This window comes from Scleropages formosus, chromosome 22 (assembly GCF_900964775.1).
Source record: "Scleropages formosus chromosome 22, fSclFor1.1, whole genome shotgun sequence".
NCBI classification, from domain to species: domain Eukaryota; kingdom Metazoa; phylum Chordata; class Actinopteri; order Osteoglossiformes; family Osteoglossidae; genus Scleropages; species Scleropages formosus.
In genome coordinates this window covers 9565864-9710042 of record NC_041827.1, presented here as the reverse complement: position 1 = coordinate 9710042, position 144179 = coordinate 9565864, and the positions used below count along the sequence as shown (strand labels likewise).

The following is a 144179-nucleotide window of genomic DNA, read 5'->3' as shown; positions in this document are numbered from 1 at the left end:
AAATACACTTAATGTGGTTGTAATGAGGAATATGAGAAGTGAAATACAAGGGTAGGCCAAAAAGAGTCTGAAATATATCCATAAGAAATTTAAAACATTATTCCCTTGTGTAATAATTTCCCTTGTGGGATCAATAAAGTCTTTCCATCTATCCATCTATCCATCCATCCATCCATCCATCCATCCATCCATCTTACTGTTTGCTGCATTTGACAGTCTCTTGCCTTCTGCTGCTGTTTTTTTCCTCTGTGCATGTTTATTTGTGATAAAGTGTGTTAAATCAGCGCTCTGTCTCTGCTGCCAGGGTTCTAGCACGCCTGGGACCTACATTAAACAAAGGGACACTGACCACAGGTACGAGTGTCTTTCTGTCACGATCTAAGTAACAAAGAGGTCAGTTTTCTCTTATGTCTGCATGCGAAACCTCTGTCTTTGCATTTCTTCTCTACTGAGAGCTTCAGTCCTTTCAACCAACTCCTCCTCCTTGCTTGAGCCCAGAACTGACCAGCTCTTAAAAAGCTTTTTCTTACCCTTTGATCTCTGTCTCCGTTTCCCCCGCAGCTCCTCTGAATACTAAATTCTCCTTTGTCTCCTCTTGGTGCTGGAGCTTTAGCGCGGATCTGGTGATAGACACGGTGATGGAGAGGCGCTATGACTTTGACCTGACCTACGTCACAGAGAAGATCATTTCTGTTTTCTTCCCCGCCGTGCTGGAGGAGGAACGCTACCGGGCCAACCTGAAGGAAGTGTCTGCCATGCTCAAGTCGAAGCACCAGGACAAGTTTCAGGTCCGTTAAGAAAAAGAGCACAAGCGTTCATCGTTTTTGCCAGCTGCTTCTTCGCTTCATATATTTATTTTGTAGTATTTACGGGCTTGACAGTTGCTGTTTCACACATACCAGCGTGCTTTTCATTTTAATTTGAACTTTTGTTATGTTTTATAAAGGAAGGAACAATTTCCAGGTTTTGTGCCTTACGAAAGGTTAAAACTGCACATACTGTACAGTGCTTCTTGAAAGTATGTGAACCCCTTGTCCCTTACTTCTACCAAGAAATTGATATTTAATCGGAACGGCCTTTCTGACATAGCAGGTGTGTAATTACCAATTCCGTGTGTTCGTTGAGAGGACATCATTTGCGCGCTAGGGGAACTGAACTAGTGTAGGTGCAAAAATACGTTCAGGTTTAGATTTTATATGTTTATTTTAGTATTTTATACAAGAACAATGACCATCCCTATAGGTTTAACATACTTTCAAGCAGCACGGTATGTTTCCTTGAACCCTGCTAGATAACGGCTGCAAAATTCACCTTTAACAATCTATGAACTGAAAACGGATGACGGTCGTTACGCGTAGTTTAGCTTTGTATGTTTGTTTTTTTTTTTCCATGGATTTGCTGTGTGTGTCATCAATGATGACAGGGTGGGGACAGTTTGATTGCATTGTCACAGACCTGTTCTTCTTTCGCAACAGCTTTTTAACCTGTCCGAAAAGCGTCACGATATCATCCGCCTAAATCCAAAGGTATTGCAAACGTGACAGAGCGAATGCCGCCTCACTTTCCTGTCATCGTTATAGGCAAGTTATAAGATGACAATCAGCTTATGAAACTCTACGATGAGACATTGTGTTGCTTCTAGCGCAGAATCAATGGAGCACAGAAATAAACAGCAGAGTATATTTAACAATACAATATATCCTTCTTTCAGAAAATTGACAGCTCGTACAGTTAGCGCACTTCGAAAGGGCAAAGTCAAAACAAGCAATGGAAACAAAAAAATGAATAAACCTCCATTACCATTACAAACTCTTCCCCTATGTTCCTTCCATCATCAGGTCAGTGACTTTGGGTGGCCTGACCTTCATGCTCCACACCTTGACAAAATCAGTGCCATCTGCAGAGCTATGGAGACCTGGTTGACCTCTGACCCCCAGCATGTGGTTGTCTTGCACTGCAAGGTTCGGAGCTTAATACGAACAGAATTACTGTCAACGGCATTAGATTTCTTTCTTTCTTTTCCTATACCGTCTTATGTTCTGTAGTAAACGACTAGAAAAAATTTAGAGGAAATTAATTCACTCTGTTTATCATAACACAGAATCAACTGGAGGACATCAAGGACAGTCTTTCAGTGGGAATAAAGTCAGCTATAATCCTAGTGCTCACAGCAGATGACAGCATGTTCCCTCACCAGGCTTTCCCCTTCTGTATTCCAGGGGCACAGAGGCAAAACTGAAGTCATCGTCTCTGCCTACATGCACTACAGTGAGGTCTGCGCAGGGTAACCCTCCTACATCTACCGAACATAACTTTCACTACTGCCGCTGTGGCTGGATTAGTATCGGGCATGCGTGCTTGTTAAATCTGTTTTCCTAATGGAAACTGTGTGTGTGTGTGTGTGTGTGTGTGTGTGTGTGTGTGTGTGTGTGTGTGTGTGTGTGTGTAAAGGGCTGACCGGATTCTCAGCACGCTGGCCATGAAAAGGTTCTGTGAGGATAAGGTTTTGTCATCTCTCCATCCCTCCCAAAACAGGTCAGATGTGAACCCCCTTGTTAAACCCAACACAACAGGGTTATTTCCTACACACTTAACAATATTGACTTTATTTTGAATTGCACATTAATTTTTGTCTTTTTTTTTTTTTTTTTTTACTTCTCTCATTCTCTATGTATATATTTTTTTTTTTTGCCCTGCAGTTTGTGATACTTTCCTCCAGTTAGCCAACATGCTGTAGATAAAATCAAAGTGTCCAAGCTTTTTCTATCCATATTAGGTACATATCCTACTTCAGAGGGCTCCTCTCTGGGGCCATCAAGATGAGCAGAAGCCCACTTTTCCTGCACCAGGTTCTTATCCCCAACCTACCCAACTTCCAGGCAGGCAGAGGTGGGGGGCTCTATTCTATAAATTAACCAGACATAATTAACTAGTTATATGTTCTATTCAAGAATCTTACCTATTACATGGAAACTTCACACACACACACATTGACTGAAACCGCTTGTCCCAAGTGGGGTCGTGGCGAACCGGAACCTAACCCGGCAGGCAACACGGGGCGCAAGGCTGGAAGGGGAGGGGACACACCGAGGACGGGATGCCAGTCTGTCACAGGGAACCCCAAGTGGGACTTGAACCCCAGACCCGCCAGAGAGCAGGCACGGGCCAAACCCGCTGCGCCACTGTGCCCCCCTTACATGGAAACCTATATGTTTTAAAATAGTTTTCAAATTTTTCATTTTAATGTCAGTTTGTGACTTTGCAAGGGCTTCATGCCCAGTATTAACTGAACCTCATAAGGCTTCATAGCCAAAGGTAAAATAAAGTATAATAACTGATAAATAAATTAAAAAAAAAAAAAAAAAAGACAGGCAAAATGTATTGGTACTTGTGTGTCTGTACACGTCTATGTTCTGAACCTAATTGTTTATCAAAAGATAAAAATTGTTTTATTCTTCATAAAAAAATGGAAATTGTGAAGTACTGTTGTGCTGCATTTTCAGTTACTAAGGACACTCGTCTTTCCGCTCAGGTTACTTTCCCTTCTTGAGGATCTACCAGTCCATGCAGCTGGTCTACACCTCAGGGGTCTAGTGAGTCTTAGAGGTTTATTACACCTATGTTGCTGGTCATATAGCTGTGAAGAGCAGTAACAGCCTGTGCCTGACACTTTTGTGTGTGTGGTGCAGTAACCCACAGGGCTCCAGTACCAGGAGGTTGTGTATTGCCATTGAACCTGCTCTGCTGTTGAAGGGAGAGGTCATGGTCAGTAAATACTGTAACTGCTGGATACAACGAGCACTTTGCACTTTTTCTTTCATAACCCTGGTCACCGTACTGTATCAGCCGCTCTCTGTCTCTCTTTGCAGGTGAAATGCTACCATTGGCGAGCCCATGGGAGAGAAAGAGACGCGGTATTTCGACTGCAGTTCCACACAGGCACCGTCCAAGGGGCTCGACTGTGGTTCAGCAAAGAGGAACTAGACGAAGCCTGCAATGGTACACCGAGTGATTGGGTGTAGCAGGGTCTTATTCCAGAGTGCTGAAAGGGGGGATAATGACAATGCAGCGACAGCAAAAATGTGTGTCTGTGATAAGAATCCAGGCATAAATTATATGGAAAACTAAAGACTAAAACTAAAGAGAAAGGGAGATGTACCCAAAATGGATGAGATTTGTGCAAAGCCGAAGTACGAAAGAGAGCCTGTGTGATACGGCAACTGGACGTGGGTTCAACCTCCGTTCAGGCTGTAATAATTTGCACATTCGATTTTGCTTACATGCATTTCCTGTGAGTGCTCTGGTTTCCTCTCACAAAGACATGTTTCAGGTAGACTGTTAAATAGCCTTTGGTGTGTGTATGCATCAGTGAATGTGTGTATGGAGGTCCTGTGATGCATTGGCGTCCTGGTCAAGGCGTTCCCTACCTGACCTAGTACCCTGTGCTTCCAGGATAAGCTCCACACCACTGCAACTCACTTTTGGGGCAAGTGGTAATTGAGAGTGAGAGAGTGAGTGAGTGAGAGAGAGAAACACAAGTCTCTTACATTTTACTGAAGGTTAGGTATGAACTTTTGTTTGAAGACAACTTCAGGAGCCTTTGGTGATTTAAATGTTTAATTTTGACTTCCATTTAGATGAAAAGTTTCCCGCAGATGCCAAAGTAGAGTTTGTCTTTTCTTCTGGATCAGAAAAAATCAAAGGTACTCCTCTACTTAATGTTGTGGTGTTCATCTCTCCACCTGTTATTGGTTTTTTTTTTTTTTTTTTTTTTTTTTTTTAAATGAAATATTGCCATGGTTTTTGGTTGGCTCTTAGGCTGTGATTACAGTGGCAAGAGCCATGAAGTGATGGTGGAATGCGCCAGCACCGATCCCCTGCTGCGCTGGGACTCCTATGAGAACTTCAATCTTCGACATCAAGACAGTACAGAAGGTAGCTACCTCACTGTTCCACCATGCATAAAGAATTCTTTCACGATAAAAAAACCTTTACTAAAATTCACAGAATTCTATTACATATATATGGCCATTATATTTCTATTTATCACAGATATCACCCATACGCCCGGGCCCCTTGATGGCAGCTTGTATGCCCAGGTCAAAAAGCGCCATGGACCAGGTTCCAACACCCTCATCTCCACAAATGACAGCCCAGCTGGCCGAGCAGAGAAGAGGCACGGCTCACCTGTACACATCAACTCCACTACGAGATACCTGTCGGCTCCCACTGAGCACTCTAGGTATCCTCCGCGGTTTTCGAGATGGCAGAAGAGGGAAGAACTGCATCGTCATTTAGTGGAATTCAGTGGTATGAGGGCAGAAGGAGATGGAGAGATGGGCTTCATGGACACCAGACATCCTGCTCCCGTAGAACACCCGGGGAAAGGCAGAGCTGGCCCTTGGTCTCTGTGCTGTGGAGAACCTACCTGCATGGCATCTATGCCACAGTCAAATGGATATTGTCCAGACCGGTCTTATAACTTTAATACCCGTCCTACACCACCCATCTCCCCACACTCTCGCCCAGCAACTTCTCCAGAACCAATGGTCATGTGTCAGCACCGTAACACCCACTCTCACCATTCCCTACCATGGAATCTGCAGTGCTACAGTTCTGAAAGTTCTCCCCAGTACTCATGTTCATGCCAAACCCAGGGTGTTTCATTACCTTCCCATGCTTACACACTTCCTCCTTCCAGCAGGCTGCCCTGCAGGGATGAGGAATTTGCACAGGTCCACCAATCTTCCAACCTACACCAGCTTTGCTTGCATAGATCGCAGACTCCCAACGTTTGTCGTGAAATGTTGCTTAATGGCCGAGTCTCCCCAGGGCGTTGCTGCCAAAGAGAAGATTTATCCGTGCCCGTCAGCACCTTCCACGCACTCCGAATTGGCCAAGGAGATCCTGAGGATTTTCGCTGGGCCAAAGAGGTAGCCACAGTGCAAAGTTCTGACCTGGATGCAGAGCTACGCAGAGAGACAGATGTGTCCTGGAATAGAGAAGGAGCGCAAAATCAAGAGGACGAGTTAACGTTGCACAGTGGCACGGTAGTCCACTGGGAGAAAGAAGAGGGAGGGTCTCAATGGGAGAAAGATTCAGAGTTCTGCCATAGAAATAACAGACGTAGCCCCTATATGGCACATGTATCTTCGTTTGACTCCCAGTCCTGTCCTCCTCCCGTTTGCACTGAACCCTCTCTTAGCCAGTCCCACAGCAGCTCCCACTCCAACCTGGATCTGAAGACCAGTAGCAGCAGTGGCTATCAAACCCCGCAACGGCCCTGCTCCTGCTCGACTGATCAGCCATCTCTATCAGAAAGCCGTGGTTATGCCTCTGGGTACCAGTCAGGATCTACTTCCCCTCTGCCTACACGTGGCGAAGATTCCGTAACTTCCCTCTGTAGCAGCAGCACACATGACTGCTTTGCTCCAGTTGCACCAGTCACAGGCCACTGTCTACAAGGTCCTTCACATAGCAAGTCTGGTATGTTCACACTGCAAGTCTGATGAGTTCACACTGTCATTTTGAGCAGAATGACTAGTTCACCCTCCACCATTTCTTTTTCAGTGCATCTCTCTGAGAGTGTTGTGGACACTGTGGCTTGCCATCACCAAGTTTCCCAAATCTCTCAGAAAGCGGAGTCCCTAGATGCCAACATTACCTGCTCTGCACCTTCAGAGGTCTCTAGGTCACCCGGTTCTTCAAACATTCAGAGGTAACCAGATCTTCCCTGTCATGTTGATGTACTTTTTTAATCAGCTTGTTAGCTGTGGATTGGGTATATTCTTCAGTAGGACTCTCATTTTAACGTGAAAATTCTCTTCGAAGAGGAGAAATTATCTGAAAATGAACAGGAGGACAAACTATCAACAATTTTTCTCTGCTTCCTTCAGCCCCTGCCCTGGGGAGACGGAATTCTTTGTGACAGAAGTTCGGGCCGTCCCGGCACGTGCTGCGTGCTTCCAGCCGCAGGAATCTGAGCATAAGAACGTGTCCCTGAGCCACAGCGACTCTCAATGCATAACCATCACATGTACTGCATCCCCCATAAATACCAGGAGCCCAGAACCCACAAGTCACCCCGAAGAGTCCACATTCCGGCAGCCCTCTGGCTTCTCCTCCAGCCCCAGTCCTGAGCCAACTTGTTCAGGTTTGGAATCGGTTAAAGTACAGCCCAGCAGCAGTCTTTCTGGGCATGGAGACCTTGACACCTGGAGCAGTACGAGAGGGTCTTCAAGCTGTAGCTCCACACCACAGCCTTCCCCTTCTTTCTCTCAACCCCCTCAAGGCAGTCAAAGATGCCACCCTCCACCATGCTCCCCTTCAATGGCACAGAAACTTGGGGCAGAAAGCTCAGGGCATCACCCACCTCACGCTAATGTAGATGACCACAGCAGCCATCGTATACCCCAGTCCTGCAATGGTTCCTCCACACCTTCTTTCCCCATGTCTACAAAGTATTACCCCCTTAGCATCCCGCTACTGCCATATACAGGGTATACTGCTGTTACCATCCCCTCACCCCAGCCTGCGCTTCCTGAAAAGCAACGCATATATGGTACCGACGCTACTCACAGGCCGGGCTCTGGACCCTCAGGCAACAAGCAGTCGCTGTGCCCCAAGCCTCAGCACGTGATGCCTCCCTCTTTCAGAGAATTACCATCTCTCACAAAGTCAGATGATGGATCCCTCCCTCTGGCAGAGGAGGTACAGAACCGTGTCAAGTTTGTCCAGGACCGATCTCAGTTTTGGTATAAGCCTGACATCTCGAGGGACCAAGGTAAAAAAAAAAAAACAGCTGCTGAGATTTCTAATATAAGTGCATAAAACTTGAGCTGGAAAAGCAAAACGACTAAATAATATAACTCTTACTTGTTCATGTTTTACAGTGGTATGATTTCTTTGGTTAAAAATGTGATGCTTTGGCAGAGAAATATATAGAAAATGATCACTTGATGTACAAAAAGACGCGCTGCTTTTTCCCGTTTCATTTATATGTGAGTGTGTTCATGCAGCGTCCTTTAACCGCGCTTCCTGGTTTTCATGCCTGCGTGAACCATATGGATATTCTGTCGCACTCTCGGTTCCCGCAGCTGTCGCTGCGTTGAAGGGGAAGGAACCGGGGGCCTTCCTGATTCGAGACAGCAGTTCATTTCAGGGAGCGTATGGTTTGGCGCTGAAAGTTGCCGTGCTTCCTCTCAACGCCGCCATCCACAGCAGTAAAGGTACAATAGCTGCAATGCTGTGTTCCTGTCGTCAGCTGCGCTCCCTGTGTGACCCTGTGCAGCAAATTCTCCCTTCTCTGCCCCCTGTACCAAAGTGAGGTTCCCTTGACATTGAGATGAAATTGTACACTTGTACTACAAACCATTTATTACACATAACTTGTAGACGCAGCAGCGTAAGGGGGGTGCGGTGGCGCCGCGGGTTTGACCGGGTCCCGCTCTTCGGTGGGTCTGCGGTTCGAGTCCCGCTTGGGGTGCCCTGCGACGGACTGGCGTCCCGTCCTGGGTGCGTCTCATGCCTTGTGCCCTGCGTTGCCGGGTTAGGCTCCGGTTCGCCGCGACCCCGCTCGGGACAAACGGTTTCAGACTGCGTGCGCGTACATCAGAGTACGAAGAAGGTTGCATTAGGTGTGAAACAGATATCTTTGTGAAAGATTGTAATCCCTTTCTCTTAGTGCTTTGCGAAGTTCCTCTCCCGGTTCTGCTTTGTGCTCTAACACAGTGAGCGCAATCTTTTTTTTTTTTTTTTTTTGGACCGCGGTATAATAGTGCATGCGTCTTTCTGTTACAAGCTGTCTCTCCACCTCTGAGCAGGCGACCCTCAGGAGCAACTGGTGCGACACTTCCTTATCGAAAAGGGCCCACGGGGGGTGAAGATCAGGGGTTGCCCAATTGAGCCCCATTTCGGTGAGGAGGACCCCCCTGTGTGCATTTTGTCGGTCTTGCGCGGTCTTGACGACGCTCACAGCTGAACTTTCCTTTCTCGATGAAAGTTTCGTTGCTTATTTTTTTCTAACACGGTACCGCGACATGAGGTAAACGCACATACATGCGTGAATCTGACAGCCTTGGACAGCCACATCAGATCATTGATCTCCACCCTCTGGCCTGTGTCGTTTCTGTGCCGCAGGGAGCCTGTCGGCTCTGGTCCATCAGCACTCCATCACGCCCGTTTCCCTGCCGTGCACGCTGCGCCTCCCCGAGTCCGGTGAGTTCTGCCGGAGGGAGAGAGGCTCGGGACTGCAGTGTTATATGCGTGCAAGAGTGAGCAGCACAGATACGCCTGAATACCTTGTTATCATGCGAGCTCTTGTTCCGATTTGCTGTGGAGAGACATCCCCTGCCTGGTGTGTATTCTGTGGCTCAGCTTCATGTGGTGAATCCATCAGAGGTGCGTTTCTCAGAGTCTGAGGCAGAGCTGCAGACGACAATTGTGCAGACAAAAATCTTTCCAAGTCGGTTTAATTCAAATAAATTTTGTTTCAGTTAATTGTTTCGCTTGCACGCTTAGCGAAAAGTTGCATAAAGAGACTGTGTGTGTGTGTGTGTGTGTGTGTGTGTGTGTGTGTGTGTGTGTGTCAGATCCAGTCAGAGAGCTACAGGCTGCCAGCAGCACAAGCACAGCAGCAGACCTGCTCAAACAGGGCGCAGGTGAGTCCCGCATCTAACCTTCTGGCAAAGCATAAAGTTAACATTTCGCACCTTGGTGAAGATGACCCTTTACCTCACTATTTGTCGTTTCATTCTCTAAACATGAGCGTACGCGTTTTTGGTTAATGCTCATTAAAAGTAACTGTGAAGAGAAAACTGATGTTCTGTATTAAAAGGAATATAGTGTGGTGTTGTTGTTACTGATCATTCATAAAGCGGGAGCCATAATGGAATCTGAGACAAGTTTCAGGTTGAAAATCTGTGTCCTTAACTAAGCGCTCTTCTCCGCAAAGAGACACCGAACACTCAACTGTTGACCGTAAGGCCACCGTCAGCCTGCCTGCCTTCTACATGTGTAAACGCATCAAGAAAATGGCATTTCGTGAAAAAGAAGCAGTGAGACGGTGCATTCAGTGGGGCGTTTTGTTTCAGCAGTCTGTGTGTCGCTGCAGCTTGCAACGTGCTCTACCTGAACTCAGTGGAGACAGAATCGCTGACGGGACCCAAGGCTGTCGCCAAAGCCGCCGGTGTCGCCCTGTCCGGAGATCTGCATCCCGGCGCTACAGTTGTGCATTTCAAGGTGTCTGCCCAGGGTATTACTCTAACCGACAACGAGCGCAGGTAGGGATTCCGGCTTTCTGAGTACATCTCGCGTCACATCTGTCGTATGAGGGACGCCTTTGTACTACATAAAGAAAATGTTTGCGTTCGACGCACACGCCTTTCTCTCTTTCTAGGCTGTTTTTCAGGAGACATTACCCTGTCAGCACTGTGATTTTCAGCAGTGTTGACCCCCAGGAGAGGAGGTGGGCCTACAGCCATGCGCTTTAAAAATCCTATGGACCCCCTGTGACACATGGCTAGTTCTTGGACTTTTGGGACATTGCTGTAGTACATCCACATTTATGAATCTGGCAGATTCTTTACTGCAGTAGTGACATACCAGGCAGAGTACAGGTTAATGTGCACTACTGTATTGTGGCTGTGCTGCTGTGCGTCATTCTAAGGCATGTTTCCGTCTACCTCTTCTTTACTCTAGGTGGACCAACTCTGACAGTACACCAACTAAGTAAGTGCTTTCTGAGTGCGTGTTTCCCTACATCTCCAGAGTGGTCATCAGCTGGACCCTTCCAGTCCATTGAATATCTAGACAAAAATATTCATTTTTATCTCTGAACCATACTTATATACCCAATGTTGTTTAGTTGGCTTCACTGTAGTTCCATATTCAAGCCAAGTGACACTGCAACCATACTGTTAACATTCACAAATCCAGGTCCAGCTCAAGTTGACCAAGTCATTTATTAATATTTTTTTAATGTTTTTCTGCTTAATTTGCGTTTTTCATTATTTCTTTGTCACACTTGTCTAAAATACCAGTCTCTTGGTCTCCGCTCCTTTCTTTTTGAATCACCAATGTCCCCTAATACTATTTTACATATGAGGTGCTTATTTTCATCTAGGATATTTGGCTTTGTGGCTAAGAAACCTGGCAGCGTGTCTGATAACATCTGCCACCTGTTTGCGGAGCTGGACCCTGAGCAGCCTGCCACTGCCATCGTCAACTTTATCAACAAGGTGCTGCTGAGGCTTCAGGGCACATGATGAAGGACAAGGAAAGGAAAGGAGACGAGGCACAAAGGACAGAGTCAAGGAAGCCTGCAAAGTGCGAAAGATTAGGGCCTTAATGGGAGACCATGTCACATGGATTATGGTTTGCATTTTATAACAAACTGTCTCATAGCGAAAGATTGTGTAACACCCCAGTTTTAGTTTTATTCTTCAATTTTTTTAAATAACATTATCATGCATGACATAAGCAAGTCCAGAAAATGGATGAATGGATGGATGGATGTCTTGTAATTCTCTGCTTTCTGTGTTCATACCAAATATCTGTTTGCTAATAACACAGATAAGTAGGTTTTTTTGTACATGAGTTTTTTTGATGACACATTATCAACAAATTATGCATGCTGAAGGACCATAACCTGTACTGTTTTCGCTATACACATTAAACACCAAAGTGGTCAAATTGAAAAATACAGCACCCGAACATTTGTGTTTAAATTAAAGAAACTTCCCTTTAAAATATGGAAATGTAATGATTAGCTTCCTTCACCAGGGATACTGTAAATATCATCAAATGCATTTGAAGGTAACTGTTAATACTAATGGGTATTTCTTCCAGCAATACACACAGCACAATGTATGATGCACAACACCATTTAAGTAACCCATTCAGTCAAGTGGTGGTGTGCATGGTTTGGGCAAACATCTACACAGCATTGTGACCACAAGGGTTCTAACTGGCAAACCCTTGTCTAGGGATGGGAGTCTAATGACAAGGGCTGAAATACTGTGGTTTTTAAAAAATGTTTCCTTTCTTCCTTTTCATTTGTAGACTTGTAGGGCTGGACTAGAATTTTAGTTTTTAATGTGCACTCAGAAATGTTCAGTTTAGCTAAAACTTTCAAAGTGCTTTGTTTTTAAGAACAGAACAAAGGGTGGGGAGAATTATTCTGCCAAGGATTATATGAAATGTGAGAGTTTGCATTTTGTTAGCATGGTATTACAAGTATAAGATGCTGGCTAACAATTTCTACTGAAATTGGAATGAATCTGATTTAGAATTATTACAAGGTGAATTAGAGCAAACACAAGTGGGTCGATACAGATTAGTTTACCCTACCAATAGCAATATTTTCTGAAATTCATTTAGCTGTATTTATATATTCTTTTGTTCTGTTATCACTTCACTAAATTGTGTTCAAGATTGGATCATTTTGTGGCAGTATGTATTTTGCAATATGCAATTGCAGTTAAAAAAATTGTCAGGCTGCTGTTACGCTGTTTAAGAATAAATATCAGCAAATGTCTCGTGTAATTATAACATGTTTCTAATCATGATGACATGAAATCTCTTGCATGCAGTTGTTCCTATGGTCTGTTTCTGTTACTATTGTTTGTGTGAGGTGAGCATATTCAGCTTTTCACTGAGGAACATTGTCTCTGAGACATTAAAATGCAACAGCATCCCCAATCCCACCTGGGTAATACTCAATATTCACTATTCAACTATGTTTCAATAACAAAATGTGCATAAATTGTATCAAACAACTAGAATGGAAACTTTGTAAGACTTTAAGGTATATTAAAGCCAACACCATTATGATCCAGATTCACACTCAAAAATGTTCAATTTAAAGTCCTAGTGTATTAGTTTTACAATCAATATGTTTTCACATACTTGAGTAATATGCACTTTGGAAAACATACAGTATTGCAGAAGTGCTTGTTATATTTCTGGATGCTCGGATTTTTATCATGTCGCTCAGAGAAAAAAATTTTTGGTGCGGAATATTTTACCGCGCAACAGATTCTCATTTTATAATTTCAAATTCAAAATATTGTGGCGTGACAATTCATGAGGTAGTAGGTAACAAAAAAATTGCAGCGCACTCGTCCTCCGAGTTACGAACACCCGATTTACGAATTTTGCCGAGATCCAAGGATTGATTGATTGATTGATTTACTCACGTTTTGTTCATTGGTTCGAATGTTTCAGGCCGAAAATGACCTGTAGTTCCGCTCTGCGCCACTGGGGGGCATCAAACCGCGCGGAAAGTGAACGGAGGAGGGAGGAAGGGGCCGCGGGCAACGCTAAACTTCAGCAGGAAATCTGACAGCGGATTTTTACTATCATCATCATTATTATTTTCCAGAAACTAACCCACGACTAAACGGAGGTGCGTTTCTGTTATTGCTCCATTCTGACTGCACACTTAAATACACCATGTTCACCGCATCCGAACCATGATCGGTGGCTTTTTCCCCCCGTGGCCGAAATTCATTTTCAGTGTAATTTACACTGCTAGATACACTAATTACACTCGGTCGCTCATACATGAGTGAAACACATTCTTTCTCACACACTATAAAGTTACGAGGTCCCACCGAGATTCGAACTCGGATCGCTGGATTCAAAGTCCAGCGTGCTAACCATTACACCATGGGGCCGCACGCGAGTCGGTGCCCTTGCGTTCTTTCTGCCCACGTGCTGCTCTGAAACACTAAGTCTCAACCTCCGCCGTTTCATCCAGTTTTAGCACCTTTTTTAGCGAAGGAGACGGGAGGCCCTGTTGGGAGATGTGGAGGTTTTTTTAAAGTTCATTTTCACCCATTCGGTTTACTGGAATAGAGTTTCATTTTGCTTCATGTTCATAAAAGACAATATATAATAAACTGGGGTCTACGTTGCATCCTGTCCTGAAGCCCGATGTTTGCAGTAGAGGAACGCCGAGACCCTATTAGTTGCTGATGAAAATAAAATGTGCAGGTTCCTTTCATCTGCTGCCCACGTGTTACTGTTAGCGTAGCGTTACAGGCGAGGTTTCCAAGCACTTGACAGACATTTCTATGCGTTTTGCAACATCGCCGTCCGCGTGCGCGTCGTTCTAAATGCTGTTAACGGCGCGTTTGGAATCGGGCTGTAATTTTATTTCAAATGCACTACTGCAAAAGTTATGAGGTCCCACCGAGATTTGAACTCGGATCGCTGGATTCAAAGTCCAGAGTGCTAACCATTACACCATGGGACCGGACACACTCGCAGTATCTCCAAAACCTGTATTATTACTATTACTGCTCACTACAAGCTTCTTTTCTATTGTGTTTTATTTGCTGTGATTATGCAATCGGTTTAGTTGAACGCGTTAACGACACGGCAGACTTTCTAAAACATGGAATTCACGCCCGGCTCCGGTTTGTTAGCACAGTTGCGGCAGCTTTCGTGACGTAGCGCGTCGGACCGCGCGCATCATTTATGTGCGACAGGAGAGCTCGTGCACTAAAACAGCCCGTTCGGTAACTTAATGGTTCCCGCGTAGCTTCACTGCGCACTTTATAGTTCGTCTTACTGCGCGAGTAAATTGCGAATACAGTTGCATTTGTTGTCGGGTCTCTTCAGCAAACTGCGCCACGACAAGTTCAATGGAGCTGTAGTACTGGCAGCGCCCTGAAGGGGGCAGTAATGAGTTTTGCGCGCCACGACAGTTCGAGAGCTGTAGTACTGACAGCGCCCTGAAGGGGGCAGTAAGGAGTTTTGCGCGCCACAGTGGGCTAATAGCAGTCTCCAAATTAAAATCCTCAAACTCTTCCGAAACACATTTCTAAGGGCTACAAATATAACAAGCAAATTGTCTATATAAAATTAACTATTCGTTAATTTTTTTTCACACACCCAAATTCCAACATTTTCAGTGTGCCATGTTGATATAAAATTTATACTTGTTTTATCGTTTGCGATTATCCGTTGTTCGAAGGCAGTTCGTCACAATTCCCCGTTCTAGCCAAGCTACATTTTTAAAAGACCAAAAGGAAATGAAAGCATTTAAAGGGCGCTGCTGTCATGCGCACAGCTGGGCGGCAGGGGGCAGTGCTGCGCGGAGGTTGCAACATTCTATTGCTTGCTGGAGATGCCATTGAAGCTTTGAGCTCCTGCTTATTCCTCGGGACTGCACACGTAGAAGCCAGAGCGCTCTCTTTGATCGCAGGATGCAGGTTTGCTTGTAATTCTTGGAATAAATAAATCTTCTGGCAGCAAAGCTTTCTGTCGCAGGGCCTCTGAATCGTGGGCTGGTGTAGCGGCCGATGTCCGAGACGCCCTTCGGTCGCAGGAAACGTCGATTTCGGGCCCCGCTGCGTTGGTGCCGGCGGTCAAGCTGCTCTCTGGTTACCTGTTTGTTTTGCTACCCGTTTGATCCGTGTAACGTGCAGTAAGCATGTGTCTGTCTTTCCCCGCTGACACACCTAGAGCGAGCCAGCTGTGGAGCCGAAGGCCTTTACGGTTTACCATTTGTTCTGCCCCCTCCGCTGATGATCACCTGATCAGTCAAGGGGCATCCAAACAACCACCTGACTGCTCCCTCCACAAAGTGCTTATGAAACACTCACTGTTTTTCCTCATTATATAAAGTTCTCAGGCTGGGACAGACTGGAAGCCAGTTGCCCTTTGACCCCCAGAGGATTTTTTTTTTCCCCCATCCTTTTCATGCCTAAGGATTTTTTTTTTTTTTTTTTTTTTTTTTTATTTCCTCCATTGCTCTCTGGAATTTCCCCTTGCTTGTTTTTAACAGCATCGTTTTTTTGGTATTATTATTATTATTGCATGATTCTTTGTTAAGCGCTATAGACAATTTGGCGGTGAGGTCGTGTGTTGGGAGGGTATCGACATAGAAACAGATTTAACTGAACCGAAAGAGATGATCGTCAGTGCTTATACGGTACATGGAACAAGTTGAACAGCGATAAACGTGGCGTTTCTCATACATCTAGCTTTAGCCAAAAAATTGTGATCTTTTGTAAAATCCTGCCTGTACTTCCTCACGAACACCAGTCGGTTTGCATAGTGGTGATTCACAATTGGAACCGATCCCAGATTTTGTCTTTCTCATGTTATAATTTGCATTACAGTTCAGATGATAACTGATCTCCCTTTAACACACAGTTGTGTTTTACTGCCATGACCGTCCTTAGTGCTTTATGCACCAGTGGGGTCACAGCAATAAACTCAAACCTCAAAAGTACCTGGACGTGTCTTGTGTTTCCGTGTCTAACTTACATTTACCGTCGGTAGAATCAGTAATCTTTAGTAATAAGGATGAACTCTGTAGCTCTACCGATGCAAATAGACAGTGTGTGGTGACATCCATGCCGCAGAGGGGGGACACAGACACACACATTTTCAGAACCGCTTGTCCCATACACGGGGTTGCGGGGAACCAGAGCCTACCCGGGAACACAGGGCGTAAGGCCGGAGGGGGAGGGGACACACCCAGGACGGGACGCCAGTCCATCACAAGGCACCCAAAGCGGGACTCGAACCCCAGACCCACCAGAGAGCAGGACTGTGATCCGCACCACCGGGACACAGACACCGTAACGCGAGTCCTTCCTTTCGATCATACGGGCTGCGCGCTGTGCCCGGAGAAAAACAACATCCCTCACAAATCAAATGTGATGCTTTGAGCCACCGTTTGAACGCGCACGGGAACACGCGACGTTAAGCCGGGTCGGGAGGAAACCGGAACGCCGTCGTGTCCGGTTGTTACATAAATGTCAATGTTTGCAGCGATTTCCACATAGTCCACAATGCCGCGTTGAGGCAGGGCCAAAGTCCAGATGGTTGCAGGGGTCCGCTCCCCGGCACACATCAATGAACCGAACGGCAACGAGGGACACAGATACAGTATTCAAACATCTATTACTTCAAAGGGATGGCAGGCTGATGCCTGCAGAGTTCTATAAGGTCTGTTTACTCCATGTGTGTGACCTCCCACCTTAACGTAGAAAAAAACAGCCAACATCATGTTACATCTATCTGGACTAACAACAATAAGAAGCCAATGGAAAACAGGAAGAGTGGAGCCTCCTGTGTGCAGTAAATCCTGAATAATTTCATGCTTTCCCTGACTCCAGGTTTGAAAGAGAACCTCACATTAAGTTTTTGGCAAGGCTCCACGTCATGCGCTGCGTTTATCTCTGGCAATGTGTTTAAACTGAAACCGTAGAGCCAGATCTTTCCTACCTTTTAAAAAATGTTTTTCATAATATCGACGCCAGAATAAATTTCGGGCCTTTCGCACCCCCCTCCTCCTTCTGTTTTGCGGACTCCCGCAGATCACTTCTCCAAGGAGAGCGCGAATGAATAACAGCAGCGCTTCGGAGGAGCTGGAGAACTGGGACTCGCACCCAACGGGGCTGCCGTGGGACCAAACGAACCCTATCGGCACTGGCCGGTTTGACTCCGCGCAGGTGCCATCTGGTGCCAGCTTCACCCGCTTTGTCGTAATAACACGCTTTCAATTATTTTTTTTCTCGGCCTCGATGTTTGAAGCCAACCGAAAGAACTACACGTCATCAGTTGGTCCGGAAGGTAGGCGTCTATATGTATCGTTTGCGTACATCCTTTTAAAATAAACATTTCATATGGAAGCAGGAAGTGTAATGTGTACCCAGCAGTCTGTTCTCACACCCTAGTGATCTTAAACGAGCTTCAGCGTTTTCTTATTTAAACAGCTGGACATTTTACAGCATCAAATCAGGTTATGGACTATGCTCTGCATGAACTATGCCCTGATTACTTAAGTCCTCATACAGACTTCCCATACCGCCTTGGTAGGATATGAGTATCTGTAGGGAGTGTCTTTTGACGCCTGTGCCTGTGACAAAACTAACAATAATAATAATAGAAAATATGCAGGGGTTAATGCAGTGTCTCTACCAACTTATTCATTACTGGGCAAAACCGTAGATCAAGTAACGTTTTATACAAATTTTATTTGGGAGTTTATTTTCATTGTGTCGGCAGTAATGCATTTTTGATTTTGCTTTTTCAATAATTTCTCGGTCATTTTACACACATACTGTATTTGCGAATGACACTGCTCTTGTTCCCAGTGTTCAGTTTTCATCTTTTAACCAAATTTTGTAGTATTCTGATATGATTAAGGTTTCTTTTTTTACATTCTTTAAATTTTTTCCACAAGACTTCTGCCTGTACTGATCAAGATCAACGTTAAGGAGATTATAATAAATTATTTGAAAGAAATCAGCCGAGCCTGAACGCTTCACATGGTTATCCATGTTAAAATATTCATTTATTCAAGGGACAAATTATGAATGCAGACATATAACAAAGTCCATTGTGTGTTATGTAATCCTTTTGTTCACATCATTATTTCATCAGGAAACTCCATATGTTCCAAAGTGAAGTGATTTCCTCTGGCTGTAGGTGTGTTCTTAAATTTGAGTTTCTGGACCTTCTCTGTTTATTTTTTTTTCTATTATGTACTGCTAATCACTACCTGGAAATATTAAAAGAGCTGGACTACATTTTTAGTGGTAGAGTATTACAATATGTGTCACGGCAAGTAAGTCGGACAGACTTCAAAATCTCAGCTTCGTTGACTGTAGCAGATACAACCCATGACCGCTGGGAAATGCAGGATTTTTAGATGCAGCATCCTAACAAAAGATTCAAAGAAAAAGTAAGCTAGATTTAGAATTTCCACTTGACATGTGTACCTTTCAATCCTTTTTGTGCACATGAATTTTTATGCTGTTCTGTATACCTGATGAGTCACATCAGAATCTTCCGAAGCTCTACTTTTTTTTTGTTTTCTGCTTCAAGTGAACCACCTTTGTCATATTTTATCACTTTCTGCATCTGCAATGGCTGCTTGCAGGTCGGTGGGCTGGAGGACAACAAAAGAGACAGGAGGGCCTCTTTTCCAGTTCCTCTGACGCACCGTTTCTCGCTGTGGCATGATGCCTCCAGCAAATACACACACGCCCACAGTGAAAAGCATGAATAATCATCTGCATTCCAACTGTGCCCAGGTCAAGAACTCCATCACTGCTTCTGCACACTGGAATTCATCGTAATTGCAGTGCTCTTATTTTTAAGGTTTTTTTTTTTTCTTATAAGTGTCGCTAGTTAGTGCTTAACTAGTACTTATAAATATCTGGTATTTTTGCTCCGTTGTAGTTAGCTCTTGTGCTGGGTGCATTGTTTGAAATTCTTTCATTGTAACTCAGACATAATATATATATGTATATATACAATATATAATAATTCATATACTGTATTTGTGTCTGATTTGAACAGAAAGCAGCCAATTCTGCTCCGAGTAACAAGATGGTGTGGCATTTCGGCATCGGTTTTCAGCCGTCCTTGCTAATGTCAGCTGATTTAAGAATGCAGACAGCTGTCATCCATCAATAAAGTGCTTACATGTCTGAATTTTGTTCTTTTGACAGGAAACTGTCACATTAATCCTTGCGTGCTGCGTGAGCTGTGATATGAAGTATTTAGTCAGTACACCCCACCCAAAACGGTTTATAATGTCAATGTAACTGTGACTTTCTATGAAAATGCTGTTAGTTTTGAGTTTTCTGATATTTTATATCTCAGATCTTCAGGGGAAACTAGCCATTTAATACACAGTAAAACCTTATGGAAATGAAACAGCTCTGTCTTGCAGCTATGAAACAAGGTATACAGGGCCACTAAATAATATACTAGTTATCTTGCCTCAATCACTGCAACAGCAAAACCATATAACATAACATACATTGAGTGTGTAACCGTATTACTGTAGCATTCATTTACATTTACTCATTTAGCAAACTCATGTAGCAATCTTATGAAAATGTTTGATATTTTATGTATTATAGACAAACAAAAAACTAATTATGTAAATATAAAAGTATAAAAATATATTTAATTTAAAAAATTGAAATATGAACAAAGAAAAAATAGACAAATTTTTGATAATATAAAATACATAATTAAAATATGCCAACAAACATATGCTCATGTATTGCAAGGAAATTCAATTACTGTATAGTATTACTTATTTTTTAAATACAGTACAGATCTTAGATATGGTTTCTATATTCGGTATAGAAAGTATGTATTTTAAAGAACTGTAATCCGATTTTGAAGATATTAAATCATACAAATATTTAACGGCAATGCTGGTATTATAATAATAATAATAATAATAATAATAATAATAATAATAATAATAATAATCACTGTCACTTTAAGCTTCACAAGGATAGAGATGTTTACCTCTTCGTTGCCTGTGACGTCACGACACACCCCTAACTCTGGGGGAGGAGGGAGTGGTTCCACATGTGTTTACAAGCCCCCGAGCCGACAAAGCAGATCGCGACTCAGATGCACAGTGACCAATTAAAAGCTCGGCTCGTCCGCTTGTGCGCATTTGATTGGTCGACGATAGGCGTGATGGACGTCGCTGCAGATGTACGGGGCGGGTCGCCTGTAAAATTATGTCCCTGTGTTTAGGGGGGGGGCGACTGAGGAAATCTCTCCGATCGAACTAACGTGAGTTTTGACTTTTTCGCTGTTTTTTGGTCCGTCGTGCAGCTTTGCGTAGTCTCACTTTCATCTCAGTCAGCAGTCATTAACGTCGAGTTGAGTCTGTCCAAAAAGTAAGGTAGGAAAATATAAAAAAAAAACAATGAACTAGGCTAGGTGGTGCCTATAGATAGCAGGATATCTGGGTCAGCGAGAGAACCTACCTTATCTAGCAGTGTGATTCGAACGAACAGCTCGCGCGCCGCCGCTCCGCGGCCCCGTGTGTCACAGTGATACGCGCGCACAGCACACAGTGACAGTGTGTGCAAAGTTGAGTCCCGCGCGGAGCGGGAAGCCGTCGCCGCCGCCGCCGCGGAGCGCGAGCCCGCTAGCCTGTTAGCTCGAGTCGTGTGGACCTGGAAGTGCGCGGCGGTGCCGAGCAGCGAGCCGAGGCTTCTCCTCACCTCACCTGGCTACAGACCTGGGTTAACGTGCTCTCTCAGTCCTTCTGGCACTCGGGTCGGTCCTGAGCGGCAGGGCAGGTGGACCCCCTAGTCTCTCTCTGTGTCTGCCCCCCCCCGCGTCCTTCGTCTCTCTCTCTCTCTCTCTCTCTGTGTCCCTCACTCCGGACCAATGTGTCACCGCTGTACTACTAGCGGAGCCAGTGCGTCGTCGTCGTCCTGTTTTCTGATGGGTTTTTAGCGCGCATTCTGTTCTTTTTTTTTATCTTACGTTTATGCCGTGCTTAGCGCTCATTTTATTTCTCGTGTTGGTTAACTTGTGTAAAAACTCACTCACTGTCGTTGACAGACGGCGTGCTGTCGAGTTCACCGGGAGGAGAAGCTTCTCCAAGTCGAGTTGAGGAGGAAACGAGTCATGGTGGTGGAAATACAGGTGAGCAGTGCGTGCGTGCGCGCGCGTGTGGTAATACTACTAGTAACTAGTGACAGCATCGATCGGCGGTAGGGTGCAGTCAGTGGTTTCAAAATGAGTGTGTGTGGAATACGGGACTGAATGTATATGTGGAATAATAATTCTGTGTGTGGGGGATTACTGGAGTGTGCTGTTCATCATGGCGCGTGGGCCTCCACGTGCTCCTCGGTCTCAGTGAGTGTCCTCGCGCTGGTGATACCACGAGTGAGAGCAGCCTGTGAGACTGTCCTCCTGAGCTCCTCCTTGCACCACGTGTGCGTTGTCTGTACAGTGGAAACCAGCAATTCCTGTTTACCCTCCTCCTGTTAGCACTGTACTATGTATGTATGTATGTATGTATGTATGTATGTATGTCAAATCCAGTGTATGTGAAGTTCTTTGACTTTTGACAAAGGAAAGTTCGTTTGATTGAGATACACTGTCTGTACGGCAGTTGACATCTTTTCATGGTGTGTATCACTGCAGTGCATGGCGGCACACACTGGAACGTGCTGGGTGCAGGAGTAGGTACCCTACTGGTTAGTACTGTGGCCTTTCAGTGAAGGAGCTGGGTTCAGATCCCCCTTCCGCCGGACCCTCGATCAAGGTACCTAACCCTGAATTGCTTTGGTTAAAAATTGCACTGCTGTATACGTTGGCATATTATTCTAAGTTGCATTGGACAAAGGCATCAAAGTAACGATTAATAACTTAGTTAATAAGTTAATTATTTAGATTGCTTATCAGCAGGTTTGATTTTGAAACTTAACGTGCTTATTTAAGGTGAACTATCCAAGTGTCTTCTGAAGTATGTCTCTTACATAAAAATCTTGCAGTTTTAGTTTTTTATTAATCTGAATATGTTACCCAAGTATGCTGTGCATATTTTATGGTGCGCTTTCAGAAACTTTTTTTTTGGTAAACCACAGTTAACCTGTTCCAGTGTTATGTAATGAGTGGTCGTCTTTTAGGTGTGTTTCTTGTGGTAATTTCTGTGGTCGGCATCGTACTACTTCTCAGACTGTTGGGCGAGTTGCAGTGTTAACACAATACTTGCGTGTGTATATATAAAGGACCACTGCTGATGCTTTACAAATTCATTTTTGTGTTTTAAGGCTATACCTGCTTCAGTGAGAATGGGGTTAGTTGTTGCTGTGACCTGTGCTGTAGGAATAAATGTAATAATTTGTTCCAGTATTTTGTTTTGGTACTTCAAGTTCAATGTGGGGGACAAAGTGGTTTTTTCTAATTTTATCTTACTTTTCCCTGATTTTTTTTTTCGTATGTAACCAGAGATATGCATTCTAAGTTGGGTGTTGTGTGAGCAAGCCAGTAATCACTTGTGATCTTATGTACAGTGCCTATAAAATGTATTTACCTGCCTTGGACTTTTTAACATTTTATTAAAGTATAGGTGCAGAGTTTTTGCTACTATCAACACAGTAATTACCATATAATGTCAAAAGTAGAAAAAAATTGACATTTTACTAAAATAATTAGAAATAAACAGAAAATAATTGAATGCACAAGTATTCACCCCCTACTTTGACACATCTAATTTACATTTGAAGTTACCAGCTCGCATAATAATGAAGTAACTAGTCTCAGTCCACCTTTATGCAACTGAGCTGTTTCACATAATTTTAGAATAAATATACTCATGTCTGGGAGCTTCCCCATGTACTAAGTGCATTTCCAAGGAAACACTACACCATGAAAACCAAGGAACATTCCAGTCAGATCTGGGACAAAGTTCTTGAAAAATACCAGTCAGGCCAAGGGTATAGAAACATTTCCAAGGTTTTAAATATACCATGAAGCACAGTGAAGTCCATCAAAAAGGTGAGAAAATATGGAACAAATGTGAATTTGCCCATTACTGGCCATCCTTCTCAAGTGAGTGTCCCGGCAACAAGATCCACACAAAAGAGGGCCATTAAGAGGCCAACGGCAACTCTAAAGGAATTACAGTCCTCCATGATAGAGATATTAGAAACTGTGCATGACAACAGTAGTACACGCTCGTCATACATCTGTGTTATATGGGCGGGTGGCAAAAAGAAGGTCTTAGTCGGGGGCGGGGCGCATATCACATCTTTGCTGGGGTTTGCCCAAAGGTGTGTAAGAGACTCAATAATATCGAGGAATTGAGACCAAAATTGTACTGTCGGCCTCAGTGGTAAGTGCTCTGTTTAGCACAACATAACTTAACAGAGCATATGACACTGAACATCACCAGGCTCTACCATAGGTGATGCTGGTAGCATCATGCTTTGAGGATGCTTCTGTGGCAGGGACTGAAACTCATAGACGAAAGGAAAATTGGATGAAGCCAAGTATGGAAAAATCCTAGAGGAAAATGTTCTGCAATTTGCAAGATCACTAGGACTTGGAAGAAATTCACCTTTCAATGGGACAATGACCCAACACATATAGCAGTATCCATACTGGATTGACTTAAAACCAGAAAGGTTAATCTCCTGGAGTAGCCTAGTCAAGACCCAGCTTTCAATCCATCTGTGAGCATCTGTGGAACAACTTAAAAATTGCTATTCACAAACGGTCCCCATTCAGCTAGAGTGAAATGGAGCAATTTTGCCAAGAAGAAATGGGTGAAAATTCCGGTGTCAAGACTTGCAGTGCTCTTAAGAGACTTGTGAAAAGAGACTCCACTGCAATGGCTGACAAATGTGGTCCTACCAAATATTAACTTGGGTGGAGGATGTGTGAATACTTAGGCATTGAATTTAATTGGATTTAATGATTTTCAGTTTTTCATTTATTAAAACGTTGGTTTTCTCACTTTCATATTGTAGCGCATTGTGTGTTTGAGTGGCAAAAATTCTCAGTTAAATACATCATGGTTCCATTCAGTAACACAATGAAATGTGGAAAAGTCCAAGGCTCTGAATACTTTGTATAGGTACTTGTTATACTATATATGTTCATTATATGATTGTAATGCAAGTTGTTAAATGCGTGAAACATGTTCCTAGGCAGCGTTGTTATATTTAAAATGTAGCTGGTAAGTTGATCAGAAATTTCATCATAGTGGTTGTATTATAGTCTGTCTCACTTCTCTAGAGGCAGTAATATTCATTTCAGCTTGGGTTGTCCACATCAGTGGTTTTATTTGTCATAATCTTATGTTTACATGGAACTGTGGGTCTTAACTTTCATGTGTCTCATGTTCAGCTCTATTTACAGGCATCGGTGTTTAACACTTGCAGGTGAAATATATTGGGGGGAGGTGGCATGTACCCTTCCTCGTCTTGGCATATAATTTATTTTACACTTTGTAGATGCTTTTCTCCAAAGCGACTGACAACATTAAGATACTTACAGTTATTTACCCATTTACACAGCTGGGCAATTTTACTCAAGCAATTCAGGGTAGGTCCTTTGCTCAAGAGTGCTACGACTGGAGGTGAGACTGGAACCTGCAACCTTTGGGTCCGAAGGCAGCAGCTCTAACCACTGTGCTACCGGCTGTCCCGTTTTATGTTGTTATTTTCTTGTTGACTGTCACTGTGTCATTCTCTGTTGTTGCCTTTGTTGTTTTGGGTACCTGATAGTGCTGCATCTGCTTGGAAACCTTTCGAGAACAGATTTGTGCTCTTGCAGTACTGTGTTTCTGTAGTGAAGTAGCATAACAGCAGGTCTAATGGGGGCTTTTTTCTCCTTTTAAAATGGGTGGTGTCTGACACTTCCCAGTGGCAGTTTTTTTAATGCTCAGTCTGGTGAGACTCCAGCCCCATCACGGTGGAGAGATGGCCTTGTATTTATACACAGTGTCTCTATGCCTTTTTGAAGAGGCCCACTTGTAGGGGTGTCCGTTCCTGCTCGTGGTGGAGATGAGGGGCGGGTGCTTTGTTCATGGGAGGAGGGCTTATGTGGAGCCCATTGGGATTGGATGCAAGACGTAGTTTCCCCCCCCCCAGTGTACCCCGCCTGTTTGTCACGGTCATGCGCCTGTGGACAGCTAGTCTGCTGATAATCCACGACAGTCAGGACAGAGTTTGCGTGCTGGTTTTTATTCTGCTCTGCTACTAGTTCATCCTTCCACCTCAGCTCTGCCCCACAAGTTAAAGTAATGTGTGTGTGCCTGTGTGTGTGTCTTGAGGCAGGTCTGTTTAAATATAGAGTCGGACACAGTACTTCACTGTGTTTAGTGGGTCATTTGAGGTCGGCTCACTGCAGATTTGTTTTATGTCTATGCTTGTGTAGTGAATTAGCCAGAGGTATGCAGTAAAACACAGCGTTTGCATTTTCCCCTCTTTCACTCCCCCCGTTTTCTCCTGAAATCTGGGTGGGAGGAGGTAAGTTGCAGCCTCTTTGACAAATGTGATATGCAGTTTAATAATATGTTTAAATGTATGCTTTTTTAAGTAATTGTTCCATTGAAAGCTCTGCAGTTCTTTGCTGGCATTCTTGAAACTTCCGATAGTTTTAGCTGCTCTTTCTGTTCCTTAGAATGCCATTAGTGTGAGCTAATACATTTTTTATGTATTTCAGTATTAATACATTTTGCAGAGGAGTTTGTGCACAGTGTGTCCCTGCAAAGATACTGACATGGTTTAGAAGTACTTGTCAGAACATGACTTTAGTTTATTTGTAGGCATACATTCTTTATGGAGAATAGCTCATGTCTCCAAATTAACGTTCCACTTACAACTGGTTATTCGGAAGACGTATGGTCAGTGTTTTTACAATATTTAGGGTATAATTATGATATTCAGATATGGAAACAGAATGCATGAGCCCAAACACCAATCATATTTTTCGTTACATTGTGACTATGTGATCAAGAAAAGAGGTAATACTCGAAACTGTATTTTAGAATGGGTTAAAAACATTTTATCTATGTATGTTAAAAAAATAGCATGTCTTCTGCAGACTGCAGCAGGATTCTAAGCATGTTGAAAATGTCATCTTTTAAAAAATGTTTTTATTACTCTGTTGTCCACTGTGCATTTTCTTCTAGTCAAGGTACATGAGAAAAGGGTATTTCTGCCAACATGAGGAGTCTCCCCACATGTAGTCAGGTACACAGGGTGTCCCAGTGATGTGGCTGTAGCTCTCTCTGTTGGCAGTCTGTAACCTGCTCTGATGTGATCAAGCAGTGTCTCTAGTAGAGATTGACTTTAGCCCATCCCGCCTTTGTCAGAATGTTGCCAGCTGTGTTCCCAGTAGCAGAGACTTTTGGTTGCTGACACCCAGTAGCAGCTGTTCAATTAGAAATCTCACATTCAGACTGGCCTGAGTGGGTGCCTTTGAGCCAGTACAGGAGCTTGAGGTGAGAGTGTCTCAGTAGATGGCCATGTGGTCAGATGCTCAGTACACAGCATCTCCTTGAGAACCCAGATGTGTGCTTCTCTGTTTTTTTTCCTCTTCTTCTCCAGCAGCAGCAGAGAGGCGTATCTTCCTGGTTTTTGGCTGGAGCTGCTGGACCAAATAGTGGAAATGTTACTGTCCAGCAGAGGCAGACCAGCTGTCTCGTGTATTTCAGCTGGGCATGAGTTCCTGTGTCTTGTGTGGGTTCTGCATGCTGTAGTGCTACCTGAGGTGTGAAGGTGGCTGCAGACATTCAGCACCATTCCTTAGTGGATGCCAGAGTTGGTGGCTAAGATGTCTGACTGAGCCGTATACACTCAACTAAAGTAAATAACCCACCCTCCGCCACGCTGAACAAGGCCAGTAATCTTTGCCTTAAGCATTAGAAGGCCAGTGGTTTGTGGATACAGCTGGGTGGAATGCGTCTGCGGAACATGCTGTCTGTTCTCCTTCCAAGTGGCCAGGAGATGTGCAGGTTTGTGTCACTCGTGTTCCTGGCAGGGCTGCTCTGATCTTCTGATGACAAAACAATAAGTGTAACTCTTAGGTGTAAGCTGGACATGCAGAAGATGAGACCCTTTCACACTCGCATGCTAAACTCTTGTTTGTTTTTTTTTGCTTAATTGACGCCAGCCTTGTAGGCTAAAGTGGAACTTCTCAGAAATTCCCTGTCAAGGCAAATAACACATGCAGTGTTTTTATCTAAGTGGATTAGATGAGGATTTATGTTGATTGTGGTCTTGTTTTTATTTTTTTACTGAAATGCCTGTTGTAGTGTGTCACAGCATAATGTGCACAGCTTGATGCTTTTTGAAACCGGTGCATGAAAAACCTATTAGGTTCAGCTCCTTAGTTTCTGCTTCGTCCTGTCCTGAGTTTTGTACAGTCTGTGGTTTTGTGTTCACATTCCAAGAAGGTAAAAGCAGACTCCACTTATGACAATTTAATGACATTAAATACAGGTACCTTTTTATTTTTCCAAAACGTACAGGTGGTAGTCACTTCCTAATGATCAGCTAATCGAGTGAACGTTATTAGCAGCATTTGGTTGTAATTTCCACCTTAACTGATATGGAAACGTAATTGTGCAGTTATTCACACATGACTTCTGCTTGTTGACAGTTTTGGTTCAATAAATTATGACCAAGTAAAATCTTTTTTTTTCTTTTCTTATTAACTCTTTTTTCACACGAGGATTTACATACTGTTAGGACTTGTGATGAATAGATCAGGGTTATTTACTATATCCTGATATGTAAAACCGTAACAGTGAAAGATGATGTGCGTTCTTTTATGTCACGATATAGGTTGTTTTATTTTTCAGTAAAATTTGATGGATGGGTCAAGACGTGGCATGAAAGGTCAATTTTGATTCAGTTGATGAAATGATAAAGATCCGTTAGCTAGCGTTATGGAATACTTAAGAGACTGTGGAATAATCCATCCAAAAAGACTGGCCATAAAAATCGTAAATCTGACCAAATGAGAATGAGGTGATGGATACTCAGCAGCTTTCTCAATGGACTCATGTTTGACCCCCTGGTTTGCCTCCAGCTAAGCATCCGGCCAGAATACAGGGACATTGTGGCACTGAATGTTAGATGTCACAGAGGCTTTTCGTACAGAAACAACATTCTCTCAGTGTGGGCAGACAATGCCATGCCCCCCACCGCCTCTGCGATGTCTATGACTGTACTGTTTTGATTTTCCCTAGATTTTACCCAGTTTTTTTAAGCAATCTAGTAACAAGAAGAGTATAATCTTGATAAATTAATTCCTGCATATGTTTTCTAGGGGCATCAATCTTTGCATTTAAAGAGAAATTGTTGTGTACTTGTAGGGAAGCTGTCTTGGTGTTTTCAGGGTTATGGGATATCAAATTTGTGGTTAAATGACTGAATGCTGTCATGGAAGATAAAGTGTTCCATTCTGTTGGCAGTCTTTTAATTGTCAGAAGATGAAAAACCTCACTTAATTTTGGATTTACAAGTGGTATGGGTCTAGCTCAGATAACTCGATTTTACATTGCTAAGGATGTGGTTCCATAGATTTCTTTTTCTAAATTGAGTATATATAGGTAAAGGTGTGCTTTGAGCAGTGAAGACAGATATGAAGTAATGTAGTGCTTACAGACACTGAAAGAAGAACTGCAGCTATAGTTAAGTACTTAAGAATTAAAAAGCAGTGACATCTGTGTAGATGAATGTGAGTATTGAGTAAAGTTTTGAATAAGGTTTAAACTTGAGTGATGTTTTATAATGTCATTGATATTTTTTTTTTTTCTTTTCCTTTTTTCATTTATACATTTTGCACTCTACATAAAGATAGAAATTTGTTTTGGGTCTAATCCTGTTTATGTCCACTGATATTGTTCCATCTTTAAAAACCTGTACACTGAGTCCTCATGTTAAAAATGCTTGAATGAAGAATTTATTAAGAAAGTTACACATATATACTTTTGTTTATTTATAATTGTATTTTATTCACTTGTCTATTTAAAAAAAAAAATGTGTTTGTGGAACAAATATCACCTGCAATTTCACATTTTGCTGATAGTTAGGAGTCATCAGCACCTAAATGGAACAAGAGAGTGAGACTGCCTTATTTTTAACTCACAGTTTTCACAGCTTGTCTTTGGTGCATGTGGGTGCTGATAATCAGCAACACGATGGAGGACTTTGCATATATTTATGAAATAAATCAGTCAACAGTCAGCACTAAATATGAATTTTTGGAGACATTTTGTCAATTTTAATGTAGCTTAATGTTGGTAAAAAATGTACTCAATTTGTCTCTTAATATTTTTTTAAATACCATAATACTTTTATTAATTTAAAAAGTCTTGCAACAGACTAGTGTACTCTGCACAGTGTTCCCTGCCTTTCCGCCTGTGTTCATGGGTTAGGCTCTGGAACACAGCAACCTTGCATAAAATATCAGTGAATGAAAATAGACTAAATAAATAAAGAAAAATAAATAGATATGTAAAAATCTTACAGCCAAATTTGAATTCAGCATAGTTTTATCTCAAGGTTTTTACAGAACCTAGCTTGAGGGACATCTGTATTGTGATTTCATTAATTGTCACATAGTGATTGAATTTATGAACAAACTAAGTTAAGAACACAACAGGGGAGAGAAATCTGTTTGTAAGTTGGGGACCAAGTGCACTCAGTTCCACTGAGTTCAAAAACCTTAATTGACTTAACTATACAGAACTTTGAAAATCAAGCTGCTATTTTAACTTTTTTTAAAAAAAAAAAAAAAAAAAAAAAAAAAAAATTGGAATCAGTTCTGCTACATGAACTGGATACTGTCTTGCAGTAGGTTTACAGGATACTAAGGTTGGATGTCGCACTGTGGATCACAGGAAAATTGTCTTAGAAAAGCTTAACCTGATTTCGGGGCTTGGAATTCACGCGAGTGAAAGTCTACAGGTATCAATCACATTTAGGCACTTACGAACATACTAAAGAAAGGAAGCAATGGTTACACAGCCCTGTCTTCTGGTATATTGCTTCACTGCAGTTCTATTATGTGATAACCCTGCACATGGGTCTGACAGTTCCCTCATGTAGCAGAGCTGTCATTTCCATTCACTGCTGAGTGAATGCTGAGTTCTGTATCTACATGTGTGGGGAAAATTAATGGAAATGGGCTTAATTTCAACAGGAGTTTTGCTGCATGTATCTGTGTATATTACTGTGTTGGGTCTTTGTGGATGGTTGTATTCAGCTCTGAACTAGTAGAAAGTAATTTTTTTTCCATTTTGTAAAACTGATGACACCTCAAGGGCAAGCTTTTCTTCGGTGGTGAATTTAGGCGTTGTATTTATGTGTGCTTCTAAGTGTACAGAACTTTCATTTTATCCCATAATAAAATTCATGCAAATGTGCTGTCTGCTTGTTGTTTTTTTGTGTTGACAGCTGTCCTTGCAATGCGTTCGGTTGATTAGATGGCCTCGGCCAGCTGAGTGACCCCTGGTGCGGACAAGGTCAGAAGGGTGGCATCTGCAGGATCTGCGTGCGAATCTGGCTCTGTCTTTGTGCAGTCTGCAGGTTCTCTGTGTGTTTGTGTGGATTTCCTCCCACAGTCCAATGACATTCACAAAAGAAGGCAGTGGTGATCCTCCTCTGCATCCTGCAATATCATGTAAACAACCTGAGTGGTTGCCAAGAGTCAACTTTGACTTGATGGACCTTCCCTTGCCCCCTTCTTTGGATAAGACATACCTTTCTTCTATCGGGCCATTGGTTGTGACTGGTAAAAGCACAGTTCTTTTGGAGCTGTGAAGTTCTTTCAAGAATGCAGGAGGGGTGGAGTCCCACTAGGGAAGCTTACAGTTTGGATATATTGTTCAGTATGCCTTGGGTTTACACCATTTTGGGAGAAGAATGTTGAGCCAAATTTTTTTTCTGACCTCCACTGTGTTTGTTAATAATGCAGACACTTTGTTTCAACTGTTCCCATTTCATTAATAGTAGGTTAAAAACTGTTGAAAGAATAACAGGTGAATGTTTGGCTAACTATAATTTTTTAGCATTTCGCATTTTACGTGTCACATTACAGTATTATGGACTGTCACAGTTCATGTAAAGAATCTTGTATCTGGGTAGGCACCTGGAATGAACACCAAGAACATACTATTGATAGTAACGATAGGGGTTTAGGGAGTGGGTGTTGTAGCGGCATGTGGTGGAGCTACTGAAAACTGGGTTTTCTGGTTTTCCTGAGTCCAAGCTCTTGTGCAAACTGCATAAAAAGGAATTCTTTAAAACTGGATGGTTCGTTCAGTCCCATCTAAGGATATAGTCTACCAAAATATGGAATTAAATATAAATATGTACTTTAAGTGGTCTTTAACTTTCTTTGTCCTTGTTGCAAAGTATCTTGTATTTTGACCATTTGGTTACAAGAGTCGATTTAATTGATCATGTGTTTGGGACAGCGTTTGGCAGTTTCTGAATTCTCAGAAGGGAGTATATACTTGCATATTTTCAGAAAATTCTGCATTGTATGCTAGTTTGTTCTGCAGTTTCAAAAAATGTCTTGAATTTGCACAACTTAATGCTTTATATTACATTCTTTTACATAGAAGAAGAGGTCTTATGACCAGAAGGTACCATGTGCATATCTTTTGAGGTCCATATCTGTTTCAACATTAGACAAAGGTAGTAAACCTACAGTTTTTCCATTCATTTATCTTGCTGTAATATTATGAATTGATTAACATCTGTAAGAAATCTGCACATGAAAGATGTTAACAAATGTATTGCTTGTGAATGTCAGGATAGAGAACATTACATAGGTAAAATAAATGTAGCTGTCCTGCTTCCCCAGGAATTTACCCATTTTGCCATTGTTCTTTGTCAGTTACTTTTACATTTTTGAAAATACAGTGGGTAAACAGCTTACAGACTTCCTAGTAACACACTTTTCACCGTTTTGAACTTTTTGAGAAATATTTAGAATTTTTTCAAAAAGAGAGCTAGCATACCAATTCAGATTTTTTGCCAGAGCTTCATCCGATGTACTGAAAGATAGCAATCGTGAAAAATAAGTTCCTTGCATTTTTCTTTGCTAGAGCGGAGGGGGAGCAAAAGAAACCAGTAGCTGCTGAACAAGATGTAGTTGATCATGTGGCTTCTGCGTTCACCAGTTTTGAGTGAATACAGAAGTAATTACATTGTACTGGCCGTCAGTGAATTTTGCGCGATGTGTAAGGGTGAACAAGTGATCCTGGCACCACAGATGAGCATAAACACCCTGATGTAGTTCTGGGCATGATTCTTTATTACACTTTCCTATTTATGATGTGTCATAAATATCTGAAGACTCAGAATACTTGGGCACCTGCATGAGCCACCCTGGCTCACCAGAGGAAGGAGCTGGGAGAGAAAGCCAGTCTGCTGTGCTCTTCTGTTCCTGTCCAAAAAACCCTTCTGTGGCCTCCCCGAGGAGCTGTCTGGGTTGTTGACATTTATATTTATTAATTTTGCTGACACTTTTCTCCAACGCGATATACAACTTACAGTACAGAGAAGTGCATTTCATCAACAGACACAGTCACTGTACTGTCAGTTAGTCCAATGCCACTATTTTTGCCGTTACACGAGTACCTGGATATAGAATTGATGACGAGTCCCTAACCAACTTCATGTTACATTTGATTTGCAAACTTTTTAAGTAACGACCCAACTGTAGGCCCCAATTATGTTCGTAAGTATGGGAACAATGTTAAAATGCTATTTTAAGTTTTAATCCCAGGTTAGTTTTGATATACAGGCATGCGTCGCTTAACAACGGGAATACATTCTGAGAAATGTGTCTTTAGGCGAGTTCGTCATCGCGCAAACATCACAGCATGTACTTACAGTATACAAATTTAGATGGTATAGCCTCGATGCAGTCAAGAGACGCAGTAAACAAGATTTATGATGCTCTTGTTGGCGTAACAAAGCATACTGTTTTACAGTAAACTTTTTTATAAGTAGGAAGAGTACACTGTAAAATAACGAAAAGTACAGTATAGTAAATGCATAAACCAGTAACATAAGTGTTTTTTTATCATTATCAAGTATTATGTACTGTACATAATTGTATGTGCAATACTTTTATACGACAGCGCAGTAGGTTTGTTTACAGCAGCACCACCACGAACATGTGAGTAACACGTTGCGTTACGACGTCGCTGAGAAGTTTTCATTCCATTATAATCTTATGGGACCACCATCGTATATGCGGTCAGTCGTTAAGTGAAACGTCGTTAAGCTGTGCGTGACTGTACTATGTCAAACCCATGTTGAGCAGCTATTTTATTTAAAAAAAAAAAAAACAGAACATTTTTCTGATTCCAGTTGGATCACACTTGACAGGTTCAGCCTGGTCCAGTCCCTGGGTTTAATTTAGTTATAGCCACTTTCAGTCACAACAGTGTGTATAGAATGTTTTTGAATGTAATATTGATGTTGAATTATGTTGTGTGTGGTGTAGAGGGGGTGTAAACACTTATTGAGTAAAATCTTCTGCATTTCAACCACTTTCTCATCCCATGTCTCACAACAGTCAACAAAACCCCAGCCGCTCTCAGCTGTGATCAGCACACCCTTACATTTACTTCACAAATCTGCTTTGCCATTTGGACGTTTTAGAGACTTATTTCCAGGACTTTCACTCAGTTGACGTTTTTTTGTACAGAATTATTTGCTTTTTTTTCCAATATAATATCCTCTGCAACAAATTGCTTGGAAGAAATGGCCTACTCAATTAAAATTTATTAAATTTGAGGGTGGCACAGTGTCTGTGGGCCTCAGAGCACTATTTGTAGGAAATGCAGATCCTGGCAGCTTTCCTCTGCAGAGGTTTCAGAACCATCTGGGAGAATGATGTGGAGGTTCAGAGTGGTGTTGGGAAAGGAAGGACCTGAATAGAGGTGAATATGAAAAGAGATTAATTGTGTTCAAGGCTTATTTGTTTCACTTTATGCTTTTCCATGCCCTAAAATTCCCCTTAGTTTGGACACTGGACCCATAAGTGTGCTCTCTCAATCTTTTAATCTCTCTTACAAGCCTTACAGAGTAGACTTTGGGGCGAATGACGGTCCTGCACTTTGCCCATGTTCCCATTTCCCTTCACCTCTTAGCTTGTGTCTGTAATAGTGAGCTCTTGAGAACAGGAGAATGGCCAAGCTGTCCTTGAAGATCACAGGTTAGAAATGATGAGATTGAGGTGAAAACCAGGGAGGTGATGGCAGTGCCATCGGCTGGCCAGTAAAACTGCTAAGTGCAGAAGAGTGAAGGGGCAACACTGCATGTGCACAGCACAGAGTTGGCATTAAGTCTGTCAGCCTAAGTCCAAAGCAAGTCTGAAGTCCAAAAGGGCAGGTCTCTGGTCATGTTCCAAGTCTGAGAAGCTGGCTCTCTCTTCAGCTCTGTGGAGCATGTGATACTGGAGTACAACGGTTGACAAATTGCATAACGATGTATCACAACACTGTGGAATAACTGTGGTTTGTTGACTGTAGAGGAAGTAGTACATATGTGTAAGCAATATACTCTAATGGTTAAGCATATGACTCCTGAGCCTTGATTATGTTTTTGCTGCTTGTCAAATGAAAGATGGACATTTATTTATCCATCTGCCAGGTAGCCACAAATAATTACAATTGTATATTAATTTTTACTTGAAAATCAGATCTTTTTTGAAAGAATACTAAAATACTGGACTAACTGGATGCCTGTTGTGTTCTACGAGATAACCAGACATAAATTCATGAGGGCAAGGTCTTGCTTAAAAGAATTATTAGACATATACTGGAGGAAATTGATCACAAGTTTGGAGAACATGGCTTCTGATCAACATGAGCGGTCTTTGTGCTTTTTCTCCGTGCAGTGATGGAGTCTATGGCGGTGAGCACCTCGGCGGCAGGGGCAGAAGAGTCAGACCGCAATGTGCCACGCATCTGCGGGGTGTGCGGTGACAAGGCCACTGGCTTCCACTTCAATGCCATGACCTGTGAGGGCTGCAAAGGCTTCTTCAGGTGAGTTGCGCGAGTGGGTGTAGCATGGGCAGGCAGTGGCTAAGTACAGGAAATGACTGTTTTAGAGGCAAGGGAACATTAGCATCTTGGCTAGTGTAGGTAGGCATTGTATTTTGGCCACGCGGGAGGCTGTATTTCAAGTGATGTATTTCAAATCTCAGCTGACGTAGTTCAGAAGGGGAGAAACATACAGTAGCTCCTCTGTATAAACCCGAATTATTCAGTAATGCTGCCTTTGCTTACTGTGTGTTAGAGTTATCAGAGAAAGCATCAAAAAACATCCATAGGGCTGGGAGTCACTTCTGTGTGTTCATTCTTAGTTTACTGCTGGTCCCTTGTTATCCTCAGCTCTTTGCTGGTTCATTCCCCTTTTTTGACGTGAGCTGCAGTTTCCAGAGGCACAGATTGTTTTCTAATGCAGGTTGATCATCCTCTGGGGCAGTGTGTGCTGCGATGTGCATGGGGGAGAGTGTGTAATAGTGGGAAAGTGGGTATTGTCTTGTGCCGAACTGGCAGTGGGACAAACAAAAAAGGAGAAGATGGCTTTACTGCTCTTGTATTCAGTCATCACCAAACTTTCTGAATAACTAGCCATCTGTTTTTATTCCATTGTTTAGAGTCCCCTGCAAATAGAGCCATGCTGAGCAATGGGTTGCCCTGAAATGATAAATATTTGTACTGTGATCTGTCCAAGGTGTGCCTCTGTGTGTGAATTTGTGGAGTACCTGAGGAGTCGATCTCTGCATGACTTTCTGTCTGTTCAACTGCTTAGGCGCAGCATGAAGCGCAAGGCTAACTTCACGTGCCCATTCAGCGGCAACTGCAAAATTACCAAGGACAACCGGCGCCACTGCCAGGCATGCCGGCTGAAGCGCTGCGTGGACATTGGCATGATGAAGGAGTGTGAGTACTGAGACCCTTCCACTGTGCCCACCATGGTGAACTCCAGCTTACTACTTACATCTGTGTACACCTGGAGTGGCATCACTAGACATTCTAGTTTAAAACAAAGATCACATTTTTGAAGTTCTCAGCCACACTTTAAAGAACTATATATTTGACATGAATATGATACAAGTGCATACAAATGATTGCTGTAGTAAATGCATGGCTGTAGTAAATGCATGGCCATATATCCACATTCTAGATGCTGACCACAGAAAGCAGCAGCGCAACCTGTATTTACACTCATTTCTTTCTTACTGCTCAATGAGTTGCATTAATCACAGGAATTTGCCTGAGTTTCCTTTGAAGTTGTGATTAAATCAGCTGTGTACTTTCTTAATGGCTGTAACCATTGAAGGAATGTGACCTGTGACGGGGTGAGCTATTTTTATATAAGCTATGTGAATAGATTTAAAGCAGAATTCTATATTAAATCTTGCAAAATGCTTTTAAAAATGGATTAAAGACTAACGTCTGTTAACATTTCTTCTTCACAAGTTATATAGAGGAAATATTAATAATTCAGTTGAGAAATGACTGGCTCATCTATGAACATGAGTGCTACTTAAAATAATCTTATCTAAAGTTACAGTGTGTAGTTTTCTGTACAGTAGGATCAAGGCTGGATGACCTCAGGCATTGTTTGGGAATGTGCTGGCACGCTTTTGTTGTCCCTTTGTTTGGGGTGTGTGCACGCGTGTGCATAGCTCCTTTTCAGTGTGGATATGGTCTCTTTGTGTCCAGTGAAATCCGGATATTGTGTGCTGATGTGTTTGTGTCCATTGAATGTCCCCTGTTGTGTGTTTGTGTGTGCGCGTGTGTGTGTGTCTGCATGCTTGTGCATGTAGTGGTTGATGTGAGAACAGCACTTCTACAGCTTTGCTATGAACATGCAGGTAAACAGCAAAGCAAAGCAGGCAGGGTTTCTGGGACAACAGTGAGACACAAAGCAGAGTGTTCCTCTATCAGCTGTACGTCTCCACTTTTAAATTTGTTGTCTTGTTCACTGCTCATGGACAATAATGCAACATTTCTGCAATGATCTCTTAATGAGAGATTTTCAAACTGTGAACTCCTCCTGTAGCGGTTTTGTTAATATGATTACTTTAACATTTAACTCATGTTGTCACCTGTGCTTTGTCCCAGTCATCCTCACAGATGAGGAGGTGCAGAGGAAGAAGGACCTCATCCAGAAGAGGAAGGTGGAGGAAGCACAGCGGGAGGCCCAGAGGCCACGGTTGAGCGAGGAGCAGAACCAGCTCATCGCTACACTGGTGGAGGCACACCACAAGACGTATGATGAATCCTACTCTGACTTCTCCCGCTTCCGGGTTAGTCTCCATGGTCGCCCATGGTCACTTTACTATATAATACATTACAATACAGCTTATTCCTGCATGGCTCTCTGTCCTGAAGACAAAGTTCATTCACAAGGCTACACATAAAGCAATAACAAAACATCACATGCAGCACGTATTTACAGAAGACTTTATGTATTGATTATGCAGCAAGAGATTAATGACTGGGCTATGCTTAGAATCTGGAACATTACATATTATATAAGTAACTACAGCTAAAATAATAGGAACAAAGCAAGCAAATAGGCACATATATTATATACATGTATAGAGGTACTCTGTGTGTATATAAATGAGGTACTTATTGATGATGAAATGATGGTGAAGATTCCACATATTAATAGAGGAGCGGAAAAGAAAATGTCCAGATGTGAAACTGGAGAAAATAAAACTTCTGGGGGGGTGTGGCTACAGGCACACAAATCGAGTGAACTAGGCCAGCAGGCTGCACACCCTCCCAAAGGACAGCAGTCCATTAGTCTGGTTTGTCGAAGGTGCATGTCCAGCATTTGTTAGTCATCTGACTAGGTCTCTCAAGTTAACAGCGCAAATTCTGAAATCCTCCCATGTCGCATTCCAAGGACTGAAGCATTCTTGAATTCAAGAATTCAACCTCTGGAGGATTTTGACGTCGGCTCTAAACTGAACAGGAAGCCAGTATAAAGACTTATGTTCATGTTTCCTTGCTCTGGTGACAGTCCTTGTTGCAGCATTTTAAATGAGCTGTATACTGGATATTTATTTGATATAAATTGCGTTACTTGCGCTGGACACAGTCACGGATCAGCCTTTAAATATCTTACATGTACAAAAGCACCTTACTTTTGCTGTGTTTCTCAGATGGGCGAAAGCAGATCTTAGATACTACAGCAGTGTGTGAGCTAAAAGACAAGTCTGTATCAAATGAAATGCCCAGGTTTCTTAAACAGTCAGAGCAACAAAACTTTAATCTTATAGAGTAAAATTAATGTGATAAGGTTGTGCTTTGTAGCATCACCACATACTAAGAGAAATTCAGTTTTTCTTGTGTTTAAATTGAAACGTTACATAAAATTAAATATTAATTGTTTTAGCTGTATCCATATTTAGCTGAAGACAAAGAATAATGTATGACAGAGAGTAGAGCTGAGTATTGTCAGCAGAGAAATTAAAACTATTATATTTTCAAGTGATATCCCAGTGGCGGCATGAAAAGAGAATAGTTGTGGATCCAGCACTAAGCCTTGGGGTACGCTATATTTGACTGTAGACATAATCGGTGAAGAACTGTTGTCAGAGTCCTGCACATACTGATAAGTAGGAAATAAACACTTGAGAACAGTGTCTGTCAGACTAACATGATAGATGAATAGCTGCTTTGTTGATCCCAATGTGAAATGTCCTTGTCAGTAGTATCAGTGCTATGCTTAAGCCTCAGTAATAATAGCGGTAGTGTTTATCTTATTAGGCAAGCCTTTATTTATTATGCTTATTAGTGTAATAAATTAATATCACCAAATACTGTTCCATGCGAATTAATCTGCCCCCTCCCCAACTGAACTGTTATGAATTTACTCTATCGAATTCATAACTTCAGCAGACATCACAAGATTAAGTGAAAAACATTGTCCTGATGTGTTCTGCATTTGTGAGGGGTATTGAGTATGGTGTGATGATGATGATGATGATACTGGTTTCTCATCACTGTGCTGCGTTTGTGACAGCCCCCTGTGCGGCAGGGCCCAGTGACACGCAGCGCCAGTCGGGCTGCCTCCCTCCATTCCCTGTCTGACACGTCCTCTGACTCCTTCTCCCATTCTCCAGGTGAGACACCTTCTGCTCACTTGGCCTGGAGTCTGATTTATGGGGCTGCAAATGTTGAGTATATTGTGTTTTCAGACTCAGAACTAGTTTATGCATTAGATTACATAATTTTGTAATTAAAAAAAAGTTGTTGACACTCAGCACTGGATCTGTCGTACACACCCATCTCCATACACATTTATCATCAACAGATGGTACTACACATTAGAATTCATACACATTTACATTTATTAATTTAGCTGATGCTTTCCCCCAAAGCAGCTTACAGTGTTAAGGCTGTAGTTTATGACAATTTGCAACTTACAGTTATTCTACCCATTTATACAGCTGGGTAATTTTACTGAAGCAATTTAGGGTAAGTACCTTGCTCACGCGTACAACAGTTGGAGGTATGGATCGAACGTGTGAACTTTGGGTCCAAAGTCAGCTGGGCTAAGCACTATGCTACCAGCTGTCCCCACCATTCACTCGTGAATACATACCATTTACTAGAGGACTGTTGATCATGGAACTGAAAAACAGGAGTGCCAGATCTTTTTTGTTTCCTTACAAAAATGTTACTCTCCACAGTCTGTCCCTTTTATGCAAGATCAGTTTTTTCTTTTTATTTTTTTATACGATGGTGGTTAGGAATAATGTTTGTAGTTCCTGATGTCTTCTCTAACAAATATCAAAGCTTGTGTAATTGTCTATTTTTTTCCCTTATAAAACAGATTTTCAGATGACATTTCACACTGAAACTCATTTCTGTCACTTCTGCTAGTTATAAGTTCGAGGATATTCTGTTTTCAGTGTGACCTAATTAGTTACGGCTATTATTGTAATAATATTTACTAGAAAATTGTACAGTACTCATGCAAAAGCACTGAGCGCCTTGCAGACGATATGTGCCACAATGAAGCAGTTTGAAGTCTGCGGTACCTTTGCAAACCCAACCAGTCACTGCATGTTAGAGGCCCTAGAGGATATAAAGAGATCTTGAAGACTAATGACAGCATGTGAACATTGACAGATTTAATGTGTTTGTCATGTTACTGTTTCACAACCATAGTGTTGTCTGAGGAAAGTTACCACCCAGTATGCTGAGAATTCAAACAATGGAAATTAATAATGGTGGTTATGCAGCAGGAGGTTAATGACTGGGCTATGCTCAGCATCTAGAGGTTGCAAGAACACTAAAGCCCCCTAAAGCACTTTTTCAGTAATTTGTGAAACCTTGTACGTACCCACTATGAGCACCACATAGAGATGCTTTTAAAAGATTCAGCTCACCCTCACACAGATTAGCATTGTTTCCCATGCCGATTAATTGACCTAGTCAAACACACCTTTTGAAATGTCTTGTATGTACACACTACGAGTTCTTACTCTGTCATGCATTCTCACAATACACACACAGGGTCTGAGACAAGCATCCAACTATAACAGAGTGACCAGTACTTGACAGGCATGTATGGCTACACCTGGACAGCACCCCCAGTGCCTCTGAGATGGCTTTATAGGCACCCAACTGATCTGCCCATGTCCTTTTCTCCTACCTCTAGAGTCCACAGACATGAAATTGATGAACTTCAGCAGCATAATGATGATGTACCAGGAGCAAAGCAGCAGCCCTGAGTCCAGCGAGGAAGGCAGCTCACACCTTTCCATGCTGCCGCACCTGGCTGACCTGGTCAGCTACAGCATCCAGAAGGTCATTGGCTTTGCCAAGATGATCCCAGGGTTCAGGTGTGTATGAGTCATTGCTCTTTTTCTGTGTGTGTGTGTGTGTGTGTGTGTGTGTGTGTGTGTGTGTGTGTGTGTGTGTGTGTGTGTGTGTGTGTGTCATTTATTTACACATAGAATTTGGTACTTTAAACACTGGTAAATTATACACTATCCCATGACTTTTGCTAGGATTGTACAGAATAGCATTGTACATTGCGTTGGAGAAAATGAGTAAATATAAGTGTACTTGTGGTCATTGGACCGGTCATTTTAAACAGTAAAGTGGAGTTAGTGTTTACTGAACCAGGACTTAAGCGAGAACAGGGCCCGGTTCAGTATAAATACTTAATCTGTATTCTTTTGTAAAAGCGGGGTCAGTCCTGGTTTTTTAAATGGACTTCCTTAAGGTATGAAAGAGGAGTCTGGATTGACAGTTCTTAATTCCTGGCTCAAGTACATGTATGCATGTATGTGTTCTGTAACTGAAGCAATATGGCACATGTTTACTAAGACACCAGCATTATTTGCTTAGGCAGTATTACATGCTTTTTTTCCTACCAGTGGTACAACTAACATAATGAAAGGTTCTTGCACTTAATTTCCTGTCTGTCAGACTTGGGGCTCTTTTGCCATGTGGGGAAAGTGCACTTAGTCAACTAATTTTCTCATGCCTGTTACCAGTAGTCAGGATTGCCCCACAGGGAAGAAAGTCAACATTATTCATTCTGGGCAGTCCTGAAGTTGTTTAAAATGTTTGCTACAGTAATGTTTACTACAGTGCCTGCCGGAAGTCTACTGTCATCGTGGTTTGTTTTGGAATTCTAAGTATGCACAGTCTTCACTGGTAACCATTTTTTATTTAGTGTTGAGTTAGAGACAAGCTTAAGGAAAAGTGAACATGCTTGTCTTTTCCTGTAGTATTATCTTGCTGACTGCGGACAGTTGCAAATCTGACCTTTGGCTGCACGCCTTTTGAATAGCCAAAATGCCTTGTTTTGTTTATTGTGTTGTAAATCAAACTTCATTTCCATATCTTATATTGCATGCTGTATGAAAGGCTGTCATAAAGCTAAGCCTCAAACCTCTGTGGATGTTTGCTTTAGTTGCAGCTACTGTCATTGAATAGGTATTGTGCATGTAATACTTTTGTGGCAATCCACGAGATAGTTGTCAAGTATGATGTGTCCACAGGATAGTTATAAACTATGGTGTGTCCGTGTGTGTGTGATTCAGGGAGCTAACGGCAGAGGACCAAATAGCACTGCTGAAGTCCAGTGCCATTGAGGTCATCATGCTGCGTTCAAACCAGTCCTTCAGCCTGGAGGATATGTCCTGGAGCTGTGGGAGCCCTGACTACAAGTACTGTGTCAACGACATCACTAAAGGTGAGGGATTCTGTCATACCCTGCTTACCGAGGTCCTCTGAAGATCCACAGAAGATGTACTTTAATCTCTCCTTTTCCTTCAGCTGGCCACACCCTGGAGCTGCTAGAGCCCTTGATTAGGTTCCAGGTGGGCCTGAAGAAACTGAATCTTCATGAAGAGGAGCATGTGCTGCTCATGGCCATCTGTCTCTTGTCCCCTGGTATGACCATTCCAATGTGGTTTTGTGTATCTCTGCATGATGTGTGGTTTTAAATGAGGTCTGTGGAGTAGTAGTTTGGTACAAGTCCCCACTGTTGTAACTTTGATCAAGGTGCTTGCCCTCAATTGAAAGAGTAAGAATACTCAGTTCTAAAACTGTATGGACAGCTGGTAGTATAGTGGTTAGAGCTGCTGCCTTTGGATGCGGAGATTGTAGGTTTGATCCCCACCTCTGGCTTTAGTACCCTTGAGCAAAGTATTTACCCTAAATTGCTCCAGTAAAAAAACAAAAAAAATTACCCAGCTGTAAAAATGGGTAAATAATTGTAAGCTTGTAAGTGTAATAATTACAGTAACTTTAAGATTGTAAGTTGCTTTAGAGAAAAGTGTCAGCTAAATTAGTAAGTGTAAAATGGGTAAATCATTGCAAAGCCAATTATTAAACATTGTAGGTCTCGTTGGACAAATGCATCAGCTGAAAAAAGTGTTAATAGTAACGATGTTACACGTTTATACTGCTTATCAACTTGGCCTGTGTGACCCTTTTGTCTCAGTAGCCAGGGCCTCAGTTTTGTCTGTCTTAACCCTCTGACCCCAACAGACCGGCCAGGAGTACAGGATCACGCCCGTGTGGAGTCCTTGCAGGACCGGCTCTCAGAAACTCTGCAGGCATACATCCGTGTGAACCACCCAGGTGGTCGGCTGCTCTACGCCAAGATGATCCAGAAGCTGGCGGACCTGCGCAGCCTGAACGAGGAGCACTCCAAGCAGTACCGCTCACTGTCCTTCCAGCCCGAGCACAGCACGCAGCTCACACCTCTAGTGCTTGAGGTGTTCGGTAGCGAGGTGTCCTAGGGAAAGGAACGAGTTTCTGTGTGGGACGAGCTCCGTAGTCAGGTGGCGTCCGCAGTGTGAACGACTATAACCGGAGGTCGGAGAGGGGCTGAGTTTAAGGCCGGCTACAGGTGACCACAGGACAATTTTATACATAAAGGGAGATGGGGAATACCTAAATTTAAAGACAAAAGTTTATAATCAGTTGTGTTGTATTATCACATTTTAAGTTTGTGTATGACTTTTGCTGTGTATTCTACAACTGCTGCTGTGCATGCTGTAAATACACAGACAGACACTCACAAACATGCTGCTGCCTATAGTGAAAACCGCCTTCTATTTTTGATGTTTATAAATGTGGACGTAAACTACCACTTGCTGGCACTTCAGGGTCTGATGGAGGGTTTGGTTTTGATTTGTGTGCTTATTTTATAGTGTTTGTGTCTTGGTTACACTCAACAAGCCAGCATCCACTGCAGTGTTTACAAGTTTCCCAAATACTTTCCAGTCTGACCACACAGCTAACACATCTTTAGAAATTATATAAGCCCTGCAGCACGGGTTTGTTCCCCTATTTTTGTTAGTTTCTTAAAGTGCTGTTTTTTTTTTTTTTTAAATCAAGTATTTTGTTTTCCTTTGAGTGAACAGTTGTTTACACAAATATATCATCACATTATTTTCAGCAGTAGTTTTGTTTGTGTGTGTGTTAAACTCAGTTTTGCATCTGGTAAATAGTCTTGTGGATAACATATTGGAGGTGGACAGGCGATCGTTTTTAAACAGTTAAAATTATTGTTCTGCCTCAAGCAAATCGGGACTTTGTTTGACTACATATGCAGTTATTTAAATGAGTTTTCAGATGCCTTAGCTTTAGAAGAGATATCGATGGTTACGTTATTATTAAAGAAACGTAAAAGATATAAATCACAGATTTATCAGTGATACTCGGCCTACTCGGTAAACCATTGTTAGCGGTAGTGTGAGGTAATACAGTCCTTTTTGTGGACTCTGATAGATTAGCTGCTACGTGTCAGGATCCCCACTGGTTTCCAACTCAAGTTGCCATGAGGTGCCAAACTAAGTAGCTCTGTTTTCATTCTCAGGTTTTTCAAGTTATTTCTCCAGGTAGCACTTATACGGATGTGTCGATGGGATGACTGTATTCTTGTAAAAATCTCAATATACTAATGGATCTTGATATTTTTGCAGTTGCTTATCATTTTGCTTTTACATTGAGATTTTTGTGCACATTTAAATAGTTCTGAAAATTATGAAAGAATCGCAGCAAGCATGAAACTGTAGAATGATTGATAGACCCCCCCCCCCCACTGTCACGAGCTGAGCGGTGGGCTCTATCAATGTTCTATTACCACCATCTCAACTCCATCAGACTCTGAACTGGACTTCACTCAGTTGTTCTGAGGGGCTCTAGTCAGTTTTCTGTGCCCGTGTTGCCCCCCCTTGTGGTTAGTAGCTGTACATAGCGCTTTATTTGTTCTCTGCTGTACATAGGGCTCAATAGTTTCTACTAAAATATTTAAATATTCTCAATATATGCAAATATAATTACTTTTAAAACATTTTCTTGTATAAATCAATGAGCTTTAGCAAACTTATATTCCTTTTCTGGTGTTTCAAATACTATTATTGATGCAGGGCAGTATTTGAAAATGGTTTTTATATTTGCTCTTACTTTGAGTATAGTGAAATAAGGAAATTTTAAAAAAGCTGAATATGATGCTGCTTACTAATGAAGCCATAAAATCTAAAAGAAAAAAGTGAGTAAACTACAGCATGGATTGTCAGTGAAAGCCAATGAATCTTTTAGAAGCAGGAATCAGTAACTCTGGAATACAACTTACTCAATTGCTCACACATACACTAATTGTGCATTATCACACTGTGGCCCTGAAAGCTCATTTGCAATAGAGTTTACTGTGAAGCCAAGTGCAGGATCTCTCTGAACTGGTCACTTCCCCACCCACACTGACTTCTGAGGATATGCAGAAAGTGGTGTCATTCACAAGCCTTGGCAACAACTGCATTTGAACACCATCACGTTCATGGTTTTAAAAAAATGGAAAAAAGGGGTAGTTCCAGTGATTTTGGGTGGCTCTTAGGTAACTTAAATGTATTTCAGTGATGTTTGGAGCAGGGGGCTGGAGCACTCTATCCTAGTGGAGATGGGTCATCCCTGTTGTTAGGCGGTACCCTGTATGGCCGTGTGCTTTGTGCAGAGTAATTTAATGAACTACCTGTACTTGCACATCTGAGGCCAGGGTAACCAAGTAAAACACTTGTGTTCACAAAGGTAAGGCCAGGTGAACTGTACAGTCCCATAGCACTTATATGTGAGGCCACATGTTGTACAGAATCACAGAGCAAAATCCCTGTAGTTAAACATTTGAGGCTGGTTTTTGATCAGTTCATTTTTTTTTTTTTTTTCCCTCCTTTACAGTTATGTTTCTGTAAATATTTCTGTTGAAATGTTTTTTTATTTGTAGGACTCTGACATGGGGAGTGCCCACATGGTGATCTCCAGCATAGGGAGCAGGCCTCCTGGTCTTTCAGATAAGCTGATCTCAGAACGGAACCTGGGATTTTACTGCTCAAGACAGCTTGCGATTGTTTCCAAAAACTGGTCAGTGCTATCAGATCCCACTGTCGACCGTGAGGCAAAGAGATGCTCATTTATTTATGCCTCCATAGGAGCAGGGTTTGCCTCCCTCTGGATTTAGAATTTACTGCTCGTCAACTGCAGTATTAATAACTGTTATAGGTGGACTACAGGAGTCCACTGTGTCATTTTAGTAAAGCTCAGCATTTGCAGAAATTATTTTGATTTAGTTTGATGCTTTCTGTTAGTTTAGAGTTTTTTTTTTTTTTCCTCCTCTGTAATGGCTGTAATCGACGAACTACATGTTAGTTCTCTCTAGCACGACAGGGTATGTGGAACCAAATTTAACTACCTCTCTGATTAGTACATGTGTTTTTTGCCGGGGTATATTTTTCTCTTTCTAATCTTGTTTCTATTTATTGCTATTCAGACAATTGTTGGACAGTTACCTCAAGACATCTCATAAACTACATTTTGTCTTTCCCATCACCCTTTTGGGTTCAGTTGTTTGTGCTGGTTTCTGTCTTTGCGTCGAAGTTGAGTGGTGCGCGTGTTTGAATGGCAGCAGTACGAGGCAATGTCTCCGTTGCCTGCTGCTAAAAGGTTAGCATCACCTCAGTCCGAAAGCTTAGTGTCCAGGTAATGCAGGTAACTTACTGTTGTGTGTGTTTAGATAACTGTGTTCCCAAACTTGTTGACCTGTTTCCAGAGCAGCTGTAAGCTGTCTTCTGTAGCTCTCCCATCCCCATCCGCCCCCACCAGCCTGTCTCCTTGTGGTCTGCTTCTTGGACTGCTGATCTTTCAAGCAGGTTGCAAGAGCCAGATCTGCAGAACAGTCTTTACCTCTTTAGACCCAGCAAGCACAGGCTTGGGTTTATTTGTAGGATTTCAAGAAAGTCATCTAGAAAGTCCCACCCCCAAGCATGTATTATCATTTGAAAGTGTAGAGTGTCCTCTGTAAGGTGCAGTACAACTCAGCATTACAGTTTGTACACACTAGTTGAGACGCACTTATAAATATATCTCCTTTAGAGCAGACAAATAAGTGACTGGGTTTCAGGAGGATATAGCTGGAATAGCACTGTTAAGACATGTATGTAACACTTTTCTGCTTGTGTCATGAAGTAGTCAGAATATCGAACATAAGGGGAACAATGATTCTGCTGCTGCTTGATCAACATTATGGTCACCACCACCACCACCATCCTCATCACTGTAATAATTATGTTTGGTGCCTCTTTGTGAATGGACTGGACAGACTGTTTTGGTGCGAGAGTGAAAAGAGAGGTGGCTGTCAGTAGTTTACTGCAGCGGTGTCTTGCACCTTGTGTACTTGAAGGAGTTGATGTTTGTTGCTCTGTACAAGTTGCGTAGGACAGCATAGCTGTCCCCTCTCCATGGCTCGCATCAATATGCACGTGCATGACACCAGCAATGCCCTGCCAAAGGGCCACGTTCTCCGACATGCCAAACAAAATCAGTCTTCTTTCTCTGTTGAACATATAAACTTGAGGCGTTTGATTAAGCTTTGATGTCTTTCATTTTACACTGTGAAACATGGAAGTGCACAAAAAGGATCATCGCTGAGGGCATTTTTGAGCCGGTTCGGAGTGTCAGTGAGGGATAAGCAATCAGTTTTACAGCCAAATAATAGCAGTAGTAGTATACAAAAAAAAGTTTGCAGAAGCTCTTCATATAGGCTGCATGTAATGGATGTTGCACTTAAAAAGCAAAAACATGAAGTTTCTCATGTACAGTTAAATATATAAACATGAATACAAAATGCATGCTCACAGTAAATGGAAAAGTAGAATGAGATCTGTGTTGTTTTAGTAACCCTTAGGCATGCTTTGTTTCAGATACAGGTTTCAGCGTTCATCTGGTTACTTCTCTGTGCCTATTACCAAAAAGCCTTATTTAGGGAGAAGCTTACTCACCGGTCTTTTGTGTGTAGCGACATCCTCTTAGTGTTCACAGCCTTATTAAACATCAGTGTTTGGTGTCACTCGCATCCATTACCTCCGTTCCTCTGCAAACCACACTCAAGTGCACAGGTACACACACCTGCACCACATATACAATGAATGTTAACGGGATTCAAGACTCGAATATGTGAATGCCTTAAATCATACAATGCAGCTATAAAATAGGCTGGGGTTGCATCATTTCGCTTTTATGAGTTTGGAGTGGACACTAAATACCTCTTCATTTTGTATATAAGGAATTACAATGGTTTTTTTTGAATTTATGTATCTAGGTCTAAAAAATTTGTCCTTGACACAATTAGTGAAGAATCCTGACTGCTTTAATTTTTGTTAGGCTGAACACAAACAAAGACACTTATGCAGTATTCACAAATTCTAGATGGAAACATGTTAACTTACCCTGCATAATTTTGTTTTAGCTTCAGTTGCTTGTCACTTTAGGCTGTATGTTAATTTTCTGCCTCGTTAATGTTTAATTTTTCTGTCTTTATTATGTTAGTCTGTCTTTTTTTAAATGCATTATGTACATATGAATAACATGTATGTTTTTCAGATCAATTAAAAGCTGTCTGTACTAGCATTTGACCACATTGTGATTTGGATGATTGTAATTTTTGTATTTTTCTGTTTTAAATTAAGTTTCTAATTATATATCTCTCCACAGTAACTTAGTTTCTGTAAGTTTCACAGTGTTTTTACTGGGGGAAAAAAACTTGACCTGACAGCATGCAGCTTTCCTGCTTGGTTCATGCACTGCAACAATACTTGGCATCTTAATTTCTATTCTCTACTATCAAAGTGGCCAAGGAGAAAACCTCACTTTAGCCCAGAGGGTGAACTCAAAGACATGCTCACCACATAGCTGCTGTTTTGTTAAGGCACAGGAGCACATAAATAAGAAGATGTGCTGTTTGGATGGGAAACTGGAAGGTGATGAACAGGAGGTTTAAAAACATTTGACTGAAGCCAAAGTGTTGCCAGGTATATAATCCAGAGTGCAAACTTCAGCTTTTCCAGGCAAGTCTGACTTGACTTTGAGGTTCCTGTAGGGCTTCTTGACGACTTTAGCCTGTCGTTTTTGCAGATCTTCTTTCTCTGTAGTGTACTACTAATTTGTGCTTTGCATGAATGCCACAGCTATAAGAAATCATCACCATACCAAGATACAAGGTTTAAAAAAATCAGAAGTCACTGCAGATGAAATTAAAAGAAATTCAAATTTCGTCCAAAAATCCCAGTGAGGAAGTTAATTTCTTATGTCACCTGCAGCATTGCCACAGGGTGGCGCTACAGCTCTTGGATTTTTGGTGGGGTAAGAATGTCAAATGAAAACATGAGTTCCTTCAATATCCTGCTGTGTACCATATCTTCCCTGTGTGCAAATACCATGTAGTGCCTTTCATACTGCGGTGCCGTACTCCTCTCACACCGTATTGTTGTCCCACAGTTCCTTGATTGGCTGTTTTAGTCATTTCTGTCTTTTCACTTTGTACTCTTCTACATTATGCTACTGGACTTTGTGTTGCCTGTGCTTATACCCTTCATGGATTCCTCATGATTGCCTTTAATAAAATAAATGAAAAAATATCTCCAAAAAAATCAGGGTAAGAATATTTAACTGTTCCATAAATCATACATTAAGAGTATTTTAAATGTTATCTGCTTACATGTATGTAAGCCATCGGAATTTTTCTTTTTTTTTTGCCCGTGAGTAAGAAGATATGCCCCATGAAGAAGCAGAACAATTTATCAGTGTATCCAGTCAGTTAGAGACAGTTAATTGTCAGCAGTCATCCAAAGGAGAGACACTTGTGCATGCAGATAAGAGTCGGTCTGTGCTGACGTTGCAGGAGGCCGTTGTCGTGCAAGGGTAAGATGGGGCGTAACGGCTCAGGAGCTGCCAGGCTCGGCCGTCCACTGCCAGCAGGGAAACTGCGGTTCAACGTCCCACTTGTTTACCCACTCGCCCAGGATCCCAGCGAGTCGCTGCAGAGGAGAATCCGAGGGCGTGTCACTGTAATAGTGTTTAAATTATTTATGGACAAAGTATTAGGGGTGAAAAAATACTCAGCTCCTGGTGTGCCATTTATGTTTATGAATATTCCACCTGTGCATGACGAATTATAGTTTAATGTTTCCCTGGTCACCTGTTTCTTTTTTCTTCTTTTAATCCTAATGGTAAAGCCTAAATAGCGTATAAAGAACAATACCTTACAATGGTTATCTTTCTAAAGGAAAAGGTTGCAGCTCTTGATGTGACGTGGGACCCCATTACGGTGTGTATAAACAAACTGATGAATAATTCAGGAAGCAAGGTACATGCATCAAGGTACACTCAGCTCCTGTCTTGAAGGCCAGGATTTACACACAGGTTCTCAAACACAGCTCATTTCATACGCCTGATTTATACATGGCTTGTCATCTTAATGTTATCCTTTAAATATCTTCATTATTGCAGTTCAGAGGTCAAACTGCGTAAAAACACTGACGTTTATTCATTTAACAAGTGCTTTTCTTCAAAATGACTGCCAGGGAACACTATATCGTAAGATCATCCCACACCTTTTCACCCAAGATGAATTACAATGTAAGATAAACTACAGTACACTTTGTACAGTGTCACTCATTTACACACACACACACACACACACACACACACTCTCTCCAGGCAACGTAAAGTCACTGATTCACTTGAAAGGATGTCTTTGGACTGTTAGAGGAAACCAGAGCATCCAGAGGAAACCCACACAAAGACGTAGAGGACATGCAAACTCCACACAGACTGAGTGGGGATCGAACGTACGTGTCCTGCTGCTGTTGAAGACCAGGCGAACGAACACCTCATCTATATGATATAACCCTGCCGCTTCCCCCTGGTAGCGATGGGACTCCGATATCGGTCATCTTCTGTCCATGAATCTACCCAAAGGATCTACCCAAGGATCACACACAGTGTTTGTGGGAAGTGGAACCTCCACTTCATGAGTGGTTTCAAAGATTAATGAAGGGTGTGTTCCATTGAAAGGGGGGTCCTACATCAAACAAGGGTTTGTGGTCAGATACAGCGGAGCAGGATACATTTTTTACATTTCTCATCAGTATTAATAGAGCAACTTCCAGCTTCCCAGGTGTCTGTGGTACCTGCATTGCCTTTCAATTTGACTGACATCAGCAACTTCTGTTCGGGCAGGTATGTTTTTCACTTGAATTTCAACTGTTCCATTTTACCAGTAACCAGGTGAGAGAGTAATAACCATGGTACAGGTCAGCTGTCACTTGGTAATGACAAAAGAAATTAATTGATCACTTATGAATGTAACTGAGATCGGGGTGGGATCTACCTTCTCGCTCTTCATGAACCCCTTCGAGCAAATTGACTTTTGGATTTGATGAGCTCCAGCTGAAGATCTCATGGAAGTGGCACTGAAGGGGATACACGCTGTCTTTGATGCGAATCATCCGTATGTCATTACTGCAGTCCCACCATGTGATTCGTCCAGTTTTTGGTGTCGCAGGAAAAAAAGCAGAAGTTAGAAAGGCGCCTGGAAGGAGGGAAGGAAGTCACAAGATAACAGTATCAGTGTGTTTTCTCGTGCAGGGTTAAATCAGCGATTAGGAATACGCACAGTTATCACCGAAGACACGGCCACTTAATCACAGCGCCATCTAATGTGCAACGTATTGATATTAAACTGCCTTCTCTCAGATATTTCCTTTTGTTTAAGGGGTTTCTGTGCATTTCTCCTTGAAGAGCACAGTTACGATTGCTGTTTTTCTTCCTGAGTCCATTGTTTTTGTCGGTGCTGTGTATGGTCTCTCTGAGAGGGCTGTGTGCTGTCCAGGCCCTGGGTCAGGTATTGCTTTATTTAACTCGCATCCTGTTTTGAAGCGACACAGACCACCGTGTCCCTACAAGTGTGGTTTCATGTCTTTATGTGCAGCACTAAACGTGACAATGTAGACCACAGTTTCATATGCAGTCCACCTTTTAACCTTTTCTGGGTCCCAGCTGGAAATTTCCAGGGTCCAGTGGATGCTGGCAAACAAACCGCGCCTTGTCACGTGACACACGGCCACGGAAAGTCATTTCAGTCGTCGTCTCTCAAAACCCCATGAACATTTCAAGAGTATCGGAGGTCTGCTAACATAGCTAGTCATATCTACATTTACGTTACATTTATTCATTTACCTGACACTTTCCCTAAATCGACTTACAGTGTTAAGCTACTTACAATTATTTTTCCCTTTATAAATGCACTTTATGTCTGAACACCATACTGTATGAATACTTCATATACCTTGAGGAACAATGTTATGAAACTGCTCTTAATAAAGCTCTTGAAGACGGCAGTATGACACTTCTGTATAAAGGTTTTATATCTCCAAAACTAAAAGAAAAATTAGAAGTGATATACAGATATCAGATAGAGAAATGTATAGACGCACGATATTATTATTAAATATACTGCACATAGAGTCATAGGCAAACAGACACGCAGGAAAGCCTGCAGAAATGTAGCTGCAAACATGGAAACCTCCACAGTCCTCACGTCAAACTAAGACTGTCCAGCTCATAACACTTGAGTTCCACATTGTTTTGTTTCGAAGAAAGGAAAGAAAAACAACTCGGCTTCCTTTTTCCTGCTCTTTCCCCGTTACTTTCCACGCAAGTCGCAGTGGATTCCAGGGGACAGAAGTGGGGAAAGGGGGGTGTCCTTGAGGAACAGTAACCAAAAGTCCCATAATGGTCCAGACGTTTTTTTTCTTCTTTTGTCTTTTTCTTATTCGCGTACATGATTATCTAACACCTGAAGTGCCCATTTCGGTTGTACCTCTATACAACCCAGTGTTGTGCCTGGGCCTCCTAAAAAACTTTACACACTTGATCTATATGTTCACATCTTTGTTGTTTCGTCAAAGAGCTCGTCCAGGGTGTATGTCACTCGCTGTGACGGACTTCAGCAAAAACAGTTCCAGGAGTTCCTACTGATTTCACTCTTCTTGCACCTCATGGCAACATCTCTGCCTTCCAGCAGCTCCCTCTAGAAGTTTGTGCTCTCGCTAGAATAACTTTCATGGCCTTGATCACACGTGTTTGACAGGCACACCTGTGGCTTTACAATAGTTGTTCGTATTTGTTCGTTTTCTTGTTTTTTTTTAAATTGATAGTAATATTAATAGACAGAAGTGGCCTGATTACGTTTCGGTGAAGCAAAAAATGTCAAGTTTTTATAGAGATCACAGGTATTACATGACAGCCTGGTACAGGAGGCTTGTAGTGGAACGCAGGAGCTGTTTTAGGAAGAATTTGCCGTCTGACAAAGTGAACATTTAGCCTTAGGCAAAAGAGATGAAGTGCTTGGCTTAGGGCAGCTTGTAACATGCAGCATTCATCACCTAAATCAGGCGGCGTGTCGTGCGAATAGGAGACGACAACAGGAGACAATGACTGACACTGGCGGGGCACCTTGCTTAGTTTGTCTCCTCAGTGCCCTAACGGATCGATAACTGAAGACCAGTTCGTGTCAGTCCATGCCGCATTGGTCAGCAAAGGATCACTTGAAAATATTACGTGTGCTCAACACAAATGTCCAGAAAAGATTACTCCAGCTCCTGATGAACCCTCCAAAAAACTGAAATGAAGTATAAGTACTGCAGCGCTCATAGCTGTGACTGTATATTTTACCCCGATTGGATATAGATGTTGTTGTTGGATGTTTTGCTGAGAGTAACAGCTGACAAGCTGTTGCCAGAGGTGAAATTCTGTGCTGGTACCTTGTCGTCCATTTTGTGCCGCCCAGTTGAACAATCATGTGTTTTACTGTAATGGCCGCTGCGGCGTCCATTTTGAATGGTGGAAATAAGCAAGTGTCTTGCAATGCAATGAATGCCTTTGGCCAACTAGTTGCCTCAGTGTTCTGCAATATTTTTTTTATATGTAATTAGTTATGAAGGGGAGGTGCGGTGGCGCAGCGGGTTTGGCTTGTGCCTGCTCTCTGGCGGGTCTGGGGTTCGAGTCCTGCTTGGGGTGCCTTGTGACGGACCGGCGTCCCATCCAGGGTGTGTCCCCTTCCCCCTCCAGCCCTGTGTTGCCGGGTTAGGCTCCGCTTCGCTGTGACCCCGCTCAGGACAAGCAGTTTCAGACAGTGTGTGAGTATTGTGTGTGTTATTTATTTGCACGCCTCACTAAACTCCGCAAACGCTGAGGAAGACCTGTGGCCAAAATGCATCGTAGTTTCACCTGTAATAAATAAATGCAGCCACAGCTGTGAGTGCTGCCCTAATTATACTTCATTCCACCATAGTGTGATTCCATTTGTCTTGAAGACATGCCCCTCGTGCCGAGAATCCCACTTATGACTGTATGGTATTACATGGCTGAAGGCCACACTACAGGTGAAAGTTAACTAAAGTCCCGTGTACCCAAGAAAGGCGAATGTACGGTCTGTAGGTGCGTCGTGGCAGTCCAGACTGGCCTTCACCTGGCAGTCCAGCACCAGAGCTTCAATTCCAACACTGGCAGCGGTTCCCAGGTCTCAGGGGGTGGCGAGGAACCGGCAAATGCCTGTATTCAGAGAGGATGAAAAGTATCCTTGCGGCTATGCTCTCTAGGACCTTGTTCAGCATCGGGGATGTTATTGCTTTCCTTCGTGTATTATTCCTATGTCTCTAGCATCTCGTAAATATCACAAAATATGTATTTAAGTTGTGATATCACCTTCCTCCTGTTTGTCGTTTTTTGACAACTTTTACTGAAACATGTATCTCCTAGCTTATTATTCTTATATCTCTGCATAGAGGTTCTAACTACAATAAAGAGTGTTCTTATTGTTATTATCTGTGTAAGAACAGAAACACCTGAAATAACACTTTTATTTATTTTTTTAACTATGCTGACATTTGTGTCTGCAGAATATATGTTAACAGGCGTGAAGTATATCATTATTACCTTATACATGGTTGGAGAGAGTAAGAAACATTTGTTTGTTCTTGTTTTTGACAATAGGCCTTTTGTTATGTACGGTATAACATCCAAAAATAGAATTTGGAAAAAAATTTGCATCTGCAGGGGAACTCTTTAATCCTCTGCGAGTTTGCTTTGTCCGTGAATTGAACCTCCGTGAAAGGGAAAGAGTTGAATCGGTTGGTTCAGCTGGGATTTAGGTTTTGAATCGAAAAGTGGAAGGTGACCATAAGTCTTGCTGGGAAGTTTTGCAGGCTGTGGTTTTTTGAGAACTCGGGTCCCATCCCTGGATGGGCTAAAATGGGCTGAGGAAGGGAGAGAGAAAGACAGAACAAAATGAGGCAGCACGGATTTTTGAGTTAAGGGGGAATTGGAGTATTAACTTATGTTTCCTGCAATGGGGGTGGGGATTATTTTTTCAGCAGGCTCGCATTCATCCAATTCCACTCATTTATGTGGCCAGTTTGCTGTGAATGGGAATTATGCAGACTGGTGGTTCTGGGGTTTGAGCTGATGAACAGCCTGAGAGTGGTTAACATTAGGAGTTTATGTGAAAAATAGGGTTCACCCAGAGTCAGCCAGAGGCTAAACTGAAGAGTTCGGATCTGGAGGTCTCCAGGTGTACGTACTGTTGTTTTGTATGTAGCTTTACACTGCGTACAGCTGAGTCTGTGCATCCATGCTCATGGATCTCCGAATACCAGCGTGCCCAGCGGTTTTCATTGTCGTGAAGTATATGTGCGTGTATGTGTGAGTGTGTGTGAGTGTTGGAGTGCACCGAACAGGTCTTCCTGCTGTCCTGTAGCTCGGTGTGTTGGATGGCATCCAGCAGCTGGTATTTATAACCCTGCTGTCAGATCAGCTACAGTCAGACCGTGGGAATGTGGTGAGGGATTTCTGTGGTATTTTTCATGTTTGTTATTAAATATTCCCACATGGGGCTGTGACCAAACCTTCTGCCCCTCCGCCTCCGCTTTGCCTATTCTGCCCGCCTCCCCTTAAAACCATTGTTTTTCATCAAGAGGAACATGCCATGGGATGTGTTAAGAGTACAGCTCGTATTACTGAGCAGGCAAGTGAGAAGAGTGGACAGCTGCCAGGGTTGGTTATCCATCAGCCTCCGCAGCCACAGTCAAGAAGCCAGTGTTCAGTGATTGTGTGTGTGTGTGTGTGTGTGTGTGTGTGTGTGTGTGTGTGTGTGGGTGGGGTTGACTCAGTGTATTAAACCGTACTTATTTGGGATGTTTATAGCTGCATTAAAGCCCTGCTTTACCTCCTGAAGAGTATTGCTAATTAGATTTTCAATCTGGAGGTCTAAGGTTTGTTCACAGTGTATTAAGTCGGAGAAAAATTTCCTAAGAAAACCCTCCATTGCCAATAACAATAGTTCAACAGCAAAGCTCCTCTCATCCTGTCCTTCAGAGCACAAATTAGCATTTGTCATTTGTCCTAAGTAATCACACCCTATTGTGTTGAACTGTTCCAAAAAGTAGGAAAATATGCAGGCAGGATGAGCTACCACATACAAACAAGTGGACTTCTTGAAAATTGGATTGTCCAGATGGAAATTTCCAATGATTCCAATAATTAACGGAAGAAAATTGTAGTCTTCGGGTGCGCTTCACACAGAGAACGCACGGCACCAAAAAGTGATTGACACGGTAACGTTTAGAGCGTAAACAGTCAACAGCGGACAAGTATTAATCATATTATCATACTGTGTGCACGAATGTATCTTTGACAGATTGGTGAGCGATATCAGTTGCCATCAGTCTCCATGTTTAAAGGCTCTCTAGGAACATTAGAAAAATGAGTAGATAGCTAGTTAAAAGTAAGGATTGCAAATACAAACCAGGAATAAAAGGGATGTAGGAGATTTTTCAGACATGTTTTGCTTATGAATCCAATGATAACAGTAATTCCTAAAGCCAAACCTAACAGCAGCTTTACAAGGCGCAAGGTTTTATTCATCATTTAATACAACTGAGTAGTCCTGACAGCAACACTTAGGAAGATTCTGGTTTTTTTCACAAAACTGGAGTACCATATTTGCCTGTGAGCAGAAAAAGCTATGTGCATTTGAGATATGCAGAGCCAACCCAAAAAATCTCACTACTTCTTGCTGAAAACTGTTTATAAGGAAACATTATGTGGATGCTCAATGAAAATGTAGGGATTTAGAAAATGTTTTGCTTTTCAAAAACAAAACTCTTCTTTCAACTAGGATCAATCAGTAAATGTCTCATCAAGAAAACTGTATGGGACAAAAATCCATAATTCAGCAGTCAACTATTAATCTACAGCAGTAATTTCAGTTAACAATGAAAGCGCAAAGAATTAAATTGTTCCAGTCACTGTCCTGACACTTTCCCTGGAAGAACCTCACTGCATTTGGCTCATATATTTTACCATTTTTAGAGCTGTAAATCTTCTTTTTTCCTGGAGGAATTCAATGTAAGAACCTTGATTAAAGGTCCTATAGCAGGAGCGAGGAGTCAAACCTGAGTCCTTCAATGGCTCTACACATGATGGTTCTGAGTTCTGGCTCCGTTGTGGTGGAATGACCTCCCCTTCTCACTCAGAACTGCAGAAGCTCTGTCTACATTCAAGAAGGGTCTGAAAACTCACCTTTTCCGGACTCACTTCGCCCAAGATCTCTCCAGCTCGTGTATGATGTACATGCTCATGCACCGTAGCTTTATGATCATCCCCAGATAAGCCTTTATACAGCCGCTTCTTTTGCATTGTATGCGAATGTTGGTGTACCTCATAAAAAAAAAAAAAAAAATTTTTAGGAAGGTTATCAGGATTCATCTATCCTGCATTTTGTGCACCTTCTCGAGCGATGAACATCGGTGCATCAAGTGGAAAGTAACAAACTAGGTTTACTTAATAATCACGTCTGCAGCTATGTCTCTTTCTCTTAATGTAATGCAAAAATTGTATTTTTTCTGAGATGTACGCCACTTTGGAGAAAAGCCTTTGCTAAATCATTAAACGTAAATGTAAATGTGATGACGCCACTGATTGTATATGATGCATTTTTAAACAGTTAAGGACATCGTCAGGTGTAAACTTGGTATTTTCCCCGGCCCTTACTACAGTATCTGCAGTCAGTCTAAAGTAATACTGTTTGTAGTGAGAAACTTATTTATTCCAAGCAGAGTAAACAAGCTATGTCTGACTGCCGTTTAATGTTGGGAAAAGTAGCACTGAAAAGCATTGTTTTACTCATCTTCGTGCTCCTGTCTTCCCTGTTCTTCCTCATGGGTAATTTTAGCCCAGGAGTCCCTGTGGCTGTTGTCTGGGCTCAGTTTGCAGATGCGCCCCATCAGGAAACAAACCGCGGCACATGGGATACAGCTCAGCAGAGAATTCTTCTTTGCCTTGATAGCAAAATCAGAGTGAACTGCGAAAGTGCCTTCCGTGAAAAACATATTCTGGTGTGCCGGGGTATCCGGTGGGTAGAGGACACCTCCCGGTGCTTTATTGCTCTGAATGCATTTTCAATACCTTGTGTTTTTTAATGAACACAGAGGCAAAATGCTGGTTTTACAGAGGATCACTTAGGAACACCCTGATCCACGGTTTCTATGTTGTCCCATTGCCCTCCCCAAAGAGCTCTGAATACAAAAAGATAAGTTAGGCCTCAAGGAAACAGAGAACAGGTGGTTCAGGTTCACAGCTCTGGCAAAATATAGAAAAAGACTGCCAAATGCAAGGGTTAACAACACGATCAGAAGTTATACAACACCAAACGCTAGCGGCTTGTGTTAGTTAGAGCTCTTACCTACTCTGGCCTGAATCCCATCTCCAGCTCTAGTAGCCTTGAACAAGTTTTTTACCCTAAATTGCTCCAGTAAAAAAATGCCTAGCTGTCGAAATGAGTAAATCATTATAGGTTACTTTGGAGAAAAATGTAATAAAGCTTACTGAGCCATTTTATAACACTGCACCAATTACCAGTGCTTATGTTTTACATGTGTATTTTACATGTTTTATGAATGCTTTCATAATAAAAAAAGTCTTAACAGATAATCCACTGTAACCCCGCAATGCTGAAAATATGTACAACAAGTGATACAGACGAGACATGAGCTGTGCCTGGGTTTTCATTAGCTGTGCGTATTACCAGGGTGAGACAACTGGTCATTGGTTACGCCGAGGAACAACGGGGGGGGGGAGATTTTCGGTGCGAAAACCACAGAAGTCTTCCTGTGATCACAGCTGTGGACTGCGACACCTGTAGCAAAGTGGGAGGAGGCCTGTGGTGACAGTGACCCACTTTAATACACACAGTCATAGGGTGTGAAGAGCTACGCTTTCAACGGTGAGACGGAGCTCTGCTCACGGAGCCTCCCCACTGCCAGTTCACTGTGGATTCCCCCTCTTGCTTGACCTCTGACCTTTCATTTCAGTGCTCCTGTGGAGCCTTGGTGGCAGAGGTTGTCTTTGAGCTCTGTTGACTGTTCACTAGTCTGGTCACATTTTGAAAAGTCTTTTCGTGAGCTGATTTTGAAATAACTGAGGGGTTTTGAAGACCGCAAAACTGTCTGAGCTCATACCTGAGCTTCAGGAAAAACTGCGCAGAAAATAATCTCAACTGCTCTGAATGTGTGCAGAAAACGTAAAGAGCGGCTCCCAGCCGGGGAGCTGGGTGTTACTTTGTCTTGGGGTGGGTCAGGGTTTCTACAGCATTTTATGGTCGCCATTTGATTTCTTCCCGATTATGCTGTTGGTTTGCTATGTATCTGACCGTTTGGGGTTTTGTGCTCATTTCCCTAGAGAAAAAGTGGAAGGGAAATGCTTCCCTCTTGCTCATCTGTAAGAAACCATTTTCTTACTCCCAAAACTGGAATTCTGAAGGATATTAACTCAGAACCTGGAGGTCGCTGGTTTACGTCCCAGCAGGGGACCCTCCGCAGTACCCTTGAGAGATACAGTACTTCACCTGACAAGTCTCCACCGTACACTTCCACACAGTTTTTTCTTTTTTTTTCTTTTACTACCATTTCCCATCACTCTCTCTCATCCCCTCTTTTGCTTTTCCCCTCTTCCAGCGGTCAGAGCTCCGGCACTTCGTATCGCTGACGACTAACCTTTAAATACAGCGTTTTATGCAAGTCGCTAAATTTAACCTTGTGGTTTTTCTGCGCGTTTGTTTATTTTTACAACTGGAAGGAAGACAAGTTAGCCTTAAAATAGACGGAATCCAAGCTCCCCATGGAGACAAACGGTGGTTCAAAATAAGATTTATGATTTTTCAAGCAGAGAATCAGTAGCTGGGTGCGTAGATAAAGTGTTTGTGTCCGGGGCTGTAAAAAGTGTTTGTGTAGGGGTTTGGTGGCGGCACAGCGAGCACCGCACTGCGCACACTTCTGCCACGGCTCAGCCCAACTGCAGGGCACGGCACACACAGCCGCTTGTTAGTCTCCTGGTTTATCCTGACATCAGCCAGCGCGGCTCTGGTGAACCCGTTCTTCAAGACTGAATATACTCTGCTTCAGGGCCTTAGGCTCTCGGTTCTGTCTGTTCTCCCAAAGGAGGGGCCTCTGGCACAGTATGCAGGAGGAAGTGTGTGGGGGGAGATAGGAATCCTGGGATAGGAAAAGCCTCCAACTGTGATTGCTGCCCTGCAATATACACATTAAAACTATATATGATACAGGACATGTACGCTCGTTATTGTTCCCCTGCGTCCACGCGACTTCACCAAAACCATCACAAATACACTGTTGGATCCCACGCCCCTAGGAAAGTCACACTCTCGTATCCACATTTTGTTCCACTGACCTACAACTATGTCACAGATATTTATAATCACACTCGCACATACGGTTGTTTTAGTCCCAACCTGAAGTTTTTGCTGCATTGTAATATGTCACTTAGCTAATGTCATCAAGTTTGCCATGCTTGCTGAGAATATGTGAAATGTGGAGATAATTAATCTAACCTTAACATAACATTTATTTATCTAGCAGATGCTTTCCTCCACAACAACTTCCAATGAGCTCTATGTAGTGTTATGAGCCCACACACCTTATTCACCAAGGTGACTTACACTGCTAGATACACTACTTACACTGGGTCACTCATCCATACATCAGTGGAACACACACACTCTCTCTCTCTCTCTCTCTCTCTCTCTGTCACTCACACACTATGGGTGAACCTGAACAGCATGTCTTTGGGAGGAAACCAGAGCACAGACACAGGAAGAACATGCAAACTCCACACAGATTGAGCAGGGATTGAACCCATGTCCTCTCACACCAGCTAGGTGCTGTGAGACAGCAGCACTAACCACTGTGCTACCATGTCACCCGTAGAGGGTAATCTACAGTGGGATCTAATACCGTTGCCTCTGCATTAAATTCACATTTAATCAGATATAAAAAGAGGACATGCAATGCATGTCTATGAAGACAGAGAAAAAGTTACATTTATTTACATTTACATTTATTCATTCAGCTGACGCTTTTCTCCAAAGCGACTTACAATGTTAAGGTTACAATTAATGGGTAAATAATTATAACCTTAACATTGTAAGTCATTGTAAGTTCATGAGCTTCTTAATGGTAGCCATGTAAACCTTGTAGGGACAGCAATATGCCTCTTCCTTTTTATTATCATTGTCATCTCCATCATTTCTTTTAATTAGTTCCTTTGCTGGTTTATTTATCCAATGAACATTACTGTGACCCCATTTATACAGCAAGGTACTTTTACCAAAGAGGTTTGGGGTGGATTTTTGCACAAGGGTTCCAGCAGTGACAGGGAAGAGGGTTTGAACCAGCAACGTTCAGGTTATAAGTAATATATAACTTGTTCTAACACTGTTTCTATTCACATTGTCACACTTTATCAAGTTAAAAAGACTGGCAGTTATTACATGCATGTTTTTTTCTCTCTTCTCTTTGGAGAGGACCATTATCCCCTTCTTGTTTGAAATGTTGTTTGAAAGTCAGGTGCCCTAACCAACATACAACTTCAGATATCAGATATCACTTTCGTTCTGCTGTTGCTTTCATGCAGCTCACGTAATAAAGGCCTGATACAGTCACAACTCAAACCACAGGCTGAGCTGTAGGACTCACCATGTTTTTACTGGCTTGCAACCATTACACTGACTATTTCACGGCACGATGGCATAGCTGGTCCCTCATGAGTCCTTGGCTGGGCATTTGGATGTGGGTTTTGAACTGCTTCAGTTTGTGTGCAGTTTGCATGTTCTACCAGTGCTCACTCGAGTTTCTTCCAGGAGCTCCAGTTTCCTTGCATAGTCCAAAGACGTGTGTTTCAGGTATACAGGTGACTTGAACTTGCCCATAGAGTGTGTGTGAGAGAGAATGAGTGCGTGTGATTGTCCTGCCGTCAATTGGCATCCTGTCCAGGATGCATTCGGCTTCACATCCTGTGCTGAGTTGTTTTCCACTAGGATGCCTACCTTGTCATGGGACAGTCCTATAAAATCCATCTACTGTACATCCTCATGTCTTCTAGTGAGCCAGGTAAAGTATAAAGTATAAGTTATATGCTTTGTTGATGTTCTTGTGATGGTACGGTGTATTTAGGGGTCAACCACAGATGGTGGTGGTCTCAGAACATCAATAATTTAGTATGAAAGAAGGCATTTAACAATAAAAACCTGAGGTTATTTTTTAGATGCAAGATTTTTAAAAACCATTTTCTTCACTGTGGACCAAAGAGGGGCGATACAGTGCTGGTGCACTATGGGATCAGTCCTCTGAGTGTGTGTGTGTGTGTGTGTGTGTGTGTGTGTGTGTGTGTGTGTGTGTGTGTGTAGAATGTTATTAGGCATTCTTACTTTCTTTAGTCCCCACCAAATTCCCAATTCCAAAGGCTTCCCTCAGGCCCTTTATAACCCATTTATTTTGGGAGTGGTCAGTATTGCGCCAGGATACTCTGTGCTATTATCAATGAGTAATAGGTCAGTAAATCGGGTCCAGAAGTTTCCTGTGCCTTCCAGCAAGACTTTATATTCAACTTGAAATATCCAAACCAAAAATAAGAAAATCATGTGTTTATGTATGGATTCAATTATTGTAAGTTCACCAAGGACTCGGCTGGAAAAAACAAACTCTGGCTCTGGGGAGGAAAAAGTTGACTTCCATGGGAATCCTGCGGCGCTGCGGTTAGTCTTGAACCCGGAGCTGGTCATACCAGGCCAGCAAAGTGCACTGACTGCATTACAAGGCAGCCCCAGAATGCCAGGCTGCTGTTCCTTGCTTGCCGGCTACACGCTGCGAGGTTTAGCCTGGTGTGGGTCCTCATGGGTCGCAGAGTGGCTGATGAAACGGAGCACAAGAGGAGCGAGCAGCGTACGATTGTCACTGCCACCCCTGCGAGGAATCCTGCAAGCAAAAAAAAGGCAGGAGTGCACTGAAAATCGTGCATGTAGGGCTGCGGTAGCACGGGAGGAGGAGAGAGGCGGGACACTCTCTACACACCTGCATATCGTGTTCTCTTGACTAATTGTTTCTTTAAACGTTCCCCGAAAAATGGCATGGGTTGAGAGAGAGAGAGCGGAGCTGGTCCCTGCTCGACCAAACCTGCGTTCTTATCCTGAGAGCATCTAGCCTGCAGCTCCATTTCACCAGCCCGTCTCTGTCTGTTGTAAACGTCCCCAATAGAAGACCGCAGTTTTACCCTCATCCTGTGTCTCTCATCTGTCCTGCAGCCAAGACGGAGTCACTAGGTCACAAAAATATTATGATAATTTTTGTTTTTTTTTCAATCTTGACATATGTCCTGTGGGGGGGAGAAGTGGCGCAGTGGGTTGGACCGGGTCCTGCTCTCCAGTGGGCCTGGGGTTCGAGTCCCGCTTGGGGTGCCTTGCGACGGACTGGTGTCCTGTCCTGGGTGTGTCCCCTCCGGCCTTTTGCCCTGTGCTGCTGGGTTAGGCTCTGGCTCCCTGCGACCCCGTATGAGACAAGTGGTTCAGATGGTGTGTGTGTGTGTGTGAGAGACATACGTCCCCAGTTTCACTAGCTGCTCTGGAGTGCTTCTTGATGAACTTCTGCAGAGAGCAGGTGCTCTGTGGTCTGGGGAACCTTGCTCAGAGGTTAACAACAAACCTTCACTGGTGGTCAATTACCCAGGCGTTTCCCCACCTAGCCAGGCAGCTTCATCTGCCAGCAAAATGATGTAATTGCACCTCAATTTTGTACATCAGAAACAGCGGATGCACTCTCTCAAATGTCAGGCCTACGTAGGGGAGCGGTGTTGAGAAGTGTCACGCTGCGATTCTTTACCGCCCTTGTCCTTCTCCGGGCCATGAGCACAGGGCTGCTCTTGGGGTTCTGCTATTAGGGCAGGAAAAACAGGGTTATGTCCTGTTTGGGTGCACTGTGTGCTGGGAATGGGAAATGACTTGAGTGTGTAAGGGCACAAATTCATGTGTTTTGCAATTCGGTTTCCAGCCACCCCCCGAATGACAGCTTCTGGATCTCTGAATCTGTGTACATTGTTTAAATTACGTGAGCTGTTTCCCATTTTTATTACCCCTTTCAAATGAGTCAAATGTACACGCTTCCTTGAAAAACTGGAAGTTTCTAATTAGAATGACAATAAAACCAATAATGAAGTGTGTGTGCCTTCATATCTGGAGATTGCAGGTTTGAACCACACCTAGAGTTTTAGAATTGTTGAGCAAGGTATTTACCCTAAATTGCTCCAGTAAAAGTACACAGCTGTACAAATGGGTAAATAACTGTAAGTACCTTCACAATGTAAGTCACTTTGGACAAGAGCGTCAGCTAACTGAATAAATGTAATGTAAAATCGAAAAGAAACCAAGAAATACCACTTCTCTTCCTTATAATCTGCGCATTGAAACGATACAGTTCCAGTGAGAACCGGACGTCTTGGTATTTTTTAAACTCATAATTTTAATACTTGCATTCGGAAGCCTAGGCTAAACCAGTGAGAGAAGCGCGTGTAGTAACCGTACCCGTAGACAGAACTCGAGACAGTGTGAATGAAGGCATGGGGCACGGATGAGGGAGCAGAAGAAAGAGGAGGCCGGGGCAGAAAGGCGGCACAGCGTGTTCTATGAACTGGTCTCGCCGTCGACGAGCGCGGCTCGCGTACACGGAGAAAGCGAGACGACGGCAAGCGGAGCGGGAGCGATAGTGTGCATTTCCGGAGTGCGCAGGTGTGCCGAAGCGGAGCCCGTCGCCCCCTGACCTCACTCACCACAGCGATGGTGAGATAACTCCCAGACGCTTGCTGAAGCTCTCAAGGGGGGTGGGCAGAGCCGGGGAGACGAGCTCGTATGTTGCAAGCCTCTGCAACATCTTTCGATGGGCCGGTGTGCAATCAAAATGAACGATCACGTGCTTCCACCAATTAACAACGGAGGACTAAGTCATATTGTATTTTATTTTATTAGGGGTTTAGAGAGGACCTTTTGTCACACCTTCACCCGCACTTTGTACCATTTCTGAACTGTTATGCTGGGTTTATGAAGAGCCATTACGCCGATTATGGTGTTTCGATGCTGCGTTGGACCAGTTTTACAAAGTGCTGCCTAACGTAATGTAAGCACTTCACAGTTGTTATAAATCTTTTGATGAATACGTTGTGAAGCCTATAAGCGATGACAAGGATGTTATGGCGTTTCTTACCGGAAAGGGTATTTACAATGAACTTTTTGTAATAAACAATACAATTCTGTTTAGTGCTTGCAATCATTGATGTTTATTTCTGCTATTTTTCGTTTATAGTGCGTTTTAATCGTTTCACTACACCGATGACAGTTTTTTCTCAGGCGACGTATAAACGTATCCATTAAGTGCAAATCATGCTTTTCAAGTTAAGCACCTTGTCATTCAGACTTGGATGAACACCCTTCTGGTTTTCTTGATGCGTAACGTTCGTTTCTGTGTATTTACTCTACCGACGAACCATGCGAGTTTTCGGTTCGGAGATGATTCATAACTGCAGCAACGTACAGGTGACACTCTTCTCCGACTGTGGTCATTCGCAGGCAGAGAGAAAGAAAGAACATGTAACATGTGAGTTTAGCTCCCCTCCTCCTATCGTTGAAGTTTGTGGTGAGAGTGTGTGTGTGTGGCATGAGGTGGTTAGGTGGGGGAGCTGGGTGTCCGCTGCACCTGCAGGGAGATCATTATCATTCCAGCTTCAATAAAGTGTTGCAGAAACAACATTTAGCGTCATCACGACTTTCGTGGAAAACATCTGCGCCATTTCGGTATTTCGTCTCTTTGTGTCGCACCTTCCACGGAAGGATTCATTAGTAGTAAAGGTCAACGTATATTAATACACCTGCAGGTACTGTGAGTTACCATTTTGGCTTATTTGCTACTTTTTCATTTCTGACAAACCTTTCCTTATTAGCAGCAAGCGAATTTTCAGGAGCCGCCACTCTTCTCTTGCTACTACAGTCCAAGATATCAGTTGAAACTTGTCCCATCTTGGACGGAGGAACTTTTTCCTCTGACTTTAGCCCAGTTGTAGCCACAAGAATTGCTTAATAACTCACAACGATAGCCTTATTAACCCCACACCCGCCGCATAATGTGCTTTTCCATATTTCGTCCGTGCCAGAGTGATTTGTCACCGTTCCCACCGTAGGCCGCAGACGTCCTAGCAGTCGAGAGGAGTAAGTGCAGTTCTGATGCGTGTGTCAGCGTTCTCGCCCCGACACAGCTATGCATTCGACTGACAGAAGCTGTGATTGCAGTCCTGGGACCGAGCAATGGCTACGTGTGGGCTAAGGGTTCCAGGAACTGATTTAGTTCAGAGGGAGCACAGTGGTGCAGCAGGTATCGCTGGTGTCCTAGAGGTCCCGGGCAGCAGGTTCACCCGTGTTTTTGAGTCCGCCTCTGTCTATGTGGAGTTTGCATGTTTACCTCCTTGCATGTCCCTTGTGTCTGCAAGTGTCTCCTCTAGGTGATCTGGTCCAAAGACTTGTGTTGATTTGGGTGAATTGGTGTTTCTAAATTGCCCATGGTGTGTGTGTGTGTGTGATGCACTTTGATGGACTGATGTCCTATCCAGGGTGTCCCTTCCTTGACCACCGTGCTCCTGAGCTGAACAAGTACTTATTGACAATGAACGAACGCTCGAAAAAACAAACGGCTGGAATTTTTTTCAATCCTCATCTGTCAAGTTTCTCCGTTAACCTGTATTCGGCGTAAAAATATTCTTGCGATTAAAAAAACAAACATCTTTCACTTATGACATCTGCACTCCTCCAGCATTTTCCGCGGCAGGAGCTCGGCGAACACAAAGCCAACAGGCCTTTCGCCATCCACCTCCTGTTCACATCTCATCTCCCGTCACCGAGATGCGACCTCCTTCCTCGGCACACACCTCCGTTGCACAGTCTTGTCCTTTTTCTTTATTGCTGCGCCCGGTCCTCTGTCTTGTGTACATTAGGTTGAAAACGAGCTCCTCCGTGCAGCACTCAGTACAGCCTCAATGCCCCGGTGCGAACGAAAGCACGTAAAACTTCCAAAGCCCGTACTTTCAACGCCCTCTGTCCCCCACCATATTCTCTGGAGCGCAGAATCACATCCTGTGTATGTAAATTCAGCGGACCCCAGGGATGCCCCCTCCCACTTAACTCTCCTTCCCTCCTTTTCCATTTCTCCCTCGCTCTCGCTGTCCACACAGCTGTTCCTTTTCTTCACGTTGCACATTCTTCAAGGCCTCCTTTATTGCGTGCGCGAGGGGAGGGGTGGCTGCGTGTGCGCATCGGTGCCTGCACACACAGCGCGAGCGAGCGCGGAAGGCCGCGTGCGTCTGTCCGTGAGGGAAATGCGACAGGAACGTGCGCGGACGGGTCATCCGCTCGCTTTATTTTGGTGCGCGTATGATCCCCGGACGGCACCTCCGCGTGTTTGCGTCGGGGGGGTAATGGGTTCTGACAGACAGACCACAGCTGCATGGAGGAGATGTCCCCAGACATCCTCACTTTCCCCCAGATGTTTGTCTCAGATCAATCACTGTAGAGCCTACCCCCAACTCTCCACACACACACACACACACACACACACACACACAAATTCCTGCTCTGAGGCTATTTTTAGCTCTTTGCAGACAGAAGGGGCACCAGAGACCTTGAAGGGGCTCATCACCAACATCCAGGACAACTGGCCCCAACTTGCAGGCTTGCGCGTTCTCCCCTTCCCTAATCCCCACCCCTCTGCAAGGCACAAGACACACTCCGTGTGAGAAGCAGAGCTCTAACAAAGGAAGTTTATGTTTACTGCCATTTCGCAGTAGACGGCCGACACACGCTACAGTTTGCCCGGGTTCAGGTGCAGCATAAATCTGCCTGGTGCCACACCACACAGTAAACATAGTTAGTTCACACATGTAAACACAGACATGTATTACAAAAACACAATACAAACGCAGACAGGACAATAAATACAAACAAGGCACCAGCCTCTGAGGTTGTGGTAATGTACCTTCAGCTGGTCATAATGTACAGTGATGTCCTTAGCATAAGGTATAGATACACACACACACACACACAGACACTGTCTGAACCGCTTGTCCCATACAGGGTCGCAGGGAGCTGGAGCCTAACCTGGCAACACAGGGTGTAAGGTTGGAGGGGACACACCCAGGACGGGACACCAGTCCATCTCAAGGCACCCCAAGCGGGACTCGAACCCCAGACCCACCGGAGAGCAGGACCCGGTCCAACCCACTGCGGCCCCCGGTATAGATATAGTGGTTGATAAATATGCAGATGAGCGTATGAAGAAGTGTAAAAGTATAAGTAAATAAGAAAGAACGTACGATTTGAGTAAAAATATAAGGTGTGTGAAACACGCAACGTGATATTGTTTATGAGAGGGCTGGAGCCGTCGTTTACTGTCCGGCGCGCTGAAGGTTTGCGGAAAGAAGCTGTTTCCGTGTCCTGTGGTGTTGGACTTGCGCTCGAGTTCCATCTAGCAGATGGTTCCACAGCAAACTGCGGCAGGGGTAATTGTCTAAGACGCATAATCGGAATTCGCAGTCGACCGAGCGGGAAGCCGCGTGCGGACAGCCCGCACGGCCGTGCGCGTGACACGGACGTCCTCCTACGCGCTCGTCCCCGCGGGCTGCCGCGGGTCGTTCCGCCGCCGGGGAAAGGCCGCGTCTCTTCTCGCGCGGGGACGGGCCGTGGGAGTCGACAGATGCAGGGAGATAGCTCACCTGCTCCAGCTTCAAAGCGCCTCCAGGAAGAGCAGAGAGGCCTCGCTGTTCCTGAGAACTTTCACCCGAGAAGCGCGCATGAGAAAACAGCAAAACAGCAACTTGTTCAAAAAAAAACACAGGAAAAAATTAGAACGCAACCTTAGGTGCTAAAGGCTGCACTTTTCAGCCTGTAAGCAACCTTCTGCACAGACCACGAGTAATTGAAATCGTTTTCTTTAACTTCATTACCCCAATAGACTCCCATTGGCAGCAAACATGTTCGCTGGTGTCGATGCCCTAATGACTGCGGGCGGGATTAACCCTGGGGGCATGTTATGTCTCTCCGGCAACCTGAGACATACGAAGCCTTTTTACTGCACGACCCTTCGTGTTATTAGAGCACATCCACCAGTCATATGACAGCTGGCTACTCATTCATTTAGCTGCCATTGTCTCCTTACTCTGATTTACCTGTTTTGTACAGCTGGGTTATTCGACCGAAGCAAGTCAGGAAAGGTATGTTGATCAAGGGTGTTACAGCGGGAGGTGGGATGGGGGATTCGAACCCTGCTTCTCTGAGCGCAAAGCAGATGCTCTAACCAGGACCCGCCCCGCTGCCGAGGAGCGCTACGGGGGCAGCCGTAGGACCCGGTACAACGGAGCAGAAAAACTACACATTAGAGTGGATCCATCGCCCTGGTTCAACACCTCCCCCACCGGCACAACTCTTTTGGAAGTTTTTGCTGTTATTTTAAGGCAGATTGACAATTAAATCTACATCGAGTAGAAAAAGCGCCTTGTTTTTACAACATTTCTTTCTCGTGGGGTACCGTCACCTGTGCTGCGAGCGCGAGTTCCGGCGTTCCAGTGAGCGCTCCGGTAAAGTACAGAGCCAGGAAGCACGCCCACGTGTACCTTTTTATTCAGCTCGCCCTTCCCTCCCTTTCACGGCTGTCCTTTTCCAGATGACGCGAATCCATCCGCGTTCCTCAGGCACGTCGGGGTTCTGCTCGCGCTCGCCTATTTGTCACCTTTGAGCTCTTCTTCAATCCGAAAGACGTGAAAGATGAGCGCGGTCGCCGAGGGTAACTCTTAGTTAACCCCCGTGCTGACAGCTCCGTGAGGAACCGGGGTTTACAGATGTGTTGCGTGGTCACTAGGAACACCGATCCTCAGTAGGGGACACACAGCTGTTCCCAGAATGCACTCATCCACCTTTCATAACCTTCTCCTTGCAGAATGTCGGATGAAGACGCCTAAAGGTTATACGTCGATTGATTTACGTATGGGGCGCTTTTCTGGTTCACTCTAGAATTCTTGGGATTTGCGTTACGCTGTTGTTTTTCCCTTCCAGAAAAGTTTCTAAATGCTCCGCTCTAATTGGCGAACAACCGAGGAAATGGAATAATGGGCAAGTCAGTAGAGCGCGTGCTTTCTAAAGTGGGTCAGTGTGTGAGCCGTTCGGGTGTGAATATTTTCTTTTACCCTAATTGCGATGACGTAACAGTGATCTACGAAACAGCGGAACTTGGGGCCCTCTCAAGTTATGTAGATGTTTTAATTCGGTGGAAAAAAAAAAGTGTTTAAAATTTCCCCGTCAGTTTTTTTTTTCGTTTAAAGGGGAAGGCTGAACATTCTAGAAAGTGCTTGAACCACTTCTCTGGCAAATTCCAACTTTATGAGAGTACCTGACACGGGAATGACAACGTATATCCAATTTTTGTGTGCCTTCAGAGCAAACAAATGTGTCTCATGTCATATAAATGGATTAGCGGGTGATTTGCGTTGGCGGCAAGCGTGTTTTGCTGGAAGAGTGTGTCATGGGACCCAGGGAAAGAGAGGAAAGCCCCTTTGGCTTTCCTGCTCTGCAGCTATGGATGAGTTCAACAGGCACTAAGAAGCAGCAGTAGACTCAGGACTCAGGTACTGGGCACAAAAAATATGGTGGAAATTCAAATTTCCAAGCGAGTTTAATACTGCTGTAATTCGCTGTAATTCCTAAATTGTTTAAACAGTTTAATTGCTGTCTGTAAACTCTGGGGACCATGGCCTTTGAGTGTGCAGTGCTTCCAGCTTAGAGTTCCAGGGTTGTTGAGCGCAACACAGGGCGCAAGGTTGAAGGGATGCACCCCGGACGGGACGCCGGTCCTCCTCCGCAAGGCACCCCAAGCAGGGCTTGAACCCCAGACCTCTCGCATAGCGGGCCCTGGTCAAACCTGCTGCGCCCCCGCATCTCCTTGATGCGCAAGCCCATAAGATTAAACAGGCGTGACTTAACCGTCAGTCACGAAAACCGAATTCTCTCAATTAGAATATTCGCCATAAGGATCACTCTTGCTAATCACAACTAAACTATTACAACGTATATATGTGTTAAGAGACGAGGAAAACTGAGGTGCTTCTTTCACATCCAGTAAGCGTGGCACCAAGACCTCCGTTCAGATATTAGCTGCTCGCGGAGCACGGGCCGAGTTGTTTTGCACTGTCGGTTTGTTTTTCCAAAAAACCATCCCGCGGAGATCTGAACCCGAGCCTATGCAAGCATCCGTCGCATTAATGAGGGGGCTTGAGGTGAGGACGAGGTACTTGGGGACACGCTGCGGTGCGCTGTGCTTTTGGCAGCAAAGCACAGAACCTGACCACACAAACACTGACCTGATCTTCTGCTCCCCTCCTCTATTGTGCCACCAAGCACCGTGTGAGAATTACTTGCAGATTAATGTACAAAGAAAACACTGGAAAGTCAGCAAGAGCTTCACGTGAACCCAAAACCCCATGGATGTTATGCACATCACTCTACTTTTATTTGTCTGTATATTTACGTGACTTTGTCAGGAAGTTCACCAGATGTTGTGTCATATCAGATGGCAGCAGAGTGCAGTTTTACCGAAGGGAGAGGAACAAATTAATATTCAAGGGCCTCTTTGACAGCTTAACATTAGCAATGTTTTTATGTCCTCCACTGACCTTATACATGACCCTACACCGCATTCTAACAGATTGTGATGTGCTGAAGCGGCTGGCTATTTAAATGGAGCGTGCTCATGTGATATTTTGCAGTCTGCAAGGTTTTTTTTGCCTTTTAAAGTGCTCGGAATTTCAAAGAAGAACTGTGTAGTACTTAGGCTTCTTTCAAACCCATCGGTAAAGCTCTATGCTTTTCCTGGACTCATTCAGGGAAGGCGCCTCGCTCATGGACAACACAACCATCCTGGAGGGTTGGGTTTGGTATGAAGCAATCAGTTCCTGACATTTTTTTGCCTTGAACTAGTGCAGTACCTGTTAGAAGCACGTTCCGCAAGGTACAAGCAGGCCGTTGCTGGTAGGTTTTGGGGGAGGCGCTGGTAAAAGCACTGGGTGCGCTACTTAGAGCCTGTAGTGTCTGATGGTCACTCTAAATCGCTGACTTCTCAGCAGAGCTTTTTTGACAGAAGTGGGTGGTAATAGAGCAGCACTCATGTTCTTTCACTCAGAGCATGTTGGCAAATAACACCATGTATGGTCTGTGATCAATCTGCATTATTTATTAAATAACAGCACTAGTCTTTGCACTTTCTCCGATATTCCTGGTCCTGTTGAGGGAGTTTGGTATTTTTGTATGTGTGTGTCTCTCTGTGTGGTGTTTTTAGATTTCTTACTAAGGTCAGAAGATGTGGGATGGAAGGTCACTCAAGAAGGAGGTGGGAGGTGGTCAGGAAGTTGGACGGTTCCCGGTATTGTGTTACTGGTCTCTCCAGACTATGTCTGCTCCCAAATTAGAGCAGCACATGCAGCATGGACACACATCCTCATCCCCTTCTACTGCTTCCACTAACGCTGGAAAGTCGGATGAAATCATTTGAAACGCAAAAAAACTTCTGCTGCTTGCATCTCTATCAAGGTTTTTTTGCTTTCTTAAGGCATGCCTGTGATTCACTGCTTCCTCACTGTGACAGAAGGGCCTGCTATTACACTCTTGTATAATATAGTATAAAAAATCTTGTTCTGCCCATCATGTTGTCTCTCTGCCTTTCAATTGTTATGCGAATCATTTTCAGTTGATTCGTCATTGTCTTTAATGAGAGGAAACCTTCATCCTTTAAACAGCTATAAAAGTTATAGGCTTTTTCTCGAGAAGCCATTAGTGATGAATTTTGGTCTGCCATCCCTGGCAGCTTTTGAAGGCGCTGCACATTGGTGTTACACCTGAGTATTTCATTGCTACTCTTCAAACCGGCGAAAGCATGAAGTGAGTGTCATTTCTGAAGGCATTTCTTGTTTTTTTCCACTGAATTCAAGGTGCACTTCACCTATCGGTTTCTCACCTGTTGGGCTAACATTTCCAAGTGACATGATTTTCTCATGTGACAGGTACAGTTTATCCTGTGTTCGTCGCAATGTGTCTCTTTACCTAGAGTATCGTTCTTTCTCTTATCTCTCCCTCTCGCGCTCCCCCTCTTCGCTGGTCGGTGTCCCTCTTTAGAGAAGATTGAATTACCGGGGTGAAGCATGTCTCCTTGTGTATGCAATTATGCTGAAGCAAGAATGCGGCCCTTGTGTCCACAGATTAGAGCTGGGCAGCTCCAGTGATTATGATCCCCCTGTGACGGCAGTTCCCTAACACGGTCCATGCAGTGCTCTGAGTACAGTTGATTTTTTTTTTTTTTTGGGGTGTTGTCACTGGCTCAGGTATGCTCCTCCTGATGGGTCACCATGATTTGGGTCATGGTTCCAATCTGTACCATGTAGATCACAGCCTGTGACAAAAGGTAAGCTGGCAGCAAGACTAACTGTCACTGGTCTGCAGAGATAAATGATGGAAAAAGTTAATTCGTCATATCACCGTTGTCTTCACAGTTTGAGTGTTTCCTCGTTGAGGACCGACACCTGAAGTGAAAAGGCACATTCTACATGCTGAATTTCATGCAGCAGCTATCACCGTATCAGGAGGACTTAGGGGTAGGACCCGCTCACCTCCTTGTGCTCGTCGAGCGGCTGCAACCCCCTGCCCAAACCCCAAGAAGCCCTGACACTCCAGGGTGTGCGGCTGGTAAAAGTTTGAAAGCTTCACATCACACAAACAAATTATGTACTCTGGAATGATGGAGGAAAAAAAAAACATAAAGATTTGAACTTGAGGTTAAATCCTCCGGACCGTGCAGCCAACCCGCTTACAGCCCCACCCTATGTTATCGAGTTTGTTCGTCTCTGTTGCAGAACAGTACAGGAGCCAAAAACAGATCCCTTTCCCTTAAGACAGTCTAAATTCAGGATATTTTTTTTTGCTCCAGACCGATGTATTGTGCGTGAAATGTTTTTAATGTCTTTATTATTGTTATTATATAATTTCATTATTTTTAATTTGGTCCCTTACACCCTGATATAGGGTTTCCTGCCATTGTCTAAGTCTGCCTCCAATCTCTTCAGAGACAGTCCCTCCCCCCCCCGCTCTCTCGCTCTCTTCCTCCCTCCTTTAACACTCTCTCACTCTCTTCTTTTTATTTTCCCCTATTCATTTGGTTCAGCTCAAGCTCTAGGGCAAGGCTGACACGCTGCTCCGCGGTGACACAGGAGACCAACTGCCAGAGCGCGTGTGTTTGCGTGTGCACGTTCTAAGGAGGGAGAGTCAGTCAGCCCAGAACGCCAAGTCTCTTTCTCACTCCTTCTCACTTTATGCGCTTTTTCGGGACCCCTGCTCTGTCTTTGCTCCGTCAGTGAGAAGGGGGTGACCCTGAGCCTCTCCGGGACTGGCCTGATGGTGGAGCAGCGCTGAGTGTTCAAACTGGATGCCCACACCACAGGTTGGTAACGCAGCTCTTTGACCGTTGTGCGATCGTCCGCGCGTCAGCTGGGCGCTCTTCTACAGGAGGGCGACAGACGTGATAACAGGGAAGAAGTTTCGTCCCAAGCGTGGTCTCTCGGGGGCGTGGGTGCAGGTGAAGGTGCTCGAAATGAACGGACAATGCGGAAGAGGTTTCTCTGGGACCCCTTTCCCAGCTGCGATGTTCTGTGCTGGTGGTGTTTTTGTGCATTTATTCTTCTCGGCAATGAGCGGACGATATCGGTCACACCACCGAGCCCGGTGCTCCGCTCCCCCCCATCTACACACCCCAGCTCAACTGACAGAAACTGACCTCTGCTAATTGCGGCAGCAGCTCTGGCGTCGCGTTTAGCTGCAGATTTTTCAGAAACATGCCGATCCTTCCAGGGGAAACCGAGGTAAACCCGGACAGCTTAACGCGAGCAGTTGTGGGAAAAAGAAGTTGGGCAGATCAGTGTTTCTTTTTTCCTCCTCCTGTTGGTTTTGGAGGTGACTTTTTTGTGAAGTTAGAGAGGAGAAAATTGGAAACAGATCCTTCTACCCTGTAAGGCAGCCTGACTACGCGAGCTGTTCATGTGAGCGGGGAGGACGAGCACACTATCGCGGCGAAATCTGGCATCTCGGGACAAAAACCGAGAATTCGTGAAATGGCAAAAGCGGCGAAGAAAAAAAGGGAATTTCCTCACTCGGCTTGTTTTCGTTTGTTTTGTCATATTTTCCCCAAAGTTTATGTTGGTGGGCAGACCAGGCAGGGGGAAGGAGGGAGGGGGCTTGTTTCGAGAGGCGTGGAGGGCTGGAATGAAGTGAACTGCGGCCGCCGTGTTGTCATGTTTGGAGCCGGGAGGGGGGGCGTCTGGGTCTGCATCCTTCTCCCTCCGTCTTTTGGTATGTATGACAGTCCCACAACCAAACACATCTCCGAGCTCCCTCCGTCAGTGTCTCTTTGTCTTGGCTTTCCGCTCTCTTTCTCCCTCGGTGTGTCTGTCTCTTGATAGGACAGTCCCACTACTCAACACAACATCTAAACCGTCTTGCTCACTTGTTCCGCCACGATCAACTGCTCTCTGTCTGTCTGTAAATGAGCACGAGGGTCTCGCTGTCAGTCTTGGCTCTAAATTCTCATTGTCCCTTTCTGTCTGTCAGCTTGTGCTGGTGAAGGCTCGCATCCAGCTGCCGCATACAGCGTGCACATCAGTGGTAAGGAGCATGTGTTGAGACGTTTGTGAAGATACGCAAGCTGAACACTTGCTGTGATACCTTGAGGAAACTAACCCGCGTTTGCCGATCTATCGCGTTTGTGTTCGCCCTGCTCCGCGAGCCAGGCTCTTGTTGCTCTCATGTTGTCACTTCTCCATTGAATGCTGAAGCATTTTTTTTTTCTCTTGGTGTTGTTTTCACTCTCATTCTGCAAGGCGTTCCTCTGTGAGGTAGCCGTGTTGTATATCACATTTACTTGCTTTTTTGACAATAATGCTGCAGAGCGTTTTGAGTGCTGGGTTATGGGTGGCAAACACAAATTACAGCCTGTAGCATTCCTAAAGCCCTTTATAGATACTTAAAGTTGGAAAGTGAAACGTTCTTTACACAGTGGTTTGGACTGGGGTCATGGCATCCAACTACAGCTCAGTCATCAGCTGTCCAGAAACTCAACGGTAACTATAACTGAAGGGATCAAAGCGTCACTGGCCTGCACACTTAGAAAGACCTCAAAGGTAAGATTTTAAGGCTTTCAATTCTGCAAAATGTACATATTGATTTGGGGTGATTTTTTTAAAGTCTGAATCAATCAACACAATGTCTCTTCACTTTTCAATTTTAAAATGACAAGGACATTTAGGCATCACAGAATGAACAAGTAAAGGAGAAAACATGACTTTCTGTTAAGCAGTCACACATCTGAAGGTGGGAATTTGATATTCAGCCTGTGGGGTACATGCACAATGTCTAGTGTTGGTTATATTATATTATATTATACTCTAGTCATCAGTCTATAAAAGTAAAAATGCTGTTATGTGAGTGCTTGGCACTGACCTCCAACTGCAAGCAGCAATAGCAAGTGTCTATGTCATCGCATTGATTAACAGTCACAAATGATGTAGGTTTAGTTCTTCAGCAGGTCTTTGTTTACCCCCCTAGCTACGTATGTTAAAACAAATGAGAAAACAGCTGAGGTCTCTTTGCACATTGCTTTATATTATTCAGTGTGCTGCTCTAACTGGGCAGTGGTGTCCTCCCAATGATAATACGTCTTTAACAGTGTTTATAAGGAAATAAGAAAAGACAAACTAATAATTCTGCAATAATATTATTTTCCTCTTATCTCTTGCAACAGCTGCTGACATTCCATACATAACCTGACTGAATGTTTACAGTAGTGCAAGGAAGTCATAGTGTAAGAGGAGTGTGAAAGGAGTTGTGTTTACTCCTCATATTTTAGCAAATCTACAAAAAATGTTACAAAGCATTAGAATCTTCTATTTTCCCTTCTTACCCTTCTCCTCTTCCTCATTTACTGTTACTTCCCACTTTTCCACACAAGCTACCGCTGTCTGACAAGAGAATGGTTCTTCACAGAGAATACAATATGAGAACAGCCTTTACTTCTCTGGTTGCCGACATAAATTTTGTATTGTATATGATATTAGGCAGCAAAAGAGAATTTTTTTTTATAGTTCACATCTTGTTGAGTTTGTAAATGTCAAAGTACTATGAAAATTTAACTGACACTGCCTGTAGTTCTGTTAGGGTGTACTTACATTTCCAAAAAAAAATCATTACTTCTTGATTCTCACACCTACTGTCACGTCTCTATGATACCGAGTTATTTGTTCAAGGTTCTCGGGAAAAATGGAACAATAGGAATAAATCTGGACAAAAAGATGAACAGAATATGTTGACATACTGGATATTTTTAAATATGGCCTGTCTTTTACTGTGAGATTTTTCATACACAGTTACACCTACATGCAAAATGTGTTTTGCTGAGCTGATTGTGATCGAGGGTAGTGGAGGTAGCCCTTCCTGACCAGACAGGAAGAGTTGATTTCCTGTCCCCAATCTCAGCGAGCCTGCCCTTGCCATACATCTGAAGGGAGTTTTCTAATAGTCTGCAGTACATTAAACTACATACCTGATGGAAGTGCACGAGTCTCATTTTGAAGTGAATCCTGCGATTTTGCTGTATTTTCTAACTATGCCTATGTACTGATGGTGTGCGGTACACCATTTCATCATGTGACCTCTCTGTGCAAGCTGTGTGTGTACACTTTTGCTCCGTGCAGTAATTGGAACAAGGTGAAATTACTAACTGTCAGCAACCTGCTGTGGCCCAAAAGGCATTATTTGATGATGAAAGAATACACGACTGCATCATTTCCTCTTAGTGTAGCATTCCTTCCTTGAAGAGAATGAACTGCGATGCGTCATAATTAATACAGTATGGCGAGGAATGGGTAATAACTCAATCTTTGAGTGCAACCACAAGGAGTGCTGCAATGTGAAAATGAATAAGATTAAATTTTCTTTGAACCCATTTTGCATTTAAATGCAAACTTTAGATAAAAAGACCCTGCCTTGTCAACAAAATAATAATCTAGAATTTATTTAATGGCATGTAGTTTTGTTCTTTTGTATTATACGGGAGAGAGGACTAAGGATCTGCTTCTTGCCAGGGTCAGGACTTTAGGACATCGCATTTCACCTTGGCGAACAGGTGATTTCACTTTTGTTCCTTGACAATGACTTGCACCTAAAGTTTCTTTTTTGAAGAGGGAGGGGGGTGGTCAGCTGTAAGACAAAGCTTATCCCTCAAGGAGAGCTCAAAATTTTGCCTTCTTTGTCAAACATATCTGCATAAGGACAGCAGCAGACAGCTACGTAGTCGGGGGGCTGAGCAACAGCTTGCTTCTAATGCGGAGAGAAGTGGGGGGAGAGGGTCAGTATTATCAGCTTCTGGTATCTGAGCAGGTTCCAGAAAGCCTCATCAGAGCACCACTGGGTTATGTCATAGCTGATGCAAAGAACAGTGGTAGATTCCCTATCTTGGGGTGGCTACTGAAATCAAAGAGGAGTTAATTTGATACATTCTTGGCACTTGCTCTTGTACAGAAAGCCATGATGGGATAGGACTCTAAAGCAGTGAAGGTGTCTCATACAAGAACAGAGGGAGTTTCTTGGTAATGAAGGATTAATGAAGCACTTAACATACAGAATAACAGAGCAAAATTCTGGCGGTGATCTGGTCTCCCTCTTGTGTGCAGATGTTTGTACTGCATCCCTGCCGCTGAATTTGATGCGAGAATTTGGAGCATGGATGTAAAACTGTCAGATTGCACCTGAAAACAGTTTTTTACAGATGCTTGCCTGAATTGCATTAACAGATATTTGTCAACTGGATTAACACATGTCCCTTGTGAAAATGTGAGTTGGGAATGGAAAAATTTGGAAAGTGGGATTTTTTTTGAAGCCTGGGAATATGCACAAAAGTATTGTGGATTTCTTTCACTTGTCTTAGCATAACTGTGGCACAGTACGGTCCCTTTTGACGAGAGCCGAGACGTTATCATTGGAAGGCACTGGGAGCCTTACCTTGCTCACAGGCAGTGTGCTGATAGTACAAGAACAAGTGTCTGCAGGAATTCTGATGGGGTTCCTGCAGACCTAAGGATGATGATGAAGTGAATAAGGATGCAGTATCTCTCAAGGCATGGTGCTGTATGGAATCTGGAGTTCTTTTACATCCTTAGTTGCACAATATATATGGTGCCTTCACTGAAGTGGTGAGTCATGACTCCAGAACTGTCCCATCCAATAATAAATTTGGAAACAGGACCAAATTAAGAAATTGGAAATTACTAGAGGCTGGTGGAATAGGAGAGGTTCAAGAAAGATGCTTACATTATACGGGGATATTTAAATTGTGCACTTTATTTCCATCTCTTCCTAGAGCAGCGGTGGTGTTACTAATGGGGGCACTCCAAGAACACGGCTTTATTGCCCCTTGACCTGTTATGGCAACATAACTGTTGATACAGATGCATTTAACATTTTATTTCTGCAGAGGTTCAAAATAGCCCAGTTTAACAACTTTGCTGCAATAATTTTATCCATGTTTGGACAGCTGTTTTCTGTGATGAATAATGAGGCAACAGTGGCTGTCCCATGATGCAATGCTACTCAGGTTCAACCGCCTTTAAACAAGTTTAATGGAATTTGCTGTTGTTTTTCATTTAAGTGTGTGTTTAAGTTTGTAATTATGCATTACAGAGTGTGTTAGTGTAGTGACCATCAGGGAATCATGTTGTCACTACTGGTACTCATATAGTTACCTGTGTTCTATGGCCTTAACTGTTGTGTGTACATATTTTGTGAATTTTTACCGCTAAGACTTGACAAGGAACAATGACCTTTTTGCTCCTTGAGTAGCATCTCCCGAGACCTCAGTTAGTAACATTTCCACCAACAGTACTGGTTGAGGCAGGATGGAACAGTATCGATGTCAAATCAGTGACGCTCGTTCGAGCCCTATTCCAAAGCTTGTTGCTGCTCAGTTGTTTGCCCCAAAATGTAACATTGCTGTCCAAGCTAAGTGCTTTCGGGCTTCACAAAGCAAGCAGAAACATAAATAAACTGCAAAATGTTATGACATGATGTGATGCTTTTATATTTACTGTTTCAAAACTGGTTAGTAGTGCACGGTTGTCAAAGATACGGCCTAGCGAAGGAGCAATATTGAATCACTACACAGCGCTGTAGGAGTACAGGTGGGTATAGCTTTAATAACTTGCAGTGGCTATGAATTGTACTTACCCACACTGCTAGTCATTATTGCTCATACAAAAATATGAAAGCTGGACCACAGAAAGTGTCATGGATCTTATTGGGCCTGCTTTATGAAACAAGTTTGACACCCCTCTACTAGATCATCTATCGCTTCCTACTAGGCTGTCATTTTAAGTTGCCTTGTTTTCTAACATGTTAATTTTCTCAGCTTTGCACTTGCAGGATATGTTGTGAAAATAAGTAAAAAGGTGATATTATATTACATATATTACAATGAGGGGGGTGCGGTGGCGCAGTGGGTTGGACCGCAGTCCTGCTCTCCAATGGGTCTGGGGTTTGAGTCCCGCTTGGGGTGCCTTGCGACGGACTGGCGTCCCGTCCTGGGTGTGTCCCCTCCCCCTCTGGCCTTACGTCCTGTGTTGCCGGGTAGGCTCCGGTTCCCCGTGACCCTGTATGGGACAAGCGGTTCCGTGTGTGTGTGTGTGTGTGTGTGTGTGTGTGTGTGTATATTACAATGAATATATTATATTACACCCATCTATTGTGTATTATAGGGGAGTACGGTGGTGCAGTGGGTTGGCCCAGGTCCTGCTCTTTGGTGGGTCTGGGGTTCGAGTCCCGCTTGGGGTGCCTTGTGGTGGACTGGTGTCCCATCCTGGGTGTGTCCCCTCGCCTTACGCCCTGTGTTGCCGGGTAGGCTCCGGTTCCCCGCGACCCCGTATGGGACAAGCGGTTCGACAATGTGTGTATTGTGTATTATCAACTCTATAAAATATATGTTGGAAAAAAATAAAGATTATATTGTGTGATAGTGCTATTTATTACCCAAAAAGCAAAAAAATTAACCAAAAGTGCACTGACTGCCAGATCTAAATTTTGCATTTAATGACATACAGATATTAGACAAATAACAGCGGACAAACAAGGGAAACATTTTTTTTCTGGCTCTATACAGACATCTACTGTGGCTAAAGGTGAGATTTGTATATCTATTTGTGTGTTAGATAAGAATGGTGAACTCATGAAGTCATCATTGATGTGACTGGATCTCCGTGTTTTGAATAAATAGAAACAATTTCTGTGGTTAGATTGATGAGTCACATTGTCATGTCGGCTGCTACGTGCCTTTTAATCTGTCACAGATTTCTTTTCCACACTCACCATCATGGATTGTTGTGGCGACACCTGCATGTTAAAGATATTGTGAAAGTCAAAGGGAATTTTCACATTTTGTTAAACATGTCATTCTTGAATGTTCATACAGCTACAATATCTTTATAATGCATGTACATATGGGGATTCCAGCTGAGACTCTGTTGCCATTCAGATAAAGGAGGTTTAGGGTAATCAGTGGAAAATGTGGGTGTTGCATGTGAATGCAGAAGGCATCTCGTCTACAGTTCTGTGGGCTGCAGGTCTGAAGACATTCAAACTGTGAATCACCCTTTCAAGAAATGGATAAATGTTAACAATGGCAGTGAGAGTCAGTGGTACAATCTAAGTCACCTCATCTCAGAAGAAAAGGAAAACCCTAAAATAGAAACAGAAGTCCATAATTAAGTCACTTGCAGCTCTGGGTGTTTATAAATGTCTCCTTCCCTTGTACTTGCACTTTGGTGGGCTGTTGCACTTGAAAGAAGCGGGTGTTCTGCGTTCCAGCTGCATCTGTTGCACTGTTTTGGAATTCTATATTTAGAAGCACAGGGCTGCAGTTACTGTTTTGCAGTACCTCTCGGCATGTCCTCAGGGTTCGTTACAGTTATGGTATTCTACCACTGAGAGCAGTCCTTCTGCTGTGCAGTGCAAGCTGATACTGAATTTTGATGGTGTTACTTTCATGTAGGTTATTATCAGAAGTGTAAATAAATTTCCACCTTGCAAATAATGTTCAACAGCAGTGGCAAAGGGTCTGTAATGAACAGCCACCTACATTTACTTTGTAAAAAGAAACTGTTGTGCACCCCCACAAGGCTTCGGGGTTTCATATAAGATGTCATAAAACATTAAAAATTTGTAGCAGACGCCCATGGTGTAACTTCCTCGTTTACTGCATATGTACTCAAATGAGTAGCCTTACTCATCTCAGTATATATAAATTAGTAGTGGGTTTCTAAAAATATCTTTAAAACAACATAAAATGAGAAAGCTGTAAAAATCAGAGACTGCACATAACCAGTTTTGCTCTACTATATTCAGTTGACATCATATGTTTTTCCATGGCCTCATAAGAAATGGCGTAGCCAAGTTCAGCCACATTTTGAAGAAAAAACTAATTTTCACTGCCATCTCAATATGCATTAGAAACTGCGAAAGTAAAGTATCAATAATTTAAAAAAAACTTTCTTTTAAATTAAAATTGTTTTCTTATTTTACAGCTGTTATACTGATTATAATTTAATATATACATATAAAAAGAGTAGCTTTGTTATAGCTTTAATATTAATGCCTAAATTATGTCCTGAACTCATAATTCGAAGGATCATGTTCCAACATTTTCAAAAAGTTCTAAACTATTATGTGACATTTTTAACTTTTGAAAATAGTGGCCACTGTCTGATAGAACAGCAGCAATAAAAGGTTATATATGAATTATGTTTTACTGTATTAGTGAATATACAGTAACTGTGTTTTTGGCAGTTCTGGAGCATTTATAGCATATTTGGTGGAGAGGACAAAGCTGAACTCCATGCCACACACTCCCTCTGTTCCCCTTCCTTGTACTTGGCTTTGTCTCACGTAGTTCACCCCCGGGCCCCACCCTTCTCCAACAGGGTCACACCCTCTCGCACCAGCCCTCCGTTCGGTTGTTGGCCATCTGCTCTGGCAGAGCTGCTGGCGCTGCCAGCATTCCTGACATTCCGCATGGCTTCCTGAGACAGGGATCCCACTGGCACCCACACCCCCCACACACACACATCCGGAGTACATATTCCTTCTCCATTCTTCCCTCATTCTTCTTCCTCCACCCCAAATTCCTACTTTCCCTCTCCTTGCCTCCTCTAACTCCCTGTCCTGCTCTAGTCTGCTGCCCTCTCTCCTCTCCATATTTCCTACACATGCATCAAATCCATATGAAGGCATTAAATGGGTTTTTTTAAGGCAACCTAGTGAATAAAAAAACAGTAATAGGTGTTTTCTTGCCAGCCTATTTCAAAATGTACAAACACAGAGACATATAACCATGTGAGCCAGTTCAAACAGATCTCCCCTGTTCTTCTGTACTTTAGCTGTAACAACTTTGTTTCCTGAATGGATTTTATACATCTTTGAAAAACAGAATATTGATATTCACAGGAGACACATGGTCCTGTAGCCACAGAATTATAACTAGTTATGTGTTTCCTTTGAATATGTTTCGTATTATACAAACACCAGGTGATATTACTGCTTCTGTATCCAAGAACTACAGAAGCTGCTGAATATTATCTTTATGGTATTTTCAATGTATTCTGCACATGTGTTAGAGCCTTAGAGCCTAGGCTGATTTGGCACTATTCAGAAACATCCTTTCTAGAAGGGTTCTACGGACAAGAGAACACTCCTCAACTTACATTTGTATTTATTCATTTACCTGATGCTTTTCACTAAAACAACTGATAATATTCAGCTATTTATAATGACGTACATATTTATATAGCTGGGTAATTTTTACAGAATCTATTTCCAGGTATGAACTCAGCTCAAGGGTAGTACAGCAGGAGGTGGAATGCAAGGCTCAGTCCCTTAAGTGGAAAGTGGTGACTTTGACCACTATGCTACCTGTTGCACCCTAATAAGTGCAAAAATATATTTATACAAGTGTCTTCTTAAATGTTTTCGTTCAGGCCTTTGTGTGTGTTGATTTTCCTGTAGGTCTTAACATACCATCCTATCGTTAAATGCCATCCTCCTATCCTATTTCTTAATTGTTGATAATGTATATGTAATGCGTTGTGATTCTGTATTATTCACTCCAAAATGAAGCAATTCTGAACAAGAGCACAGTATTTCTCTTTGAGTGTTTACTAAGCATTGATGGGAAGATGGTGTTCTGCGTGGTCTCTTTGCTCCCAGTGTTGAGTGTGTCACATATGGATATAGCACCGTCTCCTGAGGTTTTTGTAAGAGACTGATTATTTCCTACTGAAGATATTCGTGTTATATAGCTGACATAGTCATGTTTAAATTGATTTTAATAAATCACTTCAGCAAGTCACTTTGCTGTTGCTTTGAAAACATCCATTTTGAGATTCTTAATAGAGTGACTTGAGTGTTTATAGAAATTTCTACACTTTGGATTTACAGATATAGATAATACATGGACACAGATAAAAATGACCCCTTATTAACGCATCTAACAAACACCCACATATTCCCACTCCCACATTTAGTAATATTTCTGGTAAGGGTGCAATTTCTACTCCTGACTTTCTGTTTCACAGACAGCATGCCTCAAGTTTTACAATTTACAATATGTGCATATCCTCTCTTGGGAAACCTTTGCAACTGAAAACACAAGCATTATATGGAAAAAACTGACTAGAATTTTTTTTAAGACTCACCATTTTCAAATATGCAGTAGTTCTAGTCTAAACCTTCACTATTCCCCGATACGAATCCTTCAAGTAGTTGGATAAACTTTACTGTTTTCACTGGAACGGGATATTGCATTCCTAGATTTTAGTGGTCTACTTAGTCAGATGAGTTAGCAGTTTTTGGGAAACAAGTGACAAAGATTTTTAGAAATCTGTATTGTAATTTGCTTATAAGTTTACTTATCTTGATCTTGGCCAATGTTAAGGATAATGGTGTGGATTTCATTAGCTGACAGTGTGCTGTGGGTTGGGCAGAAGATCACTGAGAGTGAGAGCTAGAGGGGGATGCTGTAATTTGCGGTGTGATGTGACGTGTGACTGTACTCATTTGGATCCAGAGACAAATCACCATCTGTTTTATGGCTGTAACATATTATTATGGTACATATGTGCACTACACATATGTGTGTATATATATATATAAAACCATTATAAAGCTCTCTCTCCCTCTTGCTTTGTTTGTTTGTGTGTGTGGGGCATGGTGGCACAGCAAGGAGCACTGCTGTCTTACAGTGCCTGGTCTGTGTAACAGAACGTGGGTTCGATTCCCACTCAGTCTGTGTGGAGTTGGCATGTTCTCCCCGTGTCTGTGTGGGTTTCCTCCGGGTGCTCTGGTTTCCTCCCACAGTCCAAAGGCATGCTGTTCAGGTTCACCCATAGTGTGTGAGTGACACAGAGAGAGAGTGTGTTCCACTGATGTATGGATGAGTGATCCAGTGTAAATAGTGTCTCTAGCAGTCAGTGTAAGTCACCTTGGTAAATAAGGTGTGTGGGCTGGTAACAGTGCATAGAGTTCACTGGAAGTTGCTTTGGAGAAGAGCATCTCCTAAATAAATAAATGTGTGTTGGCTTTGATACTAAAACATTTATAAAGAGGAAAGAAAATTCTAAATGAACGGTCACGGTGTTTACAGCTGGATAATACTGAGGACATTTCAAGTTGGAACTCCCTTCGGTGCTGCTATTGCTCCAGTGGCCTACAGCCCAAGTATTTTACTTTATCTTGTTTCACTTAAAATTTGACGCGACGTTTTATGGCATACCTCTTGAGATCCACTTGTATTAAATGTCGCCTTCGCTCGCGGGACAAATTGGCGGCAAACGGCGCGGGCGGTTCAACAGGTGGAGCCACGAGACAGGGTTTCAGGAGCCCGCGCAGAGAAATGAGCGCTCGCGCAGTTCACACAGCGCGAAAACAATGAGACACAACTTACTGATGTCACGACTATTTTGGTTTCTTTTTTTTTTTTTTTTTTATCCTGGTCTTGTGTGGGGCTGGACTCGCTGACTGACTCTCATTGCGGCACTCCGTCCGTCATTCCCCACACAACTCGCACAATGTACAACCGGACTGCGCTGTGGAGGCTCTTCTCTCCTGTCAGGGCTCCTCAAACGCACAGAAAAATGGTTCTGTTGGAAAAAATATAGGACAATAATTACAAACGTGTCTCAATATTTAATCCTTAACGTAAAGACAATACGCGGATTTTAGTTATCTTTGCCTTGCTTATGCGACACAAGAATTTGCGTTTTGTTTACACATGTAAATAATATCACCGAATGGAGGTCACTTAATGAACGTGCCAGCTTCTCCGAGGAGCTTTTTGAGGTAGCTTTTTCAGAGCCACCGATTCAATTTGTCGCCGTCAACGGTCAAGTCGGAGGTGTTGGATGAAACGGCACAGGTTTGTACCGCGAAGACAACCTTTTTGTCACCGGACACGTTTCAGAGCATATTGCGATGTCTATTTATGAGGAGAGCGCGCGGGTTTCGCTGAAAAGGGTTTCGGGTGTTTGATGTGGAGCCCCCGCCCTGCGCGGACGCGTTTCCGTGCGCGAGCCCAGGTGAGCTCGAGGCTGCCGATGGACTCAGACGCTCCCGTCTCGTCCCCACAGAGAGAGCTGCTGCTCTAGACCCCCTGCGAAGAGTGACACTGAGCGGCCGCGGGGGCTGCTGCTCCGCCAGGTAAGGACGCCCAAATTACCCTCTAATTCACCGCTTCATTGACCACGTACTGAATGCTGCCGCGTTTAAATACTTCTACCGCCGCTACAGACTTCATTTGATGATTTACAGTCAAAGTTTTATATGTGATAATATGGATAATAAGAAATATGCATAATAATACATGTTTCGGACTTTCTTGCGTAGCTAGTTGTCAGAATTAGAAATTTTGGAAGTGTGATGTGATTAAACATAGAATTTATTCTGAAGAGCATCTAGTCCCGCACGTAATATTATTATTGCATGAGGAGATGGATGGTTGGCCTCCCTGAAGGATCGGTGCTTGAGGAGCTCTCCTCATGCTGGAAACTAGACCTGCATGACAAAGTAACTGCAGGTTAGCTCACACTGGCCCACAATCAGCTGGCCGGTTGTCGCAGTGTAGGCAGTGTGCTCACAACTTGTGAAATGGCACCTGAAACCCTTTTTTATTTCAAGCACCGCACATGGATAATTATATACAGGTGGTCCCCGACTTACGATGGGGTTACGTTCCGCGAAACCCATCGCAAATCGAAAATGCATTTTATTTATTTATATTATCACCTAACCTACCAAACATCATAGCCTAGCATAGGTGCGATGGCCATTACGGGCTTGCTGCCTTCATGCTGGGAAATTATCTTGAGTTTCTCCTCGAGAATAATTGCCTTCCTCTTCTTCTTCTTCTCACCAGTAGCAGGAGACACAGATGGGTGTTACTGTGACATTATTGATGCAGAAAACACAGCGCAGATACAGGAGGTATCTGTATATAGAGCGTGTGGCAGACTGGGAGATGCGGATCGCTGCCGCTGCCCAGCATCGCAAGAGAGTATCTCACCACATATTGCTTCAAAGTTCAAAATTCAAAGTACAGTTTCTACTGAATATCTATGGCCAGGTCATCATTGTAAAGTTGAACCATCGTAAGTCGAGGAGCATCTGTATATATTTTAGCAAAAGAAGGAAGAACAAAGGTGTCGCCTCTTGGAGTAGAGAATTGGTGTGTCTTTATTTTTCATTTTGAATATCACCAAGGCACTCAGCAATAATCCAATCAACAGATTACTGATTATTCTTCAAACCCATGTCTTGCATCATCTCAAACAATATCTGTATGACTTTTACTCCCTTTGGCCATCATGTGAAACCCAATTCCTCACCAGCAGATCATAAGCCTCCCAGCTGCCATCTCATTTATGTATTGAACCTAGAGTGGAGCAAAGCAAAGCGGGGGGTTGGGGGGACTTCAGAGGTCCCATAAAATTTTGAGGTATTGCTTCACCCACATGTGTCTTTTTGTGGCTGTAGTTTGATTATGTGTTCAAAACCAATATGAGTGTTTATTGCAATTATGAATTGCACCATATGAGGAAAAATGTATTGTGTCGGATTATCATAGTAGTGAGACACAAGTCGTATCCATTGCGCCATTTCAGCCACCCACCTTACACTGTTTTTTCATTTGTGCTGTATTTCCTTGCATTAAAGCAGAACGAAAGATTACATTTAATCTCTGTACAAGAGAATGTGTCTGAGAAACAGGAAATAAGTATGTTGTCTGTACATTTTTACTGAAGGGAAGTTTGTACTTATTAGTTTATTTTGGACATGTAAAATAGCAGGTGTTTCATTTAATTTACTCGGTAGTTAAACAAAACTACATTCATACATTGTTTACATTCAAACAAGAATGATTTGAAAGCCTTCTTCATGTATGTTTTCCTGCTCCATTTATGTGTGTGCAGTAGTAATAAATGCATTGCTTTTTGTTTTTCTGGTGTGCTCCCTGCACCTGTATATCAGCTTCATTATCCCACTATCACATGTGCTCTTGCCAAGGGTGAAAGCCTGCTTATATATTTAGGGTATAGGCAACTGACCTCTGACCTGAAAGTTAATGGCATTAAACATTTAATTAAATCTTGCATTGTGAGCGCAGGGAGGAGTCATACTACTGAAAGATAAGTGACTGAACGGGTGAACATTTACATTTACATTTATTCATTTAGCAGACTCATAGTTCCAAAGTGACATACATTTCCAAGAACAATACGCTGTTAGCCATTGAAACTGAAAGTTGACAGTTTCTATAAAAGCCTGTTGGTGTATTCAATTCAAAAATATTTAACTGATGCAGTGCAGATGTATCCAAAGGGACCTAAGGCTGCTTGATGATACTGACTTCCAAAGCTCTCTTTGGGTAACAATCAGTACCAGAAGGTTTACAGGAGTTGGGGGGATAGGAGTAAATGCACAAGACCAACAGATGCAAGCAACACTGTTCACATTTAATGGCCTTCAAGAAGGGCACACGCCTTGCACACACAGAGACACAAGTGTTTCTGACACTATAAACACACTGCACACAAGTGTGCCTTGCACCCTCAGAAGTGCACAGAATGTCTTATATAAATACACTGATGCGCGCGCACACACACACACACACACACACACACATTAATACATGCCATAAGTGAATAGAAGGTTTCTCCAGCTGCTTCGGAAGCTGGGGCCCCGAATGCCCCTGACAGCTGTACATTCCTCCTTTCCCCTGAGACACTGAGACCTGGGAAGAGGAGAAGGAGAGCGGCTGGAGAAAGCCATTGTTGTCAGCACACACTACGTTTACAAATCCTGTCTGACACAAGCTGCATTTAACAATAGCAAAATACACTGGTGTCACCGTGTCACACTGCCAAAAATATTCAAATATGCTAGCTCTCAATTTTTTAAATTGTTGTCAAGGTAGTCCTAATTTGTTCTGTGACTCCTTTGCTAAACAGTCATAAGGAAAATGATTCAACATTAATTGGAAATCAGTGTGTTGTTTTTGTTCCATTGAATAAGTTTCTCCTGAGTTCATGGAGTTCAAATTTACCACTCTCAACTGCAAAGTATCAGTGTGCAGCTCGAATGAAACTGAACACTTCTGGCCTTTCACATCCCACCACTCCCACCATCTCCTGACAGGCTGTTTTGGAGCCATCAAGGTCTTTGACTCTCCACAAATGTGTTGAAGTCCAGGCAAAATGCCTCCTTGTTTATTCTAGTACACTAGAAGAGCACCCTGGACCCTGTGCAGTAACCATGAGTCACTGAGCAGAGCTCTGTGTCATTTGAATGGCTGAAGGGCAAGGCAGTGGTCAGGTGGTCAGGTTGCCTCCACCCAGCTGTGGCTGCAAATAACCACAAAAAGTGGTTAGAAAGTAAAAAGAAAGCACAAAACATATATGTGCAGTCTAGAATTTGTTGCTTAGTTAATAAAGTGGAAAGACATCACTTCATGTTTCTCAACACGAATATTTTTAACCACATGGTTGGAACTGCATCCATTGATTGTACACCATAGTTTCACTTTTTCCAGCAGCACCTGGGACAGTAGTAATTGCCTGTTGCTGTGGAAAAAAGTTGCAAACTGGAAGGTATGTGACCTTGCAGGTTACTTTGTAAAGTGATATCTGGGGGTGAGATCATCTTTGCAAATGGAGCAGAAGACTGGAAATTGTACAACTCTGTACTGTTAGATGTGTCATGCCCTTCTACTGCTGCATTCTGTCCTGATAAAGGTCTCTCCTCATGTATCCTCTGAACTACTCAATGAAAATGTGTGTCCACCATGGAGCTGAATTTAAGTACACCTAAAATACATGGGTTCTTTTTATGTAGATAAATACAGATATTTGCAGTATTGTATTGCAATAGTAAAACCTTCTAATTAAGTTACTCTATCCATCATCATGTGTCCTTGTTTAGTAAACCTTCATGCCTGCAGTTTCTCTGCTGGTCTGCAACACCTTAGATAACTTCCAGACCCATTTCATGTTGTAATTTTTTATGTTTAGTGCTGGTTCAGGGGGGTGCGGTGGCGCAGTGGGTTGGACCGGGTCCTGCTCTCCAGTGGGTCTGGGGTTCAAGTCCCACTTGGGGTGCCTTGTGGCGGACTGGCATCCCGTCCTGGGTGTGTCCCCCTCCCCCTCCGGCCTTACGCCCTGTGTTGCCGGGTTAGGCTCTGGTTCCCCGCGACCCTGTTTGGGACAAGTGGTTCTGAAAATGTGTGTGTGTGTGTGTGTGTGTGTGTGTGGCTCCCCTATATGGACTGGTGTCCTCTTCAGGGTGTTCCCCCAGCCTTGCCCCTGACTCTTCTGGGATAGACTGCAGATCACCATGACCCTGATCAGGACAAGCCATTATTGTTATTGAAAATGGATGGATGAGCTGGTTGACAAAAGATCTAAAACCAGACTTGGAGATCTCTTAAATTATGATATAAGCAGTGGGCTCAAATTGTCCTGTGCTGTATGGCATTGTGTGATTTTTACAAAAGAAGTTACAGCACCCACTTAACTTGACATTGTACCATCTTATGGGTTAGACCTATAACATTGCAATGCAGAGAGATTCATGTGGAAATAATGTATCACAAAGCCACAGGTGGAACTCAGAGCATTGCATGAATGTTATCTTATTGGCTCAGATGTTCCCTTATAGTCTGAATATTTGAAATGTTCTTTAAAATATACCACGAGACCTGCATTGACAAAAAGACCTCCAAAAACAGACAGACAGAAAGTCAGTTCTGATACATAGCGTTTAAAGAAAGATGGCCCTGTTAATCTGACCTTCATTTGTATACAGAGACATGTCTTGTAACCTACAGACTGCAAATGAATTGTGCTGAATGTTTATGCTTACACTGGAAGGGGCTGTCTGTTCTATGTAAGTCTATAGATTGTTGTTACTATTGTCATATTCATACTTTTCATTGTTTGATGTGAGATTATCCTTTAATTTTTTTCAACTCACTGTTTACTATTTAAAATGGCAGGGCAGTATATGGCAGAATGTGTGCTTATATTTGATTTTAATAGGAAATCTGTTTCTCAAGGTCACTGGCTGTTGATCTTGTCTAATCTTTTAGGGGATAGTCTTACCTGGGTAAAAAAACGTCTCTCTACTCTTTCCTCTATCCTGAAATTATTGCTTATTGTTTGTGTGGAATTTCCGCTAGGATAGAGGAAGGTACCTCTGTCAATAAATCCCTGTAATCCCCTAGCCATCATCAGCTTTGAAGTTCACAACTACAGATCAGAAATGAAGTCAGAAGGAAATAAATTTGATAGGTGGGTTCACATTTTTGGAGAAAATCTTAGATTTACTCTTGGTAGCTTGACAGAATTGAGATGTGTATTTCAAAAACTGTCCAAGCCCTACTTTGGCAGCAAAAATTGTCTAATGTGTAATGAAAGATGTACACTGTCAGAAATGTTCTTTTTATACTATCAGTAAACTGTACATGTAATGAGGAGCAGGGAAACTGAGTAACTATAAAACTGGGTCTTGTATCCTGTTTTTATTTTAACTGTCTTTATTTCATTGTGACATTCAATGTTTCATTCAGTCAACAGAAAATCTGAAATGAGTGAAAGGAGAGGTTTTGAGTTGGTACCCTGTATGCCAGCTTGCTGTACAGGGTAGCCCTGTATAGATTGGAAAGGAGAACCAAGCAAATCAAAGACATTCTTACTTGGCTGCTTTCTGGCCTGTGAATCAGTAGTTTCTCCGATTTGTGTGATTTTTTAAAACTTTTTTTCCCCATTCAAGCTGTATGACGTGGACTCAACTAAATAGACAGATACTGGATGGGCATACAGATACTCAGAAATTACACCCACACCCTCACTTCACAAACATGTGACCTGTATATTAATCAGTAGCTGCCAGCTGTAGCAGACAGATCAGCAGTCAGTATTGCTCATCATTAAGATTTCCCAGAAAAGCACTTTTGGTAAGCGTTCTGACAGACCTGTGAGTCATCAACAAAAACTTATTTAAAGTCTGTTAAGCAGAGGAAGAATTAAATGTTTGATTATGAGGGGTTGCATGTATGCCCACACACCGTTTGAAACCACTTGTCCTGAGCGGGGTCATTGTGAACTGGAGCCTAACCTGGCAACACAGGGCATGATGTCCGTTACAAGGCACCTCAAGCAGGACTCGAACCCCAAACCCACCGGTGTGACCTGGCCAAGCCCGCTGCGCCTCCGCACCCCCCTAGGTTCCATGGATGCTTTGAATCACAAATATATGAATGGAGCAGGTGTATTTCTGTAGTTCTTGGTATTTAAATGCATGTTGCTCTGTGAATAAAGCTTGGAATGATTTCAGGCACTGCTCCCTGGTGGTATCCATATACACAGGTTCTTTTTGTGCTGCCAAAGTTTCCATATGGAGTATCTTTATGGGTGGTTTCAGCCCTCCAGTTTTGACACTGGTTTGGGGTGATATTATACAGTATATTGCTCTCAAAACTGACCAGCCCATAGAAATTCAAGTTGTTTTTTTAAACAAGTACCAAAGCATCTTCTATATTATCAGTGATCATCCACTGTAGAATTAAATAACTTAGTTAATTCAATTTCTTTTTTACATTCAGTAGTACTGGTATTGATCTAAATTAATTTCCAGATGTTTGGTTAACATCTGTGATTACTTTAAAAGTATAAATTCTGAGCAAAATGTCTGTTTGTAGAATGTGCTCCTTCAAGTTTTCTCATACCCAAATCAATGACGGAAAAACTGTTATATAATGTATACTGTATGTATATAGTTTCTGTTACATATGCAGTCTGTCACATGTTTTCACAAACACAGTTCTATTGAACTACTGTTCTCAGATTTTTTCCCCCTTTTTCCAGAATAGCTAAATTTAGTCTCTGGTCTCATGAGCCCTTGGGGCTGACAGATTCATGCATCTGACACTGCACTCATTGCCACGCTCCTACAAGTTCCTGTTCTCTTTTCTTTTATGCACTGCCTTCATTCATTCATTCTTTCATAGATCTCTGACTTTTATCCTCTGGTTATTTTTGTTCAGCATGTCATCTGGCTGCAGTCCAGTTCATTTCAAGCATGAATAGAATAGCTCTTTTTAGATTTTGGATAGTGAAAAAAAGACAGATGCATGCATAAATTAACTATAAACATATGCACAAAATACACCTTCCTAACCTTTAAGTTTGTATGATCTTCAGGGAATTTCCATAAGCTGTTAATAATGCATAATAGCTGAGGTGATATTTTAAGGATGATTAATTTCCCCCATCTAAAGGGTCTGAGGAGCTGTCAGCTTAAACTTCTTTTAAGCAATTTCTCCTTCTTCGGATGTTCTAAATCTCCTTTAAGCCAGAGAGAGGAAGTTATATATTCTAATTGCACCCTTTGACAGGGTCTGACACCGTGGAGCAATATGAAATGAAGTAAGGAAAACGTCACGTTTAATATTCAGTCACAACACGAAATAAATGCTCTTGTTAGCCCTTGTGCCTAATTTGTGTCTCTGCAACATGCTGGACCTTCCCAGTGAACTGTTTGAGCTATGCAAATACTGTTGAGCTGAGGAATCAGGCAAAATGATTAAGGCGCAATAAAATGAAAGGGCATGACAAAGACAGTGGCCATGGAGAAAAAAGGAGGGATTTAGACTGGGAGAACATTACACAGGATATTGTCTTTCAGTGGTGGCCAAGTAACGTTGGTGCTGGAAAAGACTCTGCTGGTCTGCATAGACATTGTATTTGTATGGATGGCATTCAGACTGGATGGGTATGTATGCCCTTTCCTCCAAAATCAATCAAATGTGTCTTGCTGTATTTCAGCATTCAGGCCAGGAGGCCGAACAGACACTAAGGGACAGTGACCCATAAAGAGATTTTAATTCTATTTCCAACTGATGAACATACAGTACAACATCCTTTCCTACTGATATCAAAAGATTCTTCCAACTATACTTTGTTATACTTGTGTATTAGGTATCATGTCCATCTACGGTTTTTAAAGCATTGTTCTTGTTTTTCTTCAGAGCTAACAAAGACATCACCTGTTCTTTTTTCTTAACTGAACCCTCATAACCGGGAGCTGCTTGGTTTCTTTCCTCACTGTCTTGCTTTCTTCTTCAGTTTAATTCAACACAGCTTTATTGGCTTAATCATAAGGAACATAATACTGCCAAAGAATATGTAATATAGACCGTGGCAAAAATAATAATTATACACACTAAGGAAGTTCCCTGCCACCTTCAATATCTGAAGGTGTGGTGAGCTGTAAGATATTGTGTTGCTAATACTTCCTTTTCTCATGTCTAGAATGTTTCTCAGTTAAGCTGAATCTGCAAGATCAAAAACTGTAGACATTTTACAAATTTTTCTAAAGTATGTTTTATCAAGTGTTCTCTTGGTCCCTGGGTTTACCCCCTTTGATAACTTTCATGAATAAGTTTTTGTTACATCTGTATTTTTTCACAATTTTTCTCATATTGTATGTTTTACCTAGGGGGTGTGGTGGCGCAGTGGGTTGAACCACAGTCCTGCTCTCCGGTGGGTCTGGGGTTCGAGTCCCGCTTGGGGTGCCTTGTGACGGACTGGCGTCCCGTCCTGGGTGTGTCCCCTCCCCCTCTGGCCTTATGCCCTGTGTTACCGGGTAGGCTCCGGTTCCCTGTGACCCCGTATGGGACAAGCGGTTTCAGATGGTGTGTGTGTGTGTGTGTGTGTGTGTGTGTGTGTGTGTGTGTGTGTGTGTGTGTTTTACTGTGGTACTGTAATCTGCTATTATGTATTGTTTTGTAATAGCATGATTTCCTTTGTGTTTCTGTCATCTTTATCCAATCAGTAATGTAAACATATTTGTGTTGTGTTTTTCAGTATTTTAGTTTATTGTAATTATATAGGTATGTATTGGGTTTCCTCTTTGTCTAGTGAAGGAGAGTGCAGTCCCCCCAGTGTGGAGCCCCCTGGTGCTCGCCCCCATGGATCTGCGAGTGAGCCAACGGCTGGTGCGGCCTTGCCCTGTGTCAGACACTGGCCTTCTGACACCTCTGCCCCACCAACTCCACCTGGGCCATCTCTCTCTGCGGCCCTGTGCCCAGTTCTCCGAGCAGCAGCTGCACCAGCGCATCCAGGTTCAGGAACTCTGCCACTTTCTTCTATTTCACCCCCTCCCAACTTTTACATACTCAATGGCATTTCATGTCTCCATGCAGTTCAGCATGGAGCAGAGGCAGCGTGAGGAAGAGGAGGAGAAACGGCAGGAGCTACAACAGCTTTGGCACAAGGACAAGAGTCAGCAGAGTGAGTTATTCTGGGGTCTGGGCAAAGGCCCTTGTCCCCCCTGTCTGGAAATACTGCAGAAAGCAGAATAAACACAATTTTTTTGATGAGAAGAAGATGTTACAATCCAGTGCACTGCTCTATTATTTTACATTGTCAAAATTATATTGAAACAGTTATAATTTAAATACATGTCAATAATTTTAAAGCAGACAATTTAAATGTTGTTTATGAAGGTAAAATGATAATGAGAAGTTAATGAAGGATAATTAAATAAACCCTCCACAGTGTACCCTGTCTTGGGAACTGTTTCCAGGGTAGGCTCTGGATCACCACCATTACAGCATTATTTCATTGCTACATAGTGGTTGGTTTTACGAACAAATTGAGTTATGAACAGACTTCCTGTCTCAATTGGGTTTGTAAGTTAAGTACCCTTTATCAGTGTATGGACTAAAACAAAACTGTTAAAAGTACAAAACTGTCAGTGTAAGTACTTTATATGTTCAGTAACTGTGACCAAGTCCAATTTTTCTCTGCAGGATTTTTTTTAATATGTGGTAAGACTGGGACCTCTTCCTTTCAGCCTGACAGTGAACTCCAGATTCAAATGATCAGTTCTTGGACCAGTTTTACTCACTTTTTTATCTGGCACTGCTGGACTCAGTTCTCCATGACATGTACCTTGATATGGACTCATATCACAAGGCATCCTGTGGCATGTCTGAATGTGTGTGTTGAGCTGTCACATTGTTTCCACTTGAGATGCTGCCAGAGAATGGATTCCCACCAAGGCCAGCTTAGATGTGTCAAGCCAGCACGGAAAGTCCACATTTACATCACACATACACAAGGAAGAGACAAGAAAGGTTCCAGAGATTGCAACATTCCTGTTTTCTTTTCTGTTCCATGTTCCATGGTAAATTAAATGTATCTGTATCATGTTTTCAAAAACAAAAAATAGGTAGTTTTTCCAGAGAAATGATATACTGATATGCCACCAAACAAGGCGATTAGATGATTTCTGCTTTTGTTTTGTTTGGAACCCAGAGAGACTTGTTTGGATAGCTTTGTAATAGTGTGAACTGGTAGAACAAGTCAAAGCTAAGCTTGTACAGACTGAGTTCCTGTTATTGCTGCAAAGCAATGTTGAAATGTTGGCTTTATGCAAGTAACTTGTCCACTCTCCCACTTCACACTGTAGTCCACACCACCCATTGTAGTACTGATTCATTTGTGTTGTCCCTGAAACCACAGGCAGCGTGAATGAAAGGCCCTTGTGATAATTCCCTCTTCCTCCTTTGCAGCCACAGGGATATGTCCTTATTGCCTTTTCTCAAAAAACTTTGCTTGTTTTTCTGTCGTAATTCGAGCTGTCTGTAAGTATATTTAAATTAGTATATCACTCAGATCCATTTAATTAGAGGTTAAATTATAAAAACAGTTACTAGATATTTAATGTCCAGGTGTCCTTCATTATCCTGATTTGCATGTGATTTATTGAATGGCCATCTGTCACTTCTTTTCTGGAGGTCTGTGAGAACGTGATAAGCAAAGCAGTGATAGAGTGTTCCAGGAGCCAGGTCTAATGACTCATTTTTAACTCACTCACAGGTGCCGTGGCCAGTTCAGCAGTGAAGAAGAAACTCCAGGAAGTCATCCTGAAGAAGCGACAGCAGCAAGTTGCTCTGGAGCAGAACAACTCCAATCCACTTGCCAGTCCCCAAGGGAGATATCAGTGAGTTGAGCCAGCAGTCCTGGCCTGGTTCAGAGGCCATCCTGCAATTCATGTATTTTCTCATGTTTCTCATGCTTGAATGTTGCCATCTGACTTCATTCAGGGATCAGACTTCAGAAAGTGACGTGACTTCCCAGACGCTATTGGTGAGCTCGCATGCACAACCCTCCAGCGAGGGCTCAGAAGACACCCCCCTGAGGAGGACAGGTGAATTCCGTATGCACTGGATAAAATGAGCTCCTGCAGCAGACCATGTTGCAGTGAGCAGCTTTCTGCTGATGGTACTGTGGAGCAGAAGGTAGTTAGAACCTCACAGAACCTGAGCTTTTGGTTCAAATCTAGCTCAGTCTATGTGAAATTTGCATGTTCTCTTTATGTTTACATAGGTTTCCCACCAGATACTCAGGTTTCCTCCTCCAGTCCTAAAACATGTTTAGCATGAACTGGGAAGTCCAACTTACTCTCCAATGTGTGTGTGTGTGTGTGTGTGTGTGTGTGTGATTGGATAGACAGATCGCTCAGAGAACCATAACAGTGCATATACATTTACATTTACTCATTTAGAAGACGCTTGTCTCCAGATTTTTGTACAAGTCAGAGTAAACAAAGTCCATTCCACCAACAGATGGAGAGCTACAGATGCAGACATGATTCTCAAAGTCCAATAAGTCCAATATCACCATATTTACCAGTACACATTACACAATGCAGCATGGTACTTAAATGCATAAACAAATAACTTTAAATAGCTTAGTATACAAATGGAATACAAATATATGTTGCCTTGGGCAAATGTGTCAGCTACATAACAGATAATAATAATAGTCTCACATGGGTATGGACATCTGTTGTGAATTTCTGTCTATAAAATTCCATTCAGGGATGGCAGATCCTGTGGTTTAACCATATTTACAAGACTTTTGCCAGTTTTACATCTAATGGTTTGATTCATAGTACAAGTGTTTAGGAAAACACATTTTGACCGAAACAGTGCTGATCATGATGTGTATTATACCTGTAGTAAATTAGACAGCACTAGTCATGCGTTGCATAAAAATAACCTTTAGAGAGACCCATGCACTCTTGGTGTCTGGCTGTACACAGACACTGTCTGACTGCCCCACCTGCTTGTGCCTGTGGGTTGGAACCACATGGAAAGTCACATGGCAACAAAAGTGTAAAGGAAAGCAGTTATGTAACATTCATCATGAGTCATGAATCATGGCCAATATTGACTGAGATTAAGAAAGCACAGGTAATATTGTAAAATACCATTATTTGCCCATATGACTTCAGTAATTTCACAGCAGTTAGTACACACCCTTCTTTTTAAGATGTCTCAATTTTTGTTTGAAAGGCTGTAACAATAAGGTCTTGTTAAATTAAACATTTGTGATGACATCACATTGGAAAGTTTTTTTTCTTTTTTTTGTTGACGTATTTCCAAAATAAAAATAAGCTGTGTCTCAGATTTTTAAATATGAATGAAAACATTAGCTGTGGTTATTTGAAGAATTCCGAATCATATCCGCTCCTCCCACTCATTTGCTGTATTTTATTCTGTATGCCCCTTTATCTTATTCATACAAATCCCTTATTCATTTAGCTCATACTGAACCATTCTTTATTTTCAAATTAGCACTCCAGTCAACCCAAAGATAGGCTTTCAGGTGAAATTGTGACTAAAATGCCCATTGTTTGTATCTCTGAATGAGGACATCAGCATGCCACCCAGAGAATACCTGTTTTATGCACAATGCATTATGTTTATATGGAACTTATTTGACCTGTACAATGGGTGCCTGGAGAAGATGACAGGGGCTCTAATGTATATCCTTTCTGTTTTGTGCACAGCCTCAGAGCCAAAGCTGACAGGCAAGCAGAAGCTGAAAAAGCACCTTAACAGGAAGAGCCCATTGACCCGCAAGGAGAGCGCACCACCCCCTGTCAAACACAGAGCTTCTGATCCCTTAGGTACCGACCAATGGCTTCCTCTCCCAAGTACTGTTTCCTGGTTAGGCTGTGACAGCCCCTCCCAGTGTTTCAATGCACAGCCCTGTGTCATACTCCTTTTGTCATAAACAAAGACCAGTCTTCAAAGTCTTTGCAGATCTTAGTTATAATTAGACTGGATTCTTAGCTTTTACTTTGAAATCTTATTGTTTTTTGACCGCACCATACCCCATTCTTCTTTAGACTCCTCCCCCAGCAGCAGCAGCACTCCTGTATCTGGCTGCAGCTCCCCCAGTGACAGTTTGTCTGCTGATGGTGGAGTGCTGCCCTCTACTGCTGCACTTGCCAATGAGGTAAGGTTTGCCTATTACACGCAGTAGGTGCTGTAATTTCAGGTTTTTCACTAGGATCCTTGCCACTCTCTAAAAACGTAAAATGTCATCTGGTCATGATTTTATCTGAAAAATAGGCATTCGTGAAAGCATACGGTAAACTTCAACCTACATAAGTACAGCAGTTAATTTAAAACAGACTGAATAGTACATGGGGGAGTGTGGTGATGCAGGGTGTTTCCCCTCCCCCTTCAGCTTTGTGCCAATGTTTCTGGGATAGGCTCCAGCTCGCCATGACCCTGCTTGGGACAAGCAGTTGTTGACGTTGGTTGGTTGAATAGTACATCTCCAAAAATGTACTATGTATGTAAAATGTACTACTTCAAATGATGAAAATAACAGATACGGATAGAGAGAGATATCACTTTAAAGAAAACAAACACAAGTCTGGTGGTTTTAACAGAAATGGACCAACTTCTGTGTGTGCTTTCAATATGAAACCATTTACAATTCAACTCTCTATGCAGCTGTTCAACTTTCTCCTTGAAGAACTGCAGTTCAGTAAATTCCTTTCTTTCCACAATGTGTGTGTGAAATTATAAGACAGTGTGATCATTGTGCATCAGGCAGGTTGCTAGAATCCACTGATTTTTGGATTATCTGAATGACTTCAAAGCATTGCTTTAAGACCTTTAGAAAAAGCTACAAAGGCAACATCGATAATTATTATTGCTAACATGCTAGGACAAATCCTTAAGTCAGAGAACTATAGTCTCTATAAATTAATCATAGTTCAAGACAAGCAATGGGTGATAGAAAATGTTTGTCTATTATTTTGCAATATTTTGTATCTTCCTAGAATTTATTTCCCAAAAAACTTACCCTTTCATGAAGCTGATATTAGACTGATGCAACTCAGTTTAAGCAACTTCCTCAGGGATAAAGTATTAGGGTTCCTCCCAAGACTTGAACTGGTGACCTTCAGATCCTACATCTTTTCTTAAACACCATGTTTGCTGTTTGTGGTTAGGGTGGATGAAAGGAGAGACATGAAGGTAGGGGCCAGGATGGATATGAGATTTGGTTTTGTCCTCATTTTCTCCCACTTATGTCAGTGACTTTGTTTGGAAAGCTGGACTTTGTTCCTGGAAGTGTGAATGGACAGCTACTCCTAATCCCTGTTTGTTGCCCTACTGTAATAAAATGACTTAAACAATGTCAACTGAGCAGGATGGGGAACAGCTGTGGCCTGTGGCCATGACACTCAATACCTTTCCTTTTAATTAAACCTATTTGTCTCTGTTCTGACCAAACCTCCAGGGGATTTCCTAAATTCATTAGAATGGATATGCTAATATATTTATATTGTTAACTTCTCTACACACACACACATACACATGATCCCTGTATGTATGCTGAGAAAATATCACACACGCACACATATACACTGAAGCATACATTTAACAGCAGACATAAAACAAGGTTTTTACCTCCTGTGTTCAAACCAGTAAAACATCATGCACAGCCATTGAATTTATCCAAGATTTCAGATATGTCAATCTGTTTGTCTCCACACATCCAGAGATTATTGCTTCAGGATGGGCTTGTGGCCCATTTCACAGTGCACAGGCCAAGTACTCTGCCCACAATCACCCTGGGACTCCCAGCTAATGCTAAGGTAAAAGGATAAAGGTCTGGAGTATCCTTGTTTGTACCAGTCTTCTACTGTATATGTTTCTGTTTGAAAATATGGGTGAATATGTGTGTCAGCATATACATATATGTATTGCTCTTTCACGCTCTCTTCCTCTTCCAGAGTGATGTGAATATGAGCTCTATGAAGGCTGGCCGGGTATCATTGCTGTCAGGATCTTCCTCTGTGTTTGTACCGGTGGGCCTGGAGGAATCCAGCAGTCTCTTGTCCTCTCATCTGCAGCCCATGCTGGTCCTAGAGCCCAACACCATGTTGCACCCACAGCTGCTCACAGGTGAGAATTTCTGCAACAACGCATCAATGAACAGATAAGTGCAGGGTGACAAAGGGTCACATAAGGTGTTATACGGGATCTCTGCAAGGTAACTTAAGAGTCGGTTGTCCTGGGTACGGGGGGCACAGTGGCGCAGTGGGGTGGGCCGGGTCCTGCTCTCCAGTGGGTCTGGGGTTCGAATTCCGCTTGGGGTGCCTTGCGGCGGACTGGCGTCCCGTCCTGGATGTGTCCCCTCCCGCTCTGGCCTTATGCCCTGTGTTGCCGGGTAGGCTCCAGTTCCCCGTCTGGGACAAGCGGTTCTGAAAATGTGTGTGTCCTGGGTACAGAAGGACTGAGACCTCTGTGTTTTATACTGTGAGCTGATATATATACAGTAAAAGCCCTCACTGTTCACAGTCCTGCCATTTAAGTGTTTGAACAAAGAAATGCAGATCATTTCCTAAACTTCGAGGTACAAGTATGGCATTTTAACATTTTGATTTTTAAGGCCTGTGTACTATCAAGAACTGAAAAACAATTTATTAAAAGTTTATGTGTGGTTCTGTTAAATAGTTGGTCTCTCGTCTATAGTCTTTTTAATCTGGTAAGGTTATATTTATGAAAAGTGATAAAGGTTTATGGGATATATGCCACTAGGCAAAGTATTCTGTCACACGTTACAATACTGCAATTCCAGTGATAGTTGATGTTTTTGCTTCTGATCTGTCATCTTTCTCAAATGTTTCTGTTTCTGGCCTAGTTCCAGGCCTGGGTCACATGCCACTGTCCTTTGGATCCCAGCTAGAGCATATGGCTCCCGTGGGGCCACGCAAACCCCTAAGCAGAACCCGCTCAGAGCCCCTTCCCCAAAGCCAGCGGTCCATCCATTCACAGCTGCTTCAGCAACATCACAGCAGCCAGCTTCTAGAGAGACTTCAGCAGCAGACATGCCTTGGCAAGGTGATAATGCCCACCCACTATGTCCACTGTCCTACCCCCTCTTAACCCTAACCTTAATCCTTTTGTACATGGCCAACAGTTACTTATTTATATGTAGTGCAAAGATTGACTAGTCACAGATACTCTTTTATACATTGTCCATTGCTACACTTCAATGTCTTTCATCAGCAAATCAGTTAAATCACTCTTGCTTTAGTAATAAGAGTAGTGAAACAGTGGGGGGCATGGTGGCGCAGCGGGTTTTGCCAGGGCCTGCTCTCTGGTGGGTCTGGAGTTCAAGTCCTGATTGGGGTGCCCTGCGATGGACTGGTGTCCCATCCTGGATGTGTACCGTCCCCCCCTCCAGCCTTGTGCCCTGTGTTGCTGGGTTAGGCTCTGGTGCGCTGCAACCCTGCTTGGGTTAAGCGGTTATAGACATTGTGGGTGGGAGTAGTGAAACAGAACCTTTGGGGGAAAAAAACTCACCCCAATTGTCTGTCTTTCCCACAGCTGATGTCTAAAAACACTGAAAAGCATTGCTTTAGACAAATCCCAGTTGAAGACATGGATTCTGAGGAAGTGGAGCAATTACAGAGTGACACTCATCAAAGCAGGATGAGGACGGACCTGCTACACAAGGTGGAGTCTGTGTCAACAAGTGAGATCCATGAAGAAAACAACAGTCTCCAACACAGACTCCTACTGAGTCAGGTAATTGACCTACACTGACGTGTTCTGTCTGACTGTCGCTGTTGGGTGTAGAATATTAATGTAACATTATAGTTACTTTTCCTAATTTTGTAGCTTGTATTGAGCCATCCCAGACCTCGCTGACATACTGACAATCGTATGGTAGGATTTAAAACCAAATGGCCACATAATGCAATGTCGTTTCAGGACGTACTCTTGCAAATAACTATAGTCAATGGATACATAAAAAGAGAGAGAGTACCTGATGCCTAAAAATTTGATCATTCACAAGGGCTTGTTTTTAACCTTTTTCCTGTACCATGTTCCACGGTTAGAATTAGCACAATCTTAAAAATATAAATTACATATTGTGCAGACTATTCACTGGTGCTGTCCCTTAGTCTTCCCAGTCATGCAGTCAAGAGGAATTGGAATGCTCACATCATTTTGAAAGGTGACTTGGCAACTGTGCAAAACAGTGGTACACTGTAGAGTAAGTCTGACAACATCTTCAGAAACCAAAAAGATTTTGGTGTACACTATCAGGAAAAAACACGACTTACCAGTAGGAGGAGCCATTGTGTCACCTTTACAGAAACTCTTACAATAGGATCATTGTTATGAAAGCCCCGGTGCAGGTCTCTCTTTGAAATTTCCTGCATTCTGACCTGGTTTTCTCTCTGTATTTTTCAGCAGTCTCTGCTGTGGGAGAAGCAGAAACAGCTGAGGCAACAGGCAACCCACATGGAGATGCTGGCAGTTCCCATGGTGCTTAGGGGCACCCACCGTGCCCTCTCCCGTACTCAGTCCTCGCCTGCTTCCACCTCTCTTCCTTTGTCTGATAAGGCTTTGCCACTTCCTAGTCCAGAGACAGTAAGCAAGCCCCAGTTCACCACAGGTAAAGGGTACAAAATACCAGGTGAAGGAATTGGAGAGATGTGTCCTAAGCGTTCGCATTCTTCTGTTATTCAGATTTATTAATTTATCTGTTTGTGTTTATCTGTGTTTGTTTGCACAGGCCTGGTGTATGATTCTCAAATGCTGAAGCACCAATGTAATTGTGGGGACAACAGCAGCCATCCAGAGCATGCTGGGAGGATCCAGAGCATCTGGTCTCGACTGCAGGAACGAGGCCTCAGGAGTCAGTGTGAGGTATACATGTGTAAAGTCATCGTGCTGGAGAACACACACTTGACGCTTTATTCACAACAGTCATTGGCTGCAGTTCAGTCAGTTTCCTGATATTCCATCTCATCCTTTAATAATTTTTTCTTCGCAGACTATTCAGGGCAAGAAGGCTAGCCTGGAAGAACTGCAGTCAGTGCACTCGGAGAGGCATGTGCTGCTGTACGGGACCAACCCCCTAAATCGCTTGAAGTTAGATCACCGCAAGCTGAGTGGTACACAAAGGTTTATTGTCTCTCTGCACACACAATGGACACATACACATATACATTACTTCATTTAGCAGACACTTTTCTCCAATGCGACTTCCAATGAACACTACATAGGACTATATGAACACACTGTGAGACTGGAGCGCTACTTGCTGTGCCAACGTGCCGCCCATACACACACACAAGAACACACACTCAATTGAGGAGACTGGTGACCAAGGATAGAAAGCCTGAATGAAAATGCAAAAAATAGTAAATCAGTCATTCACAGTAGTTCATGTTCTTCCACTGTGTTCTGTAGGAATCCTGTCTCAGAGGATGTTTGTGATGCTGACATGCGGAGGAGTTGGGGTGAGTTTGAGTGAGCACTGGAACACAAACTGATTACAGACACACACTGAACGCAGATCTACACATACTGAACACATGCACAAACAATAAATCAGTAAAGAACCTACATATACCATTTGCCAGCCAGTCAAACCACCACATACTATAAAACTACATAGTTTTGTGATCCATGTTTGCTTTAGAAAGGGGCATGGTGGCACAGTGGTGCAGTGGGTTGGACTGGGTCCTGCTCTGTGCTGGGTCTGGGGTTCGAGCCCTGCCTGGGGTGCCTTGTGGCGGACTGGCATTCCGTCCGGGGTGTGTCCCCTTCCCCCTCCAGCCTTACACCCTGTGTTGCTGGGTTAGGCTCCGGTTCCCCGCAACCCCGTATGGGACAAGCGGTTTCAGATGGTGTGTGTGTGTGTGTGTGTGTGTGATTTAGATGTTATCAAAGAGTATATTGTCAGTACATATGAACATTTTTCAGTAAAGTAGCTCGACAGATAAGCTTAAGACTGTAGAGAATATTTTTTTAACACAAATAAAGATTTAGTGTAGAATATTAATGCCGCAGATGCAGTAATTCCAGGATCTTTGTTCTTACATATTAGTGTGGTCTGAGATTTAGAACTCTGGATATTTTATAGACTGATTTAAGATTTAGCGAGTTGTTGACAGACCTGATAGCACAAACAAATGGTTTATTGGAAGGAGATGGTGCACTGCCCAAAGCAAGACGAAACTGATACAGTTATCTTGGCCACCAAAATCTTTCAACATTAGTGGTTTGAAACAGAGATTTTTTTTCTTAGCTTAATGTTTAATGTTGACTTTTGTACAATGTATCAACATTTTGAAAAAGATAAGAACGAGATTCATCTACATTTTCTTTGCCTAACTAATTACAATTAAAAGAGTTATGATTGTTATATGTAACAAGTATAATTTATATCCTCTACAGAAAAAAAAGAGCTTATCAAACTAATGCAAAATTTTTTTTAGTCCAATAGCCTGCTGCTATAGAGACACGTAACACAGAAGCTTTTAGTTTACAATTTTCCTATTCAAGAACCCATTTATCTCTTTTTCCCATCTTCAACAAAATTTGAAATTGCAGTTGTGCCATGCTGGTGAATCACCATAGCTGTGTCTGTTCTGCGGGATCAGATCTGATTTGCTGCCTTCATTTCACGGACAGGTGGACAATGACACAATCTGGAATGAAATGCACACATCTACAGCGTCCCGTATAGCTGCTGGCAGCGTCACAGAGCTCGCTTTCCGGGTGGCCAAAGGGGAGCTGAAGGTGAGAATGCAACAGCGCATGCCCACCACACGTGAAAGGAAATGGCCTAAAAGGTCTGTTTGTCCCATCTCCCTGGTGGAGTTTTTGTACATCCTGACCAGCTTGCACATTTACACTGCAAGATCTGTTTTTAAATTAAATTATTTCAGTATTTAATTATTTCAGAATGTCTGATTGTGTAAAGTCCCTAGCTGATGAGGTTCCTTTTTGTTTCTGCTTTTTCCATATCACTCATTAAGTAGATGTGTAAGAGCAGGACTTGACATCCTAGATATAGAGATTACTGGCTCTTCATCACTGGTATAGGTAGATGGTGTTTGATTAGCAGCATTAATCCAGCTGCATTCTTTCTATATGTTCTAGATTAATAACATAATAGCGTGTTTTTTCCTTTTTGTCCCAGAATGGGTTTGCAGTGGTGAGGCCCCCTGGACACCATGCCACCCACTCTACCCCCATGTGAGTCCCTCTTTCAGTTCTGCCCATAGTTATTACTGGCCTGTAAAAGAGAGCTTTAGATCTAACCATGGAGTCATTCCATGTGTGTGTGTCTCCAGTGTGTGCTTCTATATAAACGTATTTGTGTGTGCATGTGCTGTATAAAAACATAGCCTGTGGGTGTGTGGAGACCGCAGGCTACTGTGCTGTGTCTGACCACAGCATTGTGCGGCAGAGTCAACAGGGCTTGTCTCTGGATGGGAAAGTATAGGATGCTGAGGAAGCCCTGTGGCTGATGGAGCAGGAGACAAAGAGCTGATTTATGCAGCCCTCTTAGAGCCTTTATCATTTTGCTTCCTCTTCTGCTTCTTCTCATGTTCCTCACTGCCAGACTTTTTGTGTCAAAAGCACATGTTGTGTCACACTGTATCTCCTGAAGGATGTCTCTTCTCTCGCACAGGGGTTTTTGTTTCTTCAACTCAGTTGCCATCGCTGCAAAGCAGCTTCAGCAGAAGCTCAATGTTAGCAAGATTCTTATCGTAGACTGGGTGAGCTCCTCTAACATTCGAAAGACATGCAGTTTGGATGCAATGGTGATTCTAAATTGCCCATAGTGTGTGAATGGATGAGTGAGTTGGTGAGTGTGGCTACCCTGCGATTGACTGGTGTGTACCAGCTCCGAAGCACCACAGTCCTGCTTAGGACAAGGTGGTTATTAAAATTGGCTGAATGGATAATAACAATAACAACAATAATAATAACAAACAACAACAATAATTATAATTGCACAAACGTACGCTGGGTCCTCATGTTACAAACATTAGGGTTATGATTTTTCAAAGACAAACATTTTTCAGTTTATTTTCAACTCTGTTTTAATAATTTTCTAAAATTTCTGTCTGTTGTGAAGCATATGTTTTATTAAGCTTTTATTGATTTTATTAGGTATTATAATATAGAAAGTTCAAAGCCGCCAGAAGTCCTCAAATCCTGGATATGCTTATGTGATTAATTGGCCAACAGCATTGAATGGGAGGTTGTGGAGATTATGTATTTTTCATTTTAGGCAATTTTAAGATATGTTAATTTTTAGAGTTTCATTTCTGTGTAGTTGAAATAAAAAATAATAAAACAGCATTACAGTGCCATGTAGTTGTGTCTCGTTCACTGAGTGCTGTGTCCTTCCTCCCACCCAAAGCTTCTGGGACAGGCTCTGGACATTGCAGCTTGTCTTTTGCCAACAGATTTTTGGTCACAATTATGTTTGTAAGCTGAGGACACAGTGTATCCATTTCTGTAAATTTAAAAGTCTGTGCAACTTTTGCAGTTATATTTTTCCCTTCAGAACACAAAGAAATACAGTGTGTTAAATTCAGATGTTAGTTTCTCTGTTCCTCTATCTAGGATGTTCACCATGGCAATGGTACCCAAGAGGCATTCTACAGTGATCCCAGTGTACTTTACATCTCCTTACATCGCTATGATGACGGAAACTTCTTCCCTGGCAGTGGTGGGCCAGCTGAGGTGAGGTTCATCAGTTGTATTACATTGTTGCACTGGGAGGCATTAGTTTGTCATGACAAATGTGGATAGGATTTAGCTAATGCCAGCAAAGAAGGTTATTCAGCAGACCTCCAATTTTATTTTGTCCTGTGTGGCTTTCAAGCTTAGCACCAGATGTAACTCTTAGCAAACAATACAATTCTATTACTTTGACTTGATTCATGTTCACTGGCTGAATCCAGTGTGTCTTTTTTCTAGATTTAAATGTTTCTGTTTCTGCTTTTCTTGCTTTTCTGTTTTCTTGCATTTGCAGCTTTTCTCTGTGTGATACAGACAGTTTTTCCTCTACCGCATGTCCACAGCTCAGGGGCACACTCTTGTCTCTGGAGATGACCATATTGCCTGTTTTTTTCTTTCCTTTTTTTGCAAAGTTGCTAATCTAGTGCAGTCCTTTTTGGATTTCAAAGCCACATCTTCCATCATCAGTGGTATGCCATTCAAGCTACATGTATGACTGTACTTGTTCCAGCGTTTTTGCCTTATTACACACTGTCACATTTGGCTTTAATCAATTTTTTCTTGGTTAAGAACAGGATTTTTTTGTATATATCATCTGACCATATGATGTGATATGATCTTTTTTCCCCATTTATTCTGTTTAATCCTTGAGGGGTTGTCAAGCATCTGAAGTGCTATCAAAACTGTTGCCATGTCTGGCATAATGAACTGTTTCTTAACTGTGATTAACACTTATTTTTAGTTAAGGCTGAAGACATTGTGGCTGAAACCACAAATGAATTTCCTCTGGGTATGAATGGAGCAAAGCTGATGTGAAGTGTTTCTGCCACCAGCAACCTTCAGATTATGTACTCAGCCTCATTTGCAAATAATCTTTTGTAAGATTTTAATTTTTCTGAGCAACACCTTGAATACATATTTCTTTTCTTAAAGATCTCGAGGTCAGTGTGTAATAGAAACATTATTCTTAGCATACTTTTTAATTTACCCCATTTATACATATTGATATTTGCTGAAGCAATTTGTGTCAAGTACTTTTCTCAAGTTTACAATAACAGTATCCTTTATAGTATTTTGAGTTGTGACCTGATGGTTGAAAGTCCAGCTCCACAACCACAGCACCAATTACTGCCCAATCCCCAGAAAACACCATGAATAACTGGGAACCCCAGAGCTGTTTCCAGAGAACCCTGAATAGTGCTCAACTTTCATTTGAGTTATGGTATAACTGTAAGGACAGAATCCTCTGCACACTTTCAAATGCACTTGCCTTCTACAGCATCCTAGGGGAGGGTAATGGTATGAACAGAGTATATGTTACTATTTTAGCCATTTTCAAATCTCTTGGAACACTGAAGGAGAAAGGGAAGAACTTGAAAGACCTAAAAGTGGCTATAAAAGCCAAAGATCTGAAGTCTTGGCTCAAATGGACATTTGGCAATAGGAGGTTACTTTCATGTGTTTTGTGTTTCCCAGGGAGCATCTTCTCCATTTAGAAGGGAGGTTGTCTGGGATCTACTATCCACAACTAAACACAGTACAGAAAGAGAAAAGAACACACTTAGACCAGTAAAAACAGTGGAGTATCTTACAAACACAATTGGGACTCCAAGATTATATACATAATTCAGTATGGTCGTAGGTCCAGAGTGATTTTTACCACTGAGTCACAATCAGGAAAACTACATAATACACACATTTTTCCTGTCATTGACAAGTTTCATTCTGCAAAAATCTCAGACAAAGCTATAATAAATAAAAATACAGTGTAACACTTTTGTTTATACATCCTTTATCAATAACTACTAGTCCAATGGAGGATCACAAGCATAGGGTATGGGGCAAGGTAAATGCCAAACATGGCTCAGGTACATTGCAGTGTAAGTTTTTTTTCCAATTAACTTTAAACTGCATTAAAATTAAACCTCATGTAAAATTACGGAAAATGAATAATTTTTCATATTTGCAACATCCTATTCATTGTCGATTGATTGCGCACCAGTTCATATTACCATATGCTGTCTTCTTCTGTTTCTGATGACTTTCGACTATGTCAGCAATACAGATGTACCTCAACTTTTTAGTGTGTTAAGTGCTGTAAAATCTTGTAAATGTAAAAATATTGAGAAATTATTTTCAGAAGTTTTAGATTTTCTTTCAGGTAGAAATTTCTGAAATTGAAGAAAATGCAGAATAAATAAACTCCAAAATGTGTATAGCTTTTAAAATTCTTAACGTGCATGGATGGATGGATACATATATACAGTATACAATACAGTGTAACATCCAGGCCTCTTGTAACTTGCTGGAAGTGACTGTGGAAATGGCATCTCACTACCCACGCTGCTGTGTCCTTGTATATGAGTGAAACAGGAGCATTCATTCATCTACCTCTGTGGCATTCCACAATAATATGCATGTGTGTGTTTCAGGTGGGCTCAGGGGCAGGTGAAGGTTTCAATGTCAACGTAGCATGGATAGGTGGCTTGAACCCCCCCATGGGTGATGCAGACTACCTGGCTGCATTCAGGTGAGATACCTCCCCAGTCTCACTTTTTTATTTTTCTCCTCTTTTTTTTTTTTTTTTTTTATCACAGAGCAGTACCCTCTTGGTATCAGAAGCATAGACACAAACAAAAATCATAATCTTCTTTGCTGTATGAACTGGTCTTAAAAACAGTGTGAAACATAGCACACATTTGTTAATATACAGAAATGAAGTTGTAGAAGGGTGTGGTAGTGCAGTGGGTTCAGCCAGTGCCTCCTGGGTGGTGGGTCTGGGGTTCAAGTCCTGCTTGGGGTGTCTTGCGATGGACTGGTGCCCTGTCCTGGGTGTGTCCCCTCCCACCTTATACCTTGTGTTGCCAGGTAAGGCTCTGGCTTTGTGCAGCCCTGCTTGGGACAAAGTGGTTGTTCAGATTACCTGATATTTCATGATAAGCAGTTTAGCACTAGCCTTTTTATGCCAAGGAATATTAACAGGTATTTTCATAATTCTGTGTACTGTGCTAAGGTGACCAAACTAACCTCTACCTCTTTCGCATATGGAGACTATATTCAGTGCTTCCGTAAAGCCTTATATTTGTAATTAAAGGAGGTTTTTTTTAAATTCCATCCTGGGATTTATACCAAGTTGCCAGGCCAGTTGTGCTGTGTTAAAGTCTTTCTTTGATCTTTTCTCCAAGCAACCGCTATATTTATCTTACTGTACTGTTTCCTGTTTTAATGAATTGATGATGATTAAATTCCGTATCGGCAGCGTAATTTGGCTCTGTTTCTAACACTTTTAGCATGAGGTCTGTGGTGAGATCATAGTGGGTGGGCTGTGCTCTGGATTTTACTCGAGAGGTAAAAACTAAACGACACAGCGTCACAGAATTTAGGGTTCCACATCCAGACATTGCAGCAAGGTTAGGGCAGCAACATCGTCACCCGTTTGTTCTCAGGAACTCTGTCTTGTTATTGTTGCTAAGTTCCTCCATCTGCTCTATTTGCTGCATCTGTATCTGCATTCGCACCTTTTGTCATGTTAAAACACTGACCTTAGTGGTCATGTGATGATCCCTTTTATTAAATGCAGGTGCATTTTGTTATTGTTAATACGTAGGGACATAATGAAGATTAAAACACCAGAACCAATTGTTTAGGTGTTACCCTTATGTGACAGTAATACCTTTTTAAAATTAATTGTATGGTAATGTATACAGTATATGGTTTTCTTCTTTAATTTTTCATTTGAAACTACTTCATATCTGTGCAAATCATTGGGTGCTGGAAGATGCTGTAAGATGCAATGTAAGATCACTGGAACAAGGGTGTGAGTCTCCCAAGAAGAACATCTACTGTTAAATAGAGGGGGTGATGAGGGGTCCGCAGGTGTGTGTGTGTGTGTGTGTGTGTGTGCGCGGTTTAAAACTTAAGTTAATGAAGCACATTTTAAGTAAACCTCTAAACTCTGAAGGGGACAGCTGGTGGCATAGTGGTTAGAGCTACTGTCTTTGCCTCTAAAGGTTACAGGTTTAATCCCCACCCCTGGGTGTCGTTCCATTGAGCAAGATACTTATTCTGAATTGCTTTAGCAGAATTACCCAGCTGTGTAAATGGGTAAATAATTGTAATGTGTGATGTAGCATAGCAAGTAGCATTGCTGTCTTATAGTGCCTGGGTGGTGTGAGAGGGCATGGGTTCAATCCCTGCTCAGTCTGTGTGGAGCTTGCATGTTCTCCCTGTTTCTGTGTAAATTTCCTCCTGAAGTCCAAAAACATGCTGTTTGGGTTCACCCATAGTTTGTGAGTGATAGGTAGTGTGTGTTCCACTGATGTATGGATGAGTGACCCCTTGTAAGTAGTGTATCCAGCAGTGTAAGTCACCTTGGTGGATAAGGTGTGTGGGCTGATAACACTACATAGAGTTCATTGGAAGTCATGTTGGAGAAAAGTGTCTGCTGAATACACAGTGAAGAAAGATTTGAGTCTCCAATTAATTACTTATTGCTTACCATGATCATATCATGATACGAGTAGCTGGGTGGAAAGATAGTACAGCAGATAGTGCTTGTTCCTCACATCTCCTGGGCTGTCTTTTTGAATCCAGCTTTGTGGATATGGAGTTTGTATGATCTCCTTACATTTACATGGATTTCCTCCCATAGCCCAAAGACAAGGGTTTTAACTGAATTGGTGACTCTAAATTGTACATAGTGTGTGACTGTGTTAGTGACTGAATGTATGTTCCCTGTAATGTATTAGTGCCCCATCCAGTCTGTACCCAGCCTTACATCCTGTGTTTCCCAGGGCAGGCTCCAGACCATTGTGACCCAGCATGGGACAAACAGTTATTGATAGTGGATTGAGGGATAATAGTAACTCATAGTAACAATCTTGCTCCCCATTGCAGTCTGTCTGTTAAAAATTAAATACGCATACACATTCGCAGACTGCACCTAAGACTTAAGTGACCTTGTCTCACTGTATATCCTTAAGAGACAAGAGAGGCTTTATTGTTATTTCAACCACATACAGCTGGTACAGTACACAGTGAAATGAAGCAACGTTCCTACAGGACCATGGTGCTTCATAAAACAACAGAATTACATACACAGACTACATAAAGTGCACATGTGCAAGACTTGTGCAAACAGTGCTAGACATTACAACAATACTAAACATTTCAACAATTACTAAAACAGGACAATAGGCACAATGATGGACAGTTCAGCACCGACCAGTGCACAAGTTTAGAGGCTGAGAGAAAGGACAAAGCATCAGGGTAACCAGTATGTAATAGCAGGCTTTTGTCTTTCAGTGAAGTGGTGTTTCCTTGCCTGTGAGTGATGTTAAATTACTTACTATCAAATCTGCTACCTTTATACCACTTGAATCTATTCAGGCTATTTCTCTCTCCAACCTGTGGGATGGTCTGTGAGTCTAAAAAGGGGTGGGACTGTTTCATGCAGGAATTCATGGGTGGAGGGGAAGGGGTAGGACTTTGAGGCTGTGGTGGAGAGAGGGGATGCAGGTCGAAGATAATTAACCCAAATGGATCCCATATGGGCGCTGTCAGTGACGTGAGAAGAACTCCGCGCCCCAAATGGGAACCAGACGGGTGAGGGTGGCTTTGAACTCGGCGGCATGGAATCAGACATGTCTGGTGTACTCGCTAAATCACTGCCCAAAGACAGGACACCAGAGGGTGGCTGGGCACACGCTGCACCTCCCTGTGTTTCAGACCCAAAACTGTACTCCTGCATGGTGTACTGTGAACACACACCTTCAGCAACATCATCAGCTAAACCATCAGACATGTGCACAGTCAAACAATCCAAACCATCAGTCGCATCGTCAGCCACACCTTTAGCCAAACCATCAGTCACACCATCACCCAAAACATTTGCCTCACCATTCATCACACTATCAGCCTGAACATCTGCCATATTATCAGTGAAATCGTCCTCCAGCGTCAGTTACAACATCAGCCTACATCATCTTATGAAAGGTGACTATGGTGAATATCTATGAAATTAGCACTGTGTAACAGTTTTAAAGTAATATCATTCATGTTATGAAACAGCTTGACATTTTTACCTATTAAAGTAATTAAGCAACTGGCCCAAACTACTGACATCCCTAGGCACATCACTGGATAATGCGTATAGCTTAGAGGCCACTAGTGTCCTTGAATCTTCTATATATTTGTATGACCCCAGAGGCACATGAGTGAACAAACAGGAGAGAGTTATGTTTGTGTGGACAGATGACAAATTTTCTTTTTTCCCCCCATGTCTCCATAGGACCGTAGTGATGCCCATTGCTCAGACATTCGCCCCCGATGTGGTTTTGGTTTCGTCGGGGTTTGATGCTGCTGAAGGTCATCCACCTCCTTTAGGGGGATACAGAGTTTCTGCCAGATGTAAGCCAGTTGCTGAATGGTCCTACTGACAACACCAGTTATGCCCTCAGTGCTTCTCGGGTCTTATCAAGAGTAAAATTAAGGGCTGACTGATTGTATTAATGGTTCATGTACCATGAACATCATGAGTAACCTCCATGTATATTACTGCAGTATTGGTATATGATCTAAATAATTCCCACAGAAAGACACCAAACTGGATATGCATTTCCATCAGGCTTTTTTGATCCTAAATTAGAAAAATAATTAAATAATAAGTTTAAATCTTAAGTTTTTTTATTGGCAATATTATATTTTGTGGAATATCTTGATATCTTTGTGCATCCCAGAGAGTTTCGGATACTCCTAAATTATGAGCCACCAGCCACCATTAGCTTAAGGGTGAGAAATAAAACATATAGTTCCAATCACTGTACATCATGCTTATGTGCTGTAATTACTGGTGTAAATACATAGTGCTCATTCATCCTAGGTTGTTTTATTTCCACGTGTGTCAGAGCTTGAGGAGGTATCATGTCCGAAATGACACCGAAATGGCTTCCACAGGTTTTGGCTACATGACACAACAGCTGATGCAGCTGGCTGGGGGCCGGGTGGTCCTCGTTCTCGAGGGGGGATATGACCTGACAGCCATCTGTGACGCCTCTGAGGCCTGTGTCAGTGCCCTGCTGGGTGTGGAGGTGAGAGTGTGACAGAATATCAATATCCCCAAAGGCTGCTGCCACCTGCATCATTTTGACATGGATTTGTGTTTACTCACTGCTCTAAACTTTGTCATATTATAGTAGCACCTATGTTTATAGGTGTTTCCAAACAGGTATATGTTAAACAAAAAAATTTAAAAACATTTTTGGACACATATTATGAAATATATTCCATTCATGCAGTTTTCCGAAATAAAGACTCTTAATAGTTACTTACCACCAATGTCAGATGCAGACAGGATGGAAAGTAGCATAAGTTGAACTTGCAAGCTGGAGTTGCCTGTTTCAGTTCCAAGTGAGAACCTGCCATTGCATTAGTGGCTAATGATGCTTAACCTGAATTGCACCAGCATGACTTCCAGTTGTTCAAATGGGTAGAGCTCTAATTCACGTTGGGTGAAGGTGTTGGCGGGGTTGTGAAGCAGTAGTACGAATGTGCTGAGGTAATCTGGCTCATGTTCCCCTGCCTGTTTGCCTCAGGTAGAGCCTCTGCCCGAGGACACTCTACGGCAGTCTCCCAGCGCCAATGGGGTACGCTCGCTGCAGAGGGTGCTCCAGGTCCATGGTGAGACAACCCCCCCCAATTCAAACACTCCATCTCTCCTGACTGCCTTCCTGCCTCTAATTATCTTCAAACGCTTCTCTGGCACACGACTTTCATAACATCCTCTTCCTGATTGTGCACAAATGTCATCCCAGTCCAATTAAATTCATTAGAAATATTTGCAAAGCCGCAAGAATGTTAAGCCCTTAATGCACAGTGCGTGAAATGTATGCACGGTCCACATGTGCGCATTAATTGAATTTACTTATTTCTCTCATGCTCTGTATTTGTAGACGCAAGCAAGGCTACGCACAAATACCTTGAGGCAATCAACTGAATATGTGCCCTATGATTTCCTATTCTGTGCACATGGTCGGATGGTGTGTGCGTGTGTATGAGTTTTCCACTCTCTTCCATAAGAACACAAGTGTGCTTCTCTGGAACCTTTCCACGGATAGATATAAAGGATATGACCTTCTCACTGGACAAGCAAGCACATTTTAGCTCTTTGAAATGGTACATAGTGTACACCTTGAGTTGAAAGGCCTTGCCATCTCTCTCTGTCAGGACACTACTGGCCAACAGTGAAGCGCTATGAACACACAGTGGCCTTGTCCTTCCGACAGGCCCAGGAACACGAGCATGAAGAGAATGCCACAGTCACTGCCCTGGCCTCCCTTTCAGTGGGCATTCTCCGTCCTAAAAGGTATGAAGAATACTAACACAACTGACACACTGTTCTGCACTTAAACTAAACCTTGAATAGAGTTTACATAGTCCAAATTAAGCTCTTTTCTTGAGTCTCCCTGTTGCTTTTTTTCATGTACCAGAGTCCAGGACGAGCCAATGGACCACGGTAGTGACTCCCTGTAAAGACCCGACCGCTCACATTCTTAATGGTGGAAATCCACAGATTTCAGCCTTTCGACCTCTGACCCAGAGCTTTTGGGTCAGTCCTGAAACAGCAAGTGGCCTCTCCACGACCCGACTCAGGGAGTCCATACCTCCTGGTGCCTCTGATTCCTGGTCTCTCTAGTTCTGTTTTAACTGTTGATACTGTCAAGAGTGTGAAAAATCTTTTGGAAGCAGGCTGAGATATAGTACTCCAGTGTTTGCTTTGCAGACACTTGCTTTTCAGGTGGCAGGTCAGCATTCACAAACAAGACAATGTGAGAGATGTGAAAGCCCATAATTGCAGTCTGGAGAATGTTATTTTCACTGATGTTGTTCATATTCACGTGGCTTAACCACTAAACAAGGAGAAGGAGGAAGTGAGTCAGCAGATGGTGGTTTACACGACTTTTGCACTGTGCATTCCATAATGTGAACCGTGAAAAGTTCCGTCCTAGAAAACAAAATTGAGTTTATTTAATCCTTTACGGGATTAAGCTAAGGAAAAAAATGTTTACATAGATTACCAAACTTAATATTTGGGTATAAACTTTATAAATCTTCACATAAACTAGTGGCTGCAAACCGAGATTATGCATGTACATACTGCGTGTGTGTGTCTATATATATTATATATATATATACAATATATATGTGTATATATATATACGTATATATATAATTGAAGGCTATATTGTATGTTGTATTCAACCACAAAGTGCTATACATATATAAATATATATAGCACTTTGTGGTTGGTCACATTTTAGGTTGGAATGGTGCAATGACCAAAAAGCAAGGAGCTGTTCCAATGCACTGTGACTGTTCCTGTGACTCACAGTTGGATGCCCTGCACAAATGGTCTGAATGAAGCCCACTTGGACTTTCACTCACTGCCCCCCAGGGCACTAACAGGTCATACCAATTATACAGTACCGTGTGCATCACCCACCGCTTGAACACCTCCTTGCTCATCTGTGGGACCAGCTAACGCCAAGCCTCAGAATCTTCACCAGAAACCATCCGTTCACTGCTTTGTATAGACTCGCTCAATCTGAAAGACAATGGCATGTTTTATTGTTTTTAACTGTGGGACTTTTTAAAGTTTGCATGCTTCAAAAAGATGATTGAATAGAGGAAATTGATCTTGCTCTGAAACCCTTGGATGAAAAAAAATTGTTTCAGATTATTTCCTCAGTGTTCTTCATAGCCAAGTAGCAACATTTTTACCACCTGATTCCACTTCCACACCAAGTGTAATCCGTCTCTGTAATTTTCAGTTGCACATGGTGTGGTGTTCAAGAGTGCAGCCCTTTTCCTCTATTTTGTCTGATAAAGAAGGCCTTACTTAAAGACCAATGCACTTAAAATGTCTTATTTTTATTTAACTGAAGGCTATATTGTATGTTGTATTCAACATTTTTTGGTTTTGCAACAAGTATCATTCCTGTTTTGTTATGGACTGGTGTCAAGGAAAGAACCATTGGAATAATAAGCCTATTGTATGTATTTGGTAACATGTTTTTTGCTATTTCAAGGGCAGTAAGTACTTGGAATGAGTTACATATTTTGTACGAGAATCCATATTTTTTCCTGGATCGACATGCAATTTGAAAACTCGAGTTGTGTCAACGGAGTTTGAGTGTTTTATATTTAGAAGAGAATGGTGTTGTCATCATTTCACAGCTTCATTATTAAATATATGGAACAGCCTCTTAATGCACATTTGTACAACAGACAAACTACTTATTTCATTGTTGGAATAATAAACGTTTGAACACCAGTATGTTTTTAAAAAGCTAATGCTTTGAGATATGATTATAACTAGATATTTTGTTTTTGTTCTGTTTACTGATAAAGGTCTAATACTTGACAAGCAATTAATACACTGAGACCAAAGCTATTCAGCAGTCAAGCTGAAGTTTGCATGAAAACAGGGACCGCAGCTCACCTGTGTGAGCTGTCAGCATTGTCATATTTTTCTCATTTGATCTTGTAATAGATTCCCTACCACTAAACGTGTCTAAGGCAGACCAGACTGTAAAGATTCAGAAGAATTCCACTTTAAAAGCAGTGTTCCTGCCCAGATTTCCTGTTGAAGACAGTGCGTGCCTTCTGATTAGGCTGGAACCGTGTTAAAATGCTGGGTGTAACAATATGAAGCGGAAATTATAGCATTTACGGGTCATTTCCTCATCACGGCAATACATAATGGCCCTGACTGAGGACCAAAGAGCGAATGCTCCTTTGCAAGGCCCCAGCTGGCCACTGTGCTCAGTCTTGTTCAGAATGCCAATTATATCCACTTACCTCAGAGGAAAGGTGCTTTTTATTGTCCTGCGATACTGCAGGACTTTGTCACAGACGTTGTGTTGGTATTTCTGACCTGGGTGCTATTTGCCTGTAAGATCCGGTGGTGACTGTGCTGTTAGCAGCATTGTAAGGATGACTTACACTGGGGACCAGTGGTTCAGCAGCCTTGGTGACACATTCATTGTGCCTTTCCTTTTTTAGGAGTGCTTATTAATTAAGTAACTTTGGAGAATTTGTCATGTAGACCTCCCACAGTGTGCTCTGTAATAGAGGCATTAGTCTTAATCGTCTGTTGGCTTTCATAAATCACTGATGCTGTAAATAACTGCTAAGGCCAGAAGACTTTACCTATGGCCTGTCTCTGCGGGCTTTTAATTGGACCTTGAAAGCAAACACATTTTTTCTATGCTATAAATCTTTTATTATGTACAGATATAATTGATTGTTTATTTTCACTGTATTTCTCTTTAATAAAATGTGCTGTATTGCCCCAAATATGTTGTTTTTGTCTTTTCTGTCAGAAGCAGCTGCTCTGTAAAATCAGCTTTTTTACATGTGCAATAGAATACATAACAAGCTTGGTGATTTCAATTTGTAGTACAACCAAAGCAATGCTTATAAGATATGTTTTTTTAATGAGTTATCTATTGTATCAGTTTTGTGCCGTCACTGTTGATATTTCAGGAAAGGAAGCCTGTAGCAGCTGATGAACAAAAATGCTCAATGCATGTATCTCTGAAGTCTAATACGGTAATCCCCCAATAACTGGTGATAGTTTGCTCCTGAAAACTGACCAAACTGGATAATTGAATTTCTTTTTCCATTATTTTCTATGGGGAAAAAGTCCAGTTTGTTTCATCCCCATTCTAAGTTCATCCAGAAACACTCAAAATGATGCCTAGTATTATAATTATATATAAATGACAATTAGAATTTTACACTGATTTACTGATTTGTGCTTTGTTCTCGTAAAAGATTTTTTTAGTCCATCACCACCACAAAGCTTTTTCTGAATCACACACGCTTGTAGAAGTACAGGCCTATATCGGAAAACCTTCCTCGCCATTCTTTGGCAGTTGTTCTACATTTAGAATAGAAGAAGAATACATTTTCTTTTTCTTTCATTGTATTTTATGTTTAACTTTTTGTTGTACTGTGAATTATAAATACTTGCAGAATTAAGATATAGATTAGTTTCTTTTAAATAGATTTTTTTTTTCCATTTTGGCCCCTCTCTTTGCTGCTGTTGATGATGGTGTGAGGACCCCCTCAAGAGAGCACACATTCTTAATCTATAGGGTAACAGTAAGCTATCTGCAAAAATTTTATTCATAAATGGTCTATTGGACATACAACAAATGTAGAAAAAGGTGATTTTATTAAGTCAGCTTACCCAGGGTAAGTTTATTTAATGAAAGGTGATGTCTTTAAGTAAACTTACCCTTACAGTGTACATGGACTGGCTTGAGTGGGGTAAAGGCTCAGAGTGTGGGTATGCAGTCCCCACAATGCACTGTGTCTCACAGTTCTCACACCTCTCACATAGTCTCAAGGCACAGTTTTTAAACGGGTCTCAGTTCATCGTGCAAAACCGAATGTTGCGGCCCAAACCAGATGTGGCGGTCCCTATAAATAACAATCTGGACCAATAAAAAATAAGTGATATTAATAATCTCGGACCAGATTCGTAGAGACGAGTGCATAACACGTCAAAGTCAAACTAACCAATGTAACTTCGGATCTGTAAGATAAAACTAATGTTTATGATTTTATGATCTTTCTCTCACAGGTGTGTACTAACTATTGCCTTTACTCTGTTACTTGTGCTTAAGTATATTGACAAAGTAATTGTACTTTTCTGAGTAGTTTTTGGAAGAAGTTCAGAAATTTTTACTTTTGACTGAGTCCATTTGAAAAGAAGTAAATGTACGTTTCCTCTGTTAAATTCCCTCCATCCTCTTCTGCTCACTTTGAATGTTTGACCTTTAGTGTTTTAAAAGTAATGAAGTCACTGTCACTGCAAACGTGAAATGCGCTGTGGATTTTATCTGCCATAGTCATTCATTGCAATTCTTCACTGTTAGCTGACTTTGCTTTTGATTTTATTGCTACAGTTGGCTGTCAGTGACAGTGACAGTTTTCCAGTGCAGGAGAGAAGAGCAATAACGTATTGTAACTTCATACCTTTTTTACATTAGACATGGCATTCATGTGCACTGGCCTTGGCATGCTGAGACAGACAAGAATGACAATACAAGTGTCAAGTGGACGTGAATATGTAGCCAATACACCCTTTAAGGCTGGATAAGCCACTCATAACCAGACTGCTATTTCCAGTAGGACATAATGGTGTGCTATATGGAAGAAGAGGGCTGAAGTGGGAAAAACCTCGCAGGTAAACTATAAAATTAAGAAAATGTGTTTACATTATTCAAGCGTTACATTCAACATTAAAATATCGAGGCTTCATACATATATGTATGATGCTGCTATCAAAGTTTGTTGTCCTAAATGAAAAATTGTCTATTTAGATAGTGATCAGATTAGCTAGACTGACTGAATAAAAAAGTTCATAGAACATGAATGAACCTATGGGGTTTAATCTTTCTTTAAATGTTAGGTATCTCAACTCATACACACACACTCACACACACAATGTCTGAAACCGCTTGTCCCAAATGAGGTCGCGGTGAACCGGAGCCTAACCCAGCAAGGCAGGGAGGAAGGGGACACACCCAGGACGGGATGCCAGTCCATCGCAGGGCAGCCCAAGCAGGAATCAAACCCCAGGCCCGCCAGAGAGCAGGCCCTGGCCAAACCCGCTGGCCCACCGCACCCCCCCCCCCCCCCCCCAGTATCTGAACTGACAGGCCTTTTTCATACAGCATGTTAGTTACTGTTTGGAGAGTGTTACTGTGTGCAGGTTTTTTTATGGTGGGACAATCATCAGTGGTGTAACGGTTATCAGTTCAAATCCTGCTCCCACCGCTGCTGTTTTGCCTTCAAGTAATCTGTTTTCCTCATACTGCTTCAAAATAAATACTTTTTTTTTCTATTTTCATTGATCACTTATCCTATGTACTTGGCAAAATTGCAAGAAATCAGTTTGTTCAACTGTTCCACCAGTGGCCTGACTTGTACTATAAAAACCATACAGACAGTTTCTGCTGACAAAATATGATCTTTTTATTACCAACAAAGAGCAATACAATCTAACATGTGCAACACACAAGCTACAGAAATACAAATAGCGCAAGTGTGAAATTCACACTGCAAAAGTGGGCAGCGAAGAGCAATAATCCATGGTGTCAGTATCCAGTACAGACAGCTTGCTATCCCAGAGTGTCACTCTAAAATGTAGGATCTTAATTTGCATTTTTATAAAGTACATTCGTTCAAGATGCCTTTCTCCAAAGCAATGTACAACTACAATTATTTTAAATTTTATTTTATTCACTTGTCTATTTTGAAGAATTTTTTGAAGAGCAAAAATTTTGCTGCAGATCAAACATGAGCTCTGTTTTCTCATTCAGTTCAGTTCACTTGGTAGTAAAAGGCACTAATATGGAATAGAAGCAGAACAGCAATCATTCATTTGCCTTCCAATACCTATTCAGCTCTGGAAGGCCATGATCAATAACAAGAAGAGCAATTTTGCAGAAATTTATGGAATAACTTAGTCAATAATGCTCATTAATCAGGAGTTCAATGTTAATTTTAATATAAAAAAGTCTGACAGCCTGTTTTAATTTATTGTTGCTGTATCCAAGACTTTAACAGAAGCCAGACAGTGAATAAATCAAAGTATGTTTATTATTAAGCTTTTATTAATTGTATAGATAATACTTGCTTATGGGCAGTCCTGCGTTGGACAAACAATTGATAAAAATGCAAGAAATAAATGTCTTAGAGAGATTTTTTAACGGATTACGGTTTCATCACGTTTTTGCACCATGTAACCTGTAAAGAAATGTTCAGAAGTGTTCTTATTAAGGTTTTATTCATTGTAACATAGTGGTAAAATTTACTCTGAATTTACAAACAAATCTAGTTACACAGAGCCTTGTGCTCCCAATTAAGTTCATAAGTTGGGAACCCACTGTAAACATTTGTTACTGAACAGTAAAATATTCATACAGATATTTTAAAATTCAGCTGACAGTCAGTGTCATTAAAATGCTGTTAAAATGAAGATTTTGAGCCTAGAAAACATTATGATGAAAGTCACTGACATGATGCTATTTTTCTGTTTTTTCTTTTTTTTTTTTTACCTGTGTTACATCCAGTCCTTTGAGTTGACTGAGCGATCATCCCCGTCAAGCTGTAGACATCGATAGCTCTTCTTCGAAGGATTCAGGAGAACATGAAATCTCCAGGATCCGGTTCTTTGCAGGTATTTTTTTACATCCATCAGTAAGGCGAAGTTAGAAAGTGTGGGCAGTTTCAGTTCCCCTGGTGCTGAAAGTTCATCTCCCAGAGTCGCACGACTGTCCAGTTTCACAGGTTTTTTTTTCAGAGACAAAAGGCTGTGAGACAGAAGAGGCGGAAGATCCGTTATTATAACACACCAATTCCTCACTGCTACAAAGGTACAAAAAAGTACTTATTAATGTAATACAAAAAAAGAATGAATGAAAAATGGGAATAACATGCAGCTGTCGGAGCGGAAAGAAAAAACAGAACAATGGTGCCCACTGCTACATTTTTCTGACGCTTTTCTCCAAGCAGACTTACAGTTATTCACCCATTTATACGGCTGGGTAATTTTACGGTACCTTACTCAAGGGTACTACACCTAGAGGTGGCATTTGAGTCCGAAGGCCGCAGCTCTAACCACTGTGCTACTAATTCTTTCTCTGTGGTTTTGTGTATATTATTCTAAATTCCTTCGGCAAAAACAAAGTGACCTGCAAGAAAGGTACGCGTTGATACGTCTGAATTTGCAGGTATTCAGTTCAGAAAGCTGGTCAGTCAGATTTATCCATCCAGCCTCTTTCGGAACCACTTGTACGCGCAAAGTCACGACGTCAAAGCACCAAAGAGGGCTTCCCTTTCCACAGGCTGTTCCTGTGCCCAAGAATGTACGGTACCTGGTAAACCTCCTGTGGAAGGTCCTCCAGAGATATTCTAACTGGATTCCACTTTAAGCTCCTCCTCTTGACCTGGAGGAGCAGCGACTCTGCTCTCAAAGCCTCTGCAACCTCGTTGCCGCTGACCCTGTGAGCCCCATCACCCCGCGGAGGAACCCAATTTCCACCATCTGTACCCGTGGTTCTCAATTTCACGCACTAGACTACGCTCACGACTATAGGAAGGAACGGCGACACAGACTGAAAGGTAAATTGCAAGATTTCGCGCCCAGCTCGGCACCCACTTCAACACCACAGCTTTGTGCAGCATTTGCACCCGTTTGCCATACAGCATTTACTGCCACATGACATCATTGCTCAATCTTGCTGCTGTGTGAAAGGACCCCCAAGGTGCTTAAAGTTTTCCACTTTCAGAGAACAACCAACATTATCCCTGGTGAGAAACATTACCTCACCTCAGATTTTGGTCTGGGACACACTCAGCTGTGAATCACCGTAGTGCCGGATAAAGACGTCATCCCAATGGTGCTAATGGAATGACATGAACTGTCAACGGCACCGGTGAAACCCTGGTGTCCCCAACCGGGATACCTTCTAAGCCCTGGATGCTCCTTCACATGCTGTCCAGGAGTACCACGTAACAGAAGAAGAGACAAGACACACCCTTGGTAGAGTCCAACATGCTCTGCAAGTAGAGGGAAGGAATGAAATGCACAAGTGGCGCTGGCACCCCATACTGCTGCAGCAGCTCCCACGAAATGCACCAGGAATCCGGGAATATTATCGAGAGATGAGGGACAGGAGCCTTGACTTGGCAGAAGTACTTCACGTCTCCATTTCTGTCACGACATACATCAGCATTCAGTGTCAATAGCAAATATTAGTTCTATTAAACCTGCGTGATTCAATAGTCCGTCACTGAACCAAATCGTGGTTTTACAGCACGGATGCGTAATATAAAAGCTACACATTTTAAGAACTGAAAAAAATCTTTCTTTGCTGGACAGGTCAGAGTTGCCAAAACCTCTTTCTGTTCTTTATTAGTGTAGTATTATTTTATGTTGCTCACGTGGCTTCTTCCTCCTTGTGAATTTCACCCGTTAGGCACCACTGCCATCTAACGACACTCCGCACCGTCCTTTGACTAAACCCCATCAGGCCAGATGTACTCGACATTACCATATTACACAAACACACACGTGACAGCCCCGGTAACGACCACGATCCATACCGCTCAAAAGTCAGCTGGCCATAACACAATCGCTTCGTTCACACACATTCTATCCCCATTTCAGTATGGCACACAGCACATAGAGAGGAGGCAAATCTGTATAAACAAAATGCTCATGTGCTTGGAAACATGCCTGTGTGAGACTTCAGTAGTGACTTCTGAAAAAGACACTGAAATTCAACCAGAACGTAATTAACAACATTGTTCTTTTACTACAGACGTCACATTCATGACTGAGCGCGCAGTGTAAAAAGCAGCGCTCTTATGGTATACATTTTTAACCCAGCTCTTGAGGGACACACGCCGCGTGAACCACCTTCTAAATTATTGACCAAGTCAAACATTTTTCGTGCTCTGATCACTGCTGTAAAATCAACTGCCGGACGTATCGATAGTTCTCTGCACGCTGAAAAAAAAAAAAAAAAGAAAGTATGCTGAATTCAGAAAAACGGCAAAGGCTAAATTGAAAGAGCGTGGCCATAACACACACCGCCAGTGCATTAGCGGTATCTGCGCATTTTAGGAAGGATTTCTGCCATTGTTATGCCATGACAGCATCTGTATATCTTACTCTTAAGCATATGTAACATTGAGTAATGTCCTCAGTTGTGCCAGCTTTATTTATAGACTTCCGTGATATTCATACGATTTCAGATTATTTCAATTTGAAAGCAGTAGAAATAAAAAAGCCTTAATAAAACCAAAAGAAGGATAAGATTCACCAGGAATATCTTAACTGGCAATCTTTACACTTTTCTCACAATTTTGTATGTGTGAGCACATTCTTTGTTAATTCTGTATATTGCTTTATTGGAGCTCAATAAAGGAAAGAGACAGAAATATCAGTTTAGGAATGTAACCGTGATCCGCAATCCGTGTGACCATGATTGCAAATGAAAGAGCAAATCGCATTTCTTGGCGTAGTTCGTTAACTTGAGAATAGTGTGGTCAGCCTGGGGAAATCAGTAATATTTTCAGAGCTTTCGAGACATGTCATACGGTCGCTCACGTTGCACTGTTTTTCTTAAAAGCGAAAATGAGGAATGTGTCTCCTGAATGAAGTCAATACTGAATTCAGTTGGAAGAGTTCGCAAATAAAACATTGTACAAAGCTAGTTTGAAAATAATTGCCTCTAAATTTACTTTCATTATTAAATTATCTAACAGAAAAACAGAAGGAATTGTTTAAATTAAAGCAGTCAGTGTTCGACATGAATTAATCACATTTTTCAAATGTCTTTGGAAACTTTGGAAACTCATGCTTCACAAAGACAGTGACTGCAAAACGCAAATAAACTTTTATTGCTTATTTGTAATTCTTATTTCGTATTCTTAATTATTTTCTTCAATTTGTTTCAGAACAGCTAGATTCTTAAAATATTATATTTCATGTACTTGGTTAACCTGTCTAAAACTGAAGGATAATACCACATCCTATGTGCAGAGTAGTTTAACAGCTTTCTTATGTTTTCCCCTTTTTCAGTCAGTCACTATCATTAACTGTTCGTCCGAGTCAGGGTGAAGGTGGTCCGGAGCCTATCCTGGAAGAGCAGGGCTTCAGGCTGGGCAGGGTACATGCTGCATGGCGCACCAGTCCATTTCAGGGTCTCTTTTTTAAATAAAGCATTTACTCATTTCCATATTCATGTCACTGACAATGGTGCTACAACTGCAAAAACACAAAAGAGGCACACAGAAATTTTACTTGTGAAAACAGTTAATCATTCCAAGTTATACGTTCCTTAAACTTCTTTTTGGCCATGCGTGCAATGATTGTAACCGATGATACCTCACGGCCATGTTTTTTCGTTAAATGGAGCGATTTACCCAAAACGCTGGGGCACAATTAGAAGAGCAGCCCAAGCCATAGTCGTCGGAGGTTGCTTGAGTTGGACAGACCTGTTTCGGACCAATACGAGGATATAACTTTTGTGTGACCGTCTGTAAACAGAGATGTAAACATCTAGACAAAGAAACTTATGCGCAGTGGATAGCAATAGAAGACAAATGAAACATCACGAAAACTGTCGGTGCTGCAGACTCACACAAAGTCCCCTTTACAGACAAACTAATATCCAACTTGGACTCATGAAAGAGTTAAGCGCTCAGAATTTTTCTTTATTTCTTTTCTCTCTTTTAGCTACAAAACCATAATTTTTCACATGCCATTTCTTGCTTTTTGTAAGCATGTTTTAGGTTGTATAATCCGTTGAACTAGTGACAACTGCAGTATAAATGAATGCTTTGAATTTAGAAATGCAAAGAATTTTTTGGGGTTTTTTTCCTGTTTATTTTTCCCTATTCTGTGTGCTTTGCAGAACTCTGAGGGAGGCATGTTAATGACTATGGTGAACAACTTTACAGTGAAATTTTCAAATTTACAGTCACAGACAAATTTTCTTTTCATCAGTCTTCCTAAAAAAGCTGTAACTTATTTAGCAATTTTCCTTTTTTACAGTTTTACAAGATTTAAATGAAAATTGTCACATGGTTTTCATCATTTGAAAATTCCACCATCTATCAGTACACATTATTGCTATAATAATAATAATAATAATAATAATAATAATAATAATAATAATAATGTAATATACAGTATGTCTTATAATGAAACTGCATATATTTTCGGATACTGCTTTGGATGTATTCTCTGCACAGTGTAGTAGTGGAGTTACTGTAGTGAGTTGCTCGACACTTTGTGCCCTGCTTCGGACATGGTGATGTGCAGCACATGGGTGAAATCCCAGGCTGTTTTTCTACAGCCCATTGCGACGTTGTAAGTCACGCCAGCGTTGGAGCCACAATAGAACAGCATCGAACAACACCGCATCAAATAACACGCCACGACAACCAGCGCAGAAGACAAGCAGGTCAGTCGAGCTGGTCGGTACACGTTGCCCTCCTGCCGGTCCCAACACAGAAGACCAGCTTCGATAAATCACACCAGTTCACTATGTGCTCCAGAGTGTGCTCTCAATTCATTTCATTTTCTAATCAGCTTTCTTCCCATCGGGCTACCTCAGTGTATCTAATCACAACACATCCTTTAAAAACAAGTTTGGCCAAAAGGAATCAGAAAAGGTCAAAATGCTGAATGACAGTACAAGAGAAAAAGGCTGTCTGACTGCACACCAGTTAACTTACAAAAGCAGGGAAAATAACAGTATTTTTAACAGTTTCTAGTGAGGCCAGGTTGCTGGCCAGACTGTTTCTAATCAAGTGATTTTTTTTCTTTTCGAAAGAAGAAATTCTAGAAATAGTTTTATAACTCAAAAAGATTTTTTTAAAGTCTTTTCTCAATACCGGCATGTCATTACATGCCATTACATCGTTGCATTTTAATATATCTGTGGCACGAACACCCACTAGTTAAAAACAGTGCAAATGAATGAAAGTGACAGTACATGTTTAGCGTTAACCCTGAGAGCCGTCCTAAATCCGTGTAAACGCTGCCAGTGAGGAGCAATACAAGATGCCATTCAGCTGAGGAACGTGCCCCAGCCATCAGTTGCAGGCACTGGAGCTGTAACTGGTCCCAAGAATTAAAAGACAAACCAAAGCAATCCACGAAGAACTTTTCAGACATTTGAACAAAAAATAAATACAGAACAGGTGAAACAGCTGAGGGTCTGGACTCCCAGCAGGCTGCACACCGGTTGTGGGGCTGCGGTTCTATGTAATGCTGGACTGACGGACCACCTGCGTGCATAGCAGATAATAACACACCTCTGGGGGCATCTCCCAAACCCCTGGGACTGATCGGCGGAGTGGTTCTTGAGTGCAAAAGGATGTGTAAAAGGATGGTATCACACCTCGAATACCGGTATGCGTTTCTCCAGCGGAAGAACAAGAAAAACCGAAAAACAAGAGCAGTTCAGAAATGATTTTCAAATCTGCTCTTATGAAAGTGAAAGTTAATTAAACTTTTTTTACTTCATCATTATACCACATATAACGGTATAACTCGTAACTTACCACACCTTATTTTCACCGTATGCCTTAAATTTCAGATTAATTTTTTTCATTTTTTATTTTTAACCGTAAGAGACAGAGAACGTCACGTACATCAACGTGAAGGTCAACGGGGCGAAAACAATGAAATGAGAAAGAAAAGAAGTTCTGAGGACTTTCTGACGAGTGTAGGAAGGGAGCATAGAAAGGTAGAGAGGCTGTGCACACACAGATGCGCGAACGCACACACACACACACACACACACACACACACACACACACACACACACAGATGCAGGCAGCCTCCTCCTGGCTTGCCGTCGTCTGCTAGTACGCGCACCTTGGTACCTAATACCTCACAACTGGTTCCAATCTAGAGGTTCCTGCGTGTCTGGCCCCCGCAGCGCCTGATTGCATGATACGGGATACTAGATACTGCAGAAGGGTACGGCTCGAGAGGAAAGGGAGTTCTTTTTCACCTTTTTATTTCTCCACCTTTTCACCCATTTTTCCCTTTTAATGCATACCTTACCTGACTCCTTTCATGTCCCTGCATTCAGTTACTGGCTGCATGAAAATGAAAAATAAAATAAAAAATGTGAGCAGTAATGGTATATCTTTCAGTGCAGTGGAATCAAACAGGTACGCATTTAACTAACCTCCTAAATCCTGTTGATTTGCACTGTTATTTTTCTCTTAGGGTACTTTTTGATCAGGTGACTTAGTAATACCTCTGTTAGAGAAGTAAAAGCCAGGTAGTGCACTGTTATGTCTTCAGCAACTCAGAGAAAATTTGGAGAACCAGCAGCGATGGGTTCAGCGAATTATTACTAATTTCAGAGTATTTTGATCCGAGGGGATTAAAAGAACCGAGATCTTGAATCTCGAACACGAAACCTGGGAGTTAAAATCCAGAATGTTCAAAGACTGTAAAGTACTTTGAGGGGAGAGTTGACTGTTAAAATACAGGGTTTCACGGTATTCTCTCATTTTTCATGGGGAACGGTTTCTCAATGGTGTTTTGAAGTTATATGTTCTGAATTGATGTTGTCAATGATGTATTAATCTCCCAGAGCTTCCTTCTAACACTTTTTTAATGACATGAAATTAATTTGTACTGAATTTCATCCCATTTCATTTTTACACGCCAGGTACAATTTAAAAAATCAAATCATTAACCCTGTTGATACTGTTGCAGGTGATACACTGACTGCACAACAGGAACACATGATGCATAAAATGGACAAATGCAACACAAAGTTTAACATCTAAGGCATCCGCGGTGTTGAATGTCCGTTTGCAAACCTGTTTTAAAATATTATTTTAACTTAACTGTTATTTGCCACCAGATAACAAATTTCATAATGGTTTAGTCACTGATGCTAAGGAATTTGAAGTGTTGAGTTTTAGCATGTGTATATCTGTGTTTGTGTGCATTATTTAGTTTTTTTTTACATATGAAAATCTATGTATTCACTCTGTTTAGAAAGAGAACACGAAAAAGAAGTCTCTTTCTGATTTAGCTTTGTGCCAGCAGTTCAATATGAAATCTGCTTTTAACGATTTCTGAATAGGCTTTTGGATTTTAAACTGGATTTAGACTTCATCGTGTAGATATGTAAAGTCTTTCATCTTAAACAGTTTGCTGACATGATTGCTGTCGTAAGACTGATCTAGAATCTGACATTTCAAACGCGACAAAACAATTCAGATAATACTTGGCAGTCATGACATTGTGCTCGAAACGGTACATTTCTTTTGAGGCTGTTTTTTCGAACGGTTCAAACCAAAGCATATTAAGCAGCTGTACGTAACCACTGTAAATATTTAATACATTTTATATATGGTAATTAAATTACATTTTGCAACCTTTGTACATTAGTTGGGTGTGTTTGCCATTATCATTTGGAAATTTGCTTGTCACAACAAGTAATTTTTCAGGGAATGGTTCTTTTCTGTATTATTTCAGTACACATAGGGTTGCAGCTTTGTAAACTATCTCAAACTGAAAATGGAGAAAGTATGTATAATATTATACATTTCTCAGTCTTACAGTAAAGAAAAGGCACCGAATGTACGTTTTTCTACCTCTGTACCGGTATGATGTAAGGGTATTGTCCTTATTTAGAAGAAAAATTAAAAGATTAAGCTTTTTAGCAAAATGTCCCATTGGGCCCAAGCAGCAAATTTTTTTTTTATTTCAGGTGTTTGTAATTTTTTAAAAAATATCTGCTTCTAGACTGAAAACAATTCTGCATCCATTAAAATTTCATTTTATAAGAATAATCCATCGAGACTTGAAGTTGACATGACATTTAAAAGTATTTATTACAAGTAACATCCTATAATAATTCTGTAAGCACTTGCAAAATTGTTTAATAATGGCAAAAGATCAGATTATAGGACTATTTTAAATATTACACACTAATTACAGATTCAATTCTGTTCAGCCAGTCAAAAAAATTGTTAATCTTTACTTGCGGGTGACTTACAGTGTTAGAAATTCAACTTTGTAATAATTTATCCATTTGTGCAGCAGGGAATTTGTAACAGAGCATGTAAGGTATGTACCTTGCTCAAAGGTACTACTGGAGAAATGGGATTCGAAAAAAGAACCTTCAGACTGAAAGCTGACAATCAAAGTCACCACTTGCTCACCTCAACACACATCGAACCAAAAAACATGTCTCCTATTTACATCATGGCACCTATTTACACTATATCCCTTGAGTTCAGTTTACATTCTTCCACATTCCACGGCAGTACATTTACAGTTCATTGGTATTAATTTCACCATTTAAAATGAAAAAACAAACTGCTGTTGGGTTTATTTTGACAAAATATATGTAGAACGGTAAAATGTAGTAACAAGGAATCGAACTTCAAGTTCGTGACAGAAGGACATACAAGGAAAGGGTGCATAAATGCAGTCAGCCTCATGAAAGTGTAAAGGTTTTAAGTGCAATGTCCAGTAATGCAGTAAATGTGTACAAATACCTGTAGATCTGCAGGTGAGCAGCTGAAGCAGAGTGGCATAAGGGATGGGGAACAAGGGGTGGAGAGCTGGGATATGTGGGTGAGGACTGAGGGTGAGGATAGGGGTGATGGGTAGGGGGTGTTGGCTAGTGGGTGGCGGACATGGACCAGGCCCCCTCCATCCTCCAGACGGAGAAGGCATAGCTCAGCCTCTCGTGCGCCAGGTAGTTGCAGCTGGCCAGCTTGCTGTCCATCTCATCGCTCTGCAGCACCTGGTAGAGGAAGTCAATGTAGCGCGAAGCCAGCTTCAGGATCTGGATCTTGCTCAGCTTGTCTGAGGGCAGCGTGGGGATGATCTTGCGCAGCGAAGCAAAGGCGTCGTTCAGTGACTGGGTGCGCTGCCGCTCACGCACATTGGCGATCACCCGCTGAGTGTGCAGGTCTTCCAGGGGTGCCTCGGGCCCCACTGCCGGGGGGCTTTTCTTGGGTCTCTTTGGCCCCGATGGGACCAGGCAGCCGGGACTCCCCGCGGCCCGTTCCTCGACCCGACCGGCGCTGCTGCTGCCGGCTTTCTTGGGGTAGGGCACTCGCTTTCGCCCGCTGGGCCCGCCAGGGGTGGCACACTTCTTCGGCCCATGGTCCAGGTCCTCTTCGCTGGCTAGCAGTCCCCCCTCGGGAGAGTTAGCGCAGGACACCTCCTCTCTCATGGTTGCGCGTCTCTCGGGTCCCACCGTGATCTCGACACGATCACCGTCGAGTTCACTTCCTGACTCTGACACCCAGCAAATTCAAAGCACAAGCGTGACCTGAAGGCTTTTGAAATATCTCTTTAAGTAATAGGAAAAGCCTGAAACAAATGAAAAGCAAGTTTTTTAAAAAATCTTGTTAATCCATCGGTTGACTACACGAAGACCAGCGGAAGGCTGCCTTTCTTTTCTGAGCCTTGACTGTGGATTTCGTTCCTCCAGCCTCCCATGTCAGCAGAAGTTCTGGACCACAGTCTGCCTCTCCTCTCGCTACGTCCGCCGCTCTTATATCAGCTACCGGAGATGCATCCAGCTGCAGCCCCCGATTGGCCAAGCGCTGTTCTAAGGTGTGGTTTAGCCTGGGAAAGCAGGAAGAGAATGGGGTAGGTGGACGATGGGAAGGGGGCACTCGGGAAGACCAGCCAATCAGCGGGAGCACGGCTAACGCTTTTACAGAAGTTGTCTGAAGTTTATGGGTTCCAGATTTCTCCATAACAATCAACTGCCGCCCCACCACCACCCCCCATAACCCTTGCTGCTTTTCATGTTTCTCCTCAATGCAACTTCACTTTCAAAGAAAACTACATATCTGCAATAAACAAACGAGAAACTCTTGCTTCGTTTATTGTTCTTGTGCCTAGTCATTGACATAATCACGCAAAACGTGACATTCACGATCCAAGTTCTGCTGCAGCCACGCCTTGTAAAACGGCAGGTTAGGAAAGAGGATCAGTGGGGCGACCGTAGCGCTAGTACACGATGGCTGAAGGCGAAAGAAACGCTCCCGGGCTTCCATGGCATTCGTGGCTCTTTGTAGCGGTGATCTGATGCTCCAGTTGCAGACGTTGCTTTCCAATCTGTATGAAAATGTGTTTTCTTTCTTGTTTGAATCTAATTGTAATAAAATCTGGAACTCTTTAGTGGCTCTGAACAGAGAGTACAAGTTTAAAAAAAAGGGGAAAAAAAACTGTTTTCTTGGCATTTTTAGGACATCTGGTTGATCAGATGTTTCAAGACCACATAATTATTATGCAACTTCATGTACTCTGTGTAACCATCGCGTGTCAGAAATGAGAAATTTTAAGGAAGGTGAATAGACAAACAATAGCGTGAAAAGGTCAGAATCTATGAAGTTCTCTCAAACTTTCAAAAGAAAAAATAATTAGAAATATTAGATGCAATGTGATTTTAACTCTTGGAATCTCAAAAACATCATTCTGCAGCTGTTCCATTCTGTGAGAAGGCAATTTGCGAGTCTTTGGGTCTCAGCGAACGGAGGAGGCCCCGAACGTCTTCCGACCCCGTGACCTTCCCTCTCGGAGGTCAGGGGACCGCTAATAACAGCGACCGACCGTGCCCTAAGGTGGGAAAGCGCATTTCGCCCTTCACGCAGACAGGTCCTGCACGGTCCACGCCGCACGCATCTGGATCCCGACAATGCGGTGCAAACGCACATCGAAGCTCTTTGAGTCACAATCGCTTCATGCGTAGCCCATCTAACATTTCAAAAACATTGCTTAGGTCTTGCAAGGACCGCTGAGGAGCTAGAAACATTTCCGACTGAAGGAAAAAGCCGAACGCAGTCCGTGTGTCTCCGTGAAGGAGTGGCGTTCTGCGTTAGTGTGTTTGTCTCGGTGTCGCCACATTTGACCGCGCAGCTGTGTGTATCTGTGTCATTATGTGTGTATCTGTGCCACCGTGCGGCCCTGCGTTTCTCCGTCGGGGTGCCTGTAATACAGTGGGTAGAGATGCTGCCTTTAGATCTGAAGGTTGTAGGTTCAATTCCCCCACCAGCAATGGAGTACTCCCAAGCAAGGTCCATACTCTAAATTGCTCCAGTAAAATTACCCAGCTGTGTAAATGGGTGAATAATTACAAATAGCTTAATGTTATAAGTTGCTTTGGGAAAAAGCATGAGCTAAATGTAAATGTGTATCTGCTGCCCGTTACCAGAGCTCCGCAGCACAGCGGTGTGTGCAGGACACCGCTTCAGGACAGGAAAGAATGAGGATGGCCGAAAGAGAAGTGAATCACTTCACCGGAAAATGGAGAGAGAAGCTGATGCACTTGTGTGGCGTTCGGTTGCCCCGAGACCTCGTGTGAACTTAGGATAGAAGTCGAATTTACAATACAAGAGAATAAGCTGAAATTTAGAAGGAAAAAAAAACTTTGTAAATAGAAAAATCTGTGATTGTAAAGATATCGGTAGGATCTCTAAACAGTATGATATTCCACTGAGGTGAAAAGTGAGTGAATCTTACAAAACAGCTATGAAGAATTGATCTATATGGTTTTATGGGTGAAATATTTCATGTGAAATAACATATTTGTAAATGTTTTTGATTATCTAGGCATATTTACTGTAGTTTATATTTATCGGTTTTTCATTTTTAAAATGAAATGTATTTGAAATTCGAATGAAATTATAAGTCAAGGTGACTTTATTGTCCTTTCAACCGTGTGTGTGTGTGTGTGTGTGTGTGTGTGTGTGTGTGTGTGTGTGTGTGTGTGTGTGTGTGTGTGTGTGTGTGTGTGTGTGTGTGTGTGTTTCCACTCTAGGTATTGAGGAGTCTTATGGCTTGGGGGAAGAAACTGTCACACAGTCTGACCATGAGGGTTCGATTTATAATATAATAAAAAATAACATTGTATTATAAGTCAGTTTTCGAAAAGTCTGTGAGTGGCAAAAGTCTTTGAGAAATTTAATATAAAATAAAAACAAAATATTAAGCCTTAAGCTATTAAGTGTACATTTGGGGAAATAAATGTGTGCAGTGACACACACTGACCTTTACAGAAAGGTATTCAAACTGTGACAAACTCTGGCTTTGTTGTACAGCTTATGAATCATGATTTCATTGAGTTAATATGTAAAAGCCATGTAAGCCACAATGATGCTGGGAAACGCTTTCAAAAACATTGTCACTTTGGCTGTATTTGCTTTTTGGAAAATGCTTCCAGGATGTGTTCAGCAGAAAATAACATAATGAGCTGTAAATGTGTTTTCTAGCTCACAAAATCTGCATAAACTGTCTGAGATCAGACGAACGAACCAGAATGTACTAATGACTGGGGGACGATTTTCCATTTTCTATATTTAAACATAATTTTTAAACATTAACAGATGAACGATTTTCTGTGTATTTTCGGTACATTTTGCATTTGGTACGACCGCAGTATAAAAAAATAAAACATCCAATGCTAAATATATTTTTCGTGAACCGATTACAAAAGCAAATTTGTTTTTAACTGTAAACATTTTTGTTTCTATTTCAGATATTCCCTATACATCAACATTATACTACGAGTTTGCTTCCTCCCGTTGCGGCGAAAAACAGAAGAAGCAGACTTTCATAAAAAAAGATCTATATTTTTGCCATGCGGTAAATCAGTTCGAAATGAATAAACTTCTGCATAATATCAGTACTTATCATGAATGTCAAAACAACCAATGACACATATTGCTAGGGGAATGAAATTGCTCAAGAATGCATTTTAAGCATTATTTTAATACACTACGGCTCTCAGCATCAAATTATTTGTATTTATGTTAACTGACAGCTATTACCTTGAAAGTGTCAGTTACAAATAATAATTTGAAACTGACAGTAAAATATTCACATCCGCTTGGTGTTCACCTTTGTCCAAATAAACATATATCAATTTAACTTAATTGACTCAATAAAAATCTTGGCTATTATGTATTGTTCTTAAATAGTTTGAAACCACTGCCGTGTTTTGAAATTGCTTCAAGAATTATTGCACGCAGTGACGTACTTAAGCGCCTTCGTAAGTTCTGGATTTTCACTCTTCTCTACATGTTGTGTTGACGATGATGTGACAGTAAAGCTTGATTTGATTTGATTTGATTTGTTAAAAGGTGCCAGTTTTTTTGACACAGAACGGGTAGTAACATTGTAAGAATGATCAAAAAAAATATTAGGAACCACGTGTCGTCAAGGTGCAATAGGCTTTGTTGACACGAGAGCTGAAACTTCGGGTTGACGGCTCCCCTTCAGTAGGGCATCGGGTCAAAAACCCACCGTCACGCTTTCAACGAACGAACCGAGAGCGGGTCGAACGAGCAATGAAGACAAATGAGACGAGGGCCTCAGCCACGAGACGAGAATGCCTCTTCAAATGGGTTTCAGCTTTTCTCCCCGAGCTGTTCGGTTCACACCTATCGAACATCTGCGTCTGCTCAGTAAACCAGGGCGACAATCACGCAGCGCACCAGAGTCGTCGTTTGCCGGCGCTGACCGACCGCAAAGATGTCGCAGAGGAAAATGTGCAAGTGCTTACGTTCCGTAGGAGGAAAGAGAAGCAAAACTCTTGTGGAATTATATAGTTTGCGAGTTAATTATCGCTGTAGAACAAGAGCACCAGGGGATGACTTTACAAAGCAAGGCACATGTCTGCAGGACATTGAGGCTGAAGGTGGGCTGAGCACTAAACGGGCGCAGTTAAAGGGAGCGGAGGGAACGTGCGGCGGGGAGGACTCCCACGTGGCGGATCCAGAGGGCAGGCCGTGTCCTACAGCCCAGTCGGGCCTCATCCGGGCCTCATCCGGGCCCTGCGCAGGTGAGCGCTTCCTGCGGACACCTGCGGTGACCCCGAGCGGGTCCTCGGTCCCCTCCCCCCGTGCCAGCAACCCGCCGCTGGAGCGCGCGCCTCGACTCGCGGTGGACGCGGGGCGCTCCGACGCTCGGGCGCAGCTATCGTGCGCCGCTCACCTCTCGTGCTACGGTGCCACCACTGTGCGGAAACGTGAAGGAATGCCTAACAGGAAAAACGTGGAAGGCCCTCTTTGCCGAGGAAAAACGAGAACGAGACAAAAGGAGGGAGAAGAAAAGAAAGGGAGGAAGAGAAAAAGCCCTCGAAGCAGAACCAGATGCGCGAGTGTGGAGGCCTGTTTGATCTCCCCGCTGGACCCTGATTGATGTTGCACATTTCATTTCCTTGTCAGAGACGTGACATAATGTTTCACTAACGCTCTGCCTCTTTCCCTTTCTTCTCCTTCCTTTGCTCTAATTAACCCTCCGATTTCTGTTGAAGGCACTACGGTAACAATGAGGATATACGGCTGAAACCGTACGACGTCTCAACGAAGAACGCAGCAGAGCTGTAAAGGAACATACGGCATAAAACTGAACGGCGCAAAACAGCGGATAGGGACAGCACTAAGAAAAGAGAAAAAAAATTAAATACCGAACGTGATGCACGAGAGCAGAAGGTGATGATATTGGATTGTGTTACAAAAGGAGTGACCATGGGAAGCGCAAAGCGAGGCACAGGTCCATCGCATAGTAATTAGAAAAGACCATTTAGGACTGTGTCTCATCAAAAGCCATTACTCATGCAGTACATAAATATTCTCTATATTTAGTTCCTTTTTGGCATTCGTCTAGCAGTTCAGTGCTGAAACACTATTGCGCTTTATACTCATTAAGCGGTGCATTGTTCCTAAACTACAGCGCGCAACTTTGATCTGTGATTTATCACTGGCTTATTTTGAAGGGAAACCGCCCTTTAAAATTTATCTTGTGTCTGCAGAAAAATACAGAGTCATTGTGAAACCTACCTTTGACTCATGGCCTGACTCATCATCTGAGGACAAATTCCGTACCGTTTAGCGGTGCGTCTATTATTCAAAAGGGAATATGAAGCATTTTTAAAGACAGCGCTGAGAGATTTCTTCAGCGGGCAGATATGTGCAAACATCCCCGTAACTTCCAAACATATAGATTTCATTCAGTCGCGAAGGAAGGAAAGTCATCGTTTCGCAAAAAGAGATTCATCTCACGAGAGGCCTGAAAGGAATTTGATCAAATCAAAGACAAACTTCTTCTCATTACAGATGAGGCATTTGCAGTACTACTGTGAACAGATTTTTACCATTTTTTTTTTTCCCCCCCAATCTTAAACCATTAGGAACGACACCAAGCAGGACTGACCATCTGCGACCAACAGCACATTCGTCCTTTCGCTTCCAGGAACGCTGGCGTTCAAAACGAGCTTTAGAAGCAACATTCAACTGAATCGCCCGCCACCAGATCAGTGCACTTCGCAAAAGACCACGTACGTCCGGTGGGACCGTGGTAAAAGTGACCCGCTGGTCCATGCCACCGTCCTGCACCCCCCACCCCCCAACCGTCAACCCTCAACCCACAGCGCAGACACACTTCTGCATCTGGGATCTATTTCTCTAAGTGAAATAACACTTCCTGTGGGGTAAGTCATTTGGGAGGGCGAGCAGAAAGCGGGAAGGGGGAACATTAAAAGGAGGTGTTAGTGATGCTGGTTTGGGTAATTTAGAAAGAACAGCGAAGGTAAGGACAAGGTGACAGGGATTGCAGGACGAGGGCTTCTAGGTCACATAAACAAGCCCGCTGGCCTCAAGTCATCGCAAAGGGGGATGGAAAGGGCGGTATATTCACAAAAAGGAGGCCGGTAAAACTGCTCCTTCATGGGAAATATATCGCAGCAGGATTTGCCAGTTGTGCGCATGCCTTTCGTTGTTCAAAACAAAACGGATTATTCCGTTAAAATGGTATTTGGCATTGTCACAGAGAAGTTAGACCATGTAACAAAGCCATTGTTTCTTCTTGAAAATGTTTAGGTTTCAACGGGTTTTCATTTAAATTTCCTCAAATAACTTCTGCAGTTCAAAGGGCTCCAAACTATTTCTTTTAAATTATTCCGTATCTGGAAAAAAAAAAAAAGTCTAATGCCCTTCGGTAAATTCAACTCGGCACAGAAATCGCGCTACACCGAGTGTTTCACTTCTGCTCACCAGCGGAAACAAACTGTTGTTTGGCACCCTGTTGGTTCCCCTAACGGTCGCTCCGTGTTTGTGAAAACTTGACAGCATCCCTTGGCCTGGCCTTTTACGAGATCCCACCGTAGCCACGCAAGATAAGCTCAGTCTCCGTTCTTCCACCTGCGGCGTTGCAGGAATTCACTCTGCCCGTGATAAAAACCTCCTTCATTACATGGCAGTAGTATAACAGCGTCCTGTTGCCTGCAGATCGATGGCAAAATGTTGCAAGACAAGAAGGAAAGTACGAATGGAAGGAAAAGCCTAAAGAAAAAAAAAAATCCTGTGTTAAATCAGTTTTTATGATGCGTGCTAACCTGTGTTATTTCAGTTTCGCCCTGACTTATCTCCCTGTATTAGGTTGTAATTTATCATAATATTTGGTGCGCAGGCTTCCCTTAAATTTCCCCGCTTTCATGTGCAATTTAGCTGATATCCTGGGCCGGCTCCAGTTTCGGCATGTAAGCCGAGGGCCGGCTGAGCGGTCCCAGCCTGGAGTCCCGCCGAGCTGCGGAGCCCGGGGGCCACCTTGCCGATCCCCTCTACCGGCCAGGCATCTTGAGGGACCTGCACCCACAATCAAGCTCTGGACTGCAGAGCTCCTCTAAATCACCGCTGGACGTAAAGTCAGAAAAAAAATCCGCACCGGAAGCCAAGAGCCCGCAGTGTTTGTATAAAGTAATTATCAATAAATGAAGCTAATTAACTAGAAAGATAAATAACACAGCACATTTAACCCAGACCTGCCTCTTCAGGGTGAGAGCTGTAAAGAGCTTGAAGCATACAAAAACGACAAAAACTACGCCACATGCACCATGAATAAACTAAGCACCGCTTCTTTTTTTTTTTTCTTCTCACTCATTCAGATAAAATGTATTTTCACCTTGATTTCAAATCAGGGTCCATCGCGGTGGCAGTTTCAGCATCCCGTGACCCTATTAGGACAAGCGGGATGGAAGACGGGTGGATGGACCCTGATTTGAAAGCGGGCGTTCGACAAGCTCCGCGCCAAAGGAGCCTCCACGGTCAAACGCGAATGAATCTTCGCATTCGGGCGAAATCCTCGACCTCTAGGTGTCCAGATTCTCGCATTCATCATTTCGCGTTCACGCGGTCCAAAGGCAAGACCCAACGTGCAGCATCCTCGCCGCTTCATAGGAAACGCTACAAGTAAACAGCAGCACCAATGGGAAGTTAATTATAGCCATATGGCCGAGCGGCGTTCTGCTCGGGGAGACGATCGAGAATCGGGCACAAGGCACGTTTTTATGACAAGTTCAGCGAGTCATTTCGGGGGTGGTTTTCTTTTCGAGCAGGAAAACATCTACTGGCAGCATCTTGAAGTCCACCTCACTCACCGAGGTGCTGCGCTTTCCTGCGCTTTCCTGCGCTCCCTAAGAAGCAGCGAAGCGCTTTTAACGGGATTCACGTGATTTCCGTTCGGTGACACGCGCTGCGCTCGAGGCGACCCCTCGGAAACAAAGCGCCGGCTGGGCCCGAGGTGCGAGCGCGCCGGGTAGCGCCGCAGCAAGGGGTTAAATCGGCCTCCGCCCTCCCCGTGTCGTGGAAGAAAAAGCAGAGGAAAAATGTGGAGCAGAAGGGAGAAAAAAAGAAGAAAGGAAAGGTCTAGAGACATGTGTTTCAGTTTGTAAATAAAACAGTAAATTGCTATGGATATTGCTTAAATATCTGTGGGCTTTGTTCTGCGTTTGCGGAAGTTCCTCGGAAATCATTTTGAAGCTGCCTTTTCAAAAGCATTTTTAATGTCAAAGCAGCCATCTGTTCCTCTACTGATTCAAGATGTGTTTTTTTCATTCACTTGTTTTGGTCAGTTCCTATAAACCAAAATGTCTGCGAAACTGAACAGGTCTCCCTTCGAAACGCTTTAACCCTTAAACCCGCGGACGCAGCGCTCGCCTTTTATTTAGACATCTGTATTGACGCTACTAACCCTCAAGAATTCCTTAAACACAACAGTTACGGTTTAGTGCTGAGTCAGCAGGTACAGATGCCCCCCCCCCCCTTGGAATATCCTGCCCTGGTTACTAATCTGGTGACAGCAGATGTACTAAAACTGAACTTTACATGTGGAAAAGAAGACAGGTTTGTACCCTGCAGGTTGTCGGGTGAGGTCTTCGGAAAATACCGAAAAATTCAGAGAAACTTTGAATACGAGCATTCGATAAGCTTCAAAAAATCCTTTGAATAAGTCTATATCATGTGCAAGAGTAGCGTTGCTGTCTCAGCGGCTGGGTGGTGCAAAAGGATGTGGGTTTGATCCCACTCGGTCTGTGTGGAGTCTGCAGCTTCTTGCCTTGTCCGCGTGGGTTTCCTCCGAGTGCTCTGGTTTCCTCCCACAGTCCAAAGACATGCTGGTCAGGTTCACCCATAGTGTGTGAGTGTCACAGAGTGAGTGTGTTCCGCTGATACAGTTCATTGGAAGTCACTGTGGAGAAAAATGTCTGCAGAGTGAAGTAATGTAACATAAAAGAAAAAGTGTTTTTGTGATACACAGGAAGACAAATCTTGTTACACAATTCAAACACACACACTTTCTGAACCGCTTGTCCCATACAGGGTCGCGGGGAACCAGAGCCTACCCGGCAACACAGGGCGTGAGGCCGGAGGGGGAGGGGACACACCCAGGACGGGACGCCAATCCGTCACAAGGCACCCCAAGCAGGACTCGAACCCCAGACCCACCGGAGAGCAGGACTGCGGTCCAACCCACTGCGCCACTGCACCCCAACCACAATGCAAACATTCTTTTGCAATAATAACCAAATATCAGAATGACCATTGAAGACCAAGAGCACCTCCATGGTGCCAGTCATAAATATTGGTCAATATCAGAGGCTATAATTATGTTTGATTGTTGACACATTTACATTTATTCATTTAGCTGACGCTTTTCTCCAAAGCGACTTAACAATGTTAAGGTTACAGTTATTTACCCATTTATCCATTTATACAGCTGGGTAATTTTACTGGAGCAATTGAGGGTAAGTACCTTGCTCAAGGGTACTACAGCCGGAAGTGAGGCTCGAACCTGTGACTTTTGGGCCCAAAGGCAGTACTAGTAAAAAGGTCCATAACAGATGAACAGTGTGAGAAGGGTGGTAATGGGGGAATATATGCATACTCACATTGCCTGAACTGCTTGTCCCATAAAGGGTCACAGGGAACCGAAGAAGAACCCAGCAACACAGGGCGCAAGGTCAGAGGGGGAGGGGACACACCCAGGACAGGACACCAGTCCATCACAAGGCACCCCAAGCAGGACTCAAACCCCAGACCCACCAGAGAGCAGGACCCGGTCCAACCCACTGCACCACCACGCCCCC

General features: G+C 42.6%; 4 protein-coding genes, 2 long non-coding RNA genes and 2 other non-coding genes across 16 annotated transcripts; 4 read left to right on the top strand and 4 right to left on the bottom strand.

The window, feature by feature from the left end:
* Positions 1-611: 611 nt before the first annotated feature.
* Positions 612-12165, top strand: LOC108918153 (tensin-2-like). The gene is made up of 22 exons (XM_018725192.2): positions 612-788; positions 1476-1526; positions 1839-1961; positions 2220-2284; positions 2452-2535; positions 2777-2889; positions 3533-3593; positions 3690-3765; positions 3870-3999; positions 4638-4703; positions 4819-4935; positions 5053-6486; positions 6571-6718; positions 6897-7783; positions 8097-8228; positions 8823-8915; positions 9139-9216; positions 9591-9659; positions 10112-10280; positions 10397-10465; positions 10699-10728; positions 11123-12165. The coding sequence occupies exons 1-22, from the start codon at positions 639-641 to the stop codon at positions 11262-11264; spliced, it is 4287 nt and encodes a 1428-aa protein (XP_018580708.2). The 5' UTR covers positions 612-638; the 3' UTR covers positions 11265-12165.
* A 1439-nt stretch (positions 12166-13604) lies between these two features.
* On the bottom strand, positions 13605-13676 carry trnaq-uug (transfer RNA glutamine (anticodon UUG)). The gene has a single exon. It is a non-coding gene; the product is annotated as a tRNA-Gln (tRNA).
* A 509-nt stretch (positions 13677-14185) lies between these two features.
* Positions 14186-14257, bottom strand: trnaq-uug (transfer RNA glutamine (anticodon UUG)). The gene has a single exon. It is a non-coding gene; the product is annotated as a tRNA-Gln (tRNA).
* A 3088-nt stretch (positions 14258-17345) lies between these two features.
* On the top strand, positions 17346-19579 carry LOC114909335 (uncharacterized). The gene is made up of 3 exons (XR_003797235.1): positions 17346-17592; positions 18905-19058; positions 19327-19579. It is a non-coding gene; the product is annotated as an uncharacterized LOC114909335 (long non-coding RNA).
* LOC114909336 (uncharacterized) lies at positions 18305-20849 on the bottom strand. Its single transcript, XR_003797236.1, has 3 exons — positions 20769-20849; positions 20296-20667; positions 18305-18683 (listed from the first exon to the last, which is right to left on the bottom strand). It is a non-coding gene; the product is annotated as an uncharacterized LOC114909336 (long non-coding RNA).
* LOC108918597 (vitamin D3 receptor A-like) lies at positions 20506-48616 on the top strand. Of its 4 annotated transcripts, none has more exons than XM_018726046.2 (11): positions 20506-20571; positions 21355-21438; positions 21943-22063; positions 35182-35329; positions 36102-36232; positions 37421-37605; positions 39336-39435; positions 40980-41163; positions 42376-42527; positions 42611-42727; positions 43328-48616. In XM_018726046.2, exons 4-11 carry the CDS (start codon positions 35184-35186, stop codon positions 43579-43581), a joined length of 1269 nt encoding a protein of 422 aa, XP_018581562.1. In that variant the 5' UTR covers positions 20506-20571; positions 21355-21438; positions 21943-22063; positions 35182-35183; the 3' UTR covers positions 43582-48616. The 4 variants fall into 4 exon arrangements, with proteins under 4 accessions (XP_018581562.1, XP_018581563.1, XP_018581564.1 ...); XM_018726048.2 differs by lacking the exon at positions 20506-20571 and adding an exon at positions 20608-20683; XM_018726047.2 differs by lacking the exon at positions 21943-22063.
* A 26051-nt stretch (positions 48617-74667) lies between these two features.
* LOC108918469 (histone deacetylase 7-like) lies at positions 74668-120511 on the top strand. 6 transcript variants are annotated; one of them, XM_018725751.2, is made up of 26 exons: positions 74668-75087; positions 87359-87428; positions 96203-96405; positions 96487-96574; positions 98168-98291; positions 98395-98498; positions 100146-100265; positions 100488-100597; positions 102159-102254; positions 102393-102564; positions 103304-103503; positions 103993-104193; positions 104869-105070; positions 105191-105324; positions 105452-105572; positions 105871-105920; positions 107098-107205; positions 107609-107664; positions 108104-108191; positions 109048-109167; positions 111597-111694; positions 115454-115572; positions 116119-116252; positions 116757-116841; positions 117388-117526; positions 117651-120511. In XM_018725751.2, exons 3-26 carry the CDS (start codon positions 96253-96255, stop codon positions 117691-117693), a joined length of 2865 nt encoding a protein of 954 aa, XP_018581267.1. In that variant the 5' UTR covers positions 74668-75087; positions 87359-87428; positions 96203-96252; the 3' UTR covers positions 117694-120511. The 6 variants fall into 6 exon arrangements, with proteins under 6 accessions (XP_018581267.1, XP_018581263.1, XP_018581266.1 ...); XM_018725747.2 differs by having other exon boundaries at positions 104866-105070; XM_018725749.2 differs by lacking the exon at positions 74668-75087 and adding an exon at positions 76408-76819 and having other exon boundaries at positions 104866-105070.
* A 3716-nt stretch (positions 120512-124227) lies between these two features.
* LOC108918349 (twist-related protein 2-like) lies at positions 124228-134272 on the bottom strand. The gene is made up of 2 exons (XM_018725485.2): positions 133294-134272; positions 124228-124550 (listed from the first exon to the last, which is right to left on the bottom strand). The coding sequence occupies exon 1, from the start codon at positions 133977-133979 to the stop codon at positions 133419-133421; it is 561 nt and encodes a 186-aa protein (XP_018581001.1). The 5' UTR covers positions 133980-134272; the 3' UTR covers positions 124228-124550; positions 133294-133418.
* Between the last annotated feature and the right edge of the window lie 9907 nt (positions 134273-144179).

Excerpts from the sequence above, each read along its gene's own strand:
- LOC108918349 (XM_018725485.2), bottom strand. The coding sequence starts at position 133,979 with ATGAGAGAGGAGGTGTCCTGCGCTAACTCTCCCGAGGGGGGACTGCTA.
- LOC108918153 (XM_018725192.2), top strand. The coding sequence starts at position 639 with ATGGAGAGGCGCTATGACTTTGACCTGACCTACGTCACAGAGAAGATC. Across the intron at positions 1,962-2,219 it reads TGGTTGTCTTGCACTGCAAG|GGGCACAGAGGCAAAACTGA; the intron begins GTTCGGAGCTTA and ends TCTGTATTCCAG. Across the intron at positions 10,729-11,122 it reads TCTGACAGTACACCAACTAA|GATATTTGGCTTTGTGGCTA; the intron begins GTAAGTGCTTTC and ends ATTTTCATCTAG.
- LOC108918597 (XM_018726047.2), top strand. The coding sequence starts at position 35,184 with ATGGAGTCTATGGCGGTGAGCACCTCGGCGGCAGGGGCAGAAGAGTCA. Across the intron at positions 35,330-36,101 it reads GGCTGCAAAGGCTTCTTCAG|GCGCAGCATGAAGCGCAAGG; the intron begins GTGAGTTGCGCG and ends TCAACTGCTTAG. Across the intron at positions 36,233-37,420 it reads CATTGGCATGATGAAGGAGT|TCATCCTCACAGATGAGGAG; the intron begins GTGAGTACTGAG and ends GCTTTGTCCCAG.
- LOC108918469 (XM_018725750.2), top strand. The coding sequence starts at position 96,253 with ATGGATCTGCGAGTGAGCCAACGGCTGGTGCGGCCTTGCCCTGTGTCA. Across the intron at positions 105,325-105,451 it reads GCCTCAGGAGTCAGTGTGAG|ACTATTCAGGGCAAGAAGGC; the intron begins GTATACATGTGT and ends TTTTCTTCGCAG. Across the intron at positions 117,527-117,650 it reads GGCATTCTCCGTCCTAAAAG|AGTCCAGGACGAGCCAATGG; the intron begins GTATGAAGAATA and ends TTCATGTACCAG.